This window comes from Budorcas taxicolor, chromosome 6, assembly GCF_023091745.1.
Source record: "Budorcas taxicolor isolate Tak-1 chromosome 6, Takin1.1, whole genome shotgun sequence".
NCBI lineage: Eukaryota > Metazoa > Chordata > Mammalia > Artiodactyla > Bovidae > Budorcas > Budorcas taxicolor.
Window position 1 is genome coordinate 116,021,419 of NC_068915.1, and position 128,582 is coordinate 116,150,000.

Sequence of the window (128,582 nt, forward strand, 5' to 3'; positions counted from 1 at the left end):
GTTTCGGGGATGGACATGGGCTCCGCTGCCCAGCGCCCCTCCCGCAGTCGCCAGAACCTGTGCAGCCCCGGGTGGGGTGGGGGGGCAGCGTGCAATGCCAGCCAGAGGCCACGCCGGCCTTCCTGAGGTTTACGTCTCAGACTCAGTCACCGGGCAGTGCCAGGCCAGCCTGCTCACACCTGCCTCCCGGGGCACCCGTCCACTCCTCCTTCTCACATCTTGCCCTCAGGGACCCATGGAGGCCTGGGGCCTTTGGGCACAGCCCTGGGGTCTGGGCCGTGAGGGCAGAGGCCTGGAGGCTTGGCCTAGCAGGGCGTGCAAGGCGGCGTGTGCAAGGCAGCGTGTGCTAGGTGGTATGTGCAGAACAGCCAGGTGAGGGGAGCGGGCCGGGGCTGCGCATGGGGGTGGGGGGCAGTGGTGTTGGCTGAGTGATGGCAAGAGGGTGGCTGAGGGTGGCCAGGGGCATTCGGGGGGCAGCACGCCGAAGACACAGCCCCTCGGGCTGGCTTGGGCCGCTGCGCTGGGAGGGTGGGAAAGGGGGTCCCGGGCCCTGGGCCTTCCTCTGTCCGCGCTTCCTCTTCTTAACTGGAGTCTGCTTGGTGCCTGGTGTTGTGTAAGCCGCAGGTGCGCAGCGCAGGGCTCCCGAGCTCTACAGGGCGCGCTCCGTTTAGTCATCGCAGAGCATGGCTGTGTTCTCCGCACAATGCATCCTCACAGCGCGTTTCACGCGTGACCGTCTGCACCGCACCCCCAGCCCTGCGATCCCCTCCCCGCTGGTGGCCGCCAGTCTGTCCCCGCGTCTGTGCGCCCGCTCCTTGTTTTGCTGTCTTACCTCCTTTGTTTTCATCTTTTTAGTTTCCATATGTAAGTGGCATTTATCGTACGTAGCGTTGCACCTGTCAGTGAGAAGTATGTTGTCTTTGTCTGACTTAGTCCACTCAGCATGACCCTCCAGGTCCGTCCATGTTGTCGAAAACGGCAAGATCTCATTCCTTTTTTGTGGCTGAGTAATATTCCGCTGCACACCCAGACCACGCCCTCTTCACCCGCTCACCTGTCGACGGACACTTCAGTGACTTCCAGCTTGGCTGCCGTAGATACTGCTGGAGTGAACACTGGGGCACGTGTATTTTTTCTGGTTATTGCTTTCATGTCTTTGGATATTTACCCAGGAGCGGAACTGCTGGACCCTACGGTGGTCCTACTTTCAGGTTTGTGAGGACCTTCAAAGGGTGGAGAGAGCACGGACATGATGAGTGCGTGGCCTTTAAGCGCAGTGTCCGGTCCCCTCCCTGAGCCTCTCAGGTTCTCGCCGACTCTGCCCCTGAGCATTCTCGCTGACGCCTAGGCTGGGCCCCCAGCCCCCTGTGACTGCCCTCGTCCCACTGCGCCCTGTCTGATCAGGCACCCACTGAGCTGATTCTGTCATTAGGTACGTTTTTCACTCGCTCAGTCGTGTCCGACTCTTTGCGACTCCAGGGGCTGCAGGGGCCAGGCTTGCATTTTCCAGAATTGTGTATGAATGGGATTGTATATACTCCCGTCTGTTTGGGGCTGGCTTCAAGTCAGCCTCGATACCGTAAGACTCACCCCTGTGGTAGAACGTGTCAGTCACTCGCGGGCGTGTTTACCGTGTGGGCGGACCGCCGCCTGTTTGTCTCACGCACTGGACGTGTGGGTTGCTTCCACCTCTGGCTGTTACACATGAAGCCATCCTGAACGTATGTGCACAAGTCTTTGTGTGGACGGGAGCTTTCACGTCTCTTGGGACAGCTGGGCATAGAATGGCTGGTTCGTCTGGTCAGCGAATATTTAACTCTGAGAACCTGCCACCCTGTCTTCCAAAGGTGGGGCCGCTTTGCACCCCCACCGGCCGCGTGAGGTTCTAGTTGCTCTGTGCCACCGCCAGCACTTGGGTGGTGACTTTCTGAACTTCAGCCATCCCGGCAGGTGTGAGGTGGTAGGTCATTGTGGCCTGAATTTGCTCTTTCCTATGCCCACGTATTGAGTGTCTTTTCGGGTAGGTCTTCTTTAGTTAAGTGTCCAAATCTTTTGCTCAAATTTTAAAATCCAGTTGTCTTCAGACTGCAGTGTGAGAGTTCCTTCTGTTTCCTCGAAAATATATGTGTTTGACAAATATTGTCTCCAAGTCCGTGGCTTGACTTTTCATTTTCTTAACAGGATCTTTCGAAGAGTAAACTTTAGAATGTTGGTGAAACCCAGGGTATTTGTTTGTTTTATAGTTCACGCTCTCTGTGAACTATTTAATAAAGCGTTGTCAAACCCACGGTCACGGATTTCCTCTTTGGGGCCGATGGTTCTGTGAGTGATGAGTAAGGTCTGAGGACCGTTGCTCTGCACGTGGCTGTCCAGTTGCTCCAGCACTACTTGTTGACAAGATGCTTTTTTCTCCATCGCGTTTCTTCGGTGCTCTTTTCAAAAATCAATCGGCCATGTCTGTGTGGGTGTATTTCTGGACTCTCCGTTCTGGGGCGTCCCCAGGCATTGTAACAGCCCAGACCATCCCTCTCTCTACCGACACACCCGCGTGGGTGGGCCCTGACTGGGTGCTAAACACAGGATCCCCAAGGGCAGCATTTACAGGGAGGATGTAACCAGCTCAGGGGAAGGAGAGGCCGCCTTGTGACGCTGAGTCTGTGTCCTGGGGGAGGCGCACTGCAGCCATCCAAGGACGAAGGAACTCCTCCCTGTCCTGCTCCGGAGGGCCCCGTCCCGCCCCGACTTTGCCGCCTTCTCACCTGAGCCCCAGGTGGACGTGGGCTGACGTCTTGTCCCAGAGGCTCTGCCCTGCCTGCCTTTCAGATGGCCTAGCACTTAGAGTCTGCCCCGCCAGGGCTGGGCGAGTCTGGTCCCCTCTGGGGAGGTGGGGTGGGGACATGGGAGGGGCAGAGCAGGAGCCCAGGGCTGCTCAGCTTTTGCCACTGTTGGGGGTTCATGTGAAGAGCTTTAATTGTCCCCTGTTGCTGAAGGGAGTCTATTGTGTGTGTGTGTGTGTGTGTGTGTGTGTGTGTGTGTGTGGGGGGCAGTGTTTATGTATATATGTGTGTATGTATGCAGGTGTGTGCATTCGTGCTGGTGTTTGTATGTGTATTTGTGTGTGTGTGTATGTGTGTGGGGGCAGTGTGTGTCTGTGTGTGTAAGGAGCGGTGTGTGTGTGTGTGTTTATATGTGTGTGTGTATGTGTGTAGGGGCAGTGTATCTGTGTGTGTGTGGGTGTAGGGAGCGGTATGTGTGTGTGTGTGTTTATTATATGTGTGTGTATGTGTGTGTGGGCAGTGTGTGTGTCTGTGTGTGTAGGGGGCAGTGTGTGTGTCTGTGTGTCTGTGTGTAAAGGGAGCGGTGTGTGTGTGTGTTTATATGTGTGTGTGTATATGTGTGTGGGGGCAGTGTGTGTCTGTGTGTGTCTGTGTGTGTAGGGAGCGGTGTGTGTGTGTGTTTATTATATGTGTGTGTATGTATGTGTGGGCAGTGTGTGTGTCTGTGTGTGTAGGGGGCAGTGTGTGCATGTGTGTGTGTGTGTCTGTGTGTGTCTTTGTGTGGGAGTGTGTGTGGTTTTACCCTGACTTGAGAAGCTGCATCTGAGCTATTTCCCCACCGACCCCATCCTTGTTTTTTGGGTTTTTCTGAGCAGACTCCCAGTTGCTTCTCTTCTGCCATATGTCAGAACATCCTGTAAAAATGCATAAAAGCCAAACAGAGGCCCTTGCTGGGCTCCACTGCAGACAATTTTTACCCTCTGGTGAAACAGCATGTTGGTGAGAACAGGTGCTCTGTGAGGATGGCTATTTTTAAAGCACAGGGACAGCTTGTTGTCTGTGATCCGTGCCTCTAGTGACGAGCACCCTGTGAGTCAAGTGCCTCTAAGTTTTATTCGCATTATTTGCTAAGCCGAGCAGCAAGCACAGTTTAGAGGGAGACTCTGCCCGGGGCGCAGGGTGTGGGCGCCGGGAGTCCTCGAGCGGCCTGGAGGCCCGAGCCGGCCTCCCTCTGCCCATCCCCCCAGCACCCTAGATCAAACCTCCCCGGCTCTCCAGCTCCAAGTCGCCCCCCTTCCCTGCTTCCCTGTAGGAAGTGGGATCCAAAACCTCAGAGGTCTGACCAAGAAGAGCCAGACTCAGAATCTGTGTCGCGAAGGCTTTCCCGTGTCCTCAGCAAGACCCCTGTGCCCGCTTCAGTGGAGAGCAGGCCCCGTGTCCTCCCGTGGAAGCACCTGGAGCTCTGTGTGCCGCCCAGAAAGGTCGGAGGGACAGATTCCGGCCCTGCAGGGGCGCAGGCCGTCAGAGGGAGGCCCTCAGAGCTGCAGGCCGAGAGGGAGCAGGGACAGCCGCCAAGGAACACCTCGCCACCCTGAGCAGACAGCGGGATCACAGGGGAGCGCTCAGCAGGCCCTCCCGCCTCCCTGTGGCTCAGCCGCAGCCCTGGGCCCAGGCTGCCTCGGTCTGGCGGGTGCGTCCCCTGAAGAGACGGAAGGCTTGTGGGAAGGGTCCAGGACCTGGGCGGTGTCTGTTCTCTGAGGCACCGGGGGCGAGGGGCACGTGGGGAAACACACCGCCCCAGGCGTGACCCAGGGCACGTGACCCCGCCTGCAGCCTGGCAGCGCTGCGGGACCCAGGACGCCTCGGCGCATCCAGCAGGGCCCGGGTGAGCGGCGCTTGGGGAGTTCTGAGTGGACAGACTGCAGAGAGAAGCAGGGCTCACAGGGCCCCAGGGCTCGCGGGGACCCCTCTTCCCTGCCTGTGCCGAGGTGCATCTGGGCGTGGGGACGCTGCTTTCCCGTCCCATGGCTGCCGTGCCCACAAAGTAGGTGGCTGGGAATAGCAGGAATGTAGCCTTCCGTGGTTCGGGAGGCCCGAGTCTGGAAGTGAGGTGTCGGGAGGGCTGGTCCCTCCTGCAGGCTGTGAGAGGCAGTCTGGTCCTTGTCTCCGCCCGGTTCTGGGGCTGCAGGTGCCCCAGGGCCTGTAGACGCCTCACTGCCGTCTCCGCCTCTCTCCCCCATGGCCTCTCCTCGCTGTGTGTGTCCCCTCCCCTTGTAAGGACACTTGTCTCAGCAGGTGGGGCCATTCGGTCATCCTGGATGGCCTCAGTCCAAGGCCCTGACCTACCTTCCATCTGCTAAGGCCCCTTTTCTCAAAGTGTTAGTCACTCAGTTGTGTCTGTCGCTTTGCGACCCCATGAACTATACCCCCCAGGCTCCTCTGTCCATGGGATCCTCCAGGCAAGAAGACCGGACTGGGCGGCCACTCCCTTCTCCAGGACGTCTCCCCAACCCAGGGATCATAGGGGTCTCCGCAGGCAGGCGGATTCTTTACTGTTAGTCTACGCAGTCGTGTTCGACTCTTTGTGACCCCATGAACTGTAGCCACGCCCTGCCCTTGGTTCCTCTGTCCATGGGATTCTCCAGTCCAGAGTACTGGAGTGGGTAGCCATTTCCTTCTCCAGGGGGTCTTCCCAATCCAGGGATCGAACCCACGTCTCCTGCATTGCAGGCAGATTCTTTACCATCTAAACCGCCAGGAAGCCCCTCTGTAGAGCAAGTTGGATCCTAATCCTGATGGAACTGCCACGCTGCCCATCCACACCCGCCCGCAGCTTTGGTGGGGTCACGTGGCTGCTGCAGAGTGGACCCTTGTTCCCCTAAAGGAAGGCTCCATGTAGACCATGCGTTTGTTTACATGACTGTGAGAGAGCAGATGTGGTCAGTCTCGAGAGCGCCTCAGTCCCTCCACTCACGTGCAGACAGATGACGGGAGGAAAGAAGACTCACAGACAGACAGCAGCAGGCGGAGGGCGCTCCACGGTGTCGGTCACCAGGGGGACGCAAGTCCAAGCGAGACAGCGCTTCACACCCCCCAGGACAGCTAGAATCAGAAGCCAGACGGCAGCTCAGGGTGGCGAGGACGTGGAGAAATCGGACCCCCCACACTGCTGCTCCGTGATCAGCTTTACTGATGTGATGGACGTGAAGCTTGCGTCACGAGCTGTGATCGACACATGTCACGTTTGGGGGTACTGCACAAGGACGTGGCTCCCACACATCACAAAATGGTCATCACAGTCGGTTCAGTGAGCATCCATTTAAAGAGTCTCTTGATGAAAGTGAAAGAGGAGAGTGAAAAAGCTGGCCAAAATCGAAGATCATGGCATCCGGTCCCATCACTTCATGGCAAATAGATGGGGGAAAGTGGAAACAGTGGCAGACTTTATTTTCTTGTGTGCAAAGATCACTGCAGGTGGTGACTGCAGCCACAAAATTAAAAGGTGCTTGCTCCTTGGAAGAAAAGCTATGACCAGCCTAAACAGCACATTAAAAAGCAGAGACATCACTTTGATGACAAAGGTCCCTAAGCTGTGGTTTTTCCAGTAGTCATGTACAGATGTGAGAGTTCGACCATAAAGAAGACTGAGCGCCGAAGAACTGATGGTTTCCAGCTGTGGTGTCGGAGAAGACTTTTGAGAGTCCCTTGGACTGCAAGGAAATCAATCCAGTCCATCCCAAAGGAAATCAACCCTGAATATTCACTGGAAGGACTCATACTGAAGCTGAAGCTCCGATACTTTGGCCACCTGATGCAGAGAGTCAACTCACTGGAAAAGCCCCTGATTCTGGGAAGGATTGAGCACGGGAAGAGAAGGGGCCAACAGAGGATGAGATGGTTGGATGGCATCACTGACTCGATGGATATGAGTTTGAGCACATTCCGGAAGATGGTGAGGGACAGGGAAGCCTGGCGTGCTGCAGTCCATGGGGTCTCAGAGTCAGACACGGCTGAGAGACTGAGCAAGTGTCAAGTTTATCACGTTGTACACCACAGCCTTAGTGCTTTTTCCTTATGGTGAGAAGCTCGTGCCCTGCGAGCACCTTCCTCCAGTCCCCTCTCTGCCATCTGTATCTCTGACAACAGGCCTTGTGTTTTTTTCCTCGAGTATTGTTGTTTTAAAGCATATGCCCTGGAAGCCTTCTTTTAATGCACTTATTGGCTGTGCTGGGTCCTTAGTGGCGGCATGTGAACTCTTTGTTGTGGCAGCTGAGCTCTAGTCCCCTGACCGGGGATCAACCCTGAGCCCCCTGCATGGGCAGCACAGAGCTCAGCCCCCGGATCCCTAGGGAAGTCCCCCTCTGTCTGTTTGTGAAATACAACACTATTTCAGTTCCCATTACACAACACGGTGATCTGACATTTCAAAAGGGTCACCAGGATGAGTCTAGTTGCTGGGGCGGGGCGAGGTGGGGTGAGGCGGGTAGACATGGGCGGGTGTGTCCCCGTAATAAAGACATGACACCGTCACTGTTCCCCGCGTGGGTTAATCTTCTGCTGAAACTTGTCCCTCCCAGTTGCCCTTGCTTTCTCTCTCCTCTCCTCGCCCCCCTTCCCTCTGGAAACCACCCGTTTTCTGTATCTATAACTGTTTCTGTTCTGTTCTGTTTGTTCACTTGTTTTGTTTTTTAGATTCCACATTTAATGAAATCTTGCAGTATTTGCCTCTTCTCTGTCTGACTTAACCTCACGAAGCATAATACCCTCTGCTGCTGCTGCTGAGTCGCTTCAGTCGTGTCCAACTCTGTGCAACCCCACAGACGGCAGCCCACCAGGCTCCGCCGTCCCTGGGATTCTCCAGGCAAGAACACTGGAGTGGGTTGCCATTTCCTTCTCCAGTGCGTGAAAGTGAAGTCGCTCAGTCATGTCCGCCTCTTCACGACCCCATGGACTGCAGCCCCCCAGGCTCCCTGTCTCTGGGATTCTCCAGGCGAGAGCACTGGAGTGGGGTGCCGTTTCCTTCTCCAGTGCATGAAAGTGAAAAGCGAAAGTGAAGTCGCTCAGTCGTGTCCGACCCTCAGCGACCCCATGGACTGCAGCCCCCCAGGCTCCCCGTCCCTGGGATTCTCCAGGCGAGAGCAGGGGAGGGGGTGCCACTGCCTTCTCCAGTAATGCCCTCCAGGCCCGTCCATATTGCCACGATGGCGAGATTCCATTCTTCTGGGGGCCGAGGGCGGCTCTGTTGTGCACACCTGCAGCGTCTTCACCGCTCGTCTGTGGATGGGCACTTAGGCGGGCTCCATATCTTGGCTGTTGCAAACAGTGCTGTGATGGACACGGAGGCGCAGATACCTCTTCAGTGTTTCCATCGTCTTCAGATCAATTCCCGGGCGTGGGATCACTGCATCAGGCAGCTTCATGTTCTGAGGAACCTCCGCGCTGTTCTCTGTCATGTCTGCACCGATTTTCGTTTCCATGGAAGCGCATGAGGGTTCCCTCTTCTCCACACCCTTGCCAGCGCTTGTCACATGTACCCTTTCCGACAGCCATTCTGACAGCTGCGAGGTGGTGGCTCGCTGACGCCATGATTTGCGTGTCCCTCATAGTTCCTGATCTCAGCATCTTTCCGTGTGCCTGTTGGCCGCCTGCATCTCCTTTATGGAAAAATGTCTGTTCGGATCCTCGGCCCATTTCTCAGCTGTTTTTTGATGTCGAGTTGTATGAGTCCTTGGTATATTTTGGATACTCTCTCCTTATCAGATTATCACTTGCAAATATCTTCCCTCATTCAGTGAGTGGCCTTTTCATTTTGTCGATAATTTTCTTCATTGTTCAGATGCATTTTAGCTTGATGCTGTCTCATCTGTTTATACTTACGTTTCTTTCCCTTGCCTGAGGAGACAAATCAAAATATTTCCATAAACATATATATATATATTATAAGACCGATGTCAAAGAGCATCTGCCAATGTTTTCTTTTAGAAGTCTCACGGGTTCAGGTCTTGCATTTAAGTCTTTAGTCCACTTTGAATCTATCTCTGTAGGTGGTAAGAGAGCGCGGTGCGGTTCTGTGGAATCTGTCTCTGTGGGGCGGTTCTTTGGACTCTGTCGCTATAGGCGGTATGAGAGCGCGGGGTGGTTCTTCTGCACGCGGCTATCGAGTTATCCCAGCGCCATTTACTGAAGAGGCTGTCTTGCCTCCCTTATCATAGATTAATTGCCCGTTTAAGTATGGGTTCATTCCTGGGTTCTCTGGTATGTTCCATTGATCTGTGTGTCTGTGTTGTGCCAGGACAATGCTGTTTTGACTAGTGTAACTGTGCCGTATAGTTTGAAATTAGGGTGCATGACAGCTCTAATTTTTTTTTCTTTCTCAAGATGGTTTTGTTATTCAGGGTCTTTGTGTTTCTATACAAATTTTAGAGTCATTTGTTGTAGTTCTGTGAAAAGTACGGTTGATACTTTGATGGGGATTGTATTGAATCTGTAGCTTGCCTCGGGTAGTCTGGTCATTTTTACTATATGGATTCTTCCAGTCTATGAGCATGGCATTTTCCATCTGTTTGTGTTATCTTCAGTTTCTTTCCCTAGTGTCATAGGTTTCTGAGTACAGATCTTTTACCTCCTTGCTTAAATTTATTCTTTTTGATGAGATTGTAAATGGGAGTTGCTTTCTTAGTTTCTTTCTGGCAGTTCCTTGTTAGTGTGTAGCAACGCAATAGGCTTCTGTATGTTAACTCTATATGGCAACCTTGTTCTTACATCTTTGTTAAATGGTGCAGCCAAATAATCAGATTTTCAAAAAGTCTAACATAGTTACTGTATGACTGGCACTGTATGGAATTCCACTTTTGTTTATTCCCCAAAGAGCTGAAAACATATCCACATAAAAACCTGTTTGTAGCAGCATTCTTCATAATGGCCAAGGCAGAAACAAACCAGACGCCCATCACCTGACGAATGGATTAACAAAATGTGGTCCATCCACGTGGTGGAATATTATTCAGCCTGAAAGGACTTCCCTGGTGGCTCAGACGGTAAAGCGTCTGTCTACAGTGCAAGAGACCCGGGTTCAATCCCTGGGTTGGGAAGATCCCCTGGAGAAGGAAATGGCAATCCACTCCAGTATATTGCCTGGAAAATCCCATGGACAGAGGAGCCTGGAAGGCTACAGTCCATGGGGTCGCAAAGAGTTGGACACGACTGAGCGACTTCACTTTTAAACGGGAACGAAGTGCTGACACGTGCTGCCTCATAGAGGAACCTCGCAGCCATGCGGAGCGACAGAAGCCAGGCGTAAAAGATCAGAGCTTGCACGGTTGCCGTTAGTTAAATGCCCAGGACAGGCACCTCCATAGCCATGGTGGGTTAGGAGGGACTGCTAGGAATGGGGGTGAGGCTTCTCTGGGGGTGATGAAAAGATTCTAACTTTAGTTACTGGTGACGGTGGCTGCTCTGTGAAGATACTAAACCCTGGCATTGCATACTTTGATCAGGTGGATGTTATGGGAGGTGAGTCATGTCTCAGTAAAACTGTTTCTAGAAGCCCAAATCATCTTCTCTGGAGAAGGGGTGGCAGGGCTTGTCCCCCACCCTGCTGGAGCTGCCTGTCCACAGACCCTCCCGGAGCAGCGTCACCCGAGCCGCCCGGGTGAGGCGTGGTCAGAGGGTCTGTGCCAGGACACAGCAGCCACCCTGGGTTCCCAGGTCCTGTGTCCTTCAGGGGGTGGTCCGGAGCAGTGCGCTCCCCCGGCCCTGGTTCACCAGGGGCCGCGTCAGTGCTGGCTTCCACTGACGTCCTCTCTCTTAGGTGCTCCATGGAGCCCTCTCCGGGGATTCCATGTTCCTCCCCAACCAGCGTGTTCCTGGGACCCAGGCAGGAAGGGCCTCTCCCAGTCCACTTCACCCCAGCCCGGTGGGGGGACGTGCCCAGGACAGGGGGACGTGCCCGGGGAGGGCTCCGGCCTGGCCCGGCAATCCTGAGATCAGGGTAACCACCTGCAGTAATCCATATGGCCCAGAACCCGGGATCCCTGTTCCGGACTTCTGATTGCTCCTCTGATTAAACAAATAGGTTCAATTCACTTGCATTATAATTAAGTCATCTCAAGTCCTTTTTGAAGGAGAGAAATAATTCGTAATAAGCAGTTTAAATTCCCATTTCCCACGAGTGGATTTCCATCCGTCCTAGAAGCTGAGAAGACCGCAGCCTCTCCGCGGCTGTTTCCCGGGTTGCTGTCAACCAGGTAGGGCTTTTCCTGGCAGTAGGGCGCGGCCCCGTGTCACCCTGAAGGCCCGAGGCTTCTGGGACAGTGTCCCCTGGCTGTCAGAAGAGAGTGAACAGACTTGATTGGCATGCTAACAAGTTCACTAGGTAATAAGTCTTAAAAATAAAATGCTTTTTAAAGAATCTGAAACATATTGACATTCAAAGACGAGCTCTCCTGCACTTTGAAAGCCCGGCTGTCAGATGCCGTTTGTACGCATTGGTGCCACGGGGACCCCCCTCTGCCCTGCAGGGCGGTTGCCACCCCGGGCTCCTTTCTTCTGCAGTTACAGAAGAGCTTCTTTATGGCCCACTGCAGCGGCTGCGGTTAAATTTCCTGCAACTAGTGCTCTCGGCCTGTCGTCTGTATGAATATACAACGCCCGATTGGGAGTTTTATCTGAGAACGCATTCTCCTTCTGAAAACCGTCCTCGAGACGCTCAGCCATCTCCAGGCCTTGTGTCTGCACGTGCCACAGCCAAGGCCCGGGTGGGCTCCTGGGGTGTCGGCAGGGCCCCGAGCCCAGCTGTCCCCCGGAAGGAGGGTGTCCAGCCCGACGGGGCCACCTCATTCTGGTGGGACCAGACCAGCTTCCTCCAGGGAGGGGCCTGCTTCTCTGGAGCCGGTTCTCCTGTGGGGGGGGGTCGGCATTATCCAGGGGCCCTCACTGTGCCACATGGGCAGGGACCCTCCACGGGGGTTCTCCTGAGGCGGGCTGCCCTCCAGAGTGACCCACGGCTCGAACTGCCCCTCCGAGCCGGCTGCGGCTTTCGGCCGGGGGTAACACTGCCTGGAGAGACAGCAGGGGCGGGGAAGCGACTCACTGGGTGTCTAAACTGGTCCGGGAACGGAAAGCTTTCAGGGCACATGTTCAGCAGACTGTCTAGTGGCCGCAGAGGCCTGGCCTTGCCGCAGGGCCATCGGAGGTCGGCTCTGCGGAGGAAGGTTCTCTTGTTCAGGCGCTCGGTCGTGTCCCACTCTGTGACCCCGTGGACTGCAGCAGGCCGGGCTGTAGAGGCGGTGACCTGACCCCAGGCACGGGTCCCAAGAGTGAGCAGGCGCTGGAGGCCCAGCCGCAAGGCCCTGGTGGAGGAGCCTGGATGGGAAGGCTGGCAGCTGGCTGCAGGTGCGTGCAGGGACGCCAGCAAAGGCAAGGGAACGGCAGCAGCGCGCGCCCGTCTGGGGCTCCTGGTCCACTGATGGCGGTGGGTGATGCAGCTGGGGCCCTGACGCGCTGCTGTGGACCAGGCCAGCCTTGAGCAGTGGGGTCACGGCTGCCCGGCACCCCCAGGCCCTGGGGACGGAAGGATGTGGTGGAGACCTGCGGAGGGCCTGGCTCAGTGTTTGTTTGGAGGCAGTGAAGGGTTTCCGGTTGGTGGCCCGTGGTCAGTGGCTTTCCCTGACAGTCTCGTGTGGCCTGGGCAGCTTCCCCTGAGCCCAGGGCCCGAGGGCCAGTGGGCTGTGGGAGGCCCTGCTCGGGGAGCAGCTAGACTCTGTGTTCATGACCTGAGGCTCTTCTCCGCTTTCTCGGCTATGCTCTTGTGTTCAGGCTTGGCAGAGCGGGGTATAAGGCTTTGCTGGAGGGCTTGTCCAGGAGAGGCCCAGGCCTGGGCTGGCCCCACCAACTCTCACCCCTGAGCTGCCTGCCGCCTGTCCAGCTGCAACCCACCTGGGGAGCCACCGAGATCTGGAAGGCTCTCCTCTGCCCAGCGTGAGGGTGGTGGGGGTCGTGTGGAGTGTGGTCTTAGGAATAAGGGTTTGGAGCTCAGCTCCTGTCCTGGGGCAGCTGCTGGGGGGCGGGGGCTGGCTGCTCTCCATCGCCGGGCTTGTGCTTGGGGTGCGAGGGGGCTGGTCTTTTCCGACCTGGCCACGCTGCTGTCCTGCCATCTGTCCTGCCCACCTGTCCTGCCATCTGCCTCCCCTTCTTCTCCCCTTCCTGGAGCTTGGCTGAGACCGTGCTGCTGTGCTGCAGTGACCAGGCATCCTTCTAAGGTTTTCCCGCTGCAGCATCTGCTTCCTACTTGGGAAGCAAGGGTCACGGATCCGGTCCTGGTTCCTCTTTCCCACACGGACCCCCGAGTGTCCTTAGAGTGAGACCTGGGCTGACCGCCGGCTCTGCTGGGCCCACTGAGGTGACCCTGGCCGTTAGTTTGCTTCATCTGGGTTAGTATCGGGCCACCTCACAGAGGGTCTGTTGGCACCTACTGGGACACAGCCGGCGGTCTGCCCGGGTCTGGGGGTGCTCACGGTTCAGGCCACGTTCTGCCCCGGCCCAGCTGGCCAGCCTCACGAAGTGTGGGTCCCTCCAGCATCATCCCATGCCTGGCTCAGACAGGCACTTGAGGGCAGGGCCTCAGCTCACACACACCCCGGTGTCCACGCCCGCATCCCACATCCCCAGCCTGCATCACAGAACAGCTGTTTGAGTGACGGATCATCCCATCGGCTTCACAGAATCGGTTCTGAACTGTCAACCTTGGCGCTTCAGACTCGCTCAGTCACTGCTGTGGTTCTGTGTGTTTTCTCTTGCCTTCTCGGAGGCTGCTGATTCACTACTCATCTAACCGCCTAAGTGCTATCTTCGTGAATTTTATTTTTGTCCTGTAACAGTGAAAGCTGTCACTGCTATGAATTTATTTTGAGAAAATATTGACATCGTGTGCCAAAAAGACATCCTTATTGGGCTCTATTTTATCCTCTCATGGTTTTAATTTCAAGGTAGGGTGAGTACTTCTTCCTGTCCGTATCAACTGATTCTCTTTGCCGTGGACACTTTACTCAGGGACATTTGAAAGTGTCATTTAAAATTTAATGGTAAATGTTGTTGAATGAGGCCGGCTGACCCAGGTCGGAGAGAGCAGAATGTCTGTCCTCTTCTGCGCTCTGCTTCCCTGCAGTCCACAGTCCTGCCTCCAAGCTGGCCTGAGGGTGACCCTGCCCTGCTGGACCGATTTAGGTCTGAGTGATGAGCCAGGCTAGAGATTGCTGTGTTCGCTTTGTTCTCTGCATACTTAGAAATGAAAATATGGCACCAAAATGTTCTTTTGGATCCTGTTGATTAGCACAAATTGAATCGTTGAAGTTGTGTTCATTCATTTCCTGGACCCCTGCCCGGAAGTTTTGTCTCCTGGTGGCATCGGCAAGATTCTCCCACCGCACCTTGGCAACCCGAGCCCCCCGGGAACTCTTTCCATCTTTTCAATTCTGGCTGCGTGTTGTGGCCTGTGGGATCTCAGTTCCCTGACCAGGGGTCAAACACGTGCCCCTGCGCTGGAAGCACGGAGTCCTAACCAGTGGGGTGCCGGGGACGTCCATGGAGGGGAATTTTGATTCTTTGCTGGAAATCATCCCTTCTGAGGGGACCGGAAAGCTATCTTGGAATATAACTAAAATTTTAAAATCACACAGGCCTTCTGTGTTTCAACAAAATAATTGCTAGCTTAAAAAATATTTTTTTTCTGACTTCTCTGATTTCTTCAGTGCGCGCACGTGTGCACACGTGTTGTGCACACCTCTCTATTTTTGGTGATGGTCAACACACTTGTAGCTCTGGTCTCAAGGTCTTTGCTGTACTGGAAGCAAAGCGTGGTGAGCGCAAAGGGCTCGTCTCGGTGCTTCCACTCCCAGGCGACAGGGTCTGCTCCGCCCAGGCCGTGTTCCCAGGGAGAGGGGAGGCCGGCTTCGGAGGATGTTTGTTGCTCATGGTCATGGAGGTGTTTGGCCCACCCAAGTCTTGGGGGCTGCTGGTTGGGGTCCCCAGTACCGTGTTGCCGTTTTCTTCCCTGTCTTTCCCTGGGCGGGCGGCCCTCCCCAGCTCCCTCCTGTCTTCTCCCTTATGTGGGTGCCTGCCACGCCCTGAAGGTGCTAGGTTAAACCCTGGCTGGGGGTCAGAGGACAAGCGTGTCCCTCCCTGCCCCCAGCTTCTGAAACCAGGAGGAGGCCCCGGGGTAGGAAGTGGGTCCAGATGGGCTGTAATGGACGGATGTGGGCCTGGGGGGCTTGAGACCAGGGTGGTGGGGAGCGTGTGTGAGGGTGCCGTCCGGGCAGATGCCCGCCTTCCAGCCCCTCTCCTTCCGGTCAGCACAACAGGAAGGGGGCAGAAATGCACTGCCAGCTGCTGACCCCACCCCAGTTCCCCTCTCATCACAGAGGGGTCCCTGGTGGGCATCCTGGGGAGTCAGCTGAGCCCACGGAGGCGACCAGGGAGTCAGGGACGCTGGGGGCCCGCAGGGTGGGGTCTGGCCTGCCCTGGTCAAGGCGTGTCCCCTGTTCTGCATTCTCAGCAGTGGGTGCTCAGGCACCTTTGCTGGGTAGGGGGTGGGGGTGAATCCCCGATCTCCTGTGAAAAGTATCTGGGGGGGCCTCTCCCTGGTCCTGATAACCAAGACCCCTGCTCGGAGGAAGATCCACCCGGGAATGGGCCACACTGGGGGAGGGGCGAAACTCAGGCTCCATCAGCCAAGCAGAGAACTGAGAAATCACAAAAACAAGTTACCCTGTGTTCAGCAGACTGCAGGGCATAGTCACGGGTAGGCTGATTCCCAGGCGGAAGAAGGAGGGAGCAGGGGCTGACCTGCTGTCCGGCCTTTGCTCCTGTCTCTCTGTGATCACGGAGGGCCCTCTGGGCTGCCCCAGAGCTGGCTAGGACCCCTTCCGTGAACATGTCCTCACCCTGCACTCAGATCAAGGGGACATGCCCTCGGCCCCTGGGCCAGAGGGAGACCACGTGGAGGCCTGCGGTGGCTGGGAGCGTGTGGGCAGGACACGCGGTGGGTGCCGGGCTGGAGCCAGGGGCGGGCAGGGGACCAGGTGGCCCACAGGCCGGACAGAGGCACATCGAGACCAGGGTCGGAAGGGCCCCCTGGGGTTCCGTGGGAACTGAGCCTCTGAGAGGAGGGTGTCCCCCCCAGAGGCCCGCTCCTCCTGGCGTCGTGGAAGCCGGGCTGTGGGCTGGGGGTGCTGGGGGCGCTGGCGGGGCTGGGCAGTGGAGCTGGCCCTCCGTTCAGCCGCTGCCTTCATGGCCTCGGCTTAGTGTCCAGAGTAAAGCTCCTTCCTAAGTGAGCCCACTGTCCTCGGCCCCCAGCACTCCCCAGCCCCTTGTCTGTGATCACCAACCCCCCCATGCACACAGGGACGCAGGGGCCCGTCAGGTGAGGGGGCCACACCCGGGTGTCTGCTCACTCCGCTCTCCCCACAGCGGTCGGACCCGCAGCTGCTGGCACAGTTCTACCATGCGGACGAGGAGCTGAGCCAGGTGGCCGCCGAGCTGGACAGCCTGGACGGGCGGAAGGACCCCCAGCGCTGCACGCTGCTCGTCAGCCAGTTCCGCTCCTGCCAGGTGAGGGGCGGGGACAGCGGAGGGGGCGGGCAGAGCTGCTGAGGAGGGCCGGGCTCACGGGCCCCCTCCAGGGGAATGGGGGGGACGGAGGGCCCTCGGGGGGCTGCCCCAGAGCTGGCGGGTGGCGACTTCCCCACTGCAGGGTCCAGACTGACGGACGGTCCAGGCCGCCCTGCTGGGAATTCCTACGGCTCAGCAAGCGCGGCTTCACCAGCCTGACAACTTCCATTCCAGAGTTCCAGAGCCTGCTCAGCCCGCCAGTCCACGCCTCTCCACTTGGGGAGGTGGGGGCTTGCGCGTGCGTCCCAGATCACAGGCGGGTAGGGTCCCCGAAGGGTTTCAAGCGTCACGGTTCTTATAGCAGGAGCACACCCTCCTCTGTCATCTCTCAGGAGGGGCCAGGGCCCAGGGGCACGGGGGTCTCCCACCTGGCTGGCCTCTGGACAGCCTGCTTCCCCAGCAGGGGATGGCCACAGTCCTTGCAGCTCGCTGAACCCTGCAGGGCAGGAGCCGCTCTCTGCCCCTCCCCACCTGGCCTGGCTCTCCTGGCAGGGGGGGACTTGCTTCCTGGGACTCTTGGATCCCAAGCCCCGCCGGGCCTGCTCACTGCATGTTACACAGACGGACCAAGTAGGTGAAACTCAGCTGGCGCCTCGCAGAGCCTCGGCAGGAAAAGCAGAGAGGGAGGTCCGCCCTGGGACTGGATGCACGCGAAGCAGCTCAGAAAAGGTGGAAGAAAGTCATAAAAGTCGGCTGAAGTACCTCACAGTCACACGGCAACACCAGAACCTTCCACGTCTCACACTCCCTGAGGACCTCCGGGTCGGGGTCCCCAAGGCCACCCCGGGTTCCAGCAGGAGGACGCGTGGACCGGGCACATTGGTCCTCTCGGCTCCGATCCATCACAGCCAGAAGCTGTGAAGCAGAACCAGCGACGGGAAAAGGTCCAGTGGGGGAGGCGGTGGGGTCCAGGGGAGACAGGCCCCAGCTTCCAGAACCCCATCCCGAGGACACACATGGACCCACAGAGACACGTGTCCCCAGGGAAGCTTGTCACAGACTCAGAGCCGGGGTTGTTATTGGGGGCCAGCCCTGCAGGCCCCTCTGCTGGGCAGACACTCAGTCCAGCCCCAGGGGGGAGGGTGTGAGCACAGACAGAGCACGGAGGCACAGGGAGCCCCATCCGTGGGGGTGTTGGGGGCCCTCCCGCCACCCCAGCTCCTGGATGCCAGCCCACACATGGGCCTCTCGGAGGACGGCAGTCAGGCCCGCTGGGAGGACCCCTCTCTGCACAACCGCATGGCCCCAAGTGTGGCTGAGGCCCCCCGGGCCCTGGTTTAGTACTCAGCTGCCCACTGAGGAAACAGGACTTAGAAGAGCCGCCAAAGCGAGCCTCCCTGTGCGAGCCGCCCCTTCACAGAGGCCCGGCAGTGTCACATGTGGCTGGCCCGTTACTGCGGCGCCTCTCGTTGTCGGGGGCTCCCGCGGCAGTGAACTCCTATGAAGCTCAGCTGGTCACAGGGGGAAGTGATTTTCATCTCTAACGCCTCCTGAGACAGGCATTTTGCCCTTTTTAGTTTTCACTGAGGTCTCACGTTCTGTTTGTCACCATGCCACTGGTTCATTCCCTCCATCGTTCCGTGGCGCTTCCCCGCAAAGGTGCCCCTCTGCAGAAGGCAGATGATGGCACGGTGGGGGGGGACGGGGTGGGCGTCTGCAGTCAGGGAGGAGTTTGGACAGAGGCCGCGCACCGGGAGGTGCCGTGAGTGACCACAACACACGTGAGATAAAACGTGCCGGCCTGGCGGAGGGGCTGGTGGCAGCACGCCCTGCCAGGCCCCCACGTGGCCTTGATTCAGAGCCCTGTCACCCTGGGGGGGGTCTCCCAGCTCCAGATTTAGCTGGTTCCCATCCAGGTGGCTTGGTGGTGAGGAATCCATCTGCCAGTGAGGAGATGTGGGTTTGATCCCTGGGTCGGGCAGATCCCCTGCAGGAGGGAACGGCAGCCCACTGCAGTCTTCTTGCCAGGAGAATCCTACGGACAGAGGAGCCTGGCAGGCTGCAGTCCAGGGGGTCGCGGACTAGGACCCTGAGCAGGCACGCGCTTGCTCTTCCCGCTGGCTTCTTCCCCGCCCCTGATGTTCCCAGCATCCGTGCGTCAGTTCCCGGAGCACATGGACGCCCCCGGACGTGCCCAGAGGTCACGGCTTTCTCAGCTGCGGGCAGGGGCTCGGCCCCTTGCCTGGGGCGCCTCAGGCTTCCCAGATGCCATCACACCAGGTGCCCTGCACTCAACGGGGGCGTCTGTGCGGGGCCCGCAGGACAGCACCGGCCCAGCCTGGTTCTGCTTCCCGGGGGGGGGCCTGGGGGTCACATTTTCCTAATTCTTTACACGCCTGGTCATTTTTCTATTGGATGCCTGGCATTGGGAATTCTACCTTGCTGGTAGCTGAATAGTTTTGTTTTCCTGTTAAGCTTTTGGAGCTTTATTTTGTAATACAGTTTGGTTGCTTGGAAATGGTTTGATCCTTTTGGGTCTTTTTTTTTTTTTTTCTTTTTAAGATGTTACGCAGTTTCAGAGCTCTGTTTAGTCTGGGGCTAAGAAGAATTGCTACCGGGTACACCTGGTGTTACTCAATGCCCTGTGACCTGTGAGCATTTCTATGCTGTGGGGCCTGCGCCCCCTGGACCCTCAGGGAGGGGCCTCCCCACGACTATCTCCCCGGGCAGCTCACTCACCTCCGCTACTCTGTCCTCTGGATTCTGGTGGCCTTGGCTTCCCCAGACTCTCGGTTCTGTCTCCCCATCCTGGGCGTTTGCTGGGCTCCGCCTGGTCCCCTCTGTCTGTGCCAGGGCCCGAGAATTCCCTGCAGGCAGTGAGCTGGGCAGTCACAGCTCCCTCCTCCTCTGCTCCTCTTCCCTCTGGGATCACGCGTTGCCTGATGTCCAGTGTCTGGAGAGTCCTTGTCTTGCTTCCATCCTTGTCATGTGAGGAGGTGGTTTTCATTCCTGCTGCTCCATCTTGGCTGGAATCGGATGTCCCAGTAGATATCCCGCGAGGGACACTGCTCTAGCTCTGGGGACCCATCAGCGTCCCTGGGTCCCTCGGCGGCGGTTTACTGGGACGTCCTCAGGCAGCTCCTGTCCTGGGCTGGGCAGTGGGGAGCATTCCCACTGAAAGGCCACACGACTTTGGGCAAGGGCTTGGCTCCCTGGCCCGCGGTACCCTCTGGTGTTTCCCGGGCACTTGCTGCTGGTTTTGACATTAGTTTTTTGTTGGTTTGTTCAACCGTGAGACAGGGACCTGCCCACCCAGAAAATCTTTAAAAAGAGCTGACGTGAGACGGCTCAGTGGCGGCTGGGTTTCATCTCCATGTTGGGCGCAGCTCTTCTTACGCTGCCTAATTTCCTTCAGAGTTTAGCACATCACCTGTTCGCATTAGAAAGTCCGCTTCCTGCTCAGTCTACTGCCTGAGGAAAACGGAGCTCGGGCCTCGGGGGAGGGGAGGGCTGCTGGGACAAAACTGCCCGGGGCGAGACTCCGGCAGTGGCGTCTCTCTGGAAACCCATCCGGCTGACCGGCTGGCCGCAGCTCACACTCGCTTTGTCGTGCTCCCTCTAGGCATGGCTTACGAGGGACCAGCCTGCAGTGCAGCGTCAGGCGCCACGCGCCACACGGTGACTGCGTTATTCACGGAAAATTAGAAGTGTCGTAAGCATCCAGCAGAGGAGGCAGCAGGGAGCTGAAAGGATGGGGCGTTCGCTGGGATCTTACGAGGCTCCCCACCACAAGCTGGATTTGTGGGAAGTCATAATAACGTGTCCCAACAGTAGGCGACAGCAGCGTGCAGAATTACGCACACAGACAATCCCAGCGGACAGGAGGAAGCCCATGGGGACGAGAGCAGGGAGGAGGCGTGCCACCTCCAGTCTCTGCTCCAAGGACACTCCCCACCCCTCCGCTCGCCCGGTTCCCGATTCCTGGGATGGGTGTGCATTCATCTCACCCCTAACAAATCACCAAGAAACGAAATTTGAACATTCTCGTGATTCTGCTGAATGACCGGCACACGCATACAGAACAGGACGGTTTTGAGAAAGCAGTGGGATGCCACCTAAGATTCAGTAGAGCAGGTTTGCGGAGGCCGGGCTTGCAGGTCAGCGCTTAGTGACCCTCAGTGACGTCGGATGGCCATGTTGCCATCGAGCCCAGGATGACACAGGCCGAGAATGTCAGTCAAAGCAGCACAGAGAGTAGGTGCTGAAGAGCCTCTCTAAGCGCGTCTGTCCACCCAGTCCAGTTCAGTCGCTCAGTTGTGTCCGACTCTTTGTAACCCCGTGGGCTGCAGCAGGCCAGGCTTCCCTGTCTATCACCAACTCCCGGAGCTTGCTCAAACTCATGTCCATCGAGTCAGTGATGCCATCTAACCGTCTCATTCTCTGTCGTCCCCTTCTCCTCCTGCCCTCAATCTTTCCTAGAATCATGGTCTTTTCCAAGGAGTCTGTTCTTCGCATCAGGTGGCCAAAGTATTGGAGTTTCAGCTTCAGCATCAGTCCTTCCAATGAATATTCAGGACTGGTCTCCTTCAGGATGGACTGGTTGGATCTCCTTGCAGTCCAAGGGACTCTCAAGAGTCTTTTCCAACATCACAGTTCAAAAGCATCAATTCTTTGGCACTCAGCTTTCTTTATACTCCACCTCTCACATCCATATATGACCACTGGAAAAACCATAGCTTTGACTAGACAGACCTTTGTTGACAAAGTAAGTCTCTGCTTTTGAATGCTATCTAGGTTGGTCATAACTTTTCTTCCAAGGAGTAAGCGTCTTTTAATTTCATGACTGCAGTCACCATCTGCAGTGATTTTGGAGCCCAAAAAAGTAAAGTCTGTCACTGTTTCCAGTGTTTCTCCATCTGTTTGCCATAAAGTGATGGGACCAGATGCTGTGATCTTCATTTTTTGAATGTTGAGTTTTAACCCAACTTTTTCACTCTCCTCTTTCACTTTTGTCAAGAGGCTTTTTAGCTCCTCTTCACTTTCCGCCATAAGGGTGGTGTCATCTGTGTATCTGAGGTTATAGATATTTCTCCCCCCAATCTTGATTCCAGCTTGTGCTTCATCCAGCCCAGCGTTTCTCATAATATACTCTGCATTTAAGTTAAATAAGCAGGGAGACAGTATACAGCCTTGACATACTCCTTTCTCAATTTGGAACCAGTCTATTGTTCCATGTCCGGTTCTAACTGTTGCTTCTTGACCTGCATACAGATTTCCCAGGAGGCAGGTCAGGTGGTCTGGTATTCTTATCTCTTTTAAGAATTTTCCACAGTTTGTTGTGATCTACACAGTCAAAGGCTTTGGCGTAATCCATGAAGCAGAAGTAGATGTTTTTCTGGAATTCTCTTGCTTTTTCTATGATCCAGTGAATGTTGGCACTGTAATCTCTGGTTCCTCTGCCTTTTCTAAATCCAGCTTGAATATCTGAAAGTTCACGGTTCATGTACTGTTGAAGTCTCCCTTGGAGAATTTTGAGCATTACTTTGCTAGCATGTGAGATGAGTGCAATTGTGCGGTAGTTTGAACATTCTTTGGCGTTGCCTTTCTTTGGGATTGGAATGAAAACTGACCTTTTCCAGTCCTGTGGCCACTGCTGAGTTTTCCAAATTTGCTGACATATTGAGTGCAGCACTTTCATAGCATCATCTTTTAGGACTTGAAATAGCTCAGCTGGAATTCCATTACCTCCACCAGCTTTGTTTGTAGTGATGCTTCCTAAGGCCCACTTGACTTCGCATTCCAGGATGTCTGGCTTGAGGTGAGTGATCACACCATTGTGGTTACCTGGGTCGTGAAGATCTTTTTTGTACAGTTCTTCTGTGTATTTTTGCCACCTCTTCTTAACATTTGCTGCTTCTGTTAGGTCCATACTGTTTCTGTCCTTTATTTTGCCCATCTGCTTCCCTGGTAGCTCAGCTGGTGAAGAATCTGCCTGCAATGCAGGAGACCCCGGTTTGATTCCTGGGTCAGGAAGATCCACTGGAGAAGAGATAGGCTACCCACTCCAGTATTCTTGGGCTTCCCTTGTGGCTCAGCTGGTAAAGAATCCGCCTGCAGTGAGGGAGACCTGGGTTCGATCCCTGGGTTGGGAAGATCCTCCAGAGAAGGCAAAGGCTACCCACTCCAGTGTTCTGGCCTGGAGAATTCCATGGGTTGCAAACAGTCAGACATGAGTGAGTGACTTTCACTTTCACTTTTGCATGAAATGTTCCCTTGGTATCTCTAATTTTCTTGAAGAGAAAATTCTAATCTTTCCTATCTCTGCTAAGTCGCTTCAGTCGTGTCCGACTCTGTGCGAACCCATAGACGGCAGCCCACCAGGCACTGCCGTCCCTAGGATTCTCCAGGCAAGAGCGCTGGAGTGGGTTGCCATTTCCTTCTCCAACGCATGAAAGTGAAAAGTGAAAGTGAAGTTGCTCAGTCGTGTCCGACTCTTAGCGACCCCACGGACTGCAGCCTTCAAGGCTCCTCCATCCATGGGATTTTCCAGGCAAGAGTCCTGGAGTGGGGGGCCATTGCCTTCTCCGTTCCTATCTCTAGTCTTTCCCATTCTATTGTTTTCCTCTATTTCTTTGTATTGATCACCCAGGAAGCCTTTCTTATCTCTCCTTGCTGTTCTTTGGAACTCTACATTAAGATGGGTGTATCTTTTCTCCTTTGCCTTTCGCCTCTCTTCTTTTCTCAGCTATTTGTAAGGCCTCCTCAGACAGCCAGTTTGTATTTTTGCATTTCTTTTTCTTGGGGATGGTCTCCTGCACGATGTCACAAATCTCCGTCTATAGTTCTTCAAGTACTCTATTAGATCTAGTCCCTTGAATCTATTTCTCACTTCCACTGCATAATCATAAGGGATTTGATTTAGGTCGTACCTGAACGGTCTAGTGGTTTTCCCTACTTTCTTCAATTTAAGCCTGAATTTGGCAATAAGGAGTTCATGATCTGAGCCACAGTCAGCTCCTGGTCTTGTTTTTGCTGACTGTATAGAGCTTCTCCATCTTCACCTGCAAAGCATATAGTCAATCTGATTTCGGTATTGACCATCTGGTGATGTCCATGTGTAGAGTCTTCTCTTGTGTTGTTGGAAGAGGGTGTTTGCTATGACCAGTGCGTTCTCTTGGCAAAACTCTGTTAGCTTTTGACCTGCTTCGTTTTGTACTCCAAGGCCAAACTTGCCTGTTACTCCAGGTATCTGCTGACTTCCTGCCTTTGCACTCCAGTCCCCTGTGATGTCAAGGGCATCTTTTTTTGGTGTTAGTTCTAGAAGGCCTTGTAGGACCTCATAGAACCTTTCAACTTCAGCTTCTTCAGCGTTACTGGTTGGGGCATAGACTTGGATCACTGTGATATTGAATGGTTTGCCTTGGAGACGAACAGAGATCACTTGTTTTTGAGACTGCACCCAAGTACTGCGTCCTGGACTCTTTTGTTGACTGTGATGGCTACCCCATTTCTTCTGAGGGATTCCTGCCCACAGTAGTAGATGTAATGGTCATCTGAGCTAAACTCACCCATTCCAGTCCATTTTAGTTCCCTGATTCCTAAAATGTCGATGTTCACTCTCTCCATCTCCTGCTTGATTACTTCTGATCTGCCTTGATTCATGGACCTGACATTCCAGGTTCCTATGCAGCATTGCTCTTTACAGCATCGGACTTGACCTCCATCGCCAGTCGCGCCCCCAGCTGGGTGTTGTTTTCTCTTTGGCTCCGTCTCTTCATCCTTTCTGGAGTTCTTCCTCCAGTGGCATGTTGGGCACCTACCCACCATCTGACCACCCAGGAACTCCATTTCTCCAGCTCTGTCCTCAGAGATGTGTGCACAGGCATTAAGAGAGACACTGGGGCTGTCGCCGAGGCCGAGGCTGCAGGGAGCCGAGGGTGGGTCCGCAGGGGGCGGTTCAGCCATCACGGAGGGCGCCGCACCATGCCCACGGGGACTGACGTGGGAAGTGCCCCCCGCCCTGTGGCGGGCGCACTAGATACCTGGCCGTGCGGAAGAGGAGGCAGGCAGGTGGTCCTCCCTGGGTGCTTCTGGGAAGGCTGGGCTCCTTGCGGCGCGAGCCAGGCAGGCCCCAGGTGCTGCCACGTCGCCGCCTCACCTCCCAGCACGCCGGGCTTGCTTCTCGGATTTGCCCAGCGGTCCTGCTAAGCCGCCCGCTGGAGCTGTGTCCTACCGCCCTTCCCGCTTCTGTTTCAGGACAACGTGCTGAACATCATTAACCAGATCATGGACGCGTGCATCCCCCAGGACCGAGCCCCGCGGGACTTCTGTGTCAAGTTCCCTGAGGAGATCCGCCACGACAACCTGGCCGGCCAGCTGTGGTTCGGCGCCGAGGTAGCCCAGCCGTCCCTCCGTGCCTGGCCCCCGTGGGCACCTGCAGGTGCAGGGCGTCTCCTCTCCCACGGGTGGCAGATGGTGCTGAACCTGCTCCCCTGAAACTGCACACGCAAATACAGACATGAGGTTTCACATGTGATTTCTGTGAGGCTCTTAGGCCCCCAGGCATGTGAAAATGGTTCTCTGCTACAGTGACACTCAGATAGCACTGCTCCCCAAGGAGCTGTTTACTCCTGCCCGGGCCGGGGGAGCTGCACCAGCCCACACCGCCGCCACCACCCACGTGGCCCCTCAGATCTTGGTCTTCAGCGCCTGAGGAGGCGCCTGAGGCTCTGGAGGGAGGTGCTCCCCCCGACCCCAGGCAGCACCAGCCTCGCTCTGTGCAGCGGTGTCCGTGGGAGCCCCTCGCCCGGCCCCTCTCTCCGGACGCTAGCACATGCCGTTCCCCCCGCCCAGCTCTCCAAGACTCCCATGCCCCCACTTCCCTGCACACTGCCGGCCCTGGGCCTGCCTGCTCCCCCATCTCAGTCTGTCCCACCAGCTCCTCCGAACTGCCTGGGTGGGGTGTCCCCAGTGGGGACGGCTCCAGATGGTGGGGGTGGCCCCAGGCAGGCTGTCTCTTTCCCTAGCCTCAGTTTTCACCTCTGCAAAGTGGGTCCCAAGGGTGGGGGCAGCTGTGGGGGCCGAGAGGCGAAGCAGGGAAGCTTTGTGGACACCAAGTGTCTGCATCTTAGAAAGGTGGGGGTCTCGGGGAGCAGGGGGCAGCTCCTGGGCCGTGGGCCTGGGCGAGAGCCAGAATGGGGTGTCTGCGGGGCCGGGGGCGGGGCGGGGAGACAGGGGTCACATGCCCAGGAGGGCCCCGTGTGGAGTCGCAAACCCAGAGGCATTTGTTATCACGGCTGTGCACCTAAGAAATCAGGAGAGAGCCGGTGCCCAGAGAGGAGGGGGAGGGTCTCATGGATGGGAGGCGGGGGAGGGGCTCCGAGAGGGGCTCGGGGAGGGGCTCGGGGAGGCCACGCCCCCACCCCGCCCCTGCCGACGTGTGGCCGCGGCCTCCCGGGGCACGCGGGGTGGCCTGTCCCGGCGTCGCCGGGGTGGCGCGTGCTCCGCGGGCGGGCTGCCCTGACCCCTCCGCCGCCCGCAGTGCCTGGCTGCCGGCTCCATCATCATGAACCGCGAGCTGGAGAGCATGGCCATGCGGCCGCTGGCCAAGGAGCTGACCCGCAGCCTGGAGGACGTGCGCGGGGCGCTGCGCGACCAGGCGCTGCGGGACCTCAACACTTACACGGAGAAGATGCGGGAGGCGCTCCGGCACTTCGACGTGCTGTTCGCAGAGTTCGAGCTGAGGTGACCGGAGGCCGCCCGCGAGGGGTCGCGGCCCCGGCCTGCTGGTGGGGGAGCCGGCCGTCTGCAGCGGAAGACTCCGCGAAGGGAGGCGCCCTCCCCGGCTGGTTGCGGCCGTCGGGGGTGGAGCGGACCCCTGGGGTGGGTGGGGGTGGGCACGGCGAGGGGAGGGGCCAGGGCAGGCGGAAGGACGCAGGGACACCCCCGTCCTGCTCCCACCTCTGCCCCTGGCGCTCCCCAGCGGTGAAGACCCCGGGGCGGTCCTGTGGGTGCAGGTCATCCACCGCCCCCTCCCCACCCAGCGCGTCTTAGGGCTCCCTCCCGGGACACCGCCCGAGCCGGGACGAAGTGGCTGCTAGGGTCCTGCTGGGCCCCCAGCTCCACGGTGCGGAGAGCCCCCTTCAGCTCAGCGAGTCTGCAGACGACAGGGCAGGGCCCTCTTCCCCCCACCCGCCCCCCCCAATGGCCCTGGAGGGCCCGGGACTGTGGGGGCTGGGCTGCAAGGTGTTCAACAGACACAGACACGCTTGGGGTTCAGGAGACGCAGGAGGCCCCACACTCGTCCACCGCGGTGCGGGGTAGCAGAAACTGCCCGACTTGTGATGTGTGGGTGGAGGAGGAAGTCACAAGGTTCCAGATGGTTCTCTAGGGAGCGGGGCCCACACATGAGCTTTCTACCTTTCTACCTCCCTGTCTGCTCCAGGTTTCCCCAAGTGAGCTGTTATTACAAGAAAGGCCAGTTAGTCACTTAGGAGGAAGGGAAAGCGTTCTCACCTGGGGAATCGGCGAGTCCGGCTCGGCAGGGGCCCGGGGTCCCTCGCTGGCCCTGGGTCCCTCACTAGCCCTGGATGCACGTGGTCACTCCCTCGTTCCCTCGAGGCAGGGGAGCCCTCTCAGAATGAGCAGTGGCAGCTCAAGGCCAGCTGCGGCCCAAGGAGGGAGGAGCTTCGGCTGAAAACAGGAGGGGTGATGCTGGGGCCCTGTTGGGAGCCCTTGAGAGGCGGCAGGGGGCTGCAGTCAGAGGGACCCCGTTTGGTTGTCTGTTAAGCCCTACAGGGCTCGGAGACATGGCCAGGCGCCCGGGGCTGGCCCTCACCCCGTCCCTCTGCCCGCAGCTACGTGTCGGCCATGGTGCCCGTGAAGTCCCCCCGGGAGTACTACGTGCAGCAGGAGGTCATCGTGCTGTTCTGCGAGACGGTGGAGAGGTGAGGCCCCTGTGACCCGGGGGCCCAGTGCTCCCGCCACCCCGACCTGGGGGAGGGCTGCACCTGGGAAGGGCACCGTATCCATGTGCTGTGTCCACCAGCCCTGGCTGCCTGCCCCCAGCCCCACAGTCCCGTTTCTCTGGGCCCGGAGGGTCGGTCCAGCAGGTGAAGCTCGCAGGGGCCAGGGGGGCTCCAGGCTCAGCCCGAGGAGCCAGGCTCCTCACCTCCTCACTCTTCTCCTGCTCCTCACATTCCCACCTCCTCACTTCCTGTCCTCCACTCCTCTCTCCACCAGGCCAGGGTGGAGCCCCTGTAGGCTGGGTTTCAGGGGTGATTCATCGGTAATCTAAGCATGCCTTGTTCGGGGGCAGGGGTCAGATCTGAAGTCAGGGTTTATGAATAAACTAAGATTGAACCTGGAATATTCCTCATATCTGACTAGTATTTCGCTGACAGGTAAGTTTTGAACTTGCCTAATATCACATCATTGGAGAAGGGAATGGCAACCCACTCCAGTACTCTTGCCTGGAGAATCCCAGGGACAGAGGAGCCTGGCGGGCTACGGTCCACGGGGTGCCAAAGAGTCGGACACGACTGAGCGACTAGAGAACAACGATGCCACATCGTGAGTTTGTTAGCTATTTGAGACAGATTATTCACTCTTAGGCGTTGATAGATATTTCAGATCAGCAGTCGGTCAGACGGCGGGAAACCTTTGGTTTTGAGCACGCTGGTGCGTGCCTGCCCATGCGTGCAGGGACGCCAGCTCTGTATCCCTGGAGGCGGGTGAACGCAGGAGAGCGGTTGCTGCTTCTCAGGGGCTGCTGCTGGTTCAGGGCGGCGTTCCCGCAGCACCTTTACTCTGCGGTGTCGGATGGCAAGCTGCCCCCACCAGCCCCCCTTGGCGGGCACCTCTCTCGTGCTCCCCGCTTCTGTCCAGCAGTGGGTCAGGAGGTGGGAAGGTAGGGGAGGCCAAGGGGGAGCTGGGCCTCTGGGAGCGGGCTCGTGCAGCCGCTGTCCTCCTCGTGGTCATGTGTGAGGCCCGCGCGGCTGCCCTCCAGCCCCGCCTGGCCGTGTCCACGTGTGAGGCCCGCGCGGCCGCCCTCCAGCCCCGCCTGGCCGTGGTCACGCCTGCTCCCTGCCTCCTCCCCGCCAGGGCCCTGGGCTTCGGGTACCTGACCCAGGACATGATTGATGAGTACGAGCCGGCCCTCATGTTCACCATCCCCCGGCTGGCCATCGTGTGGTGAGTGTCCCTCACGCTGCCCCGGGCGGTCGTTTGCAGAAACCCAGGGGTGCCAGGCCCCTCTGGGTGGTGCTGAGCGGTGCTTGTACCCTGATGGTGGCCGTCCACCCGCCCCGGAGCAGTCACCGGGCGGGCCTGCCCTTGTTCCAGCAGACGAGGAGCCAGGTTTTCCAGGCGCACCCCCTCACCCTGGTGTGGGAGGGACCCCCAGCCTCGATGGGGGGACAGGTGAGCATGTCAGCCACGGGCACTCCCAGCCTGGGGAGGAGGACCTCAGGCACAGGGGACCAGCAGGGGCTGTGGGAGCCGGCTTTGCAGGGACTAGAGGCGAGGCGCCCCTGTCCCTGGGGAGGATGTGACGAGCTTGTCTGGACGATCCGCGGGGTGGCTGGGAGGCGGGGCCCGTGGGCTGAAGAGCAGGGGTCCTGGTGACGGGGCGGGAGCCCAGCGATGAGGGTTGGGGAGCTCCAGGTCAGGCCTGTGGGCTTGCGGCCTCGGAGACGGCAGGGCAGCACGTGGGTTCAGGCCTAAGGACTCGGATGCGGGAGGCGCGAGGTCTCGTGCTGGGCGTCTCAGAGCCGCTCGGAGCCAAGGTCAGAGCTCAGGTGTTCTGGGCTTGGTCCATGGCTGTGCACCCACACCTGGACACCCAGATGGAGACTGCCTGCCCCCCCGCCAGGTGAGGGACCGGGGGCAGCTGGGGTGCCGGGAGCCGAGGCCGCTGGCAGGTGTGGCCATTGGTGGACTGGCCCGGGGAGAAGTGGGGTGGACACGTGGGCCAGGACCAGTCCAGGGACAGGCTGCGGGGAGAACCTGCCGGGGGTGGGGGCTGAGCAGTTCCCGGGGCTCGGCCTCTGGGACATAGGGGTGTCCATAGACTGGACCACAGGGGCCTAGATGGGTCGTGTGCCACGTGCAGGACCGGTGGGGAGCGAGCTGGGCAGACGCCACTACCCGGGGATCTGGAGCAAAGAGCCTCATGTGCCCTGGAGTACAGGGAGGACCTAGGCGATGAAGACCCAGGAAGATGGGGGGCGGGGGGCGGGGCTGGCACCCAGGGCTTCAGAGAAGCCTGAGCAGCTGCCTTGGGATGCGTGGCATCTGCCCCCACCACACCTGCGGCTCCCCTTGGGCTCACGGTGTGGCCTGCACCTCGCTTTTCCTGGCCTCACTGCCTTCCCTCTGCGAGGTCTCGACGGTGGTCTTGTGGGAAACCAGACCCTCCCAGAAAACTCTCATCAGCTCCCACCGTCTTAGAGGGAACCTGCTCTAAACCTGGAAGGAGGCCCTTAGGCAGCCTGCCCGTCTAAGGTAAAATGAGCGTGTTGAACAGAAGCGCGTGCTTCTGGGTTGTACAACCATCACCACTGATTTCAGTGACCGTCGTCTCTGAAAAGAGATCACCGACCCCTCGGCCGCCACCCGCATCCCCATCCTCCCACCCCTCCGGAGGTTTTCCGATTTGGGATGTTTCGCCTAAGTGGGATCTGGCTCACTTTTGTGTCCCTGCCACTGGCCTGTGTCATGGAGCAGTGTCCTCCCTGCTAGTCACCCAATGTCCTCGGTGCCTGGCAGGCGGCAGCACGCAAATTCCTGCAGAATTTCATTGTATTGACCTAGCAGGACACAAAAACACGTATTTATGAAGGTTTTTCACTGAAGTTTTCTTTTTAATTTATAAAAATTTGGTACGGAGGTATGTATCCAGAATTAAAGTGTGAAAGTGTTAAATCAGTCGTGTCCGACTCTTTGCGATCCCATGGACTGTAGCCCACCAGACTCCCCTGTCCATGGGATTCTCCAGGCAAGAATGCTGCAGTGGGTTGCCATTCCCTTTTCCAGGGGATCTTCCCAACCCCAGGGATCAAACCTGGGTCTCGTGCACTGCAGGCGGATTCTTTACCAACTAAGCCACCAGGGAAGCCCTATCCAGAATTTAAGGATTGGTTAAAAGTCTTGGGACTTCCCCGGTGGTCCAGAGGTTAAGAATCCCCCTTTCAATGCAGGAGAATTAAGACCCAACATGCCACAGAGCAACTAACCCTGGGTTCCCCAAACCCGCCTTTTTTTCTGTCTGTTTTCACTCTGCTTTTGTGCTGCGACCAACACATTTTCCCACGAAGTCAAGGTTCTGTCTTGGGAAATTGTTCCCCAAACACCACTAATTGAACCACCGCCGTCTGGAAAGTCTTGCCCGGTCTATGCAGTACCCCTGAAGGACCCCCTCCCCACCGCCAAGGGCCCAGCCCTGGGGTCAGGGCTCCTGGGCGGGGGGAGGGCAGGCTGGGCCTCAGTCCCAACTCCTGCTTCTCTTTGCAGTAGGAGGTTTCAGGGCCAGTTCTCACCAACCGTGTGTCTGTGTTATATTTAAACACAAATCCGGTGTTTCCGGGCTTCCCTGGTGGCTCGGCGGTAAAGAATTTGCCTGGGTCAGGAAGATCCCCTGGAGGAGGGCATGGCAACCCACTCCCATATTCCTGCCTGGAGAATCCTATGGACAGAGGAACCCGGTGGGCTGTGGTCTGTAGGGCTGCAGAGTCTGGACACGACTGAAGCGACTTAGGATGCCAGTGTTTCCACTTTGAAGGAGGCAGATTCAGCAACAGACTTCGATGCTGAGTTATCTGATGGCAGCAAAGAAGTGTGCAGACGTGTTTTATGATTGTTATGATCCCTCAAACGAACGCAGGCTGACCTGCTTTGAAAAGGGATGAAACCTGGGTCACCTTCACTGCTTTTTCCTAACTTATTTACAATTCGAGCTCAGAGGGAATCGCAAGTGGGAGCAGTCTGGGCCGGCCATGGGGCTGAGGCCAGGCTGGCTTTGTGCTTGGATGCAGCGGCCTCGTGGTCTACGCGGACGGACCCCTGAACCTGGACCGCAAGGTGGAGGACATGTCCGAGCTGTTCCGGCCCTTCCACACGCTGCTGCGGAAAATCAGGTGAGGGGGAGGGCGGTGTGTGCCCCTGAGCCCCTCGGGGCTGCGACTGATCCAGGGCTGACAGGGAGCTCTCTGGATGAGTCTGGTCTTGCTTTGCCCGCCGATAGCTCCAGGGTATGCGTTTCCTCCGGGCACAGCTTCAGAGCGTGGTTGCCTTTGCACTTCTCTATGAAGCTGATTCTTTGCCTTCTGTTCACTGAAAGCCCCGGCGTTGACCTCCGTTCACCTCGGGGGTGCTGGCGCCTTCACCGTTGGCTCCGCTGTTGGGAGCGCCCTCTGACCCCCACCGCTTCTCCCGCACAGAACAGGTGCTTGCTCTCGGCCCGTAGCCTTCAGACCCGCCCACAAACGTCCTGTCCCGAGACAGCAGCCACCCTGGCTGACGGCGTGGACGCCAGGCCGCCTCTGGTTTCTCACAGAAACGCCTCTGTGACTGAGCGTCTCTGTGAAACCGGGGTGGTGCGGGGTGGGCCGGGCCACACACGACGTCCCCCTGGGCCAGGCCGCCCCCCACGTGCGCTGGACTGGGGCCCAGGCACGGGCCTCCTGCTAGTTTTCTGACTGGTTTAGGGGGTGTTGACTAGTTTAGGGGTGTGGACTGGTTTAGGGTGTTGGCTGGTTTAGGGGTGTTGACTAGTTTAAGGGTATTGACTAGTTTAGGAGTATTGACTAGTGTAGGGGTATTGACTAGTTTAGGGTGTTGACTGGTTTAGGGGTGTTGACTGGTTTAGGGGTGTTGACTGGTTTAGGGGTGTTGACTGGTTTAGGGTGTTGACTAGTTTAGGGGTATTGACTAGTTTAGGGTGTTGACTGGTTTAGGGATGTTGACTGGTTTAGGGTGTTGACTGGTTTAGGGGTGTTGACTTTTAAGGTGTTGACTAGGATGTTGACTAGTTTAGGGGTGTTGACTGGTTTAAGGTGTGGACTAGTTTAGGGCTGTTGACTGGTTTAGGGGTGTTGACTGGTTTAAGGTGTTGACTAGTTTAGGGATGTTGACTGGTTTAAGGTGTTGACTGGTTTAGGGTGTTGGCTAGTTTAGGGGTATTGACTGGTTTAGGGGTGTTGACTGGTTTAAGGTGTTGACTAGTTTAGGGGTATTGACTAGTTTAGGGTGTGGACTGGTTTAAGGTGTGGACTAGTTTAGGGTTGTTGACTGGTTTAAGGTGTTGACTGGTTTAGGGTGTTGACTAGAGTGTTGGCTAGTTTAGGGGTGTTGACTGGTTTAGGGCTGTTGACTGGTTTAAGGTGTTGACTAGTTTAGGGATGTTGACTGGTTTAAGGTGTTGACTGGTTTAGGGTGTTGGCTAGTTTAGGGGTATTGACTGGTTTAGGGGTGTTGACTGGTTTAAGGTGTTGACTGGTTTAGGGGTGTTGACTAGTTTAGGGGTGAAGCGCTCAGTTCTCCTCAGTGAACAGTGCCTCCCCTGCCCTGAGGCTCACTCTGCCTCTTCTCGCCGCCCCCCACCCTCCCAGGGTGGCCTTGGCACCATCTGCCATCCTGTGGTCATGGTGTCCTGAGGGCCTCCCTTGGCCTTCAGCAGTGGGTCCTCCAGCCAGCAGCCCTGACCTCGACCCTTCCCCAATAAGCTCGCTTCAGGTTGGGTGGTGCCCCCAGCAATGGTGGCCTCTGTGAGCGACAGGGCCCAGCTGAGGCTCCTGTGGGGGTGGGGCGGGGGGCTGTCCTCTGAGGCTGTGTCCCTGCCACACTCTCCCTGGCCCCATCTCGGCGGACCCTGAGGTCTTTCCTCCCACCATCCCTGGTCTCCGAGAGGCCACTCTTCCCTAATTGTTGGTCCGGAACCCTAGGGCCCCCTGCTACACTCTCCCTGGGCCTGGCAGGCCTTCCTGGCTCAGGGCAGCTTTCCTCTGCTGGCCTTCTTGCCCTTTGCCCCGTCAGGAGCCAAACGCACTTTGAATCCAGGCAGGGAGGAGTGACCCGGGAGGCCCAGGGGGGTCAGTGGGCATCCTGAGCAGGACACGACCCTGGACCCAGAGGCTGAGTCCCTTGCCCTCTCTGGGCGCTCAGCTGGGAGAGGAGACAAGGAGCAAGGGGAGAGGGTGGACGATCCTAGGCCAGAAAGGGAAGAGCAGGCCCTGGATGGGCAGTGGCCGTGGGGGAGGGCGGACTCATGGGGTTGGGGAGGGGCCAGGTGCTGGGGACTCTGAAAGGGCAGAGTCCAGAGCCTCGGTATGGGCAACACACTCGAAACTCTAATGTGCGTGATTGGGATCGGAAGGAAAGAACAGAGAAAACGGGCAGTTTGCTGAAGCTGTATTCAGAGAAATCATGGCCAAGAGTTTTTCAAAACTGAAGAGAAATCTCTGCCCACAGATTCAGGAGACTCAGGAAAACTACACGCAAGATGGACAGAATACATACCTGGGTGTATCACAGCAAAATGGCTGAAAACGGAGAAAACCCTTGAACACAGCCAGAGGAAAGAGACATATTGCTATGAAACAAATATAGATTGACAGCTGTCTTCTCTAAAACAGTGGAGGCAGGCAATGAAATGATGTATATTTAAAGTGCTGAAAGGAAAAAGCTGACAGTCAGAATTTTATGACCAGGAGAAATATTCTGCAACAATTAAGATGAAATAGTGGGCTATTCAGAAATACAAAAGTAAAGAAATTTGTTATCACCAGACTGCGCATAAACAAAAACTAATTGTAGTTCTTTCGACAAAGGGAAAAATCCCGGATGGAAGTACGGGTGCACAGGAGAGGCTTAGACCTTGGTGTGAGTTAATATGAACAAATAAGGGCCGTACAAGATGGCTATGATGTCTTAGGAAGTTTGACTTATGCAGAGCGTAGTTTAACGTTTGAAAATAAAGTCAATGTCTTTCTATATTAATTTTTAAAAAGGAAGAAAAACCAAATCATTTTGAAAGTTAGAGAAAAAGAATTTGAAAAATTCAACACCTATTTTAATCAAAACATCTCTTAGCAAATTAGGAATAGAGTGAAATTTTCTTAATCTAATAAAAGATACACTCACACGTATGCACACACTTACGAAACGGGACGCTTACCTAACACCTTATATAGAAATTAACTCAAAATGGATCAGTGATCTAAATGTAAGAGCTAAAACTACAAAATTATGAGAAAACATAGGACATAAGCCCATGACATTACACTCGGCAGTGGTTTCTTGGATGTGACGCCAAAGTCACAGGTAACAAAAGAAAAAATAGACACACTGGACTTTGAGAAAATTTCAAAATTTTGTGCCTCAAAAGACACTACAACAGAGTAAAAAGGCAGCCCACGGAATGGGAGAAAATATTTGCATATCATGTATCTGATAAGGGACTAATACCTAGAATATGTAGAAAACTCCTAAAACTCGACACCAGGAACAGCAACAAATAAACAACCCAATTAAAAATGGGCAAAGGACGTGAATAGACATTTCTCCAGAGAAGATGACCAATAAGCACATGAATAGATGCTCAACACGACGATGGTTAGGGAGACGCAAATCCAAACCTCACACCCGTGAGGAAGGCTACCATCAAAACAAAACAAAAACTAGAAAGCAACAAGCGCTGGTGAGGATGTGGGGAAATTGGAACTCTTGGGAACCACTGGTGGGAATGTCAAATGGTGCAGCTGCCGTGGAGGTTCCTCAAAATACTAAAAGAGGCCTACCATGAGATCTGGCAATTCCTCTTCTGGCTTTTTACCCAAGAGCGTTGAAAGTAGCATCTTGAAAAGATATTTGTACACTTGTGTTCACCGCAGCGTCATTCACAGCAGCTAAGACGTGGAAGCAACCGTTGACAGGTGAGCGCGTAAGCACGGTGCGCTCCAGCCTTACTCCGGGATGTTGTTTAGCCTTGAAAGGGAAGGGAATTACAGCACGTGCACGACAGGGATGGACTGTGAGGCCATGCTCTGCGACATGAGCCAGTCACAGAGACGGTGCGCGATCCCACTGACACAAGTTCCCCAGCGTCCGCTAGGTGACAGAGACGGAAAGCATAAACGGTGGTTGTCTGGGGCTGGAGGGAGTGGATAACGTCTCATGGGGACAGAGGTTTAGTTTTACAAGATGAAGCGCTAGGGGATGGAGGCGCAGCAATATGAATATATTTAATACTGCTGAAAATGAAAGTCGCTCAGTCCTGTCCAGTTTTGCGACCCCCATGGACCACACAGTCCATGGAATTCTCCAGGCCAGAATACTGGAGTGGGTAGCCTTTCCCTTCTCCAGGGGAGTCTTCCCAGCCCAGGGATTGAACCCAGGTCTCCCGCATTTCGGGCGGATTCTTTACCCGCTCAGCCACCGGGGAAGCCCTGGTGAACACCACTGAACTGTCCCTTAAAACGGTTAAGGTGGTAAGTTTCATGTTACATGTATTTTATCACAACAAAAAAATTTAAGTGTTATTTACAATAGTGTCAATAACTGTTAATCACTTAAGCATAAATCTGAGATGTCTGAGACCTCTACTGAAAGTTACAAGATGTTTTTGACCCCAAATTTTAAAGACCTAAGTAAATAGCTGCTCCATCTTCAGGGAGTGGAAAACTCAATACCAAGAGGATATCAGTGATTCTCAAATTAATCTCTGAGTTCAATGAAACCTCACACAAAATCCCAGGAGGCTTTTTCTTTTGTGGAACTCGACAAACTGATTCTAAAATTCACATAGAAAGGCACAGGGCCTGGAATAGCCAAGAAAAAAAAATTGCTGGAGAGAAAGGGCAAAGAAGAAAATCATTGCTCTGTTCTGCTCTGAGTTGCGTTTGGGTAGTTTCCACAGGTGGGGAAGGTGACAGCGCCCACTCCAGTGCTCTCACCTGGGGATCCCAGGGACGGCAGAGCCTGGTGGGCTGCAGTCCATGGGGTCGCGCAGAGTCGGACACAACTGAGTGCCTTCACTTTCCCTTTTCACTTTCATGCATTAGAGAAGGAAATGGGAACCCACTCCAGTGTTCTTGCCTGGAGAATCCCAGGGACGGGGGAGCCTGGTGGGCTGCCGTCCATGGGGTCGCGCAGAGTCGGACACGACTGAAGTGACTCAGCAGCAGCAGCGGTTTCCACAGACGGTGCTGGTGTGACCAAGCTCGTGAACATACGTGTGCATTTCTGCTGAGTGTCCTTCATAAAACAAGGGTGCAGTTGGAGACAGTCCCTGCCATAAACTGTAGTCATGCTGGCAGAGGCGCAGTGCGCAGGGCCTTTGACGGAACAGGGGGTGGAGAGCGACCAGCACCCCCTTCACGCCAAGGGTGATGGCAGGACCGCGGGCTTTTCCCAGTGCACAGCCGAGCCAGCAACATCCACACGAGGAGAAAGATCCTTAATACACTCAAATGTGCTCACTTGCTCAGTCGTGTCCGACTCCTTGTGACCCCATGAACTGTAGCCCATCAGACTCCTCTGTCCATGGAATTTTCCAGGCAAGAATACTGGAGTGAATTGCCATTTCCTTCTCCAGGGGGATCTTCCCAACCCAGGGATTGAACCCGCATCTCTTGCGTCTCCTGAATTGGCAGGCGAGTTCTTTACTGCTTGCGCCACCTGGGAAGTTACTACACTGGGGAGTATGTCAATTTTAGGTTGATTGCGAGCACAAAGGTGAAAAGACAACGCTTTCAGAGGGAGAAACTGGGTACATGTTTGTGCTCTTCGAGCAGGCAGAGACTCCTTCAACAGGTCACAGAAACACCGACCACGGAGAGACACATGACATATTCAGCCTGACCGAAATTAGAAACTGGAGTTTGTTCAAAGGCACCGTTAAGAGTGAGAAGGCCGCAGAGCTGGAGACGACGCCCAGTGAAGAACCTAGATCCAAAATTACCCAAAGAGCTCCTGTCAGTCGGTAAGAAGAGTTAGCCCAACAACAATGGGTGGAAGTTCTGAGCAGGCACTTGAGAGGGTCTCCAGGGGTCGGTCGGCATGCGGACGGGGCACGGCCTCCCGAGTGAGTGGGCTAAAGTGATTGGAAGCCACAGTGAGGAATGTGCTGCGCGCTCAGCAGAGAGGAGGACGTGGAGACTGAGTGCCCTGGGCTCCGGGCGGGGACCTGCTCTTTACCAGCGCTCGGCACCCTGGCTTCAGAAACGCACCCCCGCGGCCCCCCGGACAGGGGCTCAGAGATGCGGGTCCCGCAGCCAGGACCCTTGGGGTGCAGAACAGCTTCAGAGGAGACCTGCGGGGCGTTTCCACCGGGAGAAACGGAAGGGTTTACGACAACTACACGTCTCACCAGAGAGGGCTGCCAGGGCTGGCGCGGCGAGACACCAGCAAGTCCGGTTGAATTTGAATTTCAGATACACGGTAATACTTTGTTACAGGAAATATGTCCCCAGTGGGGGCCATTTGGGACATACTTACTCTAAAAACTGTTCATACACTTTTTAAGTGTTTGTTGGGACTTTCCTGGTGGTCCGGTGACTTAAGACTCCAGGCTTCCAATGCAGGGGGCCTGGGTTTGGTCCCTCGTCAGGGAACTAGATCCCACAGGTCTCAACATCCCACATGCTGCACCAAAGATCAAAGTTAGCCACAACTAAGACCCAGCATAGCCAAATAAATACAAATAAACTTTTTTCAAAAAAAAGCCACTTCTTTTTTAAAAAGCCTTTGTTGTTTCCCTGAAGTTCCAATGTGACTGGGTGTCCAGTGTCTCTCCTGGCGCCTCCTCACACATCCAGCGCCGGCTGACAGCCTGCCGCGCAGGCTGCGGAGCAGTGCGGAACGTAGAGGTGGCGGGCCCGGGAGCAGGGCGGGCCACAGAGTCCATCTACCTGCAAAGAACAGGTGTGATCACTGCAGGGGCCGTGGGGTGGTCACGGCAGGGAGTGACGGTGGGGGAGGGCCGCGTGGGGGCTCCTGGGAGCACGGTGAGCGCTGTACTTCTTGATCTGAGTGCTGCTTGCAGAGTGTGTTCAGCTTATGAAAACCCACAGCTGAGTGGTTCTGAGACATGGGACCTGTAGGACCCACACTGGGCTCCTCCCAGTGGGTGGCATTAGACCCACTCCACCTGGAGTTCAGTGCCGCTTCCTCCAGGGAGTCTCCAGGTTTGCTGGCGCCTCCTGGCGGGCACGTTCCTCTGCTGCCGCCGCTGCTGTGATTGTATTTCCATTTTCGCTCCTATCTGTTGTCTGCGTCTTCCTTACAGAACTCACATGGGCAGGGGCCATGCCAGTCTTCCTAGGTGTCACCCTGGGCCTGGCACAGAGACAGTGCTCAGGAGTATTTGTTGAACCAAAGGATGAAAACCTGTATGTTAAACCACATGTATCTTTTTACTAGCAGAAGGTTTTACTAATGCAGTTACCACTGAGAATCAGGGCTTTCTTGTTTTTCAGCAAGAAGCTTCAGAATCTCATTTTTAAGGAAGAGCGCGTTCTAGAATCAGTCCGCCACCCCAAAGGACTGTTGTCCCGACCCGAGGCCCCTGAGACCCTGGAGGCATGGACACCTTGGGGGGATCACTGCAGGCACCACTGGGGACTGGCGGGGGGTCGCTTCAAGGACCCTCACCCTTCCTTTTGTGCCTCGGCCCTTGTAGGGATTTGCTGCAGACCCTGACGGAGGAGGAGCTGCACACGCTGGAGCGGAACCTCTGCATTTCCCAGGACGTGGAGTTGCCCGTCCGGGCCGACGCCCCGGCGCCCCCGGCCCTGGCCCCGGCCGAGCCCAGACGCGCGGACGCGGAGCTGGCCTGCTCGGTCCAGAACGACGACCAGGAGCTGGAGCAGCTCAGCCGCCTGGTGCACAGCGCAGGGGACGCCATGGCCTCGCTGCTGTCCCCGCCCAGCGCCGGCCCGTCCCCCGCCCACAGGCCGGGCGCGGCTGCCAGCCCCCGCGGGCGGGCGTCCCCGGGCCGCGCTCAGCTGCCCCCCGCCGGCGACGAGGAGGAGGGGAGGGTGTTCTTCATGGAGGACGTGGACGGGGCGGCCGAGGCCCCGGGCGTCGACCCCCAGGAGACGGGGGAGGGCCGAGAGGCGCGGGTCGCCTCGCCCGCTTCGGCCAAGCGGGAGGACTCGAGCGACAGCAGCAGCGCCGAGGGCGCCGCGCTGCGGGCGGCGGCCCCCACCTCCTGCCCCTGCCTGGACTCGCGGCCGCACCTGGACGGCTGGGAGGCGGGCGCGGAGCACGCCGAGACGGCCGAGCTGATCGCCCACCGGACCGGGGGCATGAAGCTGTCGGCCACCGTCATCTTCAACCCCAAGTCGCCCGCCTCCCTGGGCTCCGCCCGCGCCCACCCGGGAGTCCCGGGGAACGGCGGCCCCGCGGCGGCCGAGGGCGCGGCGGGCGGCCCGCACAGACTCAGCGCCACGGCCACCAACTGCCTCCTGAGCCCCTGCGTCTGCTGCGCGGGCTGCGCGGGCGCCGGCGAGGACGCGGCCGCCCAGAGTCTGCGGCGCAAGTGCGGCTCGGGCGGCGTCATCCGCTCCGCCAAGGTGGGCGCCAAGGGCTCCGCCGCGGGGCCGCTGGAGGCCCTGCCCGCGGGCGCGCCGGACCCCGCGCCCTCCGAAGACGCCCCCGGCAGGCCGGAGCCCGAAGCCCCTGCTTCCGACAAGTGCCTGGCACACAGCTCAGGGCCCCCGGGGGACGCGGCGCGCAGGCTGTGCGGAGGGGTTGACGGCTCCCGCCAGCAGGAGGCCCCGCAGGAGCAGCCCCCGGCCCCGGCGGGCCCCAGGTAAGGGCCGCCGGCCTCATCCTCCGCGCGGTGTAGCGGCGTCAGGCCCTGCTGCGCGCACGCGCCCCCTGAGTCCCGCCGAGAAGTGTCGCCAGGGGCCTAGGCCGCCTCGTTTCTGGCCTTACCGGCGCCTCCCGGCGAGTGCGGGCAGCGCCAGGCCCCGGTCAGCTCCTCCGCACGGCTGTGCCCGGCGCGGGCCCACGGCCCGGGGCCTGGCGCCCCCCTGACTGGCGCAGTTAGCTGCACTAATTCGCAGCCTGGGCATGTGGCCCCGGGGCCGCGGTGGGATCCTGAGACCCGCCCCTGCCCCCAGCAGACCCTCGGCAGGGTTCCCAAGGGTCCCTTTGTCTCCCCCTGCGGCTACTGAGCAGGCGAAGCAGGCGGGCCGGGCAGGAGGGGCCCTGGCACCCACACGCCTTCCGTCCCCACGCCACAGCCTGGGCTTCGACTGAGTGGAGTAGATCCAGCCAGCACGGCCCACGCCCACCGTATGCCCCCCATCCTGGGCTTCAAGGAAGGAGGTGCTGGGGACCCAGCCTGAGGTCCACACATGGCCATCCCTCTGCCCTCTCGCAGGAACCTGGCCCCGAGGCTCCCATCCTGGCTGCACTGTGTCTGACGGGAGTTGGGGGGCGGAGAGGCCCCCACCCGCGGCCATGGGAGCCGTGCAGGGAAGGAGGCTGGATACCAGGGGAGGGGTCTCTGGGCGCAGGGGCAGACGCCCTGTAGGCGCCCCTCCCTAGAGCTGCAGGTCCTCCCGGCAGCGGGCAGGGGGCTGGCAGGACCCCTGGGGGTCAGGGCCGCTCTCCTCTCTCCCCGTGCGGAACTCTGCTGCGCCGTGCCAGCCTTTCCTGTGTGGGCATCACCCCCCAGCCCCTGGCAACCAGGAGTCTACTCTGTGGCTCCGTGCATTCGCCTGTTCTGGACGCTCCACAGGAGCAGAGTCACTCATCGTGTGAGCTTTTGTGCCCAGCTTCCTTTGCTGAGCGTCGTGTCGTCAAGGCCCACCCCGTGAAGGGCTGTCACGGGTGTCCGGGCCTGCTTCCCGTGGCCGCCTCTCCTCCAGGGGGACCACGCTGGGCTCGTGTGTCTGGGGCGTGTGCTGTGGTCCCTGCCTGGGTGTTGTGAGCGCTATCGCTGCAACCGCGCTTGTGTGCGGTCGTGCGAGTCGGTTCTCCGGGTGTCCTCCGGAGTAGAGCTGGCGCCTCACAGGGGCCCTCTACACGCCGGGGTGCGGTCCCCGGCATCTTTCATCGCCTGGTCGTGTGCGAGGCTCCTGTTTCTCCACACCCTCACCGACATGTATCGTCTAAGATGTTTTTACCAGTTCTTTTGACCTTTCAGGCACATCCCTCTAGAAGATAGAGCCGAGTGACTGCTTCCGAGTCACTTGACATCATTCTGTCTGTAAAGTCATGCTCCAAATCTTACCCACAATAGGTTAATTTGTTCAGTTTGGCATGAGACGTAGAGATATTCCCATTTGCATTTCACTTTATAATTATGTGAAATGTTTGCATGGTTCCCAGACAAATTTATAAAATAAGTTATACCCAGAGAAATCTGTTCCTCCTTATTCTCCCCCTGCTCTAAAGTTACCGTTTTCAAATTTTTTACAGCTTATAAAAAACAGAAGCAAGGATGTATATACAGAGAGAGACACACACACAGACACACACAGAGACATAGACACACACACACACACACAGAGACATCGACACACACACACACACACACAGACGTCGACACACACACACACACACAGAGACATCGACACACACACACACACAGATAGTGTTTTCCCCTCCTGTTCTTTGGCAGAGGGCCTCATCCTTCCCACTGTGCTTTCCTGACCCTCTAGTCTGCAGGCCCATCCGTGGCAGTTTCTAGAGACGGCCTCGTGGTCACTTTTGGCCACGTGGGACCGCACCGTGTGGCTGGATCACCGTGCAGTCAGGCCCTGCTGTTTCTAGTCTCGTTTCTACAGACGGTGCTGCAACGAACAGCTTCTGATGAGGCCCTTGTTTAGGGCCAAGCCTGGCCTCATCGCGTCCAGTGGGACAAATTATTGTCCACGACCCAGGGACAGTGTCCTCCCTTGGGGCCTCTGACTCAGTGGCCCAGAGCTGATCGGTGAGTGAATCGTTTTTTGCAAGGGTGATATGAAACCATCACAGATTCTTTGACAGGACACACGGATCTTTCAGTTTCTGATTTCCCCCTTTTCTTGCTCTGTGTCTAGGTCTGGAATCCCCTCCTGTTTTCCTGACGTGTCCCATCCTGGACACTGCTCATTCACGCCTCCCGGCAGCTCCCAGACCTCCCCTGGCTTGGCGCAAACGTGGAATTCTGCCAAGCTGAGAAGAGGAAGCTGCCTCCAGGGAGCCCTCGAGAGGCACTGCCGTCTCCCAGGGAAGCGTTTCCTGCAGATGTTGGAGCCTGTGGGCCGGGGAGATCGGGGCCAGCGGGCAGGACCGTGGACAGCGGCGCCTGGGTCCCTGCGCTGCGCCGGGAATCGAGTCAGCAGGTGGCGCCCATCCCCGCCTCGGGCAGCACCGACCGGGCGTATCATTCATTCATGTCACAGGCGGGCGGCTGGATGACTGAGCCAGCTGCGGGAGAGGTGGTCTGACCTCGCGGAGCGTGATCTGACTCGAGTGGTTGGGACAGAGAGACAGACAGACACAGGCGATCACCCTCTCGGCAGGATCACTAGACGTCAGATGCCGAGGTTGCTGGTGCCGCTTGGTGGTGGCAGTGCCGTCTGTGTGCAGCTCCTTGTGGACGGGGTCCCGTCTGCCACGGGTGACCCCCTCCCCCTGGCAGAGGGAGAGACGGAGCTGCGAGGAGGCCGGCACCCTGCTTGGGTCCAGGGCGCCGGCCAGGGTCCCCTTTACCCGCCTGAGCGAGAGCCCGTCGGCCCAGCGGCGTCCTCCTCCCTGGTCGTCCCTCGGCCAGGACGAGCCTTCGTCTCAGGTTGACCGTGAGGCCGGCTGGTCCACCAGGTGCCCCTGTGGCCCTGCCACGCGCGGCAGGATGAGTGACCACGGGTGAGGCCCCGTGTGCGAGTGAGGCGGGTGCAGCCTCAGGCCGCTGTGCCACCTTCAAGCGGGGCTCCCTGAGCCACAGCCACCCCTCTGCTTTCAGGACCAAGCGCCCAGTGGCCGCCCAGAGCGGTGTCTGCCTCTCGAACAGCCCCCGGCCTCTGGGTGGAAGGGCAGCGCTGCCGGGGAGCAGATACAGGCCCTCAGGTGGGTCCTGGAGCAAGGCCCAGGCCAGGAGGACCCCACACAACCCCCAGCCCACTGCACACAGGCCAGTTCCCCTGCTGCCCAGAGCAGGGGACGGTGCCCCTGACACAGTCCTGGGCAGAGTGTTCCAGAGCCAAGTGTCTTTTAGCCCTTCTCTTTCTACACCTTTTTCATACCCTTTCAGTGCTCAAAGATTAACCTTAGAACTCAGCACGTTTACCAGCTTGCTATTCTCCACCTAGACGCACCTCCTCGTCCAGAACCTTCCACATCCTCGAGCCAGCAGGAGAGCTCATTGTCTAGAAGATGGAAACTCACCCTGACTCAGGTCTTGCTCCATCTTTTCTGTGGACACTTTACTAAAGTGCGCTTACAGCCTTCCGCCTCCTTGAAGGGGCTTCCCAAGTGGCTAAGGGGGCCAAGAGTCTGCCTGCAATGCGGGAGGCACAGGAGACTCGGACTGGATCCCCGAGAGGGCAGGACCCCCTGGAGGAGGGCGTGGCAGCCCACTGCAGTACTCTTGCCTGGAGGAGAACCTGGTGGGCTGAAGTCCATGAAGTGGCAGAGAGTCAGACACGACTGAAGCGACCAAGCACGCACGCCTTCTTGAAAGAACATCGACTTTCTTGTTTCTGATTATGATTGTGGCCCATTGTGGTTCATTGTAGAAGCTTATGGAAACATAAAAAAGAGTAAAAGAAGGAAATAAAAACCGTTCCAAATTGGATGATGAGCAGTTTTATTTTTTTTCACTGAACATTATCTTATGATCATTTATCTGAAAAATTCATTAAAACACAATATTCATAGAATTGTACTCTGTCATAAGGACATGTTAATTGTTTCCGTGTTTTATCCATGTGCGGTTAGCCTGTGGTCCCTCTCCCTAAGATCCTGCCTCTGCCTCTTGGAACCGGCCATTAGCCGTAGAGTCCCCCCGGCGAAGGCAGGGCTGCACCTCCCTTGGCGGTGACCGTGCCCCGCGGCACAGCCAGGACCCCCAGGCTGCCTGGCTCTCTTGGGAGGCAGAATGGAGTCGGATGCTCTGGTTCCTTCTCTCTGGTGGTCGTGTCCCTGCGTGCTTCCTCCTGTCTCTTCTGCAGAGTGTCTTCCCGCTTTTTACCCATTTGGAAGTTGGGCTTCCTTCTGGCTGGGGTCTTTGCTGCAGCTAGCTTTCCCCAGTTTGTTACTTGCCCTTTGGCCTTGTTTGTTGATGCTATTTAAAATATTAATTTTATTATTTATTTTGGCTGTGCTGGGTGTTTGCTGCTGCGTGGCCTTTTCTCTAGTTGCGGAGAGCGGGGACTACTCTCCCGCTGCGGTGCGAGAGCGTCTCCTTGCGGGGGCTCCTCCTGTTGCTGAGCACGGGCGCTAGGTCTCATGGGCTTCAGTCGCAGTGACTCACAGGCTCAGTATCTGCGGTTTTAGAGCTCAGGCTCAGCAGCTGGAGCTCCCAGGCTCCAAAGCGCAGGCTCAGCAGCCGTGGCTCCTGGGCTCCAGAGCACAGGCTCAGCAGCTGGGGCTCCAGAGCGCAGGCTCAGCAGCTGTGGCTCCCGGGCTTAGTTAGGCCAGAAGAAGATCCCATGTGGGATCTTCCCAGACCAGGGTTCCAACCCGTGTTTCCTGCATTGGCAGGTGGGTTCTTTACCACTGAGACATCAGGGAGGCCCTGTTGATGTCTTGATTTCTAGATCCTTTAGTTAAAATTACGAGCACTCTAGAGCTTCATGTCCTCCACCTCTCTCGTTCCTCTCCACCCCAAGGCTGGGGGACATTCCCCTCACGCCTCCCGGCTCTCTGGGTTTGCCTCTGCTCTCCCCTGCGTGGTGAGAGGCCCAGGCTGGTGTGTCTTCTGGGGCCATCTGCACCCTCCGGAGAGGGTGGGGCAGTCGGGGCTGCCGCCGTTGTAATGCACGGACAGGCCCGCCGGGTGCGGGCCAAGGGCCATGGCGCCCCGGAAGGCCGGGTCTGCCCTGCGTCGCTCAGGCCCATGGCTGGTGGTGCCTGTCCTCCCTGTTTGGGGCGTCCCCAGCGGCCCTTTGGGGTGGAGCTACGGGACTCCGGCAGGCAGGCCTCCGGCCACGTGCTCCTCCCTCGCTGTGTGCGCGGGTGGCCAAGGGTGGGCCCTGGGGTCGCCTCCCCCGGGGGCCTGTCGGCCCTTGGTGCTTCCCTGCGGACCGTGGTCCAGGGAGGGAGGTGCCCGTGGGCCGCTGGTCACCCGCCTCCCTGAGCCTCAGTTTCGCCATCTGCAAACGGCTGATAGCAGTCCCCAGTGCGTGTGGCGCCGGGAGGAGGTGCCGTAAGGGACCCATCCCTCGTCCCTCCCCGTCTCAGGGGCCTGGTTGCGCGTCTGCGTCGCTCTCTGCCGCCCTGCGTCTTCCCCCCGGTGGGCTCCGCGGGCCAGGTCCCTGGCTGCCAGCCGTCCTGACCGCCCTCCCTGCACCCGCCCAGCCTCGCCACTCCCTGGCCTCGCCTCCACTCCCTCTCGCCCCCGAGCGTGGTGACAGCAGGACAGGGTGACCGACATGTCGCCCCAGTGTTTCTCCCGAGCAGACGGCTCTGCACCCCCACAGTGGGTGCCGTCTTCCTCTTTCCTGCGGCCTGGGTCCGGGTGGGGACCTCAGGGGCCTGGGGGTGCCCTGGGTCCACCCCTGAGCAGTGGTGACTACAGAGAGGAGGCCGTACTCTGAGTACCCCGGAGTCACTGGCCGCTTCCCCACACAGAGGGGACTGCCGTGTGCCTGTCCCTGGGAGCCTTCCCCGAGGCCCATGGCTGCCCTTCTGACCTGCTGGGTCCACGCATCGCTGAAGCCCCTTTGCCTCCGGCAGAGGGAGTCATAGCCTCACGTTAGGGCCACTGCTGTCCACTGGCCCCTGTGGCCTGGAAGGATGCTCTTCCTTCTCCAGCTTCCGGTGCTGGCCATTGGGGCTGTGGGGGGCATGTCCTGCACCCAGGGTACGGGGCGGGTAGCCCAGGCTTGGCATGGTGGGCACAGGGCCCAGCCTGGCCTGCCTGACCGCTCCATGAGCCAGGGCTCGGGGGCACGGCCTGGCCCTGCCCACCCCTTGGTGGAGGGGGGACCACCTCTGGGGTGTGGTGACAGGGTGGGCCCAGGTCTAACTCCAGCCAGTCCTGGAAGCTGTGTGACTCTAGGTGCCCCCTGCCCGCCCACTGCCTGGTTCCCTCCCTCCCGGGCCTGCACATCACTGCCCCCGGGTCACAGAGCCACTCTGGGGCTGGGTGGCGGGCCCGAGACTGGAACCCACAGCAGCTGTCCCCGCTGCCACACGGAGCCCCAGAGTCTCCCACCCATGTCCTGCCTCTGGAAGCAGAAACAAGAACGATCGAGCAGTTTAAAACCAGAGGAGAACCTGGAATTAATTAGCCTGTTGAAAACCAGATTAGGCCTTGTGATGGTCATCGAATGAACTGTTCACAAATGCAGGGACCCCGAGGAGGGGAGACGGGGGGCGCTGGGAGACTGGGGCTGCCGCACATGCATCAGGTGGGTAACTACTGACAGCTGTGCAGCTCGGGGGCTCCAGCTTACGCGCTGCGGTGACCCGTCCTGAGTGGGAAGCGCCTGAGGGTGAGTGGACATATGTGTGCACGTGACTGACCCCCTTTGCTGTGCAGCGGAAGCCAGCACAAGGCCGTGATGTGGCGATGCTCCAACAAGAAACGTTTAAAAACCACTGGTTCCCAAGTGACGGGGCCATGCGGGCCCACCTGGGGTGAGCGTGCGGAGCCAGGCTGAGTGGGCGGGGGGCCCGAGGGGCAGTGCTGGGTGTGGGGGTCCCCGGGAGGGGCCTGCCCTTCTCCTAGACGGAGCCTCCCCAGTGTCTGGCTTTCTAACTAACTTGCAGCCAATGGTAAGCGGCCGTGCTCTGGGCCCGGAGGCAGACCTGGCCTGGGCCGTGGCCACCGTGGGGGGCCAGGACTGAATCCAGGCCGCCAGGATGGCTCCTGCCAGCGCTGGCCTGGGAGACCCCTGGGTTCACGCAAGCCTCCTCCCACCAGCTAGCCGCCTCCTGGCGCCCCAGACCCTGATGGAGGGGCCCCAGGCAGAGCAGAGGGGGCGAAGGAGGGCAGACAGGAGGGAGGGGGTGGGGGCCCCCAGGGGGCTTTGTAGGGCAGGTTGGGGGACAGGTCTTTTCTGAGAGGAAGCCTCAGCATCAGAGGCACTACCACGGAAGCGCAGCGGGGACACGGCCAGGTGCTTGACGTGGTTTCCAGCAGCTCTACTGAGATGCAACCGTCATTCGATTGACTGCGGCGCACGAGCGCCCGCTGCTCGGCGTGGCCAGGCCCGTGGCCCAGCACTGCCCCGGGCTGCGGGGGCTGTCTCGTGCCCCCGTGTGGGTGCCGTCTTGTGCTCTGGCTGTGGGTGCCGTCTTGTGGCAGCGGCAGTGGTGGTGTGCGTTTCCTCGAGGACGCGTGGTGCCGCGTCTTTCCGTGAGCTCGCCAGCCCCTGCCTGCGCTCTCTCGTGTTCTACGGTGAGCATCAGCGTGTGTTCTTTTGCTGTGCCTCTTAATTTTTGTGTCCTTACTGAGTTTTGAGAGTTCTTTCTGTTCAGTTCAGTTCAGTCGCTCAGGCGTGTCCGACTCTTTGCAGCCCCGTGGACCGCAGCGCATCAGGCTTCCCTGCCCTTCACCAACTCCTGGAATCTACTCAAACTCATGTCCATTGAGTCGGTGATGCCATCCAACCATCTCATCCTCTGTCGTCCCCTTCTCCTGCCTTCAATTTTTCCCAGCATCAGGGACTTTTCCAATGAGTCAGCTCATCTGGTGGCCTAAGTCTTGGAGCTTCAGCTTCAGCATCAGTCCTTCCAATGAATATTCAGGACTGATTTCCTTTAGGATGGACTGGTTGGATCTCCTTGCAGTCCAAGGGACTCTCAACACCACAGTTCAAAAGCATCAGTTCTTCGATGCTCAGGCTTCTTTATGGTCCAACTCTCACATCCATACATGACTACTGGAAAAACCATAGCCTGGACTAGACGGACCTTTGTTGACAAAGTAACGTCTCTGCTTTTTAATATGCTGTCTAGGTTGGTCATACCTTTCCTTCCAAGGGGTAAGCGTCTTTTAATTTCATGGCTGCAATCACCATCTGCAATGATTTTGGAGCCTCCCAAAATAAAGTCAGCCACTGTTTCCACTGTTTCCCCATCTATTTGCCATTAAGTGATGGGACTGGATGCCACAATCTTAGTTTTCTGAATGTTGAGCTTTAAGCCAACTTTTTCCCTCTTCTCTTTCACTTTCATCAAGAGGCTTTTTAGCTCCTCTTCACTTTCTGCCATAAGGGTGGTGTCATCTGCATATCTGAGGGTATTGATATTTCTCCCAGCAATCTTGATTCCAGCTTGTGCTTCTTCCAGCCCAGCGTTTCTTATGATGGACTCTGCATAGAAGTTAAATAAGAGGGTGACAATTGCTTGTATTGTTGGCTTCAATCTGCTAAAATTTCGTTTAGGCCTTTGCACTGATCGTGAGGAGTGCTCGGCAGCGCCTTTCTTTTCTTGTGATGCTCTTTTAAGATTTGGGTATCAGAGTGATGCTGAGTTCATCAAATGGGTTGGGGAGCAGTCCCACTCATTGAATTCTCCACAAGATTTTGTGTGGAAGTGGTATTATTTCTGCCTTGAATATTAGGTAGAATTCACCAGTGGTGCCATCTGGGGCCCCTGGGAGGGCCTGCTGGCCTTGTGGATGGGGGTGGCAGCCACGAGGGCCCGGGAGGGGAGGCCGTGGGGGGCGGAGGGCCCTGGGACCCCAGTGCGTGGGTCTGTGCTGGTGTTTGGTGGAGCACTGGCTTAGTCTCCAGTCCCGTGGGGCTCCAGTGGGAGGATTGCAGTTTGCCACGCGTCTATCATAGGCCAGGCACGGTCCCTGCGGGGCGCTATCCCTGGTCCTTGCCAGGGATTAGCAGTCATCTCCATTTTAAAGAAGAAAGCGATGAGGCCCGAAACCATCCAGCGAGAGACGGCGTGTGAGCAGGCCCGCGGTGCGCTCGAGTGTGGCACTCGGAGGCCTCTGCTGCCCCCGGGGTCACGAGAACGTGCCGTCGTGTGACCCTGGGGCCCACACCCACTGTGCCCATCAGCCACCCCGCTGGGTCCTGCCCGCCGCTCTCTGTGTGCGTGCGGCCGTCCTGGCCCCTGCCCAGGGCCACAGGGGCTGACCAGCCTCCCGGGGGGCTGGGGGCTCCGGTGGTGCGGGCCCCTGACTCCCCTCCCCACCTCTGAATGGACAGACAGGTGCCCAGGAGCCCCTGCTGGCTACAGGAAGGGGACGACGGCTCTGCTCGGTCAGTGGGCAGTCCAGCCGGACGACTTCCAGTGCTTTCCCACAACGACAGCCTCTCCCTAACATGCGACACACCTGGGACTGCACTTTTTAAATCTTTTCGTTGAAAACTGAAAGATGAAAAAACTAAAAGTGAAAGATGAAGAGGATTTATTTTCAAAGGAATACACAGAGAACGCACAAATAAATGACCACTTCTAAGAACCCGAGCTCTAGCACGACGTTCTAGAAATGGGTTTGAGACCCTACGCGGAACCAGGTCTGGGTGCCGTCAGGGCTGGGATACGTCACTGGGGTTGCGGCCGGTCCTCAGAGGAGGTGAAAGTTGGGGCTTATTTGGGTGGAAAAGCTCACCATCCTGGACGGTGAGCCCTTGAGTCATCCTGTGCCCCGTGGTCTGTGCTCAGAACTGGAGGAAACAGGCTTGGTCTCCGGCACCTGCGCTTTCCTGGGGGGTCGTCACCGCAGTTCTGAGCGGCCCCCGCCCCCTCCCGGACCGGGGCCCCCAGGCTGGGTGGCTGCTCCGTCACCCCGGAGGACGCAGGGCCCAGGCCAGGGGGAGAGAGACCCCCGCAGGCGCCCCATCTCTGAGTCACATGTCTGGCCTGTTCGCTTCTTTGGACGCGTCCAGAGGCTCTCAGGTTCGGCCGTGTGGTGTCACGGCTGGAGCAGCTCGCGTTGCTATCAGTTCTTCCAGGTGTGTTTTCTCTTATTCGGTAGACCCTTAGAACGTCAGGATGACAGCGTTCTTTTTCTGTCAAAGGCTCTTTGTTTTTTTCCCCTCCTCTGACAGTGGAATCGGACACTTGCCGTGTGTCCCTGCCCAGGGCGCGCTTTGGGAGGTTTGCTGCAATGCCTTTGACTGTGCGCAGACACACAGGCTGGACGAGGCGCTCAGGGTTCATGTGACTGTCTGGAATTGCACAATATCTTGCTACCAGAAAAACGATGCTTCCTAGTGATTCAAACCTCAGGGGAGCTGTGACCAGGGATCTGTGCCGCCTTCTGTAAAAGACAGCGGCGGGAAACAGCTGGAAGCCAGCTGGGCATCGGTACACAAGGTGCCAGGGTTCCTACATCCCGGTGAGCGGGAGGATCTGACGCTGAGTGACTGTGCAGACAGTGGCGATGGGAGTGCAGCCTCCCCAGGGGGGCGGCGGGGAGCCCTTGGCCGGCCGGCGCCCTGTGCCTTCACCCTCACCGCTCCCAGCTGCCATCCCTCTGCCTCGGGGGGCTCCAGCCACGTCCCGCCTGCACCCTTCCTGCCCCCATCGCAGATGCAAACTGCTGGGCGCCCGCTGGCCTCTCAGCTCCGCCTTTAATGCGTTTGGCTCTAGACTGGGCTCTTGGGGCCCACACACAGGGCCTGATTCTTCCCTGGGACCCTCTTCCATCCCCAGCCTGTCTGTCCAGCAGCTGCCTACAGAGGACCCGTGCCCTTCCAAAAGAGTGACCACCCGGGGCCGTGTTCCTGGTGTTCCTGGTGCCCAAATAATGCCCATCCGCTGGCCCCTGGGGAGCAGGCTGCCCCAGCCAGGCCCCAGGCTCAGCCCCCAGGTGTGGTCCCGGGCCCAGCCTCCACTGTTCTGTTCGCTTGCTCTCTGTGGCCCTTCCAAGCCTCACTGGGTTCCCTGTGGGCAGCACTTTATTGATTTTTCTGCCTCGGACCAGTCTTTTTATGGAGCCTTCGGCTCTCTTTCCATTCACACACACACACTCACTCACACACTCACTCACACGCACACACGCCCTACTCTGCAGAGCAGCTGGAGAGGGCATGGGTTGGAGACTGCAGTTGAGACCTGCCCCAGCCACCGCCCACGGGCCAGCCTTGGCTTCAGTCTTCTGGGCGAGTTCCCTGGCCTCCCTGTTTTGTTTATTTGGAGTCTGGGTGGAGTCTTCCTTGCAGCATGTGGCCTCCAGTTCCCTGAGCAGGGATTGAACCGGGGCCCTCTACATTGGGAGCGTGGAGTCTTAGCCGTGGACCCCCGGGGGAGTCCCAGACTTCACTGCTCTTTCAAGACATAAGATGAGCCCCGGGCTTTGCGGCTCTCAGAGCTCCGCCCACGCTCAGGGCCCCGCCCCGGGCTCCTTGCAGGTGAGCTGCGTGCTGCCGCAGCACCTGGCTCAGAAAGGCTTCTCTGGGGTCCCAGACGGTGGCGTCCCTCCACTAAGAAACAGCCTCTGGGCCTCAGGAGGGCTGCAGTGGCACCTGCCGCAGGCGCGTCCTCCCCTCAGCCTAAGCTCGTCTTCTGCTCCCAGAAGTAGTGCTTGATCTTAGACGACACTTTGGGACAATACCAACTTATTCATAGTGGTGCTGCTCAGATAAAGGTAATAGTAATGCTTTGCGTTGACTGTATTTTGCAGTACCTCATCTATGTGCGTGTGATGGCTCTAATTTCTAAAATGCTATCTTTTTATTTACTATCTCAGCATTTCCAGCATCATTAACTATCCTTCCTGGACACCTCTGACCTGATTTACTGAATCAACCCACTGTTGATGGGCCTCTAGCTTGAGCTATTTCTTGAACATGCCTTTGCTAAATGATTACAAGGAAAACATCTTTTTATTCTTTTTAAAGTGCACAATTCAGTGGTTTTTAGCGCATTCGCAGAGTTGTGCAAACGCCACCGCTGTCCAGCCTCAGAACGTTTTCATCACCCCATAAGGAAACCCCAAACATTCCCCCAGTAAGACCTCTTCAGTCGGTGGCAATCATTAACCTACTTTATGTCTCCATGGCTTTGCCGAGACTTTTCTAGACTTTTCAAAGAAATGAAATCATACAACAAGTGGCCTTTGTAACCGGCTTCGGTCACAGCTTAGTGTTTTCAAGGTTCATCTACGTCGTAGCACCTAACGGTCCTTCATTCCTTTCTGTGGCCAAACATTAATTCCATTGCATGGCTAGACTACATTTTGTTGATCTGTTTATCAGCTGACCGACATTTGAGTTGCTTCCATTGTTAGGCTAGTATGTGTGAACATCCATGTACAAATGCTTGTGTGAATCTATGCTTCAGTTCTCCTGGGTAGCCACCTTGAAGTGGAATTGCTGGGTCATTCAGCTGGGGGAACTGCTGACCTGTTTTCCAGAGTGCCTGCAGCATTTTAGGTTGTCGCCAGGAATGCACGAGGGCTCCAATTTCTCCAGATCTTCACCCACACTTGTTTTTTTCTATTTTCTTTTAAAATTACTATAGTCATCACGATGGGTATGAAATGGCACATTATTGTTTTAATTTGCATTTCCCAAATGACTAATGACGTTGAGCATCTTTTCATGTGTTTACTGGCCGTTTATATAGTTTTCTATGGAAACATGTCTTTTCAGATACATTGCGCATTCTTTAGTTGGGTGATTTATCTTCTTCTGTTGAGTTGTAAGAGTCCTTCCTGTATTCCAGGAACTTATGCACTCTTGACAGACACATGCTTTGAAAAAGTGTTCTTGCATTCTGTAGAGTTTTCCACTATCTTGATGAAATCTTTTGAAGCACAGAAACTTTTAATTTTAATTTTGGGGGTGAATCTATGTTTCAGTTCTCCCGGGTTGATACTCAGAGTGGGGTTGCCGGGCCACACCTCACGAGGAACTGCTCATATTTGTCTTTGGTTGCTATGTTTTTCATGTCACACCTAAGAAATTATTGCCTAATCCAAGACCACAAAGATTCATGTTTTGCTGTAAAAGTTTTAGCTCTTACATATAGTCTCTGAACTATTTGAGCCAATTTTTGTATGTGGTGTAACGTAAAACTTCATTATTTTGCACGTGGAAATGCAGTTTTCCCAGCACGACTAAAATTTTCTATTGAGGTACAGTTGATTGACAATATTCTATTGGTTTCAGGCGTATAACATAGCCTTTCAGCATTTGTATAGGTTATCCTCCATTTAGACTTGTTATGAGATGCTGGCTGTGTCCCCTGTGCTGTGCGATATACCCTTGCAGCTGGTTTATTTTCCATGTAGCAGTCTGTGCCTCTTAACCTGCTGCCCCATCTCACCCCCATCTCACCCCTTCCCGTCTCCCTCCCCCCGCTGGTGGCCACTGGCTTGCTCTCTGCACCCAGGACTCTGCTCCTGTTCTGTGCTGTCCATGCGTGTGTGGAGTTCTTGGGGTCCTGCATAGTCGCTGCATATTCACGCATTCTCGTGGCGTAATGCCTGCCCGGTCGTCCGTGCCGCTGGAACTAACACGGTTTCATTCTGTTTTCGTGGCTGAGTGGCATTTCGCTTTCTATCTGCTTCACATCTTCTTTGTCCGTTCAGCTGTTGGTGCGCACCTGCGTTGCTTCCGCATCTTGGCTGTTCTAAGTGATGCTGCTTCGAACATTGGACTGCGTGCTTCTTTTCTGATACGTGTTTCCAGATTCTTCAGGTGTATACCCAGGGGTAGAATTGATGGAGCCTATGGTTGTTCTGGTTTCCGTGTTGCGAGGAACCTCCATGCCGCTTTCCACAGTGGCTGTACCAAGTTACACTCCCGTCAGCAGTCTAGGAGGGCTCGCTTTTCTTCCCATCCTTGGCAACACTTGTTATTTGGGGTCTTTCTCATGATGGCCATTCTGACAGGTGGGAGGTGGTATCTTTGGTTTTGATTTTCATTTCTCTGATGATTAACAACATTGAGCATCTTTCCGTGTGCTTTTCATCTGTATGTTTTCAGGAAAACATCTGTTAAAATCTTCAGTCCATTTTCTGGGGTTTCCTTGTTGGCTCAGTGCTAAAGAATCCACCTGCCAGTGCAGGAGACCTGGGTTTGATCCCTGGGTCAGGAAGATCCCCTGGAGAAGGAAATGGCAACTCACTCCAGTATTCTTGCCCAGGAAATCCCATGGACAGAGGAGCCTGGCAGGCTACAGTCCATGGGGTTGCAAAATAGTCAGACACAATTTAACAACTAAACAACAGCAATTTCTGATCCATTTTCTAATCCAGTTGTTTATTTTTTTACATTGCATTGGATGAGCTGTTTATGTATTTTGGATACTAACACCTTATCAGTTATATCATTTGCAAATGTTTTCGCCCATTCAGTTGGTTATCTTTTCATCTTGTTAGTGGTTTCATTTGCTGTGCAAAAGCTTTTAGGTTAAGTTGGTCCTGTTTATTTTTGCTTTTCTCTCCCTTGCCTTGGGTTTTGGTGGTCATTCAGGCATGTCTGACGCTTTGCAACCCCCTGGACTGCAGCATACCAGGATTCTCTGTCTTCTACCGTCTCCTGGAGTTCACTCAGATTCATGTCCATTGAGTCAGTGATGCTATCTAACCATCAACAGATCCAAAAACTATTGCTACAGCTTATGTCAAGAAGTGTTCTGCCGATGTTTTCTTCTAGAAGCTTTTTAGTTTCCAGTCTTACATTTAGGTCTTTAATCGATTTTGAGTTTATTTTTATGTACGTTGTGAAAAAAATGTTCTATTAATAATTTCACTTCTTTATATGTAGCTTCCAGGTTCCCCAGCACCACTTAGTGTAGAGACAGTCTTTTCTCCATCTCAAAACCATCTTTTGAAAAGGCCATTCTTTCCTTACTGGGTGACCTTGACAGCCTTTGGGAAGATCAGTCAGCCACAAACTCCTGGGTTCATTTCTGGACTTGCAGTTTTACTGGGTTCTCATGGTTCCCATGCCAGTGCCGGCCTTGTTCCCTGTTGTTAAATTACACGTCATGTGAGTCCTCCCACTTTGCTTTTTTTCTTTTTCAAGATTGTTTCAGCTATTCTGAGTCACTGCATTTCTGTATGAATTTTGCGATCAGCTTGTCAATTTCTGCATGGAAAAGGAAATTTTTTTTATATTTTGATATGGATTCCATTGAACCTATAGACCAGTATTGGGAGTATTGCCATGTTAATGATATTAAGTCCTCAACCATGAACATAAGCTGTGTTTCCATTTATTTAGGTCTAATTTATTTCAATGATGTTTTATTGTTGTCCATAACTCTTATGGAAAAATGCATCAATAACCTCAGATATGCAGGTGACACCACCCTTGTGTCAGAAAGTGAAGAGGAACTGAAGAGCCCCTTGAAGAAGGTGAAAGAGGAGAGTGAAAAAGCTGGCTTAAAACTCAACATTCTAAAAACTAAGATCATGGCGTCTGGTCCTATCACTTCATGGCAAATAGATGGGGAACCAATGGAAACAGTGGCAGGCTATTTTCTTGGGCTCAAAAATCACTGTAGATGGTGAGTGCTGCCCTGAAATTAAGATGATTGTTTCTTGAAAGAAAAGCTATGACAAACCTAGACAGCTTATTAAAAAGCAGAGAAATCAATTTGCCAGCAAATATCCATATAGTCAAAGCTATGGTTTTTCCAGTAGTCACGTATGGATGTGAGAGTTGGACTATAAAGAAAGCTGGGCACCACAGTATTGTTTCTTTTGAACTGTGGTGTTGGAGAAGACTCTTGAGAGTCCCTTGGACTGCAAGGAGATAAACCAGGCCATCCTAAAGAAAATCAGTCCTGAATATTCACTGGAAGGACTGATGCTGAAGCTCTACTACTTTGGCCACCTGATGTGAAGAGACAGCTATTGGAAAAGGCCCTGATGCTGGGAGAGATTGGGGGCAGGAGGAGAAGGGGGCGACAGAGGATGAGATGGTTGGATGGCATCACCAACTTGATGGACATGGGTTTGAGTGAACTCTGGAAGACAGTGAAGGTCAGGGAAGCCAGGCGTGCTGCCATCCATGGGGTCACAAAAAGTCAGACACGATTGAGAGACTGAGCAACAAAGGGTGACCTGAATGGTGCTGATATATGACATCTATATAGTGTGTGTGCGCGCGTGTGCACACGTGTGTGCGTGTGTGCATGTGTGCGCGCACACGTGCGTGTGTGCATGTGTGCACGTGTGTGCATGTGTGCGTGCACACGTGCGTGTGTGCGCGTGTGTGCATGTGTGTGCGTCTGTGTGTGTGCACGTGTGTGTGCGTGTGTGTGTATGAGTGTGTGTGTGTGTCTGTGAGTGTGCTCATGTGTACTCAGTCAGTCAGTCGTGTCCAACTCTTTGTTACTCCATGAACTGTAGCCCGCCAGTCTCCTCTGTCCATGGGATTATCTCAGTAAGAATATTAGAATGGATTGCCATGCCATCCTCCAGGGGATCTTCCCAGCCCAGGGATCGAACCCAGTCTCCTGCACTGGCAGGCGGATTATTTACTGTCTGAGCCACCTGGGAAGCCCTATATATATATAAATAAATATAGTATATATTAATAAAGCTGTTACTGTTAAAGACCCAATTATATTAAGATATGGTAGCAATTAAAAAAATCTTACTTGCATTCGCTTCAGGAAGATTTAAATATTTGGAATAAATGTAAGAAAAAAAATACAAGAGTTACAGTCAGTTCAGTCGCTCAGTTGTGTCTGACTCTTTGCAGCCCCATGGACTATAGGACACCAGGCTTCCCTGTCCATCACCAATGCCTGGAGCTTGCTCAAACTCGTGTCCATCGAGTCAGTGATGCCATCCAACCATCTCATCCTCTGTCGTCCCCTTCTCCTACTGCCTTCAATCTTTCCCGCCATCAGGGTCTTTTCTAGGGAGTCAGTTCTTCCCATCAGGTGGCCAAAGTCTTGGAGCTTCAGCTTCAGCATCAGTCCTTTCAATGAATATTCCGGACTGATTTCCTTCAGGATTGACTGGTTGGATCTCCTTGCAGTCGAAGGGACTCTCAAGGCTTCTCCAATACCACAGTTCAAAAGCATTTATTCTTCGGTGCTCAGCTTTCTCTATAGTCCAACTCTCACATCCATACATGACTACTGGGAAAACCATAGCTTTGACTAGACGGACCTTTGTTGGTAAAGCAATATCTCTGCTTTTTAATATGTTGTCTAGATTTGACATAGCTTTTCTTTCAAGAAACAAGCGTCTTTTAATTCTATGGCAGCAGTCACCATCTGCAGTGATTCTGGAGCCCAAGAAAATAAAGTCCGTCACTGTTTCCATTGGTTCCCCATCCATTTGCCATGAAGTGATGGGACCAGATGCCATGATCTTAGTTTTCTGAATGTTGAGTTTTAAGCCAATTTTTCACTCTCCTCTTTCACTTTCATCAGGAGGCTCTTTCATTCTTCTTTGCTTTCTGCCATAAGGGTGGTGTCACCTGCATATCTGAAGTTATTGATATTTCTCCCGGCAACCTTAATTCCAGCTTGTGCTTCTTCCAGCCCAGCATTTCTCGTGATGTATTTTGCATATAAGTTAAATAAGCAGGGTGACAATATACAGCCTTGATGTACTCCTTTCCCAATTTGGAACCAGTCTGTTGTTCCATGTCCAGTTCTAACTGTTGCTTCTTGAGCTGCATACAGGTTTCACAGAAGACAGGTCAGGTGGTCTGGTATTCCCATCTCTTGAAGAATTTTCCACAATTTTGATCCGCACAGTCAAAGGCTTTAGCGTAGTCAATGAAGCAGAAGTAGGTGTTTTTCTGGAATTCTCTTGCCTTTTCTATGATCCAACAGATGTTGGCAATTTGATCTCTGGTTCCTTTGCCTTTTCTAAATCCGGCTTGAACATCTGGAAGTTCTTGGTTCACGTACTGCTGACGCCTGGCTTGAAGGATTTTGAGCATTACCTTGCTAGCATATGAAATGAGTTCATAACTCTTGCTGTACATCTGAAACTAACACAACATTGTAAATAAACTATGCTTCATTTTTTAAGTATTAAAAATATACACTATAAAAGTGTACAATTTGATGTAATTCTTAACCTGTGGTGTTGATGCCAAATCCATCAATGCTATTGGCCATTTAGACTTTTCAGTTCCTTTTCCTTTGCTTTCCCCAGTCCTAAATCTTTTTTCCTCTACTTTTTAATTTTGGCAAAATATATATAACACAAAATTTACCATTTTGACAGTATTTAAGTGTACAATTCAGTGACAGTATGCACGTTCACAATCTTGTATGACCATCACCACTTTTTCCAGAAGTCTTTCATCATCCCAAACTGGAACTCTGTCCCCACTAAACCTGCCCTGCCCTGCCCCCTGGCACCCACCGTTCTGTCTCTGTGGACTTGACTCCTGTAGGGACCTCACGTAAGTGTCCTTTTGTGACTGGCTTATTTCACTTAGCATAATGTCCTAAAGGTTCATCAGAATTTTATTACTTTTTAAAGCTGAATAATATCCCCCTGTGTGGCTGGACCGCATTTTGTTTGCCCATCCTCTGTTGATGGGCGCTCGGGTTTTACACCTTTTGGCTCTCGTGAATAGTGCTGCAGTGCACGTTCGTGTGTGAGCATTCGTTTGGGTTCCTGCTTTCAGATCTTCTGGGTGAGGCTGCGAGCTGAGCCAGGGGGTGTTGGCGGACGTGGACCCTGGACAGTGAGGCTCACCCCGTTTCCTTACTTAGCTCCCAGGGAGGGCACAGCCAGGCTCACACCCTCAAGTGGAAAGCCAGGGGCTTCGTCTCAGGGACGAGGAGGGCAGTCTGGGCAGGGAGGGCTCTCGGTCATCACGAGGGTCTTAGCAGAGCAGGGCGCCAGCCTCTCCGGCACCTCCCGTCACTCCTCCATGCCCTGGAGAAGCATTACACACTCAGAGACAGATGTTCCCGTTGCCCGAGTGTGCCAGTCAAACGCACCCCTATTTGTCTCGGGAGAAGACCCCGAGAAGCCAGTTTGGGCCTCTTCCCCTGGCCCCCTGCACTGAACTCCCAGGTGCATCCCGTCTCTGAGCTTCCTGGTGGTTGGACGCCAAGAGAGGTGCCCCTTAGTAAGACACCATTTGGCTGCGCACCCATCTCTGCCGTTTGTGGGGGGGGGACGCCCACGTCCACGAGGGGCCACGGCCGCTCTCCCGTCGCTCAGGCAGGCTGTGGCCTGATGCAATCGCAGTGAGCCGTCCTCCGTGGCTGCTGGATTTTGCTGGAACTTCCAGAGCCGCCCCGCAGATGCTGCCATGTGGGCAGTTGCCCAGGGCGGACTCTCAGGCGCTTGCTGACCTCGGGCTGGGGGGCATCAGCTCCACGGTATGGCTTCGGGGCCTCTCCCCATGGTCACTGGCCGGTTCACTCCCGGCAGCCACGCAGGGGCCCCCTGTCTCACCCACCAGGGCCTCTCTCTGACATTGGGATCCCGTGCATTTGAAGCCGACCTCCAGCCTGAGAAACCCCAAGTTCCCCGCAGAAAAGCGAAAGCGGAGATACTGCAGGCCCCCGAAGGCAATTGTTAAAAAATTATAGTGAATATTTTTAGATAGATCAAAGATTTCGCATCCATGAAACCAGAGAGCAGGAAATGAATTCGGTAGTAGCGGACCCAATCAAACTTTTTGGCCAACCCAATAAAAACTTAGTAGCAAAAATGTCAAGGGGAAAACTGGGGTCAGGGGGAAAGGAGGAAATTTCCCAGAAAGTGGGAAAAACTGACAGGGGTGAAGATGAGAGGGACATTATTTTAAGGACTGAAAGGCCAGCTCATGCACCCCCTGCAGCCGGGCGAATGGACACCCGGACAGTCCAGCCTCAGCTGCGGCCGCTACTTGGGGCCTCGGGGTGACCCCTGAACAACAGAGCTAACAGCGCCTGCGGCAGGGCCCCTGGGCTGGGGTTGGGATGTGTACGGGGGCCGGAGGGCTTGTCTCAGTTGGAGACCCGAGATCTGAACCTGGAGGGGCCACGCTCCCTCCGGAGGCTCTGGGAGGGGGTCCTTCCGGCATCTTCCAGCCTCTGGTGGCTCTCGGAGTCCCCTGGCTTGTGACCTCGTCTCCACGATCTCGGTGTTGTGGTCACTGGTCCTCCCCGCCCCCCTCCTACTAAGACTCCTCGCCTCGGGTTAGGGCCACCAGAGGAGCCAGGACGTCCTCTCCAGGTCCTTGGCTTGGGGCTTCCCTCGTGGGCCGGCGGTTAAGAATCCGCCTGGCAGTACAAGGGACGCTGATTGGATCCCTGATCTGGGAAGGGCCCCCACGCCGAGGAACAAGTGAGCCCGTGACCCACGACTCCTGAGTCTGTGCTCTGGAGCCTGGGAGCCACGACTGCTGAAGCCCGAGGTCCCAGAGCTCCCGTTGCACAAAGGATGCCCGCCCACGGCCTCTAGAGCGGGCCCTCAGCACAGCTGGAGAAAAGCCTGCCCGCACCCAAGGCCCAGCACAGCCACGAAAATGAGAACCCTTAGCTCGACTGCAAAGACCTTTTTCCAACTAAGGTCCCGCGGGGTTCCAGGTTCGGGCGTGGACAAATGTTTTGGGGCCCGCCAGCCCCTGCAGAGGGTGTGAGTGGGGGGAGGACGCTTCCATAGGACGAACTCAGCCACCAGTGTTGGACCTGGGGCTCACCCAGGTGCGGGGTGGGGGCCCCTCCAGGCAGAAGTCTTGTCCCCCCTTGCTTCCTGCAGCCAAACCCCTGTGTTCCCTTCTCTGTGCAGCGGCTCTATGGCTGATCCCTGCTCCCCAGACACGAGCGGCCCCGAGTCGGCGCCCGTGGCCGTCAGAGAGAAGATGCGCTCCCGGTTCCACGGCAGCCACGACCTGGTCCACCGCCTGTTTGTCTGCATCTCAGGTGCCCCGTCGGGTCCCGGGGTGGGCACGGGCTTGGGGGTACACAGGGTCGGGCCCCAGGCTGGGCATGGGCTCGGGGGTACACGGGGGGTAGGCAGGCTGCAGGCAGTGGCTGGCACGCTGCAGGAGTCTCCCCAGGAAGGTTCAGGTGCGGGCCCTGCCCGGGGCCCCTCACCACGTCACTTCCTTGTCCCGAGCTCCAAGAGGAGCCCAGCCAAGAGGTGGGCGTTGTGTGTCCGCAGGTCCTCCTTGGTGTGGGGGTGGGAGCCCAGGCCGGGCCCCGGGGCCCTCGCCACCCACCCGCGAGGTCCTGTTCAATCTGATGTCCTGACTGATCCTGTTTCCTTCCGTCCCCTGAGTGAGGGGGCAGGTGACTGCTTCATCTCCTAGGATTCAGAGGGGCGTGAGCGCGGCGTCTTTTTCGCCATCTCCCTTAGTTTGTGCGTTGTGAGCTGGTGCAGGCACGTGGTTTGGAAGCGTGGCTGTGCGGTGGGGTCTCGCTCCCCGCCGCTGGCCTGCCTGCCATCCACCCCCTTCTCCGGGTGGGGCTCAGCCAGTGCCCCTCCTGCAGCCTTGTCCCCCACCTGGCCCATCCCCTGGCCCCACGCCGTGGGGTGGAGCAGCAGGGGCGCAGCCTGTGGATTGGCAGGCGCTGCAGAGTCGGGTCCGGTCCCGGGTGTGACTCTGCACTGCCCAGGGCCCCAGGCAGGGCCCCACCCAGGCCAGGCTCAGGGGTGGCTCTGAGCTTCTATCTGAACATCGGGCAGAACCCACTGCAAATCCACGGGTCTGTCTTGCGGTCTGGGGAGCAGCAGGCCCAGCAGGTGCCCGGCAGGGCTGCTGACACAGCAGGAACCCTCCAGAACCGCTGGCCACAGCGTTGGCGCGGTGACAGGCCCCGGGCCCTGGGGGTTGGGGGTCAGGTGCAGTCACCCCCTGGCCTTGCTGTGAACGCAGCCCCACCCACCCTCGAAGAGCTTTTCACTGAGGAGGGCTGAGCCCACCTGACTGAGGGATGAGGAAACCTCGGCCCGTGAGGGCCCCCTGTCTGGGCAGGTCCCCAGAAGGGCTGGCCGAGGTGGCCATGATGGGGAAGGAGCTGCCACGGGGGTAAGCACACTTGGGGGCATGGAGTCGTCCCTCAGTGAGGAGCCAGAGCCCTTTGGTGGCCGTGGCTGAGACCCCCAGCACAAAAGCATGAACGGGACTAACTCCCCTCCTTCCCTTGCCTCCTGAACTTGGCTTCTGCCAGAGGGACCCTCGGGGGCGGGGTAGGGGGCCGCTTCCCACCCCGGCTCATCCAAGGACGAGCTGGTCCCTGGCCCTGAGCCGCAGCGGCTCAGCAGCCAGCAGGCGCCTCCCCTGCCCTCCCCGCGTCTCCCGCAGGCGTGGCCGACCAGCTGCAGACCAACTACGCCAGCGACCTGAGGAGCATCCTGAAGACCCTCTTTCAGGTCATGGCCACCAAGCCAGAGACGGACGACAAGGAAAAGCTGAAGAAGGGTGAGTGCCGCCGGGCTCGGAGGCGTGCCACCCCCACCCAGGGAAGCCGCGGAAACCTGCTCTCCCGGGCCACCTAGCTTCTTGTATGACCACACCCCGCAGCGGAAGCCCCCAGCCGAGCCAGGCTGTCCGCTGGGGGGCGGAGGGCACACCTCGAAGGCCCCCCGAGGCCACTACCAGGAGCTGCAGCAGTGATCGCGTAGCGCCCCGGCTGGGCCGCCCAACGGCGAGGACGGTTGAGGAGGCGCGGTGCCCTTCCTTGGACAGACGGGACCCAGTGGTCCACGGTCACTTCTGCAGAATTCTGTCTGTCAGAGCAACCAGACGCCAGCCCACAGTCCTGGAGGGGACACGGGTCCCACTGCTCCAGGAGGAAGTGGCCCTTTGTGACCTGCCTCACACCCGAGTGTGCACTCACCGAAGCGCGCGCGCGCGCACACACACACACACACTCTGAACAGTCACCTGGGGAGGGAGCAGGGGTCAGGCAGGGGACGCTGAGGCGAGGGCCGGGTGGGGTCCCAGCGTGGGGGAGGGGCGCCACCCCTGCTGGCTCCCTCTCTTCGGGGTTGAGGCTCCGGTTTTGGCAAGCGGCCCCCCCATCCCAGGGGCTTCTGCTCAAGAGTGACCAGGCAGCCGGCCCAGGCCCTGGGGAGAAGTCTGTCTTTTGTGCCCACCCAGCTTTGCCTCCCGAGGTCCATTCTGCTGGGCTGCACTGCCCCCACATACCCGGGGATTCCGGGTGGGGCTGCCTGTGGACCACTGCTACTCAGGAAGGGCAGTGACGTGGGCGCCTCTGCAAGCAAGGAGTGTGGGCCCCAGGGCCCGGGCCAGGCCTGGTCCACTGCCCACCTCAGGGCCATGGTCCAGGGGGACCTGACCACACACAGTGGACGGGTCCGAGGCCAGCTGCCCACGTGGGGGCACTCAGATGGACAGACTCCCAGGGTCGGGTCAGCACCCTGCCTGCCGGGCAGTGGGTGAGGGCCCCGGTGACCCCCTCTGTGGGCGGGACTGTGCACTGGGGGCTGCCCTCCGCTGGCCATACCCAGGCATACCTCCGGGGCACGGGTGGTGGCCCGTTGAGCCCAGTGGCCACACTTTCTTCCAGTCACCCAGACCCTGCGGAGCGCGGCCCTGGAGGACTGTGCCCTGTGCCAGGAGACCCTGTCATCCTCCGAGCTGGCCGCCAAGACCCGAGCCGGAGACTTGGAAGGTGCGTGAGGGGCCGGGGCCTCCCCTCTGCTCTGGCCTGCAGGCTGGGGGCAGCCCTCCTCCAGTGGGGGCCCCCACCAAGGCCGTCAGGACTTGTGGCTCTCAGGGCAGGGCCCGGGAGTCCCCAGCATCCTCAGGATTTGCCTGTTGGAGCTGGCCTCGTGGCCTGACATGAACCCCAGGAGCGGCATCACTGGGACGGTCAGGGTTTTTCCACGGGAAGGGTGGACAGCGTGAGAGAAGGCCTCACTGGGGGGGGGGGGGGGCCGGAGGGCAGGGTGGGAGGGGCGGGGGTCTGCAGGCAGCAGGCGGGGGAGGGCAAGTCCTCGGGCGCAGCTTGGGAAGGAGGGGCCGGAGACGGGGGCCGGAGACCATGGTCTCTCCTGGGCGAGTGGCCTCGCCGGCGCTGCCACGCTCACGGCTGGTGCAGGGTGGGCACCTCATGTCTGGGGTGTCTCCCTGGACAAGGTGGCTCCTCCCAGCGCCTTCAGTCCCCGCCCCCCGAATTCCAGAGCAGCCGCCCAGGGGCTCTCTCCAGTGAGCGCCTAGAGAAGGGAAAGGGGGTGAGACCAGTCGTTGAGGGGGGGCCGGCGCTGCACCTGTAGGGGGCGGGGCCAGCCTCGGGGCGGGGCCAGCCTGGTCTCCGGGAGACGCCCTCCCTCGCATCCCCTCCCCCACCTCCCTTGACCTGCTCTGGAGCCGGATTGGGCGGGGCTGCGGGGGCGCCTGAGGCTCCAGCAGAGCCTTGATGGGGAGGTTGACAAAGGGGGTTGATTTCTTTCATCTGTCAGCCCCCGTGTTTGCCTGAGGACCCTGCCAGACTGGATGCCGGCCGAGAGAGGCTCGGGAGAGGGTGGCCTGGGTGCACCTCGCCCTGAGTCTTGGGGCGACCTGCAGGCTGCTGCCACAGGGGTCCGATCCACGCGCCTGGCCAGCAGTCCTGATACCTAGCCAGTAAGGAGCCTCGCGAGGACCGGAGGCTCCTGCATACCATCAGCCTCCGACCCCCGCCCCAGCCCACCGGCCCTCACTGCCGCCCCCCGCACCGCTGCCTCGGGCTGACCTGTCCCCCACTGTCATTGTCACAGATCCGCCCGAGTGGGTCCCGGACGAGGCCTGCGGCTTCTGCACCGCCTGCAAAGCGCCGTTCACAGTCATCCGCAGGAAGCACCACTGCCGCAGCTGCGGGAAGGTAGGCAGGTGGGCGGCTGGGGCTGCCACCTCAGACATCCCAGGGAGCGTCTGCACACCCCGCGCCCAGGTCCAGGGGTCGGGACCGATGCTCCGGGGCTGGCGAGGACTTAGGAGTCCTGTGCAGAGAGACACCCATGAGCCCTGGGCCCTGCTCTGACTTGGCACAGGGTGTGGCCTTGGGCTTCCCAGGTGGCGCTGGCGGTAAAGAACCCGCCTGCCAATGCAGGAGGCACGGAGACCTGGGTTCGATCCCTGGGTCGGGAAGATCCCCTGGAGGAGGGCATGGCAACCCACTCCAGTATTCTTGCCTGGAGAATCCCATGGACAGAAGAGCCTGGTCCATGGGGTCAGCAAAGAGTCTGACACGACCGAGCGACCTAGCACGCATGAACGCGGCCTCGAGCACGCAGCCACTAAGTGCGATGGTGCGGTCCTGGGTCCTTCAGACCTGGGGGTCTGGTGGGGGGGGTGGGGGGCGGAGGGTCTGAATTGGAGCCTGCCGCAGCCTTGGTGTAAAGCCAGGACCCCCTTCCTCAGCCTGGCCTCTTGGTCAAGACCTGCCCCAGGTCTTCCTGAAGGTCCTAGCTCCGCGTTGGGGAGCGGGAGAACCCCGGGTGGGAGGAACGTGCAGGTCGGCCGGCCAGGGGGCGCAGGGCTCTGCTCCCGCCCTTGCTGGCCGTCCGCCCGAGGCGCAGGGCTGCGGAGGGCGCTCACTCGGCCGCGCGCTCCCGCCTCCTAGATCTTCTGCTCGCGCTGCTCCTCGCACTCGGCGCCGCTGCCGCGCTTCGGGCAGGTGAAGCCGGTCCGCGTGTGCACGCACTGCTACATGTTCCACGTCACGCCCTTCTACAGCGACAAGGCGGGCATCTGACCGGGCCCGCGGGCGCGCGGGCCGCGCCGGGCTCCTGGGAGGGGCTCCGGCTGCCGCGCCCCGCCTTCGCCACCCGGGCGGGCCGTCCGCTGGCCGGAGGGGCTTCGCCGCGTCTCATCTGCCTGCCGGCCCCGCCCCTGCGGGGGCTGCGGGCGCCCGGACTCCAGAACTCCAGTGCCTCCGCCCCCCGCCTGCAGGGCCCTCGGGCCCGGTGCAGGGCCCCACGGAGGTCAGCTCCAGCCAGCGCGGGGACCTGGGGTGCCAAGCCCGGGCCGGGGTGGATCCCGCTGCCCTGCTGAGACGCCGTCGGAGGCTCAGCCGTAGCGGAAGGTCCGCTCTTCCTGGGCGGGTGAGAGGGGCCACTCAAAGCAGCCGCACGGCTTCCCCCATGAGCTGGCCGAACGGGGAAAGACTAGGCTGTCCTCTCTCTCCGCAGGGCTCTGCGCCCACAGCCCCCCCACCCCCTGCTCCCCTCAGGACCTTGCCTAAACCACATGTCTCATTTCTTGTTGGAGAGGGACGTGCAGAGCAGACCCTGTAGTCCTCTGGGCAAGCGGCCGGCCCCTGCTGTGCTCTGCCCACCTTGGTCCTCCAGCTGATGGGGGGCGGGGGGCACCAAGCAGCAGGCAGAGGTATCCCAGCTTCCGAGGCCAGGGCACTCCAGGGGGCTGAGGGCCCCAGTGATGACCTCTTGGCTGCCCTTACTCCCATCCCTCTGACCCCCTGGGACCCTGGCCCCAGAGCGGCCCCAGGCCCCAGCACGGACACCTCCTCAGGCTTAAATCTCAGGCTTCACATTGCAATGATGATTGCAGTTTTATTTTTAGAGAGATGACACCTACTGCTTCTTTTATAGCATAAAATCCAATTACTGTTTGACAGTGGAATATACACACACAAAAAAACAGCTTGTGTGGGAGAAGAAAAGTATATAATGGAGGGTATATTATGTATTGAGATTATTTTTATTTTCTAAATGCTGTAATTCAAAACCATTTCCATAAATCTATTTAAGGATTGCAGACACTCTTATTTCTCGTGTGAGCATGGATGGACTCCTTTTTCTTTGTCTGGGACTCGATGGGGTACTTGCTGAGGTGCACTCTCCTCCAGGAAACGAGGAGGACTTCTGGACTCCTGGGACAGTGGGAAGGCAGGACGTGGCTTGCCACCAGCCCCCAGGAGAAGGGTGACCACCCCTTCCTCCACCCCATTCCACTCCCTGCGATGGGCTCCAGCCTCCCCCACTGCGCACCCATCCTGCCCAGCACCACAGGCAGGCCAGCAGACAGGTGGACACCCACACGGGGCGGGGGCACAGGAGAGGAGAAAGACTGTTCGTGTCCTGGAGGCTGGTGGTGGCGGGAGGACCACTGGCAGCATATGGGAGGGCCAGAGCTGGGGTACACCACCCTTCCCCCGTGGGTCTGGGCTCCTCCAAGGCCCCTGCTGCAGCCTCCACCGGCCACCAGGGGGCACCCTACCCACCGCCTCCTCCCCACTGGGGCCTGGTGGCCAGGGCGTGGGGGCTTAGAGCCCTGCCTGCAGGGGCTGTCCCACTGTGGTGGGCACTCCAGGTTGGAACAAGGCCCCCAGCACACACGCACCCAGCAGCCAGGCACTTGTTCTCAAGGAACTGCAGGCAGGTGGAGAAACCAGAGAGGGTCCTGGCCCAGCAAAGATCACAGGCTGGGCGGGCCACACCCTTAATGGCAGCGCAGAGTGGGCAAGAGGGCTCCTGGTCAAGCTGGGCACTTCAGACGACCAGGGCTGGGTGTGGGGGCTGACACCATGGAGGGGGAACTTCCCGGTCATTCCCAGCTGTTCCTGTTCTCGGGACTCTGCAGAAGTTGGGGGGAGGTGTTGCTCAGTCACTCAGTCGTGTCCGACTCTGCGACCCCACGGACTGCAGCACGCCAGGCCTCCCTGTCCATCACCAGCTCCTGAAGCTTGCTCAGACTCATGTCCATTGCGTTGGTGATGCTATCCAACCATCTCATCTTGTCGTCCTCTTCTCCTCCCGCCTTCAGTCTTTCCTAGCATTAGGGTCTTTTCCAATGAGTTGCCTCTTCACATCAGGTGGCCGAAGCAGTGGAGCTTCAGTTTCAGCATCAGTCCTTCCGGGGGGAGGTGAGCGGGACCCAAAGTTCTGCCCTAAGCCACCTCCGTAACCCAGATTCCTGGAGGCTCTTGTCTGCTCTTAGGTCCACCAAGAGCCACCTCCTGGGCACCCCCCCACCCTCCTTGGCCCCCATCCTCACACTCATTTTCAGAGCAGAGTCTCAGACTTGTTGCAGGAGTCAGTGAACCTCTCAGAATCTCTCCTGTCTGTGAGACCGGGGAGAGACAGATTCCAGGCTGGCACAAGCTCAAACTTAACCTCAGCCCAAAGGCTTAAAAACATGTGGCCTGGGTTCTGCTGGTGTGTTCGTTTCCAAGAGTTCAGCGCGGGTCAGGGGCTGGGTCCTGCACCCGAACTGGGCAAAGATGAGCATTCCCACATTCCAGACCTGGCTTGCCCTGGGGGGTCTGCAGGTCTGGGGGCTGAGCAAGCTGGGCCTTGCGGGGTGGGCAGGATGCCGCTGGAGAGTGGGATACCAGAGCTACACAGACACAGAACAGCCCAGTTCAAAGTGGCGAGGGTCCTGGTGAGGGTGGAGTACAGATGGCGAACGGGGGGTCACCCCAGGCACCAAACACTGGGCTTCGAGCAGGGGAGGACACAGTCAGATCTGTGGTCTGGACACCTTGTGGGGAGGATGAGTTGCGGGGGCAGACCCCAGGGCCCCCACAGCTCCATCGCAGGCGGTAATGCAGCGTAACTGTGGTCGCTGCTCTGACCTGGCTGTCTCTCCACCTCGTCACTCAGGACCGCCTTGAGCCCTACGGGCTGTGAGGTGAGCACCCTCTGATCGAGGTGGCTCAGGGCGTGCTTGCCCGAGCCTGCCCTGCTGCCCTCTGGGTCTAGAAGCTGCTGGATGCCTGGGGGCCTGGGATAGGGGCTCCGGCCCTCGGGGCATCCAGTTGGAGACTGTGAGGCCTTATGATGGTGTGTAGCAGCCAGGGCCAAATGAAGGCCACCTGCGCATGTTCTGGGAAGCCCAGAAGTCTTCCTGGAAGAGGCGGGGACGCAGGCCAGAAGGCCTAGGCCAGAGAACGCAGACAGTAGGGCTGGGAGAGGGATGCTGGGGTGAGCCCTGAAGCCCCTACTGTCTGGGGGAGGAGACTTGCCGTCTGCTCCAGGCTCACGCTCCTCAGGGCTCTGGGAAGAAAGGGCCTTGGAGGTAGCTGGCAGGGGCCGAGGGGCGGCAGTAGGGCTGAGCTGGGCACTGGTCCTGCCCCACCAGCCTGGGCCCAGGCCCTGGGAGAGGAGCAGGCTGGTGGCCCTGAGCCACCCGCGGCCACACCCAACCCCGCAGCGGGCACCTCAGTCTGCACCACCTCCCTCCTTCGTAGGTTTTTCCCCCTGAGAGAAAGTTTAGAAGAAAATCTTAATTCCTTTGCTTTTGGACATTTTTGGGTATTTAAGACAATCACCTATACATTGTCCAGGGGTCATTGAGTATAGTTGGAAAACTCTGTAAAGAGAAACAAATACACCCCACAAATTGTTCACAGGTATAATGAGCTTCTTTTCTTATTTTACATTTAAAACTGGCATGGACATCATGCTGACGAGGCAGACATTTGTTACATCCTCACGCATCTTGATTTTGCTGTCTTTTGGTATGCTGGGGACAAGGCTTTCCCTAGTGTTAAACTCTTTCGAAGGCCCGCCGTGCCCTTGCCCGGGCGGCTGTGCGCCCTTTTACCGAACTTGATGCTGACTGCGACTGCCCAGGCCCCGCGCCCGTCTCCCTACGTGGAGCGCGCGGACTGAGAGGCGCTTGTGGGCTTCCCTGGTGGCTCGGTGGCAAAGAATTGCCCGCCAGTGCAGGAGACGCGGGTTCGGTCCCTGGCCCAGGAAGAGCCCCCGTGCCACGGAGCAACTAAGCCTGCGCGCCGCGACTGCTGAGCCTGCGCTCGGCAGAAGGGAGACCACGGCCGCGAGAAGCCCGCCCACCGCACCTGCAGAGCGGCCCCCACTCGCCACAACTGGAGGAAAGCCCGCGAAGCAACGAAGACCAGGCACAGCCAAGAAGTACAAAGATCTTTAGAGAAAGAAGCGCTTGCTGATTTGGGCCTGATGTTGGTGTCTCTGCCATTCCTGACCCTGCCCTGCGCCTGGCATACTGCCTCCCAGGGCTTCCCATGCAGCCTTCACCGCACCCCATAACAACCTGAGGCCGCTACTGCCAACTCCGGTTTATCGCTGGGGAGACCAAGGCTCAGAGAGGTTTAGGGACTTGGCCAAGGTCTTGTGGCCAGACAAGAATCTGGGGTGGCTTTGGGGGAGGGGCCAGTGACGGAAGCCCCCGTGGCTAGCGCCTGGTCCTGGCACACAGCGGGCGGCTTGCAGGCTGACCGCCGTGCTGGGCTGGGCATGGCCCTCCAGCCCCTGACAGATGACCCCAGAGCTCATCTCTGTCTCCCTGCGCTTCGGTCCCTGTTGGAACCTGCCACCGCCTGGGGTCTGCACTGGGCTGGGGGAGGGCGCCAGCCCTGACCGCTCACTCCCAGCCTCCTCCCCCGAGCACTGGGCCTGGGGACACTGGGGGCAGCAGGACTCCAACCCAGTGACCGAGGGGGCGAGAGAGAAGGCAGGACAGGGCCTGGTCACCCTGGCGGTGTGAGAGAGGGTTCTGGAGGGGGAAGGGCTGCACACACGGTCTCCTCCTGGGGCAGTGCTTCCCGACGCTCTTCTGAGAGCCACAGGCATATCCCCAGTGTGTGTGCTGGCTGAGGGCTGGGTGACAGGCGCCGTTAGACACTGGATCCAGGGCAAGGGAGCTGGGGCCCGGTCAGCATGGGAGAACTTAGGAAACGGTCTTTCCGAGGGGCCCTTCCCTCGCAGGATCCTGGGGGTGGCGAGTTCGCCAGCCTTTCACAAGCTTCCCCCCAGGACTCCTCCTAAGGTCCTCCAGTGCCCAGAGAGGGGCGTGTAGTTTTCATTTCAGAGGCAGGGAAGCTGAGGCAAGGGTGGGGTGGCGAACGAAACCCACCCAACAGACCCCTAAGGCCTCCTGGACTCAGGCCCCGCAACTTCTTCCTGAACCCCCCAGGCTAGGAGCCCTGAGGTGAACTGGGCTTCTCCTAAGAGCAGCAGGGGAAAGAGTTTGGAGGAAGGGGCAGGGAGGGGGATGTGGGCTGGGGGGTTGCCGCTGGGGGCCTGGGAGAGGGGAGGGGAGTTGGGGTGGGTAGGAATGGTCCAGGGCCTGTCTTGGACGCTAAGTGAAGGAAAGGGGTGGGGGCCTGGACTCCCAGAGGGAGGAGGCCTCCAAAGCCTGCTTCCTCCCTTCCAGTGTGGCCTCGGCGGGGTCGCACTCTGACAGGATAGGTCTCTTCACAGAAGGGGTAGGGAGAGCTGGCCAGGCGTGGGAGATGGGGTAGGCCAGGAGGCTGCTGGCCCAGCCTGGGCTCAGAGAAGGCTGCCTGGAGGAGGTGACTGGGCCCTGCTGGAGACCTGCTCTAGGGAACAGTCCCAGGGTGGCACCTTGCCATCCTTGGACCTGGGCCAGCCAGCACCGACCCAGGGCAGCCCTCAGTGCCTACAATGCCCCTTCCACGGGGCAGGGGGGTGGCGTGCATTGAGGCTCTGCGTGCAGACACCTGACGGGTCCTGGGCAAGGCCACCCCATCCATCCTCCCCCTCGCCCCAGCACCCTCAGCTGGCGGCCTCGGACTCTCCTCGGGGAGCTCTGGACTTGCTCACAGCCGCAGGTCCGGCTGTGTGGGACCACTTCTCCTGCTGGCTCTCTCCATCCCTCCATCCACTGCTCAACACACATGGTGTTGCGGGGCTGCCCCCCGCCCCAGCCCCACAATGGGACCCCGACGCCTCTGCCCACACCAGTCGGCCCACGTCCCCATCCACCCTTCACTGTGCGGGGCACCCAGGCAGCGTGGACCCCGTGGGCACGGGGAAGTGGTCCGTCCTGGGTGTGGCTGAGGGTGGGGGTCCCCCAAAGGCCTAGATGTAGTCAGTGGCGCAAGGTGGGGACCACGCGTACCCCTGCAGTCACATCTCCGCCCCTGTGCTGCCGCTGTGGCACAGAGCGCGCCCCAGGCCCCTCGACAGGAAGGGAGGTGGGGGCCCAGCAGCTGCGGTCACACTGGCACACGTGCAGCTTCAGGACTGCAGCCAGCAGCGCGTCCCTCACATAACCAGGGGTGGCCTGACCTTGCCAACACCAAGTGGTAAGCCAGGGGTCCTGCCTCCAACCCCCAGAGCCCGCGATGCACCCCGGCCCTCCTTTACCCTGCACAGCCCTGGCTGCCCCCCAAACTAAGTGGAGGGCCCAGCACTCTGCGCTTGCTAGGGGTCCGCCCTGACCCTGGGGTGATTGTGGAGCAGGGGCAGGAAGGGCCAGAGCTCACATCCAGGTAGTGTTTCGCATTGTGTTTTCACATTGCCCGCAGCTTGCAGGGTCTCCATTCTCAGCGCAGGGGCTGCACCTGGGCCCTAGGCGGTGACAGTCAGGAGTCCTAACCTCTGGAATGCCAGGGAATTCCCTGGAAGTGCTGTTTTAATGTCCACGCAGGGCTGTCTAATGCCAGTTTCCAAGTTCCTCGCTGGGGTGGGGTGGGGGTAGGCACACATTCTTAACCCCCTTTCTCAAATCAAGTTGTGCTGGGCCTGGAGGTGGTTTGGTCTCCATGCTCCTGTGTCACCAGCCCTGGGTCACATGTCTGGCAGCACTAATCATTCTGTTGGGAATGCTGGGAGACCCTGGCAAGTCCTCAGGATTCCCAGCCTTTCTGCCTGTAAACTGGGGATGTGGAAGCCCAAGGAAAGGCGTACATACAGTCACTAGGTCCTGGGACGGCGCGTGCTGGAGTTTTAGTGTTTGTTCTCTTTCGTTGGCAGCAGCACTGGGGAATCCAGTCATTTATACCCCACTCTCCAGCCAGAGAGCCCCTCTTGCAGGAGCTCCCAAGCCAACAATCTCAATAACCTCTGAGAGGGAAAAATCAAGTGAGAATGAGGCCCATCTGGGGCTGCCCCCCACCCCCAGGCTGCCAGTTCTGCTTCTGTGGGCCAGCTTAGAGTTAGGGGTCACTAGGGCCACCCGCCAGCCAGCTGGGTGCTCGATGAGAGCTCCCCTCCCAGGCAAAGCAATTTTCTTCCCTAGAAAGCCCTTCCGTGGCCAGCGGGGACAAGTGCTAGCCTCTAGGAATGTCCCCACCCTTTGGGCCAGACGTGATCACGAAGTTCTCTACTCATGGGGGCCCGTCTAGACTGTGGCGGCAGAGCGTTGCCCCCTTTTTCTCAGATTCTTCCTTCCGCCCTAGGGTCCACTGGGCGGCGCTGAGGGACCCCTCCTGCCGTGGGCCTCAGTTTCCCCACTGAGATCCTCAGGAAAGCCTGACCGTTAGGCTCAGACCGTCTATGCCCCTCCTCCAAGCCCGAGCCTTTCCCGGGGTCACGCTGTGTCTGGCGGGGAGGGTTGTCTTTTTTTTGCAGCTTCACGGAAGACCCCTGAGGACACCGCGAGGACCCGAACTTCTGCGAAGCCAGTGCGGCAGCAGGCTCGGGGCGACAGGTTCCTGCGCAGAGGACGCGAACCAGCGGACTGGCGGACCGGCGGGGTGTCCGAATCGCTCCCCGAGCCCCATCGGACACTCGGGCGGGGGCCGGGCGGAGGGCGGCCCAGCCGCGCTCCGCTTCCTCTCGGCAACGCGTCCGACCGCGGCGCCCTCATTGGCCGCGCGCCCCGCGGCCGACCATTGGCTCCGCCGGCCCTACTTTACATGGCCCGCTCTGGGCCAATAGGCGCGAGGCGCCTACTTAACATGCACGCCGGCCTCCAATCAGCGGGCGCGGGGGCCGGGCCCCCACGTGCTGTTGCTAAGCTTGGGCTTCTAAATTGTTACTACCGCGGCGGGCCTATCCGAGCGGAGCCTCGCAGCTGTCAACATTCTCGGCCCCGCCCGAGGCTTGCGGCCGGCTCCCATTGGCCCCGGCCGGGCCCAGGGCCCGCCCCCACCGCCCGAGCGCCGGCTCCCATTTGCTGCGCCGGCCGCCGCTCGCCCTTATGTGTCAATTTGAGGGCCGCGAGGCGAAGGGGTGGCGGCCGAGCGCTCGGGGAGTCCGCGGGCGTCTGGGGAAGTGGGGCCGCAGGGCGCGCGGGGCGGGCGGCGAGCGGAGCCGGCCGGGCAGCGGCCGCCGCCGTCCCGAAGCGCGCACGCGGGGGGCGGGCAGGCGGGAGGATGGAGCTGAACTCCCTGCTGATCCTGCTGGAGGCGGCCGAGTACCTGGAGCGCAGGGACCGAGGTAGAGCCCCGCGCCCCTTTGTGCGGCCGGACCGCGGGCGGGCGGGCGGGGCCGGGACCGGGGGCCCGCTGACCGCGCCGTCTGTCCGCAGAGGCCGAGCACGGCTACGCGTCGGTGCTGCCCTTCGACGGCGACTTCGCCAGGAAGAAAACAAAGGCGGCCGGCCTGGTGCGCAAGGCCCCGAACAACAGGTACCGCCCCCTGCTCGCGCGCGCGGCGTCCCCCTCCTCGGCCCGGGCCGCGGCGCTTTACGCCCCCCGCCTGCCCTGGAGCGCGCTCCCCACCCCGGGCCCGACCCTAGCTCGCGCGGCCCGGTGGCCCGCCTGGAGGAGGAGGCGCCCGGGCCGCCGCAGCCCCGCCCGGCCGGCCGCGCCCGCCCCGTCGCCATCTTCCCCGCGGGCCGCGCCTCCTCGGCCTCTCGCGTAAACAGTGCCACGCGTACAGCGCCCGTCGCCCAGGGTCTCCCGGGGCGGCTCTCCTCCCCAGGCTTGTTCTGGACTTTACCGCGCGGGAAGAAAGTTGTCAGGGGCGCAGGCCGGTGCCCCCTGGGTCTGGGGAAACTGAGGTTCGGTGCGGAAGCAGCGTGGGGCCGTTGGCCCTGACCTCTGCCCGCCGCGGGCCGGTGGGCTGCATCTCCGCTGAGAGCAGAGCCCGGGTGCTGGGCCGAGTGCCCCCAGGTCCCCGGGATCTGCAGGCTGGAGGCCCTGCCCCGGGCCCCCGGTACCTCACACGGTGGCCACCGCTCCCACCCAGCCTCCTGACCCAAGTGAAACTCCAGCGATCTGTGCCGGGGTCCCTGTCTTTTGGGTCAGAGGCCCTTTTCCTAAGGGGCCGGGAGAGGCTGCAGGCTGGTGTGCTGCAGGCTGGCCTGGGACCCAGGGCGAGGAAGCCCGAAAGCCTGGGTGCACGTGTCTGGGTGGGAAAAGGAACCCTCAGCTAGGGCCCCCTGGGGGACTCCACTCTCTGGCTGCCCAGCGGTCCATGTCGGTTCTGGCCCATGTCGCCAGGTTGGGAGCTGCACTTCCAGGGGGCTTGGGGGCCTCTTGGCAGAGGGTGCGGCTCATTCCTGTGGCCTGCTCGTTCTTGGGAAACAGAAAGGCTGGCACAGGGACCCATCTCCTGTGACGTCCTGGCGCCCTGGGCCTGGCAAGAAAGCGGTGAGGTCTCCATCTGTTCTAGCTGCACATGCTTCTGAGTCCCAGCCCCGGGTGCCCTACTGGGGACCGTTTGGGGCAGAGCGTGTGCGGGTGGAGGGGCAGCAGCGCCTCAGGGCTCTTCGGTGAGCCAGCCAGGCCCGCGCTGTTGGTTCCCACTGTCCCACGCGCCCTGCCACCCATGGAAAACTTTGGGCGGTGACTTTTCAGTCCTCTGGCTCGGATACCCAAAGCCAGTAACCAAGAGCATAGCTAGGGCTCTCCTGCACGTGCTAGTTAACGGCCACCCAGCCCCATGAAGGAGATGTTATTTTTATCTCTGGAGCCGAGGAAAGGGCGGCACAGGAGATTGAACCATTTGCTAGGGGCGCCCTCCCGTCTCTAGGGCTCCTGTTCCAAGGTGGGCCCTCTGCCCCCAGTGCTTTGCTGGGGTGGAGACCTCGAGGGCACTCGGGAGCGACCCAGAGGGCCTTCTGAGGCAGGGTGCGCCGCCCTGCTGCTCCTCTTGGGGGAGCCCCGTGCTTTAGTCACCCCAGGGCTCCCAGGATGCCCCGCCTGGCTGTCCTGGTCCAGCAGGGCATCGGGCAGCCCAGACCAGCGGCCAGGGTGGCTCAGGGCACAGGATGCAACGGCCTGACCTGGCGGGGCAGCTGCACGCGTGCAAGGCCTGTGCCCCCCTTAGGTGGGGGAAGGGGTGGGCACAGAGGGGACCAGGACGAGGCCTGGGAGGTGGAGCAGAAGGGCAGTGCGTGGGGGCGGAGGGGATACGGTGACCCCCACCATTGCTGGGGCTACTGGAAGGGGCATTGGTTCAGCAGGAGGGGACAGGAGCTGGCCCCTGGTCAGGGATCCGGTCCTACAGGGAGGTGGGCACAAGAGTGGTTCCTTCCAGGGGTTAAAGGGAGGAGCCAGTGGTGATAGCAAGGACCCACCTAGCAGGGCCCTAGGCAGGCAGTCCCTCCCCTCCCCAGGCTGCTGTGATCCTGGGACCCAAGTGACAATCTCCCCACAGGGCTCTGCAAGCATCGGGGACGAGGGGAGAGCCTCAGGAGGGCTTTGGCCCCTCTGTGTGCCCAGGCTGCCCGAGCAGCGCTGCCTCCGTCCGTGAGGGTCAGGCCACCAGGCCCCTCGCCGAAGGACACTGGCCGCCCCTCACGCCCCTTACGAGTGAGCAGACCCACAGATCCGCAGCGCCGGGCTGCCGTCCAGGCCAGCAAGGAGCCTGACGGCTGTGCCCCCGCCCGCCAGCCCTGGCAGAGGTTCGGAGGCGCCCTGCCCAGCCCATGTGATCAGCGAAGCCCTCGAGGCCCTGGAACGTGGAGGTTCTGAGGCTCCACAGGGCGGCCCGGGAGCCAGCTGCCCGGGTGGGAGGAGAGGAGGCCTTGGGCCCGTGGGGCTGTGCTGGGACACCGAGCCGTGGCAGGTGGCAGGGACAGGCCGGACGGGTGAGCCCATGGGGTCGGGATGGGAGACACCTGACCCCGGGCTCCCGAAGCAGGAGGGTGAGGGTGGGTGGGCAGAGGTGGCGGGGCTCCGGGAGGGAGCGGGGCGTGGGCCCGGGGCCCATCTGGTTGGGCTCCGAGGTGGCCTGGGTCCTCTGCCCACTCGTGAAGCCGCCCGGGGAGCCTCAGGGCCCCAGCTGGCCTGCCGCCTTCCTGCCTGGACACAGAGGGTGGCCTGAATCCGGGAGCTTGGTGGCATTCCATGCGTCCCGCAGGGCATTACCACAGCCCTGCCCTCTCTGGTGCTGGGACTCTGTGCTTCCATCCTAAGGCAGCAGGGTTTGGGCAGCAGAGGGGGCCGCCAGCCCCAGAGAGGCCGGTCCTCCCAGGCCTCAGCCCTGCAGGAAAGCAGAGGGCCGGCCTCAGTCTCCTCGCCAGCCCAGAAGCACTCATGTCTCAGAGGCTGCCTTCTGGGCTGATACCCCCTGGCCCGGGACCACTCTGCTCGCCGGGCGTCCCTGTGGGAATGGCGAGCTGTGAGCCTGCGGCTGTGTGAGCCGGATGGGGTGGGGCGGTGCCCTGGCTGGTGATGCTGGGCTGGGGTGCATAGGTCCCCAGGCTTGGCCTCTGTGTCTGCCGGCCAGCACTTGGCCTTCTGTGCCAGCCCAGGTGGCTCTCAGTGCCCTGCTGGCCTCGGGGAGTGGGCAGCTGAAGACGCAGGTGGCTCAGTGCCCGGCCGCCTTGGGAACAGAGGGTGGTCAGTCCCAGGGCTGGCTGCTGCTGCTCCGCCGGCCTGTCCTGCGGCTCTGGAAGGGGCCCAGGCCCTCCTGCTGGCTGGGCACCCTGGACACGGCAGCACCCCTCTGTCTCTTGGTCACCGGGGGTGAGTTTCCCCAGCTTCCAGTCAGCCGCTGCTCGCCTGCCCCAGCCCTCGCCTTCCTGAGGCCCAGACCCTTCCTGTGCCGTCTGCAAGGTCTCCGGGCCTCCGGGCGGGGCCTGCACCCCCACGCCCTGGCGGTGGGCAGTGAAGTGAGCTCTGTCTCTGTTTCTCCAAACAGGTCCTCACACAATGAGCTAGAGAAGCACAGGTAAGCGGCCTCCCCCCCCACCACCCCCGTGTGAACCTCCTGGCTCATCCCACCTCCCCTTCTGCCGCAGGGGCGTTGCAGCCACCCCTCACCCCCTCTCCCTGCCTTTTGCCTCCCAGCCCGGCTTGGCACACTGCTGGGCGGGCCCTTGTCCGGGGAGTGCAGGCGGCTGGGCTCTGCTCCCCGGTTCTGCTAAGCCAGACGGCGGAGCTGGGGCTCCAGGTCCTTCCTGCCCTTGGGAGCTCAGGCTGGGGGATCCAGAAGCAGGGGGTCTTTGTGGAGGGTCAGGGACTTGGGGTGGAGCCCTGTGTGCTGTGTGTCAGTGAGGGCCGGCTCCCTGGAGGAGGAGCCCATCTCTTCTGGGGTGTGCGAACCCTTCTGGGAGCAGCTTCTTAAGCCTTTATGATGCTGCCCACCTACCGGGAACGTTTGGCCCACTCGGTCTGGGGGCCCCGGGCGCCTTGGGGCCTGACTTCCAAGGAGTTCCAAGTGGTCCACCAGCGGTGGGGTGGGCGGCCAGGGCCTGGCCACGTGGGCCTGGTGGGAAGCTCTGCCCTGGGCAGGATCCGGGGGAGGCCTGCTTCATGCCCACCTGCTGGCCACAGAGCTGGGCCCGCTCTGGTCCTCCTCTGAGGAGCGTGGGGCCTGTGGTGAGGAGGGCAGCACGGTGGCCTGGAGAGGCTGTCTCCCCAGCCCCGATGAACTCCAGGCCCTGTGCCCTACGCTGGCCCTCCGGCCCCTGGCTGGCCCCGGCCTGCGGTCCGGCTGCAGGCCTCCCTCTGCAGGGGGAAGCAGGCCTGGCCAGGCTCGGCCTCTGGGGCAGGTGTCCTTGTGACCGACCCCAGCAGGACCGACGGGGAGCCATGCGTGTGTCCAGGAGCCCCGGACTCCCCGGGGACGTGAGCGGTAGCTCTCTCCTGACCTTTGCTTTCATCTTCGGACGGGCCGGTTCTTCCCTGCTCTCTCGGCCTGGAGTGGGGTGGGGCTGGGGGTCTGCACGCGAGGTGGGCAGTCGCAGCTCGCTCTGGAGCTCGGCTGGCTCTCCGTGTGTCCCCAACCCCACGCCTACGCCCACAGCAGCACCAGCTTCCGCCCCCTGGGATCGGGGACTTTGCTGGGCAGGCGCTGAGTGGGGACAGGACACCGTGTTCTCTGGAGGAGCTGCGCTTCCTGGATCGCTCCTGTGCGTTTGGGGGGTTCCTGAGAGAGCCCGCCTGGCCCCGGGTGGCTCCCCAGCCAGAAGAGACGGCCAGGCTTGACTGGGGCCTGGAGCCTGGGCGGGTGGGGTGGGGGGTGCCCTGGGGAAGGCTTCCTGGGGTGGTACCTGGAGAACAGCCCCCCAGCACAGACAGAGGGGGATGACGACGGAGGAGGGTGAGCAACGAGGACATGGCAGCCGGAGGAGGAGGAGGAGGAGGCGGACGAGGGCTGGCCTTTGACCCCTGCAGCCACCCCTTGACCCTGGCCTTGGCTTCAGCCTCCTTCTCCCAGAGCCAGGCCTGAGGCTGGGCCCTTGGGGGCCCTTTTGAGACAGGGGTGGGGTGGTGGGCAGCCTGGGGTCTTCGTGTGTCCCCCTGCCCAGCCCAGCGCAGGGGCCTCTGTTCCTGGCTGGCCCGAAGGCAGGCGTGGTCAGCTCTGAGGAGCCCAGAGTCCTGGAGCTGGGGACCGTGTGGGGGACCTCAGCTGTGGCTCGGCCTGTGGCTGCCTGGGGCTGGTGCCGGATGCGCTTGGCTGCTGGCCACAGGAAGGGCCGCCTGTTGTCCCTGGGAAGGCAGGAAGCATCTGGGGGTCATCTTCCCTGGATGCTGGCTTCCCTGGAGGTGTGCCACCTTGGGCCAGTGGGCTTCCGCTCCCCAGACTTCTGAGCCAACGGCCCCTTTAGCCCACCCAGCCTGCCCAGCTCCTCCTCTGTCCCCTCCGCAGAGACAGCAGGTCCGGCCAACCTTCCAGGGCCAGAGCTCGGCTTCTGACCCCGGTGACTGGGCCGCAGTGGCTCAGGTCCAGGCTTTCGCTTTTGTAGGGGAGAGGGGCTCCTCGATACCCCACAGTGGGGCAGTCCCCACCCGAAAGGCCAGCCTGGGGCCCTGGGTGGAGCCCTGCTCACCTCTTGTCTCCTTAGCGTGGGTGTAGTTATTTGGCTCCTGCGCGTGGGTCCCTGCATGGGAGGTCTGCAGGGCAGCTGCCCCCATCTGCCTGGTGCAGCCCCACCAGGCCTTCTGCCCCCTCATAGCAGTCAGTGTAGGGAGACAGGGAGAGTGGGCTGCTTGTCCCCCGTCTCAGGCCCCGAGGGTCTGAGGGTCACTGTCCACGTCGCCTCTGCCCTGGAGCCAGGTCTGGGGCACTTCAGAGGGCGGCCACCCTGTCCCTCGGGCCCGGGGCGCCTGGTGAAGAGCGGGACTTTCAGAGACAAGCTGGTAGGGCCTGCGTCGGGGGCTGAGCTGTGGGCAGGAGCTGCCATTAGCAGTAAGCAGTCGTGCGGGTCTGCCTGCCGGTCCACACTGGGTTCCTGCAGGAAGCGGCGGATGTTCAGAGCCGGGTGCAGCCGCAGGGCACTGGCGGAGGGCCTGGCTCTGTAGCAGCTCCTGAGGCAGGCTGGGCCTATCCCAGTGCTGCCCGGCTCCTTGGCACATCCCTCTGGCTCCGAGAGGTGGGGGGAGGCCCGCTGCCCACAGGGATAGACACTGGGGCCTGCCCAGGGCCCCACTGCTGGCCCTGCGGCCCAGCTGGATGCTCCCTGTCTGGGGGCTGGCTGGACAGTTCATCCTGAGTTGAGCATGGCGTGGCTGTAGCCAGCGGCTTCTCCTTGCCTCTTGAGAGACTTTTTTCTGACTTCTAAAGAACTCTGTTCACGGACGTCGTGGGCAAGCATGGACCCCCAGCCCCCATGCCCCACCCCAGGGGCAGCATCCTGGGCAGCTGGGTGCCGAGCCTGCCGCCCTCCCCCACGTGGCCCTCGGGGATGGGAGCGGAACCTTGCCACCCACTATTTCGTAACTGGACTTTGTCCCCGACGCCTGCGTGCGGTCTGCCTGTGTCCTGGGCGCCCACGGGGTGCTTCGTGATGGCTCTCCAGGAAGCACAGACGGTACTGCCGTAGGGTTGGGTCGGGTCTTGTGGGTATGGAGGTGGAGATGGATTCATGGGGCCAAATTCTGGACCTAGAAATGCCGGTTGAGGGTTGAGCCGCCTTGGTGGCCCTTCAGAACTGCCACCTCACCAAGGAGGCCGTGAGTGCCCTCTGGGCAGCCCAACAGCGAGTCACGCCTTTTCTACTTCAGCCCACATCAGCACCTCCTGGGCGAGTCCTTTCTAGGCCGCAGTGAGGCAGTGTCGGTTTTGTTAGGTCAGCCGTTCACGCTCGGCAACTTGCCTGTGTGTGTGCTTTGCCTGTTTTTGTGCAAAGGTACTCCTCTTTTTGTTTTTGACGTGTGCGAGCTGAAGACGTCACGAATACTAACTGCTTGTCTTGTATGTGCGCTGCAGATATTTTCCCGCTGTCACTTGTCTTTCACCTGTGTTTTTTCTTCCTTGTACAAATGTGTCTTTCCTCGATTGTAAAAGTGATATGTGGCTTTTTAGCACAGAGAACCCGAAAGCTAGAAAAGGACGCACAAAACCACGTCACGTGGAGACGCGTGCTTCCTGCTCTTCCCTCTGTCCTGTGGAGTCTCGTGTGCAGTTACCGCTTTATTTTTCGGTTGTTTCTTGGGTCACTTGTCACACAGGCTGCTCTGTCTGCTGACACGCCCTCTCTGCTCGTGGCATCGAAACGTGGAGTACCCTCAGATGACGTGGTTGCCTCTGGGTGGCGGAACATGGGGGGTCCTTTTCATTCACTTTTTTTCCTTTGGATTTGCACCTTCTGGTTTTCCACAAAAGATCACGTACTGCGTGTGTACTCAGATGGTGGATTGTAAGCGTGGCCATTTGCCTGAGTGGATGGGGAGCCCCACTCGTGAGCTGGCTGCAGGTGGCAGGTCAGGGGGCCCCAGGGGTCTTACAAGCCGTGCTTGTGCGTGAAGCTGTTCACTGGGGCCGGAGGCTGTCGGGCTGTAGGCCTGCTGCGGGCCCCTCTCACAGCCCCGGTGCCCACGGCCCTGCTCCGGGCGGCCTGGGGACTGAGCTCAGCCTCAGTCCCGTGTTGTGGATGTTCTTTCTAAGGTCAAGCTCGAGTTCACCTGGGGAACTCTAGGCCCTGCTGCCTGGGGCTGGGGTGCCAGCTGGCAAGGGGCTGGTCTGCAGGACGGTGCTGTGTGGACGTGGGTGACTGGCCCTAGCAGCTGGGTCAGCCCTCCCCCCATGAGGTGGGGCTGTTATCACGGCGGTGGGGGGGACTCTTGCGCCCTCTGTCTCTGCACTTTGGGGCTCCTCTCTGTCCAAGGGACATGGCCATCGTGGCCCACTTTCCTTCCAGAGTCTGAGGGAAACTGGCTTTGGAACGAGGGCGTTGAAAGGTGGAGCTGCCATGGTTGGCGCCTGAGGAGGGGGTCGTGTGTGCTGGGTCTGACGATGGCGGGGCAGCGGGGTGGCAGGGCCTGGCTGGGGTTGGGCGTACCTGCCCTCGTCCCTCTCCTGAGAGTGTCGGCTGAGCGGGCAGCTTGGTTTGAAAACCACTTGGGTGGCTTGCATGGCCTCCAATGGGCACGTGGACGTAGCAGAGGCCCCGGCCATCAGCGTGCTTTGACGGTGAGCCTGGCCGCCCGCCCCCGACGAGAGGAGCTGGAGAAGAAGGGTGCTTCCAGGTCACGGCTCCTCGCCCGAGGCCCCAGCCTGGGCGGATGCTGTTGGGTCTTAGGGTTTCGTGAGGAGACTGTGTTCGCCTGCGTGGACACAGGGACAGCATCTAGGGCGAGGCGGTTTCTGAAGGGGTCCCGGACGCGGGTGGGGGGCTTGTCCGTGGCCTTCCCCGACCCGGATGGACTCACGTTGCCATGGTGATGAGAGTGCCCAGGGAGCACCCTGTGCTTGGCAAGGCGGGGGTGGAGAGCTCGTCAGGGGCGTCCTGGCTTCTCCTCCTTCGAGTTGTCTCCACGAGGCTTCTGGGCCCCACCGTGGAGCGAGGGGACAGCAGGGGAGCCGGGGCTCTCGGAGCCTGGTGGCAGCATTGGGGCCCCAAGGACCGTGCTGGCTCCCCTCCACTGGGGCTTCTGGTGGGCCATGGGTGCCAGGGGGCTGGGGGCGCTGCCAGCTGGGCTGGGAGAGGCACCCGGAAGCGGCCCTGGGCAGGCAGGTCTGTGCAGAAATCTGCTGGCCCCCCGCCCCCCTTGTCCCCCGAGCCCTCAGTCTGTTCTGCTGACCTGCCCCACGGGCTGAGCTGCCTCTGCCTGACCCGTCATGTCTTTGGGTCTTTCAGACGAGCCAAACTTCGGCTCTACCTGGAGCAGCTCAAGCAGCTGGTGCCCCTGGGCCCGGACAGCACCCGCCACACCACGCTGAGCCTCCTGAAGCGCGCCAAGATGCACATCAAGGTGAGCAAGGTGCCTCCTCACGGCCCCGCCACCCTGGGGAGGGGCCCCGGGGCCTGAGGATGGGCTGTGGGCCGCCCGGCAGGGGCTCCACGGGGGCTCGTGGTCTCTGGTGGGTGAGGGGCTCAGCCATGGCGGGTGCAGGTTGGGTTCTGTGGGGCGTGGGTTGGGGGGTGGGCTGTAGATTGCCCCCTAAGGCCCTGGCGTGGGAAGAGGCTCTGGCAGGCATAGGGGTTGGTCTCCAGGAGCTGGCACTGGGGTGTGGGCTGAGTGAGACGTTGCCAGGGGCTGGCCCTCGAGGCCTTAAGACTGCACACCTTAAGATGGGGGACCTTGAGGTGGGTGGTCCCCAAACCCGCCTTGAGGTGGGTTTGGGGACCCACCAGGGTGGGTTCAGTCCTCCCGCAGGGGCCTCCAATGGTGTGGGTGTGAGCTCCCCCATGCAGGGTCTCAAGGGGACTCAGCTGATGCCCTGGGGCCCTCACGGAGAGGCCGCGGCTCTGTGCCCTGGGAGGTGTGCAGAGGGCAGGCAGGCATGCGGCCGCCAGATTGTGCAGGCAGGGTGTCGTCTGAGTTGGAGTGCCAGGCCAGGGCTGGGTAGCGCTGTCCCAGGCTCCAAGCCCACTCGTGACTTGGTTTGGTCAAGCTGGCTGGTGGCCGTGGGCCTTCTAGAGGTGGTCAGCAGACGCAGAGCAAAGGGCTGGGGCTGAGGGCTGGGGGTGGGGGGCGGTGAGGAGGCGTGCATCAGGCCTTTGGGTCTGCCCAGGCTGGCTGCCCTGGGGCACACCCCCCACCCCCAGGCTCATAGCTCGGCCCCGCCCCCCCCCCCGCCCCCCCCAGAAACTGGAGGAGCAGGACCGGCGGGCGCTGAGCATCAAGGAGCAGCTGCAGCGGGAGCACCGCTTCCTGAAGCGGCGCTTGGAGCAGCTGTCGGCGCAGAGCCTGGAGCGCGTGCGCACCGACAGCACGGGCTCCGCCGTCTCCACCGACGACTCGGAGCAAGGTGGGCCTGGGCTGGGGGGCTGGCCGGCTGGCAGCCGCGGGGTGGGGGCGGCGCTTACTCAAGGTGTGGCCCCCGGGATGGGATGAGGAAGCTAGGCCGGGTGCCCCGAGGGTCAGGGACAGTGGAGGGCCCTTCGGGGGCCCGGCGCTGACCCGCCCCGTCCGTTCTCCGCAGAAGTGGACGTCGAGGGCATGGAGTTTGGCCCCGGCGAGCTGGACAGTGTGGGCAGCAGCAGTGATGTGGACGACCACTACAGCCTGCGGGGCGGCGGCTGCAGCCACGGCAGCTTCGGGCCCCCCTGCAGGCGGCCCGGCCGCCCTGGCCTCTCGTAGGCGCTGCCCTCCCCGCTCCTCGGCCCGCTCACCCGCCCGGCCGAGCGCATCGACCCTCTGGTCCTTGAAGCCTCTCCACGGGCCCACTGCTGTGCCATTCTGGAAGCTCCGCCGCCGCCCGGGCTGCCCGCCTGCCGGTCAGGGCCCGCCGTGCCGCCCGCTCCTCCCACCCGGGCAGGGACCCCTTCGGGAGGCGGGGCCCAGCTCCCACATCCGGGAGTCCAGCATAGCCGCCCACCGCGTGTTCTCAGATACCCAATCATTCCAGAAGTATTAAATGTCATTGCTGCAAACCTCGGCGGGCGCCGTGTGAGGGGCTTAATGACCACCACGGGGAGCTCAGACCCCAACCCCGGATCCCAGCAGAAAGGAGTGGACCGAGGAAGGAAGCGTGGCTCTTCGTCCATCCGTCCATCTGTCTGTTGGTCCACGTACGCTCCTGAGGCGTGGACGGAGGGATCCGTGAAGGGCGGGACTCGGGTGAGCACCCTGGGACCGTGGGTGGGCGGCAGCCTTTGCACCTGCAGGCGTCAGGAGCCAGGGCTGGGCTTCCGGGGGGGCTGCCAGGCTACCCCACCCTGATTTGGGCGGCTTCTGCTCTGTTCTTAGGACCCTCAAATGTGCACACGCACGCACCTAGGCACACACGCCTGCTCGCACACACATGCATACATGCAGACAGAGGTGGTCCCTGGACCCAGAGGGCACACGTCCCGGGGCCTTCAGGGGTCAGTCGGGCGAATGCCAGCCCCTGGCCTGTGCCTGGTCCCCCCTCCCACCCCCAGCCCACCTGCCCAGACTGCACAGGGCAGGCACTCCTCCCAGCGGGGGCTGGGAGTCGAAACCACTGGGTCCTCAGAGGCTCTCTCACCTCACTTTAAAACACCACCAAGCAAAATGTTGCTGCATTTCCCAGGGGCCCAGAACAGGGCTCCTGGGAGAGAAGCTTTTCCCCCAAAACGAAGGAGAAACACTTTTAAAGAGAAAGCGCTCTGCTGACTCGGCCGCTGTCGCTGTGTGCCGCCTATTTCCTGTACGAGATTTTTTCTACTCTATTTTCCTAGCCGTTATCGTGTCCTTGTTTGCTGAGGGGTGGGAGCGACCCAGCGTCTCAGGGACTCGTCCGTCTGTCACCGTCGTCCAAGTGTGCCTTGTGCCCCGTGTCTGGCCCCACCCCGACCGCCACCACCAGCATCTCCCGCGTGGCTCACGGGACGCCCCCAGGTGCCCTCCTGGCCCTCTCCCCGCAGCCAAGCCCCCTAGGAGCGAGACTGCCTGGCCAGGTTGGCCTGGGGGCTGTGCGGCGGCAGGGTTCCGTTCTGTCTCCTGGCGGGAGGGGCTGTGACCTGTGGTCCTCCCGACCCCCCTCCCCCGCTGCGCAGTCTGACCTCCTAGGGTCTGGGGTGGGGGGTCGCCGCTAACCTGAAAAGTAGGTTCCTTCCTGTACCCAGCTTGAAGCCTCCCTTCTCCCCACCCTGAGCAAGGACTCCGGATGTCAGACACTGGCAGCTTCTGAAGACAAGCGTTCACCCTGGGTGGACAGGCCTGGGCATTAGGAGGCTTCTCCTGGCCTTTTGTCCCCGGGGACCACACAGCAATATTTGGGTGGGGGGCTGTGGGCTGACTCACAGTAGTGTCTGCCCCTCTGTCTTGTGCGTTGTAGCCAATTTCCAGATTGCGGCGGGGAGGGGGTGGGGAACTTGGTCTACCCCAGGAGGGTGGCCTGCTGAGGCACAAAGGGGTCCTAGGAGACAACTCTGGCGCAGAACCTGCCCCCCAGGGGCCTGGGGGGGTGGTGGGGAGCAGGCTCGAGGCGGGGGCCGTGCAGGTGCCTGGGGCACTGCTCCATGTCGTGGCAGTTGCAAGGCAAGCTGTGCTGTTGGTGCCTCCTTCCAGCTCCTCTCCGGCCCAGTGTGGCCAGAGGGGCTTCCCGTCTGCCTGAGCTCATCCACTGAGCGTTCCTCGCAAGGACCCCAGACCCTCGGAGCAGGGCAGGATCACCCACAGTTAAGAGCCTTCCTTAGGACATGCACCTGCAGGCCCCTGGAGAGCTCTGTGTTCTGAATTTTAGAACATCAGTTCTCCAGCCACCCCCATCCTCACCCGCTACCCCCAGGAGATGTTCTGCTCTGGCCGGCAGAGTTCTCCCCAGGTGACCATTGTGGCCTCAGCTGACCTTCCTGGCTGGGAGACGCTCAGCCTGTGACTTTGTAGGCCATGGTTCCCCCGAGCACGGGGGGGTGGGCGGGTTGGCCTCACTGGCCACCCAGGTATGCTGGGGCCCCAAATGTCACTCCTCGCCACCGGCAGATGCCAGTGAGGGTCTGTGCTGGAGCTGCTCACGTGCCCTCCCCTCCCCGGCCTCCTGCACTGGTGGCCAGGGGGGGCCACAGGGTCGTTAAGAGCAAACCTGAGTGTCTTTGGGTCTGTAGAAAGCAACTGGGACCAGAACAGGGCCCGGGGTGGGGTTTGCCTGCACCCTTCCTCCGTTTGCTCTCACGCCCACGTGGCTCTTGGTGTCTGAGATCCTGGAAGCCTGGGCTCGGGTTTGGGTGCACCCCCTCACGGCGTGAGGCAGCCCCTGCGCCTCGTCCCAGGCTCCACTGGCTGGGGAGGCCGTAGGAAGGCCCCCCCCACCGCCACCGGTGCGTCCCTGGCCGTCCCCATGCAGGGCGGGTCTCGAAGCGTGGCGCCCAGCTCGCCTCCCTGGCGACAGGGCTGTGCGCCTGCCTGGCTTCGGTCTTGAAGGCCCCCGTCTCCTGTGGGGCTCCGGGCAACCCCATGTGCTGGGTGAGGCAGGCTTCCCCCACTTGCCCACCCCTGTCTCTTGCGGGGCCAGCTCACCCGGGCCCCCCCACTGCATGCATGCAGGACTCTGACCCCACACCTACCCAGCCATGTCTTGGACACAGGGCAGGTTCCGCGCCAGAGTAGGGGATCAGGGGATGCCGCCCAGGGGGCCTGGTGCTGGCCGAGTGGGCATGTAACAAGATCCTCGCTGGAAAGAGAGGGCTGCCCCCCCAGCCTGTTCACCGGGAGGGACTGTGCTGTGCGTTCTGTCTTTGTAACATAAATACAGATTTTTATACCTCACCTCTCTGTCTTCCCGTTCTTTCCATCCCTGTGTTGGGCTTCCCTCCCCAGTCCCCTGGGCGGCCTCGGCGGTCCTCACCACCGTATCAGGAGCCTCGGCTTTCTGGGAGACCCTGCAGACCACGGGCCTCCCCTTCCTAGGAGCCGGCCTCTGGGACCAGTGTCAGAGCTGCCTCCCTGGACGTCCCCTGGAGGTGAAGGTGGGGCTGAGGTGGAAGCCATCCCCCTGCCATCCTGGGTCTGTTTGCCAGGCGGGAGGTCTTGCTGCCAGCCTCAGACTCGGCCCCTGGGGCTGGGGCACTGCCCTGGGACAGGGGGGCCCTCAGGGTGTCCCAGGCCGGCCAGCTGAGCGTTGCCGGCGCCTCAGCCGCCGCCCTGTCATGAGCCCTTCGCGCATGGCGGCCACTGGCTCAGGGCAGCTCTGGGAGAAGCCCCGGGACCTGGCCTCGGTGTCTCCAGAATGCCCTGTTGTGCAGGTGGGGGTGTGAGGCCCCAGCAGAGGCACCCCAGGAGGAAGAGCACCCCCAGGGGTGGAGAGCTGGGGTGGGGCTTTCCTGGGAACCCGGCCTGCGATCCCGGCTGGCCGCAGCCCAGTGAGGTGGCTCCCTGAGGTCTGCGGGCAGGTGAGGGGCGCCTGCGGGAGGGGATTTGGAGGGACCCCTGGGGACTCTGAGTTCCTCCTCCGTCCCCCAGCAGAAAGCAGTACTCCGGCCTCTTGTACTGGGCAAGTCCCTGGGGGCACCTCTAGGAGAGAAGAGAACCCTGCCAGGAACACAGCTGGGGCCTTGAGCCACCAGCACTTGGGCTTGAATGAGAATGCGGATATCTGAATTCCAACTGTTACTATGAGTTTAAATCGCTACCACTTTAAAAAAAAAAATTCTTAATTTTTTTGGCTGAGCCACACAGCATGTGGGATCTTAGTTCCCCAACTAGAGACTGAACCCTCTCCCCTGGAGTGGGAAGTGTGGTCCTAACCACAGGACCACCGGGAAGGCCTTCCACCTTTTACTGAGGGCACAAATGCTTCAGGTGATTAGTGCTGAGGTCCTCCCCCGGCCTGTGTCACAGGAAGCCGCATCTCAGGCAGGGCGCCTGCCTTCTTCGGGTCACCTGCCGGAAGGTGGTGCCCTGTGACCTGACCCTAGCCCTCTGGGAAGCCTCCACCACCGGATGCCTTGAGTTTATAGCCAGGCCCCCTCACCCCACACCCAGGTGGGCCACCTGCCCATGCTCTCCTTGGCGGCCAGAACAGCCTCCGGTGGTTTTGCTGCCCTGTTGCCTCCAGGATTAAACCCAGCTGCCTGCCCTCTCCCCATCCATTCCTGTGCCTTCGGCTCAGCCCCAGCCCACCCCGGCCCCACTCTGTCCCTCCGCACTCCCCTCTGTTCGCAGCTCGATCTTCCTGTCAGTTTTTAAGGCCGCAATTTGGCCACCCAGCTCGGTGCTCGTCTAAGCTGGTTGCTCAGGCTGGTCACTTCTCTCCTTGCCCAGCGCCTTGCCAGGCAGGCCTGCAGGGCACTAGCCCTGGCGGGCTCTCTTGCCCATTTAGTCTGCAGTGGCTCTCGCCCGCTCCTTCCTCATTGCCTCTTGCCTCCTCGGCCTGTCCTGATGCTCTTTACTGGACCCCAACCCCCCTCCAGGCCCCTGGTGCCCCAGCCCCACCTCCAGCAGCTCCGGCCGGGGGTCATCTTGGTCAGCGCCTCACCCCCACCCACTCGGGAGTTTGAGGACTGAGTTTTCCCGTGTCACGTGATTGTCAGTGATGGTAAACAAGCTGGCTCTCCTCCCACCCACCCCCAGCCCCACAGCGTAGGGCACACGGATGGTGTTCTGGCCGGGAAGGAGCAGGAGGAGAGGAGGAACGAGAGCCAGCTTTTGTTCGGCTGGATGCGGACACTCATCCAGACCTGTGTCCTCTGGCCGTCCGGCTCGCTCTCCGCATGGGACACCCCCTGCCTCTGTCTCTTGCCATCTGTCACTTTTGTGACTGCAGGACGGAGCTTCTCGGACTGTGTATCACTTCCCACTCGGAGGGTGGAGTCCTGCCACCATCACCGAAAGCTACATCTGAGAAGAGACCACCTTCAACGTCAGACTGCAGTCTGACGCCTCTGAGAAGTTGTCCGAAACCTAAAACACATTTTAATATCAATAGGAAAAAAAATAAGATTCTCATTGGAAGGAAGGAAACAACAAACACAGCTTCGTTTTGGTCTGTTTAGTCCAGCCGGGTCTCAGACTTTATCAGGAAGAGTCGTTCCCGGTTCCCTTTACCTTTTGCCTCCCTGTGCTGTGTGCTTAAGTCACTCAGCGGTGTCTGACTCTCTGCCACCCCGTGGACTGTATGTAGCCCGCCAGGCTCTGCTGTCCACGGCCATTGTCCAGGCAAGAATACTGGAGTGGGTTGCCATGCCCTTCTCTTTGACTCCCTCAGTTCAGTTCCCTTAAAACCCCAGATGGTTTTGATTGGGAGGAAAGCTTGTCCTGGAAGTAAGTGTAACACACTTGGTTTCATAAATTCCAATGCAACCTCAAGTACAGAAATGCCCTAATAAGTTTCCAAGGAAAACTCTTTAGTCTGAATAGTTAAACCTATAGTATTTTCATTTGTACTCAGTGGACTAATACCATTGTGATTTTCACTTTATATTTTAATGTTCTTTTGGCGCCAGGAACATCTTGCAAGCAAATGACTAAGGTCAGCAGTTCGAAGTTATGTGGGGGATTTGTGGGCCCAGGGAACGACTCAGGAGTCACTCAGAACAGTGGGGTTCTAGTTCAGATCAGCGTGCTGGGGTCTCACCCTCGTTTCCCAGGGATCTTTCTACAGAGCAGCCCTTTTCTTTCTGTGTCTTTGCTTCAGTCTCCTCTTGAGTTCCTCCTCCCAGTCTATAAATATCCCCAAGTTCCTCCCATCTTAGAACCCAAACCCTCCCCCAGCGTTGCATCCCCCCCCCCCCCCCCCCCCCCGTTCTGCTGCTTTCTCTTGCTCTCCCTCAATCTCTGCCTCTTCAGCAGAATTTCTTGAAGGCACTGCCTCCACAGCCTCCACTTCCTCCGGGTAAGGCGGCCCAGCGCCTCTCCCCGGCCCATCCCCACGGCTGGGCGGGGAGTCTTCCAGGTCTCCCCCCGCCGGGGGCGGGGTGTGTGTGTGTCTAACCCCGCCTCCCAGTTTGTCAACCGGACCCTCTCTTCCCGTGTGCACGCCCCTGCGTTCAGGCAGTGCGCCGCTCTGCGAGTTTTCTTCTCCTGTAATGGTTTTCCCAACCATTTTAGGGTTTATTGTCTTTTTAGAAGAGGAGGATCAAAAAGTAGAACAAACTTTTCTACTTGATTCAAAAAATTAATAAATAGGTTCAAGTCCAAATTAAAATTCATGGTATCTGCCCTGGAACATTATTCCTTTTCTTCTTAAAAAATATTAAGAAAAGTTATCCGGAGAGACTTCTGCCCTGCCAATGTCACATTAGACTAGGGCGTTATCGAACAAGCCACCTTAGGGCCATTTGATGCTGGCGTAGTAACGACCAGGGCCCCAGCCTTGCTCATTGACATGTTAATCTGTAGAAGATTGGTAAGTAAAACAAAATTATTTGTGTCTGGCAGAGATGCAGATACGTTCTGCCCGATACAAACGGTAACCTCAGAGTTTTGCTTCCCTGGACTGTGTGGTGTCCACCAGATTTCCTCCAACGTGGAGGTCCCATTTGAGCCCTGCTCCTCGCGCCGACTACACACCCTCCGTTTCTGGCATCCTGCTTTAAAACCCGTGCTCCATCTGTGACACACAGCCACTCGACGAATCAAACAGTTTCGACTTTTTTAAAAGTCCTAAGTTGAAGATGGGATTGTCCGGTGAAGAGAAGGCTTGGGAACGAAGTGCTTCTGGAAAACAGCGTTCGTCACAGGAGACTTCGTCCACGCTCACTCTGGACGGCAGCGCGGCCCCCGGGCCCGCGGAGGACCGGACGCCCCGGCCGCCAGTCGGGCGGGCGACAGGGCGGAGCCGGCTCTGCGGCGCGCTCCCGACCCAACGAGGCTGAGACGGAACACCGGCTCCCCGGAGGAGGCGGACGGAGGCCTGCGTGCACGGGATAACGGTCCCCTAGGAGACCCCCCGCTGCGGCAGGGAGCCAATCAGCTCTCTCCCTGCTGGTAGACGTCAGGCCGGGCCCCGCCTCTTATATTGCGCCTGCGCAGGCCGTCGCCTAGCGGCCGGGTCTTGGTCCTTTGCGCGCGCGCGCGAGCGGCCCTCCCATGAGGCCTTGCGAGGTTGGGCGGCGGCGGGCTTCTGAGGGGCGCGAGCCGAGCTTCCTGAGGTGAGCGGCGCCGGACTCGCAGTTCTCTCAGGCGGGCGGTGGGACGGCGGGAGCGGCGCAGGTCAGCGGCTGCGTCTTCTTGCCGGGCGCCCTTGGGGACGTCTTTCGGGCGCGCGAGTAGTTTCCCGCGCAGCGCAGTCGCGGTCCTCAGGGGGAGGGGGCGGGGGGCAGCGACCTGAGAGACTGGCGACTCCAGTGCGGTCGGGGGGCGGCCGGAGGGACGAGGGGCGCAGCGGCGGGAGACTGAGGGCTCCAGTGCGGTGAGGGGGCGGCGGGAGGGCCCGGGGCGCAGTGCCCGGAGAGGCGAGCGGCGCGGCGGAAGACTGGGGACTCGAGTGCCGGCGGGGAGCCGGGCTCTCGTGCGGTTATCGCGGCGAGGGGCGCGGCCGGAAACGGGGTCTCCAGTGAGGGTGGGCTGTGGCGGGGGGCGCGGCCCTGGAGGCTCTGCTGGGACGCGGGGGGCGCACTCCCAGCCCCGCCGGCCGGCCGGCCCCCGCGTGGTCGGTTCAGTTCAGTCGCTCAGTCGTGGCCGACTCTTTGCGACCCCGTGGACTGCGGCACGCCAGGATTCCCCGTCCAGCACCAACTCCCGGAGTTTACTCAGACTCGTGTCTGTCGAGTCGGTGACGCCATCCAACCGTCTCATCCTGTGTCTCCCCTTCTCCTCCTGCCTTCAACTTTTGCCAGCATCAGGGTCTTTTCAGATGAGTCAGGTCTTCGCATCAGACGGCCAAAGTATTGGAGTTTCAGCTTCAACATCAGTCCTTCCAGTGACTGTTCAGCACTGATTTCCTTTAGGAATTGACCCGCTTAAGGTTTGTGCAGTTTGTCGTCGGGCCGACTGGACCGCCTCTGTGGACGAATATTTTATCGACGCGCACACAGATCGTTCATCGCTGAATGACACAGAATCAGAGTGCCGCAGGTTACTGGGTCTCTCCTTTGAACCTCTCGTTCCCGTCGCTGGAGTTCGCAGCGTGGATTATTCAGTGGTCCCTTTGCTGAAAATAACAAACGCCTGAAATACCTTTAAGGACTGCTCAGTCCTTTGGTTCTTTTCAAGTCGGCGGTGGTTCTTAAGCCTGGTTTTCTCTGCACTAGGTTGGTCGTGTCTGACTTTGCTTTTTGCGTGAATGCGGCTGCTGATTGAGTCATTCAGGTAAATATTCAGTTGACTCTTCCTTAATATCTGACCATATTTGTTTCTGTCTTGGAAAGGACAGGGAAAAGAGGCTGTTTAGTCACGTGACGGCGTGGATATATTTAGATCCATCTGTTTTGAATTAAAAATGAATTGCTGATCTATAAAATGTATCTTAAACCATGTTACCTTTGGAAAAATAAGATTTTCTTGTTAATTAGCCTTTCATTACTGTTTCAGTGTTCTGAGTAATACTCTAATTATTTCTCTCTGTCAGATTTTTCAGCTACAACTATCTCTGGGTTAGATAGTTCCCAAATATCTTGTAATATTTATCTGTATAATACTTTAAAAGATAGAGTCGCCTTATTTGTGGTCTAATACTTGGTTTTTTTTTCCCCTCTAGGATAAATTATTATAGATTCTAAAAATATTTTTCCCCCTTCTCTATGGACTTAACATAAAATTAGTTTTGTATGTAGTTGGACTTATTTTCTAAATAGCAACACCATTAAAGCCTTATCACTTACAAAATTTTGGGTAGTTAAACCATGAGCTGTGGAAAAGAATTTGTGGAAACATTAAAAAAAATTGATTATCCCAAAGCTGATATTCTTAATGGGGAAGATTTTGACTGGTTGTTTGTTGAAAATGAATCGTTTTTGAAGTGGTTTTGTGGGAATGTGAATGAACAGAACATATTGTCTGAAGAGGAATTGGAAGCTTTTAGCGTTCTTCAAAAATCAGGCAAGCCCATCCTAGAAGGAGCAGCATTGGATGAAGTTCTTAAAACCTGTAAAACTTCTGATTTGAAGACACCTACCTTGAATGACAAAGAGCTAGAGAAATTAGAGGATGAGGTTCAAACTCTGCAGAAATTAAAGAACCTAAAAATTCAGCGACGTAATAAATGCCAGTTGATGGCTTCAGTAACTAGTCACAAATCTCTGAGGTTAAATGCTAAAGAAGAAGAAACCAATAAAAAGCTGAAACAGAGTCAAGGAATTCTAAATGCTACAAATACCAAGATCAGTAATGAACTTCACACTCTTAGTGATGGAGTTGCGAAGTTAATGATGTTCTTCAGACGGTCTGATTTGGGTCAGGGAACAAATCCACTGGTGTTTTTATCTCAGTTTTCGTTGCAAAACTATCTAAGCCAAGAAGAGCAAAGTACGGCAGCATTAACCTTATATACCAAAAAACAGTTCTTTCAGGGTATACATGAAGTAGTTGAAAGTTCAAATGAAGAAAATTTTCAACTTTTAGATATGCAGGCACCATCTGTTTGTGATAATCAAGAAGTTCTTGAGGAGAGACGGCTAGAAATGGCTAGGCTGCAGCTGGCATACATTTGTGCTCAACATCAGTTAATTCACTTGAAAGCAAATAATTTGAGCCTAAAGTCAAGTATAAAGTGGGCAGAGGAGAATCTTCACAGCCTCACTAGCAAGGTAAGCGTGAGAAATGAGACTGGATTCATATTTAAGTTGTTAATTATGAAATAATATTGGGAGGTCCCCTGGAGAAGGGAATGGCAACCCACTACAGTATTCTTGCCTGGAGAATTCCATAGGAGGAGCTGGTGGGCTGTAGTCTGCTGCTGCTGCTGCTAAGTCACATCAGTCGTGTCCAACTCTGTGTGACCCCATAGACTACAGCCCACCAGACTCCCCCGTCCCTGGGATTCTCCAGGCAAGAGTATTGGAATGGGGTGCCATTACCTTCTCTGGGGCTGCAAATAGTCAGACACGACTGAGTGACTAACACACGCTGCTAGTAAAGTACTTTAGAAAGGGATGTAATAAGTAATTACGTTTTATTTTCTGTTCAGTGTTTAGTTGTGGTATGTTACTGTTTCACACAAATAAATCTTAGTGGAGGGCAGAAATAGTAATTATAACCCAACCACGTTATCTAGCTCATTTTCAAAAGTACTTTTGCATTCTGTGTTGGTTCATACACGGATAAGGCTGACGTTGTCTTTTTTATGATGAATGAGCCTCATTGCTGTTACGGGTAGTCTGCCTTATTTGCTCTGACCAGAGGATGGTGCTAATGAAATCCAGTTCAGTGGATTGAAACTCCTGATTGTTTTTTAAGAATGTACAGATGTATTAAAGATATCTACCTGCACTCTTGAGTAGCTTGCTTTCCTGCTCATGTAACCAGTAAATAGTTGAGTAAAAAGAACAGCTTTTCTGAAGCTAAATACCCAGAATTGTCACAAACTTCAGAATGATGTGTGAAGTCCCGTCATTTTGTAGAAGTTCTAAAGTCAATGAGCAGGGTGGGAGAATAGCTACTGAGATTATTTTAAGGAAAGCATAAATAGCATACGTTAGTGTTTGAAAAGTAGTGTGGTAATGGGTGATTTTTTCTTAAGACAAACCTGACCAAAAATTCTCTGTTTTGGTAGCCATTTATGTGTCTAGTATTTTACACAGTAGTGATAGCGTCAGAAGTTAGCAAGTCATAATGGCTTTACCCTTGGTTTCATCTTCACTGTGCCGTTTTAAACTGCGATTTTGGCTTCTGTTAATACGAAACAAGTTTCTATTAGTGAGTATGTTACCGATAACCTAAAACGGAAAGTGAAGATAATTTAAAAACTATTCCTACTTCGTATTTACAGTTTGAAATGTAATTGTTTTCTTTGTGTAGGCTCTTGGCAAAGATAATTTGGATGCTAAAATTTCTAGCTTGAACAGTGAAATTCTGAAACTTGAAGAGCAAATCACTCATATGAAAGGCAAAATTTTGCCTGCTGTGGTGAAAGAGAATGCCCAGTTACTGAATATGCCGGTCGTAAAGGGAGATTTCGACCGACAGATTGCTAAACAAGACCGTCACACAGCAAGACAAGAGGTAGTTTTAAATCAGTTGATAAAGCAAAAGGCATCATTTGAACTTCTTCATTTATCGTATGAAATTGAACTGAGAAAGCATTGGGACATATATCGTCAGCTGGAAAACTTGGTTCACCTACTTAATCAAAGTAATTTGATGTTCCAGCAGCGATTAGAAATGCTAACAGATCCATCAGTATCTCAGCAGATAAATGCAAGGAATACCATTGATACCAAGGATTATTCTACTCATAGGTAGGTTTCTTTGTTTCTTTAGTGAGTAATTATATTTCTGTTTGTTTTTGTTAAGTACTAGAGTTTGAACTAAAATTGTGAAAGTTTAAAAAGTTCTTAGCACTTCATGTTTGGCGTTTGTATTTTTCCACCTTTCTGTTATGTGGGTCTATGTTTATTTTAATTTTTTTTCCCAGTTCCTCAGTTAATTTAATTTTTGAAAATTTTTTATAATTGAAGGCTAACCTTTTTCATTTATGTTAGATCTAGAAGTAGCTGGTTTAGAGGTGAGGTGGATGGTTTGGAGAATTGAAAATATACAATACAAGGCCTTTATTCATGTTTGGATGCTATTATTTAGATACTTTTAGATTTGGGGCAGGAGGCTGACTCCAGCAGGAAGTTTGAATGCATCTTGGTGTATATCAAGTATTGCTGAGCAGAGAATTGATTGCATTTGGAGAAGGTGGCGGTAGAGAGGAAAGAAGACTTCATTTTTGCATCTAGTCAGGTGAATCAGTAAGAATGACTGCTGGCTTCCGGTCTGTTCTGGATGTCTGAGCAATTAATGGTATGGAGATACTGAAGATGAACAGCTAAAGTAGTAAAAGGACTCAAAAATCTGGATTCTACTGGTGCTTTTTCTCTAGGCTAAAAGAAAATCATCTGATACTTTTTATTATTAATGAAGTGAAGAGCATGGATAGGGTTACGTCATTGCACAGTTTTAGAAGGTGGCATTGACATCATGATTCTGTGTGAATGGGGCCCCCTGGAATTGTGTAGTCACATTCCACAAGAACAGAATCAGCCTTGGGCTTGAACTGGTTTGGGGCTTCCTTGGGGCTCAGATGGTAAACAATCTGCCTGCAGTGCAGGAGACCTGGGTGTATATCGATCTCTGAGTGTATATCATCTCTGGGTCCAGAAGATCCCTTGGAGACGGGAATGGCTTCTCACTGCCATATTCTTGCCTGGTGAATTCCATGGACAGAGGAACTTGGCAGGCTACAGTCCGTGGAGTCACGAAGAGTTGGGTACAACTCAGCGACTAACACTTTCACTGCTTTTCACTTTGAACCAGTTTCAAGAAGACTAAGAAAAAGAGCAGATTCTTTTTGTCATATATGCGTAGAAGGTGCTGCCTCACGTTTTTCCGTTTGTACTGTAGGATTTTTCTGCCATTAATGTTTGAAGTATGATAATGGCCTCTTGGCTCATTAGGAATTTGTCAAGCAAATGTAGACATGACCGGAGTAGCAAGTTTACTGTTAATATTTATGTAGCTTGTATTTTCAATTTTTCTCTTTTAAGTCTACCACAGTCCTTTAAAATTAGGTAGATGTTAAGACGTGAAAATGGAATCTCAAAGGTTGACTTGACTTAGGTCTTACATGACAGCTAGCACTCAGACCTAAGTCTTCTGTTTCAAGTTCTTTGCTGTTTCTGCTACATCATAGTTGTGTTCTGTGAAAGGAGTGTTTTCTAGGGCGGTATCTCTGAAATGTACTTTAATTGAAGTAGGTTAATGGCAGTTAAAGTCAGAAATAATTTTATGTCTAAAATGTGGAAGATGGGAAAACTGGGGAATTCAGATACAATAATTAGAATATGTATTTCTGTAATGAGATAGTATTGTAGTTGGAAAGTTTTTAATTGTTTGATTAATATTTACAAATCGTTAGCTTTCCCAAAGATGCCCCAATATATAGTGTGTTATAATTTTGAAAACTGTACTGACTTAAGAATTTTTTCTAATTTTTATTTCCACATTTTAGGCTTTATCAACTTTTAGAAGGAGAGAATAAGAAAAAAGAATTGTTTATAACCCATGGAAACCTGGAAGAAGTAGCTGAGAAATTAAAACAGGATGTTTCTTTGGTACAAGAGCAGTTGGAAGTATCTGCTCAAGAACATTCTTTGTTTCTGTCCAAACTAAACAATGATGTGAACATGCTTTGTGAAGCTTTGTATCAAGGAGGAAATCAGCTTTTGCTTAGTGATCAGGTAGGTGCTTACCATGGTAATTAAAAATGCTTAAAAAAAAATAATGTCAGGCTCCTCCGTCCATGGGATTTTCCAGGCAAGAATACTGGAGTGGGGTGCCATTGCCTTCTCCAATGTTCATTGTGAAAGATACTAAAGAAAATGTTAACATGAAGAAAATATTACCCCATTTCCCTAATAGTAACATTTTTTTATCTCATTTTTATTCACATATAAATGTATTTTTCAAGTAGCTTTGGTCAAAGTTTTTAAAATTTGTTCAATATTTCCGATATGAAAGGATATGTAATGTTTATGGTAAGAATTAAAAAAAAAAATAAAACCATCCCTGTATTTTTTCACCTATTTTAACACACAGAGGATTGCTCTTATATCTTTAAAATCCTGTGTACCCTTAGTAGTAGCTCCTTCTAATAGCATTCCCCTCTCTTTTTTCAGGGAGGAACTACTATGCTAAGTTTTGTCATTTGCTTTCTTTTATTTATAATACAGACTGTGTGTTATTTAGTTTAGTGTGTTTCTGAACTTTATATAGATTGTATTATATATACTTCAGTAACTTGCTTGTTTCTTATTATGATTTTGGGTTTCATCCATGTGGATGTTTGTAAAACTTAGCTCATGTATAGTTTTCTCTTCTGTGTAGTTAGCATTCCTTTTGTGAAATTCCACAGTTTAATTACCTGTTCTGTTGACAGACGTTTAGATTATTTCCAGTTTTTGCTGTTGCAGCTCACACTGCTGTGGATAGCCTTGTCACCTGTCTTACGGATGCATGTCTCTTTCTCTCTGTCTCCTCACATAGGACTGGAGTTGCTGAATAACAGGTTCTGTTTTACATAATACATCAAACTGACTTTAGAAGTGGTTGTACCATATTGTATCAGCAGTGTTTAAGAGATGCTCTTTTACCATATTTTTTCATCACATAGTGCTATTTGCATTTATAATTTTCTCTCACTCTGCATAGATATAAAATAGCATCCTGTTGAGGTTAGAATTTGCATTTCTCTGATCATGGCGGTTGAGCCCCCTTTGGGTAGGAGTTCTTGTATGTATTTCAAATGCCAGTCATTTGTCAGTGATGTGTGTTGCATATGTTTGCTCCCTATTTGGGTCTTCTTTTTTTCTTTTTTATTGTTACCTGTTAGTTTGTTTTTGACTTTTTTTCTTTTTTTTAAGATTTCAATTCTGATGTAATTTATCACTCTTATGCTTTGCCCTTTTTTATATCTGTGAAAGTTTGCCCTTAACATAGTCATGACAGTCCCTTTTGCTTTATCTTAAAAGTTTATGCTGTTCTAGTTCAGTTCTTTAATCCACCAGGAGTTTGTGACATGAGAAGTAGAGTTCTAATTTTATTGTTGTTATTTCCCCATGAATAACCACATTGTCCCATTACCGCTTACTGAGGCATCCACATTTAACATTGGTATCTTTCTGGTGAAAAGACCCTCATACGTTAAAACACATACAAGATCCTCCTTGAGTGTCTCTCACCTTCATGCATGTTCCTTAGATATTGAGAGCACTGCCAGTTCTGAGCCATAAGCCGGGTTCAGAGTCTGTTTTGGAGGACGAGATAGTTGGATGGCATCACCGACTCAATGGACATGAATTTGAGTAAGCTCTGGGAGAAGTGGTGAAGGACAGGGAAGCCTGGCGTGCTGCAGTCCATGGGGTTGCAAGGTGTTGGACGCGACTGAGTGAACAACAGACGATTCCTGTCTGGACTGTGATTCTAGCCAAGGGCTCTTCCTCTCGGGCCGTCCTCACCTTCAGATCCTCGGTGCCCTTGGTTTATCACAGACAGTCTCCTGTTGGGCGTGCTACCTTCTGTGGGCCTTGGGCTTTGCCGCTCGTCTTGTCAGTGCCAGGAATCATGGCTTCTGTTTTTCCAAGATGAGCGATTGAGTATAGCGGCTTTGGGCTCTCTTACCAGTCTGCATTGTTTTATGGACTTGTGGTCTTTTAAAGTCTTGTTGTCTCTTTGTTGCTTTTAGGGAGCTTTTGGGTTTTGTTTTTTGGTGGTGTTGCTGTGCTGGGTCTTCCGTTGTCGTGCGTGGGCTTTCCCTTGTTGCGGTGAACAGAGGCTCTTTAGTTGGGGCATGGACTCTCTCGTTGCCCCGTGGCATGTGGGATCTTAGTTCCCTGACCAGGCATCGAATCTGTGTCCCCTGCGTTGTAAGGTGGATTTTTAATCACTGGACCACCAGGGAAGTCCTAGGAAGATTTTACTTTGTTTCTTTAAATACTTCATTTCATTTTTTACATTTTTTCCTATGGAAGAATTGATCTGAATAACTACCTTATCTTTTCTTGAAATAAGACAGCTTATGATTAGTTTTTAAAATAATTTTTTATTATAAAATATACAAAGTGTAAAATTTACAATTTTAACCATTTTAACGTGTGCAATTACGATGACGTTAAGAACATTTGCAGTGTCGTGCAGCCGTGTCACTGTTTACTTCCAGAACTTTTCTCATCCCACATGGGCTAAACTCTGTGCCTGTTAAATATTAATTCTCTGTTACTTCTCTTCCCCATCCCTGGTAATCTCTATTCCATTTTCTGTCTCTATAAATTTGCCTACTATAGGTATCTTATAAAAGTAGAGTCATATAATAACATTTGTCCTTTTGTCTTTGGGTTATCTCAGCATAATGTCCTTAAGTATCATCCATATTGCATCAGGTGTGAGAAGTTTATTCCTTTTTGGTGCTGAATATTCTGTTGTGTATATATACCACATTTTATCCGTTCATCTGTATTTTATCATCTCATTTTATCTGTTTAACTGTTCATCTGTTCATAGACACTTGAGTTGTTTACACCTTTTATCTGTTGTATATAATGCTGCTATGAATGTCGGTGTGCAAGTATTTAAGTCTCTGTTTTCATTCCTTTTGGGTATATGCCTACGAGTGAATGCTGAATCATGGTAAGCCTGTGTTTAACTTTTTGAGAATCTGTCCAGCAGCTGTACCAGGGTTCTAGTTTCTATATGTCCTCACCTACAGTTGTTATTTTCCCTTTTAAAAAAGTATATAGTAGTCATCCTCGTGGATATGAAGTGATACTTGTGATTAGTTTTTTAAAGTCTCCTATTACTGATTCTATCTTCTTGATCTTTTAAATAATTACGTAAAAATCCTATGATGGTGGATTTGAAATTTTCTCATTGTAGTTCTATCAGTTTTTTATTTATATTTGAGTCTATTTTATACGTTACATCCAAGTTTAAAATTGCAGTGAATTATTATCCTGGTAGATTTAAATTGCAGTGATTTAACTGTTTAGCATTATATAATGACCCTGTATTGTGCTTTTTGTCTTAATTTTCTCTTGTCCAATATTAATATTCCTATGCTATTTTCTTTTGGTTAGTATTTGCAAAGTAGATGCTTTTTTCCTTTACTTATGTATCTTTTATATTTTCCTTTTTATTTAGCATTATGAAATAAACATTTCCATGCTACAATAATTTTAATTTTTAATGTTTATAATACTCTGTTGATTTAATTACTATGTCATAATTTCTGTAACTAGTCCACCATTTGGATGAACTCTTAGAGATATTATAGAATTATGAGGTTTCTTGGGTTATACACATTATTTTTAGCTTTTGATACTGTCATACTGCTTTTGAAAGGAGTTTACCTACTTAAAATGTCACTGGCTATTTGAATGTCTACTAGATACCGTTTATCATGTGATACAACATAATTTCACGAGTTTCTAAGAAAGAAAAAACTTTTTCATGTAAACTGACAGTACTTTCTTATTTAGAATTTTTATTTCATACCTATTAGAAGATATCCTTTAGGTGTGATAGACATAGGTTTTTATCATATTTCTTAGAAATAAACATTAAAAGGAAAAAGCCAATTAAAATGATTAAGGTATTTCTGAAACTTCACATTCAGTGTCCATTTCTATGTTATTTCTTGACTCAGTATTTTTTGTGTTTTTCTGCACTGTACATAAACAATGTTGGTGATGGCAAAAAACTTACTGTTCAGTTGATAAGTCGTTTCTGACTCTGCAGCCCCATGGACTACAGCACACCAGGCTCCTCTGCCTTAGCTGTCTCCCGGAATTTGCTCAAATTCATGTCCATTGAGTCAGTGATGCTATCCAACCATCTCATTCTTTGTCTCCCACTTCTCCTGCCCGCAATCTTTCCAGCATCAGGGTCTTTTCCAGTGAGTCGGCTCTTCATATCAAGTGGCCAGAGTATAGGAGCTATAGTTTCAGCATCAGTCCTTCCAGTGAATGTTCACAGTTGATTTTCTTCAGGGTCGACTGGTTTGATCTCCTTGCTGTTCAAGGACTCTGAAGAGTCTCCTCCAGCACCACAATTCGAAAGCATCAGTTCTTCGGCGCTCAGCTTTCTTTATGGTCCAGCTCTCACATCTGTACATGACTGCTGGAAAAACCATAGTTTTGACTATATGGACTTTGATCGGCCAGTGATGTCTCTGATTTTTAATACGCTCTCTAGGTTTGTCATAGCTTTCCTTCCAAGGAGCAAGGGTCTTTTCATTTCTTGGCTACGGTCACCATTTGCAGTGATTTTGGAGCCCAAGAAAATAAAATCTGTCCATTTCCATTTTTTCCTCTTCTATTTGCTGTGAGGTGATGGGGGCTTATGCCATGAGCTTAGTTTTCTGAATGTTCAGTTTTAAGCCAGCTTTTTCACTCTCTCACCCTCATCAAGAGGCTCTTTAGTTCCTCTTCACTTTCACTGATAAAATGTGGTCCACTGGAGAAGGGAATGGCAAACCACTCCAGTATTCTTGCCTCAAGAACCCCATGAACAGTATGAAAAGGCAAAAAACTAAATGACCTGATTTTAAAATGGGCTAAGGACTTGAATAGACATTTCTCTAAACAAGATATATAAATGGCCAACAGGTTTATGAGTAGTTGCTCAACGTCACTAATTATCAGAGAAGTGCAAAGCAAAACCACAGTTGAGATATCACCTTACACCTATTATAACTATTATCAAAAAAACCAAAAGAGTAGTGTTGGTGAGGATGTGGGGACATTGGAACCCTGGTACATTTTTGGTGGGAATGCAGAATGGTGAAGCTACTGTGGAAAACAGTATGGAATTTCCTCAAAAAAGTTAAAAATAGAACTGCTGTATGGTCCTGTAATCCTCCTTCTGGGTATCAAAGGAGGTAAAAGTAGGATATTAAAGAGATGTCTCCACTCACGTGTTCATTGCAGCCCTACTTGTAATAGCTAAGCTGTAGAAAAAACCTGAAAGTCCGTCTATGGAAGAATGGGAAAAGAAAATACAGTAGTATATACATACGGTGAAATATTATTCAGCCTTAAAAAAACTGCAAAATGCCACATGAATGAACCTTGAGGAGATTATGCTAAGTGAAAATAAGCTAGTCTCAAGAAAGAGTGCATGATTCCACTCACTGTGGGCTATCTAAAATAGACTCATTAGAAGCACAGAGTACAGTGGTGGTTGCCAGTGATGGAGAGTTGTTAATCAATAGGTATCGAGTCTCACTTAAGTGGCACAGTGAGCAGGTCCTAGCCATCTGCTACAGGACATTGTGCTAATAGTTACCAGTACAGTGTTGCGCCCTTGGATTTGTTAAGAGGGGAGAGCTCATGCCATGTGTTCTTAACCACAGTGAGAATTAGAGGGAAAATTGGTGCTGGAACCCCTGGTGTTCCGGTGGTTAGGGCCCCACGCTTCCAGGGCAGGGCCATGGCGTTGGTCCTTGGTTGGGGCACTAAGATCCTGCAAGTCTTGCAGGGAGGGGTATTACATATATGATAGAGTGCTTCTTATGCATGTCTGGTCAAGAACAGTTACACAATGCTCTTAATTATACAGTGCCTGTTGATTTCAGTTATATTAAACTGTGAGAGAATCCATTCTAAAATCACTAAAATATGGTGATTTTAGTATGATGTCATTGGGTATCATTATGTTTTTCCCTAGTCCAGTGAGATATAAAATGTCATCCATATGAATTTTAACTTGCATTTTTATTACATGAAGTTGAATATTTTTCAGTATTTGTAGTAGTATTTTAGTAACTATTAAGATCGTTAGTATTGAAGTTAAAGGTGAGATATTTCTCATTGTTTTCCAGTTTACAGGGTTTTTCCTCAGAGGCCACTTACTGTAGATACTACTTGATTTTTATTATTATTATTATTATTTTTTTACTGTAGTTTAAGAAGTACTGCTCTTTGGAGCTGGCATTTATGACGTGTGAAGCTAGTACTCTTGAACTTGTACATTAAAATCACCAGGGAGCCTGTTGAAATGTGGCTTCTGGCTTTGTTGCAGAGTGACTTAGCGTGGAGTGAGGTATAGGAATCTATTCATAGCGAGCATCAGGAGATTACCATACTGTGGATCATTCTGAGAAGTGGTCGAAAGCTGAGGTGTAGTTATAGCTACAGATTGTCTGAGAACCTCTTTGATGCTACTGTCTGATAAATTATAGGAGTAGAAAGCATGGTTAGAAAACCTAAGCGGCTTTTAATGTTAAGAAGTGAGGAATTTCAGTTATTAAATGTGGGGGGTCCAGAATGTTTAGGTTTTTGAGAAGAATTACATGGTAAATCAGCATTGTTGAATGTTACATGTAATTCCATCTTCTGTAACAGTGTGAAAAAAGAAAAATTATTTTATATTGGTAATTGCTTCATTTCAAGATTTTATCAGTACTTCTGATGTCCAGAGTAAACAGGTTAGGCTAAAACAAGGTTTGATTACTTTGGCAGAGTGTTAAGTTCCATGAAGGAAATGGTGTTCTTTTTGTGTGTGTGTGTGTGTGTTCATTTTTATAGTTGTAGACTCTAAAACAGTGCATGGTATGAGGTAGGCATTCAGAATACTTGTTGAATGTATAAATACGCAGAACAGTTTACGTATCAGATACTCTTCAGGGGGTATGAGTTTGCTTTGAATCACTTAAACTTGCCTACAGAAGTTGTTTCAATGGATCTTACATAGGCTTTTTGTTAATCCTGGATTTTTAATTGAGGTTCTTTTATTGTTGAGGTTGTGGGAATAATCATATCATTTAGATTCTTCCTATGTAAATTACATTTAAGATTTACGATTGGTGTTATGAATAGAGATTTTGAATTAAAAAGCATTATTATTTTCCTTTTAGGAGTTAACGGAGCAGTTTCGTCAAGTTGAATCTCAGCTAAATAAACTAAATTATCTTCTTACTGATATTTTTGCTGATGTGAAGACAAAAAGAAAACTGTTGGCATCTAATAAGCTGCATCAAGTGGAAAGAGAATTATATGTATATTTTTTAAAAGATGAAGATTATCTGAAAAATATTGTGGAGAATTTAGAAAACCAATCAAAGATTAAGACCATTGGTCTTGAAGACTGAAAATTGCCAAAAATGAAATCTTCACTGCATGTGCTTTACGTATTAGGAGAAGAATGCAGATAATAAACGTCATGAAAATTTTAAGCTTGAGGTCAATGAACCATTTCATTTAATGAATTTTGAGTATTATATCAATTTGGTTTATTTCTTATATGTTTGTTCAGAGTACCAGTGCTTTTTATAACCTGAGAATTTGCTTTGTGGCACTTATTCCTGGTAACCTTTTTTTAAAAAAAATTTATTTTTTAATAGTTGTTTTACATAATTTTGTTGTTTTCTGTCAAACCTCAACATGAATCAGCCATAGGTTTACAAAAATCCCCTCCCTTTTGAACCTCCCTCGCATCTCCCTCCCCATCCCACCCCTCTTGGTTGATACAGAGCCCCTGTTTGAGTTTCCTGAGACATAGAGCAAATTCCCGTTGGCTGTCTGTTTTACGTATGGTGATGTAAGTTTCCATGTTAGTCTCTCCATACATTGCACCCTCTCTTCCCCTCTCCCCATGTCCATAACTCTGTTTTCTATGTCTGTTTCTCCACTGCTGCCCTGCAAATAAATTTTTCAGTACCATTTTTCTAGATTCCCTATATATGCATTGCTGCTGCTGCCGCTAAGTCGCTTCAGTCGTGTCCGACTCTTTGCGACCCCATAGATGGCAGCCCACCAGGCTCCGCCGTCCTTGGGATTCTCTAGGCAAGATCACTGGAGTGGGTTGCCATTTCCGTCTCCAATGCATAAAAGTGAAAAGTGAAGGTGAAGTCGCTCAGTCGTGTCCCACTCTTTGCGACCCCATGAATCGCAGCACGCCAGGCCTCCCTGTCCCATCACCAACTCCTGGAGTTCACTCAAACTCAGGTCCATCGAGTCGGTGATGCCATCCAGCCATCTCATCCTCTGTCGTCCCCGTCTCCTCCTGCCCCCAATGCCTCCCAGCATTAGAGTCTTTTCCTATGAGTCAACTCTTTGCATGAGGTGGCCAGAGTACTGGAGTTTCAGCTTCAGCATCATTCCTTCCAAAGAAATCCGAGGGCTGATCTTCAGAATGGACTGGTTGGATCTCCTTCAATCCAAGGGACTCTGAAGAGTCTTCTCCAACACGACAGTTGAAACGCATCCGTTCTTCGGCCCCCAGCCTTCACAGTCCAGCTCTCACATTAGTATGTGATCTTTCTCTTTCTCTGTCTGACTGACTTCACTCTGTAATAGGCTTTAGGTTCATCTGCCTCAATAGAGCTGGCTCAGATGCATTCCTTTTTATGGCTGAGTACTGCTCCATTGTGTATCTGTACTACAGCTTCTTCATTCATCTGTCAGTGGATATCCAAGTTGCTTCCATGTTCTAGCTGTTGTAAATAGTGCTGCAGTGAACAGTGGAATACATGTGTCTTTTTCAATTTTGGTTTCCTAGGGTATATGCCTAGGAGTGGGATTGCTGGATCATATGGTGGTTTTATTTCTGGTTTTTTAAGGACTCTCCATATCGTCTTCCATAGTGGCCGTATCAATCTCCATACCCACCCGCAGTGCAAGAGAGTTCCGTTTCTCCACACCCTCTCCAGCATTTACTGTTTGTAGACTTTTTGATGATGGCCATTCTGACTGGTGTGAGGTGATAATCTCATTGTGGTTTTGATTTGCGTTTCTCTAACAATGAGCAATGTTGAGCTCTTCGTGTGTCAGCCATCCGTATGTCGTCTTTGGAGAAATGTGTTTTTAGGTCTTTTCCCACTTTTTGATTGGGTTTTTGTTTTTCTAGTGTGGAGTTGTATGAGCTATTTGTTTATTTTGGAACTTAATCCTTTGTCAGTTGTTTCCTTGGCTCTTTTCTCCTATTCTGAGGGTTGCCTTTTCACCTTGCTTATAGTTTCCTTTGCTGTGCAAAAAGCTTTTAAGTTTAATCAGTTCCCACTTGTTTGCTGTAGTTTTTATTTCCATTACTCTAGGAGGTGGGTCATAGAGGATTTTGCTTTGATTTATGTCACTGAGTGTTCTGCTTATGTTTTCATCTAAGAGTTTATAGTTTCTGGTCTTACATTTAGGTCTTTAATCCATTTTGAGTTGATCTTTGTGTATGGTGTTAGGAAGTGTTCTAATTTCATTCTTTTACATGTAACTGTCCAGTTTTCCCAGCACTATTTATTGAAGAGGCTGTCTTTGCCGCATTGTATATTCTTGCCTCCTTTGTAAAAAATAAGGTACCCATAGGTGCATGGGTTTATTTCTGGGCTTTCTGTCTTGTTCCATTGGTCTGTATTTCTGTTTGTGTCCCAGTACCATACTGTCTTGATGACTGTAGCTTTGTTGTATAATCTGAAGTCAGGAAGGTTGCTTCCTCCAGCTCCATTCTTTTTCAAGACTGCTTTGGCTGTTTGGGGTCTTTTGTGTTCCCATGTGAATTGTGAAATTTTTTGTTCTAGGTCTGTGAAAAATATCATTGGTAATTTGATAGGGACCACATTGAATCTGTAGATTCCATTTAGTACTATAGTCATTTTCACAGTATTGATTCTTCCTACCCAGGAGCATGGAGTATCTCTCCATCTGTTTATGTCATCTTTGGTTTCTTATAATTTTCTGTGTGCAGTTCTTTTGTCTTCTTCCATAAGTTTATTCCTGGATATTTTATTCTTTTTGTTGTAATGGTGACTGGGATTGATTCCTTAATTTCTGAGTTTTCATGGTTAATATATAGAAATGCGAGTGATTTCTGTGTATTGATTTTGTACCCTGTGACTTTGCTAAATTCACTGATTAGCTCTAGGAAATTTCTGATAGTATCTTTAGGGTTTTCTGTGTACAGTATCATGTCATCTGCAAACAGAGCTTTACTCTTCTGATCTGGGTTCCTTTTTTTCTTCTTCTCTGATTGCTGTGGCTAGGACTTCCAGAACTATGTTGAATAATAGTGGTGAGAGTGGACACCCTAGTCTTCCTCCTGATCTCAGGGGGGATACTTTCAGGTTTTCACCATTGAGAATAATGTTTGCTATAGGCTTATCATATATGGCCTTTACTATGTTGAGTTAGGTTCCTTCTGTGCCCATTTTTTGAAGAGTTTTAATCACAAATGGGTGCTGAATTTTGTCAAAGGCTTTTTGCACATCTATTGAGATTATCATGGTTTTTATCTTTCAATTAATACGGTGTTATCACATTGATTGATTTGCACATATTGAAGAATCCTTGCATCCCTGGAGTAAATCCAACTTGATCATGGTGTATGAGCTTTTTAATGTGTTGTTGGATTCTGTTTGCTAAAGTTTTGTTGAGGATTTTTGCATCTGTGTTCATCAGTAATAGTGGCCTGTAGTTTTTGTGTTGTCTTTGTCTGATTTTGGTATCGGGGATGGTGGGCTTGTAGAATGAGTTTGGAAGTACTCCTGCTGCAATTTTTGGAAGAGTTTTAGAAGGATAGGCATCAGTTCTTTTCTAAATGTTTGACAGAATTCTCCTGTGAAGCCATCTGCTCCTGGGCTTTTGTGTTTTGGGGGGGAGATTTTTGATCACAGCTGTGATTTCAGAGCTTGTAATTGGGTTGTTCATAATTTCTGTTTCTTCCTGGTTCAGTCTTGGAAGATTGAACTTTCCTAAGAACCTGTCCATTTTGTTGCCCTTTAGTTGTTCATGACAGTCTCTTAGAGTCCTTTGCATTTTTCCATTGTCTATTGTTACCGCTCCTCTACCATTTCTAATTTTGTTGACTTGATTCTTCTCTTTTTTTCTTGACAAGTCTGGCTAAAGGTTTGTCAATTCTATCTTCTCAAAGAACCAGCTTTCAGTCTTACTCATCTTCACTATTGTTTCTTTCACTTCTTTTTGTTCATTTCTGCTCTGACCCACATGATTCCTTTCTTTCTGCTAATTTTGGAGTTTTTGTTGCTCTTTTCCCAGTTGTTCTAGGTGTGAATTTAGGTTCTCTGTCTGAGGTTCTTCTTGTTTCTCGAGGGAGCATTGTATCGCTGTAAATTCCCTCTTGGAACTGCTTTTGCTGCGTCTCACAGGTTTTGATGTGTCATGTTTTCATTGTCATTTCTTTCTAGAAATTTTTTGATTTCCCTTTTGATTCCTTCAGTAACCTGTTGGTTACTTAGAAATGTATTGTTTCATCTGCATGTGTTTGTGTTTTTTACAGTTTTTTTCTTGTAATTGATACCTAGTCTCATAGCGTTGTGGCCCGAAAAGATGCGTGATACGATTTCAGTTTTCTTAAATTTACTGAGGTTTGATTTGTGACTCAAGATGTGGTCTGTCCTGGAGAATGTTCCATGTGCATTTGAGAAGAAGGTGTATTCTTCTGCATTTGGATGGAATGTCCTGAAGATTTCAGTGACATCCATCTCATCTAATATATCATTTAGGACTTGTGTTTCTTTATTAACTTTCTGTTTTGATGATCTGTCCATTGGTGTGAGTGGGGTGTTAGAGTCTCCTACTATTATTGGGTTACTGTCAGCTTCTCCTTTTATGTCTTACTAGTGTTTGTCTTATGTATTGAGGTGCTCCTATGCTGGTTGTGTAGATATTTACAATTGTTATGTTTTCCTCTTGAATTGATCCTTTGATGATTATGTAGTGTCCTTCCTTATCTCTTGTAATATTTTTTATTTCAAGGTCTGTTTTGTCTGATATGAGGGTTGCTACTCCAGCTTTCTTTTGCTTTCCATTTGCATGGAATATATTTTCCCATCCTCTCACTTTCAGTCTGTATGTGTCTTGAGGTCTGAAGTGGGTTTCTTGTAGACAGCATATATATAGGTCTTGGTTTTGTATCCATTCAGCCAGTCAGTGTCTTTTGGTTGGAGCATTTAATCTGTTTACATGTAAAGTAATTATTGATGTATATGTTCCTATGGCCATTTTCTTAATTGTTTGGGGTTTGATGTTGTAGATCTTTTTCTTATATTTCTTGACTCTAAGTCCCATTAACATTTGTTGTAAAGCTGGTTTGGTGGTACTGAATTCTGTTAACTTTTGTTTGTCTGAAAAGCTTTTGATTTCTCCATCAATTTTGAATGAGATCCTTGCCAGGTACAGTAATCTTGGTTGTAGAATTTTCCCTTTCATTGCTTTAAATATATCCTGCCATTCCCTTCTGGCCTGCAGAGTCTCTGCTGAAAGAGCAGCTGTTAATCCTGTGGGGTTTCCCTTGTATGTTGCTTGTTGCTTTTTCTTTCTTTGTGTTTAATCTTAGCTTGATTAGTATGTGTTTTGGCATGTTTCTCCTTGGGTTTATCCTGTATGGGACTCTTTGCATCTCTTGGACTCGATTGACTATTTCCTTTTCCATGTTGGGGAAATTTCCAACTCTAATCTCTTCAGAAGTTTCTCATACCCTTTCTTTTTCTCCTCCTCTTCTGGGGCCCCTGCAGTTCGAATGGTGGTGCGTTTGACGTTGCCCCAGAGGTCTCTGCGACTATCCTCAGTTCTTTGCATTCCTTTTACTTTATTCTGCTCTTCAGAAGTTACTTCCACCATTTTATCTTCCAGCTCACTGCTTCATTCTTCTGCTTCAGATGTTCTGCTGTTGACTCCTTCCAGAGAGGTTTTAATTTCAGCAGTTCTGCTGTCTGTATGTTCATTCTTTAATTCTTCCCGGTCTTTGTTAACTGACCTGTGCATTTTCTCCATTCTGTTTGCAGGGTTTTTATCATCTTTACTATCATTATTCTGAATCCTTTTTCAGGTAGTTTGCCTATTTCCTCTTCATTTATTTGGACTTCTGTGTTTCTGGTTTGTTCCTTCATGTGTTTCTCTGCCTTTTAATTATTTTTTTAAACTTACTGTGTTTGAGGTCTCCCTTTCCCAGGCTTCAGGGTTGACTTCTTCCTTTTGGTTTCTGCCTCACCAAGGTTGGTGCGGTGGTTTGTGTAAGCTTCGGGTAGGTTGAGATTTGTGCTGAGGTTTTTTTTGTTTTTCCTCTGAGGGAAAGGCTGAGTGAGGTGGTACTCCTGTCTGCTGATGGTTGGGTTTGTGTTTTTGTTTTCTTTGTTGTTTGGATGAGGCATCCTTCAGGGTGCTCCTGGTGGTTGGGTGATGCTGGGTCTTGTATTCAAGTGGTTTCCTTTGTGGGAGTTCTCACTATTTGATACTCCATAGGGTTAGTTCTCTGGTCGTCTAGGGTCTTGGAGTCAGTGCTCCCACTCCAAAAGCTCAGGGTTTGATCTCTGGTCAGGAATGAAGATTCCACAAGTGGTTTGTTATGGTATTAAATGAGATTAAAACAAATACACAAAAATGAGAAACCAAAGATGAACCCCAGACAAATGGCAGTTACAAAATCAGGCAAATAATAATGAAAGTAATGGAATATACGCATATACACACACCTATAAGCAAAATCCAAACAGTCCAACAAAGATAAAGTACAATAGATTGACCTGGCAAGCAAAGGAAACCGAAAATTAATCTGCTAGTTAAGAACAAAACTAGGTAAAGCACAAGCTGGAAAACGAAACTAAAGCGAGGTGCCAAGTGGGGAATAAAGCAGTGAAAACAGAACGAGTATGTTGAGAGGAAAGAATAGATACACAAAGTTGATTAGAGGTAGTAAGATTCATGTACATTAATGATCAACTGCAAGGGGAAAAGAAAGTAGGAAAAACAAAGGGATAAATGTAGGAAAAGGTTTAAAAGAAAATACAGAACTGCAAAAGCCCAGTGTAGAGGCAGAGGTTTATAGCAGCAATAAAAAGTGCATGTAAAAAAACCTCAAAAGCTTATTAGATTTCACAGTGCCAATAACAACTATATTGGGGTGGGGGGCGGGAGGAAGAAAAAAAAAGAAACTACAGAACGAGTCAGAACATAAAAATAATACTTGTTTTTCTCAAGTCACAGCTGTCAGCGTCCTTTCCCTCTGGGAGTCAGTCCGCCTCACCTCCCTCGGATGCCCTCCAGCACTGTGCTGGTCTCTGGACCTGCTGTGGGGGCAGCTCAGACTCTAATCTGGTCCTGCTCCTGTGTGTTCTTGCCTCCAGTGTCCACAGCTATCAGTGTGTCTTCTGTGGGAGCTCTCAGTGTCCTTTTGTGTATTCCATAGACAGTCTGCCTAGTGGCCCGTGTGGATTTAGTCTGCAGCTTGTAACAGCTGGTGGGAAGGTTTTGGGTCTTCTTTCTTAGCCATACTGCCCCTGGATTTCAGTTGTTTTATTTCCACCTCTGCAGGTGGGTCATCCACTGGGGTTTGCTCCTGAGGCTGCTCTGGAGGACTTGGGTCTGTCCCAGTGAGGGCCAAGTGTGGAGGTGGTGCAGCTGCTTGGGTTGCAGGGGTTCTGGCAGCATTACGTACCGGGAAGTTGGCAGGTAGGGCAACAGGAAATACAATGCTCTAGGAGGGTATGGCAGCCAGTATTGGCCAATACACTGCAGTATTCTTGCCTGGAGAACCCCCTGACAGGCCTGGCAGGGCACAGTCCACAGGGCGACGAAGGGTTGGACACAACTGAAGTGATCCCACGTGCGTAGATGCAAGACTTTTGCCTGTGGCAGCTCTGCCCCAGTGAGGGTTGATTGTGCAGGTGGTGCAGGGGACCCTAGCAGCGCCAAGTATGCAGGGACACGGACTGCCTCAGCCACAGGGGTTATGGCCATGTCAGAGTCTCTATTTCAACCCTCTGGTAGCTGGCAATCTGAAGTCCTTTTTGGGTAGTCTTTCTCCATAGCTCTGCCCATTCAGGCACTTAGAGGGCTCCCTTGCCTAGGGTAAAGGCAGAGGAACCAAAGGTCAAATGGCCAACATCTGTTGGCTCACTGAAAAAGCAAGAGAACTCCAGGAAAACACCTGCTTTGTTGGTTATGCCTTTGAACTGTGTAGATGACAGTAAACTGGAAAATTCTTTGAAGAGATGGGACTAGCAGACCACCTGACCTGCCTCCTGAGAAATCTGTGTGCAGGTCAGGAAGCAACAGTTAGAACAGGACATGGAACAACAGACTGGTTCCACATTGGGAAAGGAGGACGTCAAGGCTGTATATTGTCACTCTGCTTAACTTATATACAGAGTACATCATGCGAAATGCCAGTCTGGATGAAGCACAAGCTGGAATTAAGATTGCCGGGAGAAATATCAATAATCTCAGATATGCAGATGAGGTTAAAGCATCTGTCTGGAATGTGGGAGACCCGGGTTCTATCCCTGGGTCAGGAAGATACCCTGGAGAAGGAAATGGCAACCCACTCCAGTATTCTTGCCTGGAGAATCCTATGGAAGGAGGAGCCTGGTAGACTACAGTCCATGGGGTCGCAAAGAGTCGGACATGACTGAGCGACTTCACTCACTTCACTTCCACCCTTATGGCAGAAAGTGAAGAACTAAAGAGCCGCTTAATGAGGGTGAAAGAGGAGAGTGAAAAAGTTGGCTTAAAACTCAACATTCAAAGAACTAAGATCATGGCATCTGCTCCCATCACTTCATGGCAAGTAGATGGGGAAACAATGGAAACAGTGACAGACTTTATTTTCTTGAGCTCCAGAATCACTGCAGATGATGACTTCAGCCATCTGAAGTCTAAAAGACGCTTGCTCCTTGGAAGAAAAACTATGAACAACCTAGACAGCATACTAAAAAGCAGAGACATTGCTTTGCCAACAAAGGTCCGTCTAGTCAAAGCTATGGTTTTTCCAGTAGTCGGGTATGGATGTGAGAGTTGGACTATAAAGAAAACTGAGTGCCGAAGAGTTGACGCTTTTGAACTGTGGTGTTGGAGCAGACTCTTGAGAGTCCCTTGGGCAGCAAGGAAATCCAACCAGTCCATGCTAAAGGAAGTCAGTCCTGAATATTCATTGGAAGGCCTGAGGCTGAAGTTGAATCTCCAATACTTTGGCCACTTGATGGGGAGAACTGACTCCTTAGAAAAGACCCTGATGGTGGGGAAGATTGAAGGCAGTAGGAGAAGGGGATGACAGAGGATGAGATGGTTGGATGGTGGCATCAGCGACTCCATGGACATGACTTTGATCAAGCTCTGGAAGGTGGTGATGGACAGGGAAGCCTGGTGTGCTGCAGTCCATGGGGTTGCAAGGAGTTGGACATGACTGAGCGACTGAACTGAACTGAGGGGTTCAACGTTTCTACAGGACAGAGCTCAGCAGTGCTTTGACTTCAGTGTGACTAAATATATCGTGACTGACTCAAATGAAATTTCAGAATTCTGTGAAAATGATTGCTCAGATGATGTATAACACTTTTAATTTCTTAGGCATGAAAATACTTAAATGTTGGATTGTATTGGTTGGGATATAAGTGTAGTATTTAGACAATTAGAAATTATTTTAGGAGTTGAGGCAAAATAATTCGAAAGACCAATATTGCATAGGAACCTGGAATGTCAGGTCCATGAATCAAGGCAAATTGGAAGTGGTCAAACAAGAGATGGCAAGGGTGAACGTCGACATTCTAGGAATCAGTGAACTAAAATGGACTGGAATGGGTGAATTTAACTCAGATGACCATTACATCTACTACTGCGGGCAGGAATCCCTCAGAAGAAATGGAGTAGCTATCATAGTCAACAAAAGAGTCCGAAATGCAGTCCTTGAATGCAGTCTCAAAAACAACAGAATGATCTCTGTTCTTCTCCAAGGCAAACCGTTCAATATCACAGTTATTCAAGTCTATGCCCCAACCAGTAACGCCGAAGAAACTGAAGTTGAGCGGTTTTATGAAGACCTACAAGATCTTTTAGAACTAAACCCAAAAAAGATGTCCTTTTCATTATAGAGGACTGGAATGCAAAAGTAGGAAGTCAAGAAACACCTGGAGTAACAGGCAAATTTGGCCTTGAAGTGCGGAATGAAGCAGGGCAAAGACTAATAGAGTTTTGCCAAGAAAATGCACTGGTCATAGCAAACACCCTCTTCCGACTACACAAGAGAAGACTCTACACATGGACATCACCAGATGGTCAACACTGAAATCAGACTGATTATATTCTTTGCAGCCAAAGATGGAGAAGCTCTATACAGTCAACAAAAACAAGACCAGGAGCTGACTGTGGCTCAGATCATGAACTCCTTATTACCAAATTCAGACTTAAATTGAAGAAAGTAGGGAAAACTGCTAGACCATTCAGGTATGACCTACATCAAATCCCTTATGATTATACAGTGGAAGTGAGAAATAGATTTAAGGGCCTAGATCTGATAGATAGAGTGCCTGACGAACTATGGAATGAGGTTCGTGACATTGTACAGGAGACAGGGATCAAGACCATCCCCATGGAAAAGAAATGCAAAAAAGCAAAATGGCTGTCTGGGGAGGCCTTACAAATAGCTGTGAAAAGAAGAGAGGCGAAAAGCAAAGGAGAAAAGTAAAGATATAAGCATCTGAATGCAGGGTTCCAAGGAATAGCAAGGAGAGATAAGAAAGCCTTCTTCAGCGATCAATGCAAAGAAATAGAGGAAAACAACAGAATGGGAAAGACTAGAGATCTCTTTAAGAAAATTAGAGATACCAAGGGAAGATTTCATGCAAAGATGGGCTCGATAAAGGACAGAAATGGTATGGACCTAACAGAAGCTGAAGATATTAAGAAGAGGTGGCAAGAATACACAGAAGAACTGTACAAAAAAGATCTTCACGACCAAGATAATCACAATGGTATGATCACTCATCTAGAGCCAGACATCTTGGAATGTGAAGTCAAGTGGGCCTTAGAAAGCATCACTACGAACCAAGCTAGTGGAGGTGATGGAATTCCAGTTGAGCTGTTTCAAATCCTGAAAGATGATGCTGTGAAAGTGCTGCACTCAATATGCCAGCAAATTTGGAAAACTCAGCAGTGGCCCCGGGACTGGAAAAGGTCAGTTTTCATTCCAATCCCAAAGAAAAGCAATGCCAAAGAATGCTCAAACTACCGCACAATTGCACTCATCTCACATGCTGGTAAAGTGATGCTCAAAATTCTCCAAGCCAGGCTTCAGCAATATGTGAACCATGAACTCCCTGATGTTCAAGCTGGTTTTAGAAAAGGCAGAGGAACCAGAGACCAAATTGCCAACATCTGCTGGATCATGGAAAAAGCAAGAGAGTTCCAGAAAAACATCTATTTCTGCTTTATTGACTATGCCAAAGCCTTTGACTGTGTGGATCACAATAAACTGTGGAAAATTCTGAAAGAGATGGGAATACCAGACCACCTGACCTGCCTCTTGAGAAATCTGTATGCAGGTCAGGAAGCAACAGTTAGAACTGGACATGGAACAATAGACTGGTTCCAAATAGGGAAAGGAGTACGTCAAGGCTATATCTTGTCACCCTGCTTATTTAACTTACATGCAGAGTACATCATGAGAAACGCTGGACTGGAAGAAGCACAAGCTGGAATCAAGATTGCCGGGAGAAATATCAATAACCTCAGATATGCAGATGACAGCACCCTTATGGCAGAAAGTGAAGAGGAACTCAAAAGCCTCTTGATGAAAGTGAAAGAGGAGAGTGAAAAAGTTGGCTTAAAGCTCAACATTCAGAAAACTAACATCATGGCATCTGGTCCCATCACTTCATAGGAAATAGATGGGGAAACAGTAGAAACAGTGTCAGACAATTTTTTTGCGCTCCAAAATCACTGCAGATGGTGACTGCAGCCATGAAATTAAAAGACGCTTCCTCCTTGGAAGAAAAGTTATGATCAACCTAGATAGCATATTCAAAAGCAGAGACATTACTTTGCCAGCTAAGGTCTGTCTAGTCAAGGCTATGGTTTTTCCTGTGGTCATGTATGGATGTGAGAGTTGGACTGGGAAGAAGGCTGAGCGCTGAAGAATTGATGCTTTTGAACTGTGGTGTTGGAGAAGACTCTTGAGAGTCCCTTGGACTGCAAGGAGATCCAACCAGTCCATTCTGAAGGAGATCAGCCCTGGGATTTCTTTGGAAGGAATGATGCTAAAGCTGAAACTCCAGTACTTTGGCCACCTCATGCGAAGAGTTGACTCATTGGAAAAGACTCTGATGCTGGGAGGGATTGGGGGCAGGAGGAGAAGGGGACGACCGAGGATGAGATGGCTGGATGGCATCACGGACTCGATGGACGTGAGTCTGAGTGAACTCCGAGAGATGGTGATGGACGGGGAGGCCTGGCGTGCTGCGATTCATGGGGTCGCAAAGAGTCGGACACGACTGAGCGACTGAACTGAACTGAGCTGGACCTATTTATCAGTTATTACATGACATGTTTCTTGATGGCCTGGTTTATATGTGGCCTGTGTTACATACGAAGTAAGCTTTATGGAGGCAAGAGATTTAGACACTACTTTCAAGAAGTATTACTGCTCCAAGAATGTGTTACCTGCTTGTTATTGTGGAATGCCTATCTAACATCTATACATTTTAAGTGGTTCTATAGAGGATTCTTTTAGGTGTAGCTGTCAGAAAATGGGTATGTTTAGGTGACAGATGGGCCTTGACAGTTTCTATAGTTCATCGAACAAGTATGTTTTGCCTGTTACTATATTGGTATGTCATTTAGCACTTTGTATTTATTAAATATATTTTAATATGCTTGAAAAATCTGTAGCAATAAATTTCATCTAAGACTTTGCTATTCACTCCTCACAAGTGACCTTTCTTTTGTTCCTTTTTTTCCCCCTCTGCCCTACCTTGGAATCAAGAACTTACTTGAAATTTTTCTTCAGTAATGCAGAAAAATGTCACCTGCTTTTCGATTCATGGGACAGCAAATTCTGTTTAGATTAGTGCCAGATACATTAGATGTATGAACAGCTACTTGATGGTTTGGACTGCCCCTTCTAGGCCTTCATCTGCTGGGCCCAGGGGGCCAGTATCATTGAGCCAGGCAAGTGAAAGGATGTCAGGTTATGCATCTGTCATAATAGCTCAAGTCAGTTAAAAGTAATTTTTATGTTACTAGATTTGTATGTTTGAAGACTATAACCATGGTTTGTTTCAAACCTCAGGAAGTAGGAAATATTTAAGTAGACTGCTTGCTTCAAAGTTGGTTAACTAGGAAATGCCGATATAGTCCTACCATATGGTGTTGCCATAATTCCCAATGGAGCCTCTGAATGGTTTGTTTTCTTCTTAACTATCCTATCTGTATTATGAGGACAGTTGACAGCTATTTGTTATAGTGGTGAGTATAGTAATTTTCATGAATGTCTTGGCATAAAAACTTTTACAGGACTTATTTTTTATTTTGAAGTCTCAAAAGTAATATGTGGGTATTATGTTTATCTTACATTTAGGATTTTATGAAAATGGAAAATTATGAGGCGTTTGTAGGCTCTGACCTCTGTAAGATACCACTGTCCAGTGCTGCGCAGAAGATTATGTCTGCTATGCATTCAGGTGGTTTAGTGGAATCTGAGAACTGGAGAGAGAGTGAAAAGAGTGAGTAATTTTTATGAACCTTCATGTTTTTACCTTGAATTATTCTTAAGACCAAGTTTTGAAAATCATTGACCTTAAAAATAAAAGTTATTTTACTAGCAAAAATGAGTTTGCTCGAGAATAGCAGTTTTGGACAAATATGCAATACAAAGGCCAAAGGCAGGTCTAACAAAGGAAAAGCACGTTATTTTATAGAGAAAAAGGTGGATGTCGGGAGGGGTTGTTCTGAACCAAAGTCCACTGGAGGAAAGTGAGAGTTCAGAGTGGGGACGGTTTCTGCCCGAGTTGCTGGGGTGGTGACTCCTTGTAGGAGATGCTGCTGCTGCTAAATCGCTTCAGTCGTGTCTGACCCTGTACAACCTCACAGACGGCAGCCCACCAGGCTCCCCGTCCCTGGGATTCTCCAGGCAAGAACACTGCAGTGGGTTGCCATTTCCCTCTCCAATGCATGAAAGTGAAAAGTGAAAGTGAAGTCGCTTAGTCGTGCCCGACTGTTCGTGACCCCGTGGACTGCAGCCCACCAGGCTCCTCTGTCCATGGGATTTTCCAGGCAAGAGTACTGGAGTGGGGTGCCATTGCCTTCTCCGGTAGGAGAAGATGCTAGGCACATGTCTTCCTGTGGGGACCTGTGACTGGTTCTTCCTGTGACTGGTTTTTAGTGGCACTGCTCAGGAGCTCCCCCTTCTGGCCTCCCAACTCTATTTCAGTGAAAGTGAAAGTCGCCTAGTTGCCTTGGACTCTGACTGCAGGAAACTATACAGTCCCTGGGACTCTCCAGGCCAGAACACTGGAGCGGTCAGCCTTTCCTATCTTTAGGGGGTCTTCCCGGCCCAGGGATCGAACCCAGGTCTCCCGCATTGCAGGCAGATTCTTTACCAGCTGAGCCACAAGGAAAGCCCAAGAATACTGGGGTGGGTAGCCTATCCCTTCTCCAGCGGATCTTCCCGACCCAGGAATCGAAACGGGGTCTCCTGTTTTGCAGATGGATTCTTTGTCAACTCAGCTATGAGGAAAGCTCCCATTTTAGTGAGGTTTCTCCTTAATTTTCAGAAAATGAAATGTAGCAGAGTGTTTTATAGAACTTCATGTTGTGCAGGGAAGTTTCTGCCTACAAATGAAGGGAGCCCAGCTCCCCCTTGCTTTACTCTCATCCAGTGATGACTGAGCTTCTGCTCACTGAATTTTACATTTTCTTAGCCCTTACTGCTTTCAAAATGTAACACACCCTTCCTTGTTTCAGGCATTTCTGCCAGACATTCCCTTAAAATCTGGACCAGATGTTCAAGTAACCTCAAAAGAGAGGGGCTCTTTCATAGTGCCCATCCAGGTGGGCTCTTTAGCTCTTGGGTCATTGAACCTGTATTTGCTTGTAGTTCATGGTGGAGAAGAGAAGTGTTCTTGACAGTATGTATATTATGCCACTGTGTATGTGTATATACACTCTTAACATGGCAAAGATCAGTGGGTCTGTGATATGTGTTTATGATGTGACGCAAAAGTGAAAGTGCTGGCGTATCCTCACAAGTGTGACTGAAATGGTTGAAATACCAGGGTTTGTAATAACAAAGCAATTTTTATTTAAAATTGTAAATATGGGCCAATAATTTGTTTTTTGCTTCTACGGCGTAGGTAGTAAGTGAGTGAGATATAATTAATTTCATGGAGATGAAAGAATTGAGAAACAGTACAAAAGCTGTTATAAGTGTAGTTTGCTGATTATACGAAGATACTCTTAACATTTCCACCTGTTGATAGCCACGTGTCTGTTGCCCCTCTTTACAGAAGTCACTAATGAACCGGTAAGAATCTGGGGGTGTGGACTACGAACCCAGCCACTGATAGTGTTTTAGGGGGAATGTTGGTGCTTGGGAAGTAAATAAACATCAAACGTCAGAGAGACAGCTTTCTCCTTTACTCTGTATACTTGCTCTCCAAAATGAAAGAGCAGTGTGCACTCGACAGAACTTGAAATACCCCTTCCTTCGAAAACTGGTAAGAATAATAAAACGCCTCTGGAAGCTATAATGTGAGTCTCTGTCGAGAAAAATGTATCACAGTCAGCCCATCTCATGAACTGTCTTGCCATGCTCTTAAAATACCTTGCTAAATCCTAGTTTTCATAAACTTATTGAGATGATAAGGCATTACTTTTCTGTCAAGTTTTCTTGGATTTGGAAAAAGAGTAGAATTTTCACAAAGGTTTTGTGTCTGTTGCTGTGTAACACTTACTATGAACTCAGTGACCTAACACACATTTGCTATCTCATAGTTTCTGTGGGTCGTGAGCCTGAGCACAGCTCAGCTGGGTCCTGTGCAGGGCTACTGTGCGGGTATCAGTCAGGGCTGGAGGCTCATCTGAGCCCTGAAATGGGGAAGCATTTGCTGGTAAGTTTACACGGTGGTAGACTCTTAGGGGAGGGTCTCAGGTTCTTGGTGACTGTTGGCTAGAAGCCACCCTCGGTTAATTTCCACATGGTTCTCTCCTCAGTCAGTTTTGCATTATGGCAGCTTACTTTTTCAAAGAGTGCAAGAGAGTGACATTACAGTCTTATGTAAGGTAATCACAAACATTCTGTCACTGTTGCTGTATTCTTTTGGTTAGAAGTCCACCCACTCTCAGGGGGTTACACAAGGGCATGAATACTGGACGATGGGGGTCATGGGACCACCTTGGAGTCTGTCTGCCACAGAGTCCCACCAGTTTCATTATTTCACTTAACTCTGAAAGTTGGATTGCTGATGGGTTATTGATAACTGATGCTGAACCTGAGTTGATTCCTGGACTCTTGCCACATGCTGAGCTGTTGTGTAAAATCCTTCTCCTTTGTAAGTAAGATATTGTAAATCAGAATTTCATTTCTGAATGCCCATCTCATACCAAATAAATATCAAAATTGAACTCAGAAATCAATGGAGGTAAACTATTAATATTTGTTTTTACAAAATTATATTAAGTGAAACCAAACAGTGTTCTGTGTCACTTTGGGATCTAATTTTCTGATCTGCTAGACCAACTGAGGTATACACGTCCAGTAAAGACTGGACTGTGTGTATCCTCTTGCAGCAAAGTTAGCGTTTATTTTAAAACCCTTTGTGGTAAAATAAACCAAAAAAAAGATGCAGAAACTTAAAATACAGCTCAATGAATTAATACAAAGAGAGCACCATGTGACTACTGCTTACTCTGCCAACATCTCAAAATTTCCTTCTGAATTAAAATCCTCTTCCTGCTCAAAGGTAACCATTCTCGTGGTATTCATTACTCATCGTCCAGCACGCCAGAGTGCATCCTTCTCTTCAGAAGCACACCATCAGATGACGTACGTGGCTCAGTGTCCTTGCAGTCAGGTGTGGCCAAGTAGCAGCTTCCTACCTGTAGGGTGCGCCATTGCCAGCGTAGGCCTGAAGACATCTGACTTGCTTCCTAGCTAGTCTCTTCCCTTTCCTCCAGTTAGAACCTGAAACGACTCCATTCCATCCTGCAAATGACAAGCGTCCTAGAGGACTGTGGCCCAGCATACTAGAGGGACCCCAAGTCCAGACTGTCTTCATGAGACAATTACTCCACCAACTGAGACCACTCACCTCAGAACAGGAGAGAGAAATAAACTTGTTGTTAGGCCATTGTATTGGTGGGTCTTTTGTGACTGTGGCTTAGCTTCTTACTGCAACTCATATACCTTTAAACTAGATGTGAAACTGAGTTCACCTGAGTTAAATTTGGCTTCCCTGGTGGCTCAGACAGTGGAGAACTTGCCTGCAATGTGGGAGTCCTTGGTCCAATCCCTGGGTCGGGAAAAATCCCCTGGGGAAGGAAATAGTAACCCATTCCAGTATCCTTGCCTGGAGAATTCCATGGACAGAGAGGAGCCTGGCGGGCTACAGATCACAAAGAATCAGACACGACTGAGCAAGACTTAAATTTACATTGTCGTTTCAGTGTTCAGTAATGCCACTGAAAGCATTTGAGAAACTCTGGAGGAGAAAGATTTTCCAGGGTGATTTCAAGGTTGCCGGGTGGCCTGGTGCTATGGATAGTACTATGCATTTGATTAAACATGTATTTATTTGAGTACATCTCATTTTGTCTAAGTACCTGTAGAAATCAAATAACGTTTTCTACACCACCCTTATGGCACAAAGTGAAGAAGAACTAAAAAGCCTCTTGATGAAAGTGAAAGAGGAGAGTGAAAAAGTTGGCTTAAAGTTCAACATTCAGAAAACGAAGATCATGGCATCCGGTCCCGTCACTTCATGGGAAATAGATGGGGAAACAGCGGAAACAGTGTCAGACTATTTTTTTGGGCTCCAAAATCACTGCAGATGGTGACTGCAGCCATGAAATTAAAAGACGCTTACTCCTTGGAAGAAAAGTTATGACCAACCTAGATAGCATATTCAAAAGCAGAGACTACTTTGCCAACTAAGGTCTGTCTAGTCAAGGCTATGGTTTTTCCAGTGGTCATGTATGGATGTGAGACTTGGACTGTGAAGAAGGCTGAGCGCCAAAGAATTGGTGCTTTTGAAGTGTGGTGTTGGAGAAGACTCTTGAGGGTCCCTTGGACTGCAAGGAGATCCAACCAGTCCATCCTAAAGGAGACCAGCCCTGGGATTTCTTTGGAAGGAATGATGCTAAAGCTGAAACTCCAGTACTTTGGCCACCTCATGCAAAGAGTTGACTCATTGGAAAAGACTTTGATGCTGGGAGGGATTGGGGGCAGGAGAAGAAGGGGATGACCGAGGATGAGATGGCTGGATGGCATCACAGACTCTATGGACGCGAGTCTGAGTGAATTCCAGGAGTTGGTCGTGGACAGGAAGCCCTGGCCTGCTGCAATTCATGGAGTCGCAAAGAGTCGGACGCGACTGAGCGACTGAACTGAACTGAACTGAATACATATTTATCCAAAATCTTTTTTAACTTAATAGAGCTTAGAGGTGAATTTTTTTCTAGTACAATAAGAATAGTTTCATAGACATTACAAATGAATACTGACTATGCCAAAGCCTTTGACTTTGTGGACCACAACAAACTGTGGAAAACTCTTTTTTTTATCATTGAAAATGTTTATTAATTTTTATGTAATTCTTCTAATCCTGAGAGAGACATGAGGACATTTGCTTTTTAAATCTCGTGGGATTTTTTTTACTCCCTTAAACAGAATCTCCGACGGCCTTGAGGCTTGCTTTAAAGCAGAGCCTGAACAGCGATTTGCCTGAGAGGTAAGAAGCGTCCGAGGGTAAGGGAAGACTGGGCAAGCAAAACAAAATAAAAGAGCAGACAAAGCAAGCCACACAGCGCAAGACACCCTGGCCAAGGCCTCCTGAGCGCCCCACACGGTGGGCACCCCAGCCTTCGGTCCTCCTCAGATGAATCCCGCTACTGGTCGTCGCAGTCTCATGTCGCAAGAGGGCAAGGTGAACGCAAGGCGGACGGGGGCGGGCTGGGAGCGCAGGCGTGTAGTGGCCTTGAAAGCAGCTCTCCCCGAGCCTCCAGAACCTGCCACGGGTAATGGCACAGTCTTTGAGGAGGGGCTGTCGGGTGGGAGGGTTTCAGCAGGTGCTGACGAGTGCCTTGAAACCGACTGGCTGAGCACCTTCCCTCCCAGGCCTCTGCGGCCTGGGATCACTCCATTTGCTCAGCTCTTGCTGCCCGCCCACTGGCTCGCTCGCTGCAAGGGAAGGCGTGCTTAGAGGGACGACGCTTCTGAGGTGGTGCCCGGCTCTGGGCGCAGAGGACCTGGGGTGGGGAATTCAGGGGACCACACTTCCCTGTGGTGGGAAAGAACCAGGGGAAAAAATGGGGGCAAGGGCAGCCAGCTAACAAGGGGCCTTTGGCTCTGTCCTTTGTACTGGGGAGTGAATTTGCGCATCTCAGCTGGGAGAGTCTCGTAGAACTGGTGCTCCCTGGGGACCAGGGGCTTGCACAGGGTCGTCTCATTGAAACGGAGCACGCAGGAGTGCCCCCCGACCTGGTGGACAAGGGGCTCCAGCAGGATGCCCTTGTCGCGGGGCTCCACGTCCATGGCCCTGAAGGCTGGGCTCATCCTCCAGGGGCAGGCAGCAGGGAGAAGAGGGGGCGGCGGGGTCCAGTGGCCAGCGCGTCCTCCGTCTGTCGTCTGTCCGTGCGTCCGTCTCTCTGGCCTCAGCTCCGCGGCCATGTGGACCAGGACGCTCTGCTGCCTCAGCCCGGTCCCGCGGACCTTCCTTCCTATTGTTCTGTGGAGAACTCTTAAAGAGATGAGAATATCAGACCACCTGACCTGCCTCCTGAGAATCTGTATGCAGGTGAAGAAGCAACAGTTAGAACTGGACATGGAACAACAGGCTGATTGCAAATTGGGAAAGGAGTACATCAAGGCTGTATATTGTCACCCTGCTTATTTAACTTATATACAGAGTACATCATGTGAAATGCCAGTCTGGATGAAGCACAAGCTGGAATCAAGATTGCCGGGAGAAATATCAATAACCTCAGATATGCAGGTGATACCACCCTCATGGAAGAAAGCAAAGAAGAACTAAAGAGCCTCTTGATGAAAGTGAAAGAGGAGAGTGAAAAAGTTGGCTTAAAGCTCAACATTCAGAAAACGAAGATCATGGCATCTAGTCCCATCACTTCATGGCAAATAGATGGGGAAACAATGGAAACAGTGACAGACTTTATTTTCTTGGGCTCCAAAATCACTGCAAATGGTGACTGCAGCCATGAAATTAAAAGACCCTTGCTCCTTGGAAGAAAAGCTATGGACAACCTAGATAGCATATTCAAAAGCAGAGACATTACTTTGCTGACAAAGGTCCATCTAGTCAAAGCTATGGTTTTCCCAGTAGTCATGTATGGATGTGAGGGGTGGACCATAAAGAAACCTGAGCACTGAAGAATTGATACTTTTGAACTGTGGTGTTGGAGAAGACTCTTGAGAGTCCCTTGGACTTCAAGGAGATCCAGCCAGTCAATCCTAAAGGAAATCAGTCTGAAATATTCATTGGAAGGCCTGATGCTGAAGCTGAAGCTCCAATACTTTGGCCACCTGATGGGAAGAGCTGACTCTTCAGGAAGACCCTGATGGTGGGAAAGACTGAAGGAAGGCAGGAGGAGAAGGGGTCAACAGAGGATGAGGCGGTTGGATGGCATCACTGACTCAATCAACATGAGTCTAAGTGAGCTCTGAGAGTTGGTGATGGATGGGGAAGCCTGGCATGCTGCAGTCGGTGGGGTCGCAGAGTCAGACATGACTGAGCAACTGGACTGAACTGAACAAATTAAGTTTAAGACTCCTCAAGGCAATTATTTGTCAAAATCCAATTCATTAATGTCAATTGTCTCTTTATTTCTACCAACTAGTGGAAATCTTTGCAATTTCAAGCACAGAAAACATAAAGCTAAATGACAAAATAGATATTTTTATTATTATTTTATTCTGGTCAAGAATATATAGATAAACATTTTTTAAATTTCTATTAAGCAAATATAAAATCCTTATGTCCAGTCACTTGGTATACGCCTGTACCCAAGGCAGTCTACAGACTCAGTGCCATCCCTATCAATTACCCTTTTTCACAGAACTACATGAAAAAAATCTTTAAACTTTATATGGAGACACAAAAGACCCTGAATAGCCAAAGCAATCTTTCTTGCCAAAGCAAAGAAAAATAGCTGGAAGAATCAGGCTCCCTGACTTCAGACTGTGCTACAAAGCTACAGTAATCAAAACAGTATGGTGCTGGCTCAAGAACAGAAATTCAGATCAAAGGAACATGAAAGAAAGCCAAGAAATAAACCCACGCACCTGTGGTCAACTAATCTGTGATGAAGAAGACAGTGCTGTGCAGTAGAGGAAGGACAGTGTCTTTAACAAACGGGAAAACTGGACGACTACAAGGTAAAAAAATAAACTAGGACATTCTTTACCACCATGCACAAAAATAAACTCAAATGGGAGTGAAGGCCTAGATGTGAGCCTGGGTCCTGTAAAACTCACAGTAAAGCAGGCACGACACTGACGTGAGTCGCAGCAGCATCTCCATGAACCCGTCTGCTGAAGTTGTGGAAATAAAACCAAAGATAAACAAATGTGACCTCATTAAATGCAGAAGCTTTTGCACAGCAAAGGAGCCATGAACAAAAGCAGCCAGGACTTCCCTGCTGGCCCAGTGGCCACGACACTGGTACAGGGGGTGCAGGTTCGATCCCTGGTTGGGTCGGGGAACTGAGACCCACATGCTGTGAGGCCTGGCCAAAAGGCAGAACATACATAAGAAGACATCCCACAAAACGGGAGAAAACGATTGGCAAGTGACGCGGCTGACAAGGGATCAGGCTGCGTTCAGGTTTAGCTCCAGTTTCCAGAAACAGTGTCTCCCGGCTTCGTCCTCTACCTAACCTTTGCCTTCACTCCTCCGTGTACATCTCTTGAGTAGCGCAATGGCTGCATTTGCAAGGTTCTGCCCAAATGAGGCTTCATTACCAGCATGCCTTATTGGAAGTGAACTGCACTGATTCATTTGCAACTCAGAGAATTTTCTGTGCTGTAATTTTTGTTTATTTGCATAATGCTTTAACTCTTGATATATTTTGGGCTCTTTCAGTTCAGTTCAGTTGCTCAGCCGTGTCCAACTCTTTGTGACCCCGTGAACTGCAGCTCGCCAGGCCTCCCTGTCCATCACCAACTCCTGGAGTTCACCCAAACTCATGTTCATTGAGTCGGTGATGCCATCCAACCATCTCATCCTCTGTCGTCCCCTTCTCCTCCTGCCTTTAGTCTTCCCCAGGATCAGGGTCTTTTCAAATGAGTCAGCTCTTTGCATCAGATGGCCCAAGTATTGGAGTTTCAGCTTCAGCATCAGTCCTTCCAGTGAACACCCAGGACTGATCTTTAGGATGGACTGGTTGGATTTCCTTACAGTCCAAGGGTCTTCTCCAGCACCACAGTTCAAAAGCATCAATTCTTCGGTGCTCAGCTTTCTTTATAGTCCAACTCTCACATCCATACATGACTACTGGAAAATTGTGCTCTTTGCAGGCAGGCAAATGTAGTCTCATCTTTGAGGCTACAACAAGTGGTCTGATCTGTAAATTTCAACTCTTACTAATTTGTAAGAACTTTCTACAAACATAATACATGTATGAAAGACTTAACTATTTCTATTTATGTTATATTTTCCTCAATGTTTCTGGGGGTCTTTTTTGTTGTTGTTTGTAATAGTTTAGAAAAAGTTGTTTGTTTGTTTTTTTAACA

At 54.2% G+C, this 128,582-nt stretch overlaps 4 protein-coding genes across 5 annotated transcripts in view; all 4 read left to right on the plus strand.

Annotated features, from left to right (window-relative positions):
* The first annotated feature begins 2,453 nt into the window (after nt 1-2,453).
* On the plus strand, nt 2,454-66,086 carry ZFYVE28 (zinc finger FYVE-type containing 28). The gene is made up of 18 exons (XM_052641793.1): nt 2,454-2,552; nt 16,242-16,382; nt 24,639-24,776; nt 25,924-26,126; nt 27,239-27,328; nt 31,415-31,516; nt 39,058-40,191; nt 41,128-41,146; nt 41,258-41,422; nt 43,018-43,174; nt 43,339-43,442; nt 47,080-47,177; nt 47,848-47,898; nt 61,171-61,304; nt 62,690-62,806; nt 63,918-64,022; nt 65,110-65,213; nt 65,955-66,086. The coding sequence occupies exons 1-18, from the start codon at nt 2,454-2,456 to the stop codon at nt 66,084-66,086; spliced, it is 3,093 nt and encodes a 1,030-aa protein (XP_052497753.1).
* Nucleotides 66,087-74,346: 8,260 nt separating this feature from the next.
* Nucleotides 74,347-88,030, plus strand: MXD4 (MAX dimerization protein 4). 2 transcript variants are annotated; one of them, XR_008199589.1, is made up of 7 exons: nt 74,347-74,460; nt 74,552-74,651; nt 78,115-78,144; nt 83,498-83,612; nt 84,450-84,612; nt 84,787-85,424; nt 86,009-88,030. XR_008199589.1 is itself a non-coding variant. In XM_052641715.1 (6 exons), the coding sequence occupies exons 1-6, from the start codon at nt 74,397-74,399 to the stop codon at nt 84,942-84,944; spliced, it is 630 nt and encodes a 209-aa protein (XP_052497675.1). In that variant the 5' UTR covers nt 74,347-74,396; the 3' UTR covers nt 84,945-88,030. The 2 variants fall into 2 exon arrangements, 1 of the variants encoding a protein (XP_052497675.1); XM_052641715.1 differs by having other exon boundaries at nt 84,787-88,030.
* A 6,021-nt stretch (nt 88,031-94,051) lies between these two features.
* Nucleotides 94,052-105,993, plus strand: HAUS3 (HAUS augmin like complex subunit 3). Its single transcript, XM_052642268.1, has 4 exons — nt 94,052-94,954; nt 96,165-96,604; nt 98,362-98,590; nt 105,760-105,993. Exons 1-4 carry the CDS (start codon nt 94,052-94,054, stop codon nt 105,991-105,993), a joined length of 1,806 nt encoding a protein of 601 aa, XP_052498228.1.
* A 13,214-nt stretch (nt 105,994-119,207) lies between these two features.
* The window catches only part of POLN (DNA polymerase nu), a 141,651-nt gene continuing 132,276 nt past the window's right edge, over nt 119,208-128,582 (plus strand). Inside the window, exon 1 of the mRNA XM_052641794.1 lies at nt 119,208-119,340. Coding sequence (XP_052497754.1) covers nt 119,208-119,340 — 133 coding nt within the window. The remainder of the gene's footprint in view (nt 119,341-128,582) is intronic.

Coding starts and splice junctions, on each gene's coding strand:
- ZFYVE28 (XM_052641793.1), top strand. CDS start 2,454: ATGTCTGTGTGGGTGTATTTCTGGACTCTCCGTTCTGGGGCGTCCCCA. Junction 43,175..43,338: donor GCCTTCGTCTCAGGTTGACC/GTGAGGCCGGCT, acceptor CTCTGCTTTCAG/GACCAAGCGCCCAGTGGCCG. Junction 65,214..65,954: donor ACTGCCGCAGCTGCGGGAAG/GTAGGCAGGTGG, acceptor CCCGCCTCCTAG/ATCTTCTGCTCGCGCTGCTC.
- HAUS3 (XM_052642268.1), top strand. CDS start 94,052: ATGAGCTGTGGAAAAGAATTTGTGGAAACATTAAAAAAAATTGATTAT. Junction 96,605..98,361: donor AAGGATTATTCTACTCATAG/GTAGGTTTCTTT, acceptor TCCACATTTTAG/GCTTTATCAACTTTTAGAAG. Junction 98,591..105,759: donor AGCTTTTGCTTAGTGATCAG/GTAGGTGCTTAC, acceptor TTTTCCTTTTAG/GAGTTAACGGAGCAGTTTCG.
- MXD4 (XM_052641715.1), top strand. CDS start 74,397: ATGGAGCTGAACTCCCTGCTGATCCTGCTGGAGGCGGCCGAGTACCTG. Junction 83,613..84,449: donor GCGCCAAGATGCACATCAAG/GTGAGCAAGGTG, acceptor CGCCCCCCCCAG/AAACTGGAGGAGCAGGACCG. Junction 84,613..84,786: donor CACCGACGACTCGGAGCAAG/GTGGGCCTGGGC, acceptor CGTTCTCCGCAG/AAGTGGACGTCGAGGGCATG.